The sequence below is a fragment of the Lepidochelys kempii genome, chromosome 10 (assembly GCF_965140265.1).
Source record: "Lepidochelys kempii isolate rLepKem1 chromosome 10, rLepKem1.hap2, whole genome shotgun sequence".
NCBI classification, from domain to species: Eukaryota; Metazoa; Chordata; order Testudines; family Cheloniidae; genus Lepidochelys; species Lepidochelys kempii.
Genome location: NC_133265.1, coordinates 14,249,020 through 14,393,198, shown reverse-complemented (window position 1 = coordinate 14,393,198; position 144,179 = coordinate 14,249,020). Strand labels below are relative to the sequence as shown.

Genomic DNA, 144,179 nt, shown 5'->3' with positions numbered 1-144,179 from the left:
TTACAAAATAGATGATTTTAAAAATTATAATAATTTCCGCTTCATTTTCCACAGTACTTGTATTCATGAGAGTGTTTCTTTATGATGGTCGGAATGTAACACTGGTCCTTATGGGTTCAAGCCAATAGAAAATATTTGGGGCCTCACATAGTGTGAAGGTTACAAAAGCTCTGAAGAACATTGATCTTTGCTTTTAAGGCTCGATTCTGCAAGCAACTGAGCCCTCATGTGAAGTGTAGAATGCCCTCAACTCCCACGACCTGCAGTGGGGATGAGGGAACCCAGCAATCTCACAGTTATGCTCTGCACTTTGCAATATCAATCCCTACAAGCAAAGGCCCATTATTATTAATTATCATGATCATTGAATTGTATTATCACAGTGCCTAGGAGCCCAGGACATGGACCAGGACCCCACTGTGCTAGGTGCTGAACAAAAAGACACTTCCTGCCCCAGAGAGCTTACGATCCAGGTAAAAGAGAAGAGAGAACAGATGGATACAGACAGAACAGCAAGGGAGTACAAGAAACCAGTGAGATGATATTGGTCAGCATGATAGGCAGTGGCTTCAGCATATCAGCAGCCTAACCGTTGTCAGGTTTTTTGTAGGCATCACTTCAAGGGTGAGTTTTAAGGAGGGGTGTACACACTTCAGAGTTTCTCATTAACTTCAATGAGCTTTGGATCAGGCCCTTAGTTACTCAGTAGACATGTCCAGTCAGCAGAAACCAATTTTCTTCTGCACCAGGGTCCATTGCAGGGCCAGAATATGGTGATATACAGAAAGAAAACTTCTGTTACTAAATGACCCAGGCCATTTGGATCTATATGCCCCAGCCAGTAGCCAGTTTTAATGGAGCATTAGAAGGTGCCTTGAATTTTCTTAACCAAGCCATTTACTCCTGCTTAATAATTCAAGGCTTTGAAAAGAACAAAATTAAACAACAATACACTTGGCAGGTGGCTTTCCTCTCCTTCAGACCTACATGCACCTGACTGTTAAGATTGATTGTTTTTTAGCTTGGTTAAAATATTGAATTATTCAGCACATAGGCGCTGACTCTGTGGGTGTTCCAGGGCTGGAGCACCCATGAAAAAAAATTAGTGGGTGCTTAGTACCCAGAGGCAGCCAGCTGTCCCCCCTCCTCCCTCCAGAGCCTCTTGCCCACCGGTGTCCCCGCCAATGAACTCCTCCTCCTCCTTCTGCCTGCCACGATCAGCAGTTCCACGGCATGCAGGAGGCGCTGGTAGGGAGGGAGAGGAGGAGGGATGGGGCGCACTCGAGGGAGGGGGCAGAACTGGGTGGGAAGAGGTGGGGTGGGAAGAGATTAAGTGGGGGGGGGGAGGTTGAGCACCCCCGGGGAAAGGAAACAGCCGGGCCTGTGATTCAGCATTAATCCTTTTAGTAATATTTTATGCTGTCGGTCAAGGAAAACTATATACTGCATAGCCAGCATTTACCTCTCCCTTCCTGTCAGTGTGAAGGGAGACAAGGCAAATAATTGGCACATGCAGCTCTCCTTCTTGAGTCATTCAGACATCCATAACTGGGGGTATGGCTACACTACAGAGCTTACAGCGGTACAGCTCTGCTATTGTAGCACGGCTAGTGCTCTAAGCCAATGGGAAAGAGCTCTCTCGGCAACTTAATCACTCCAGCCCCCATGAGCAGCAGTAGCTGTATCAGCAGGAGAGCTGGTCACACGGGCACTTTGGTCCGTGTAACTCACATCACTCCAGTGGATGGCTGATTCACACCCCTGAGCGACATAACCCACGTAAGCTGTAGTGTGTACATAGCCTTGGTCACCTCCCCACGCTGGGAAATGGCCTCAGAATGCTCAGCATGCTGCTCCGCTGTCACTGGCATAGAAAGCATTATGGCTCGGTGGAGTCCAGGTCTCCACTTTAAAGGAGTAGCGTGGCCCCAAAAGGGAGAGGATTAGTGTCTATGGCTGAAGAGGAATCTGAATATTCAACCAAATGGGGAAGAGATTGGAAACAGGGAATTAAAAAAGCAAACAGGCTGGCTGTTATTTAGCATTGATCAGTACTGCCTGTGTTTTGCAAGGAAGGAAAGCACCCATGTGCCAAAGGGCCCACTAAGACCTAGCCCCAAGGGGTGGTAATTGTTGCAGGAGTACTCTGTGTCTGTATATAGGTAAACAGTTAACAGATAAGGTGCCAATAGTTGGTATTCAAACATGTAGCATAGCTCCTGGGTTCTGCAGGGCCAGTAAAACTTATTATGCACTGCAAATGGCTTCCTCTAGCACCTCTTTACACCAGTGGTTAACACTGATTCGCAAAAGGGCAATGTGACGTGACGGTGCCCCCCATAAGACTTTATGTAAATATGCTTATGAATATATACGACATTACTGGAATATGTTCTATGCTACATATGCCATGTAACATATCTCTGTAAAGGTTATGATCTACTGAATCTTTTCATCCTATTTGTATGCATGTATCATTTTTGAATTCAAAGTTATGAATATTGGCCGCATACTGGCTTGATTTCTAAATAACCCTAATAGAGCATTTGGTCAGGTCCTGGAGAAAGGAATTTGCAAAGTTAAGTGCCCAGTCAAGATGTACTTAAGAACAATACATCTTGGAAGGCTCCAATCCACATAAGAAGTCTTCCTGGAGACATTCAAGATACCATGTGGGCAATGGCTGCTGCCTGTAAAAACTGTGAGTCATGCATGGACATGTGACTTGCCCAGGTGACTCCAGAACTCCATCTTGAAGCTGGACTTTGCATAGGAGAGGGGGTCTCCACCCACAAGAGAAAGTCTATTTAAGCCCATGGAAGACCCCTCCATTTGGTCTTCAGCTGGCTAAAGAGAGAGCCGCTTCTCCCCCAAGAAAAAAACTAGAACAAAGGACAGTAACTACAGGGGGTATGAGTGCTTGTGGGACCCAGACTAGAAGGAGGCTAGTCTGTAAAAGAGAGCTTACTGGAACTGGTGAGGTTTTGTCTGTATTCAATTTTATTAGACATAGACTTGCGGATCTTATTTTATTTTGCTTGGTAATTCACTTTGTTCTGTCTGTTACTACTTGGAACCACTTAAATCCTACTTTCTGTATTTAATAAAATCACTTTTTACTTATTAATTAACCCGAGTATGTATTAATACTTGGGGGGGCAAACAGCTGTGCATATCTCTCTATCAGTGCTACAGAGGGTGAACAATTTATGAGTTTACCCTCTATACTCTTTATACAGGATAAATGGATTTATCTGGGATTTGGACCCCACTGGGAGTTGGGCATCTGAGTGTTAAAGACTGGCACACTCCTGTAAGCTCCTTTCAATTGAGCTTACAGCTGTTAGGGACATGGTTCAGACCTGAGTCTGGGTTTGCAGCAGGCTAGTGGGTCTGGCTCAAACCAGGCAGGGCACTGAAGTCCTAAACTGACTGGCCCGAAAGCAGGAGCAGAAGTAGTCTTGGCACATCAGGTGGCAGCTCCCAGGGGGTTTCTGTGATCCAACCCATCACAGGCAATGTGAAGTGAAACTGTTTCGTTCTTCTTCTGAAGGGCTCCACTCCTAAGCAAAAACTAGGCCCGTGCAGAAAAAGATCAACCAAACATACAGTGCTAGATTCTGCCAGCCCTTGTGCAGGTGCGCAGTGGGTAGGGAGGGGAAAAGGAGCATCGTGCCTATACACGAGCCACACAGAAGTCTAGTCACTGTGCTCTACTCATCAGCAGAGTAGACCGAGCATTCGGGAAAAAGCATACTGCACCCCATTGAGATGGATAGCAGTATGTGCATGTCTACTAAGCAATGGAGAGGTGAAGATGCATTTTGTGGGGCTCCGCACTGCAGGCTTTGTGCATAACCCACTCTGTGAAGAGAGAGAGAAAGAAGACAGATGGACACACACGTCCATAGGACAAGTATTCTGGTGACTCAATACTGCAGTCTTATTATTGCACAATAATAAGCGTATTGTGCTCAGGAAATATATTAGCAGTAGAAGAAACAGCGTCAATGCTGTATTGTATTTATACATGTTGCAACCATGCTCAAGAGGTCCCAGCTGAGATCAGGGGTTGCATCATGGTAGGCACTTAGCTAGTTAATTTTACTTGAACTGCCTAAATATTTTCAAACACATGATCTGAGCTGGTCTGTGCCTGTTCTACATGGTTTCCAGTGAGAAAGGACAGAAATCAGAAGAGACAGCCGTATACAAAGCATTAATTCAAACGAGAATAGGAAAAACTTTACAGGGAGAGAATTCAATTCATCTTAATAACAAGAAAGACTGTATTTCTCATGACGGCACTTCAAATGGACAATGCTTGACTCCTGTGGGCTTGGCTTCCTTGTGCAAAGGCCACGACATTTTGTTAGGAAATTAAAAGAACAAAGGAATTGAGGGGGACTAAAACTCGATAAACTACTTAGCTGCATTACACAGAAATATTTGTACCCTGTCCCTGTGCCCCTGACTTATAATATTGCAGTAAAGTCAGTGAATCATTGCAGTGATTGCAGTCTTAGTGGGGATGGGTGAGAATCCAACTTGTTTTTTTCTTTTTTTTTTTTTGTCAAAGGTCATCCACCACACAGGTCTATTTACCCTGTAGTGTACATTACACATGGAGGACCCAGAACAAAGCACAGTTGATATTATCTTCTTTGGTTTCAAAATAACCGTGGAAACCCTTTAAAAAAAGTTACCTAGATAATCAAACACCTGAGGAGGGGGGAAAGCATGCACTTGAAACCACTTTCACTTTGTGTTTTTAATGTTCATGTTTGCTGCCCACCCTAGAGTTATATCTCTGCACATTTCTTGGCAACTGTTCAACATTCTTATTTTCTGACAGAGAAGGTAAGGAAAGGCCTGTTTTCACCATGGACCCAAAGTACTCATGGTAAGGTACATAGATTAATAATTATTATTATAGCAAGTGCCAAGAAGGCCCAACTTAGACCAAGGCCCATTGTGCTTAGTCATTGTATAAACGTAGTAAGAGACAGTCCCTGCCACAAACAGCTTGCAGTCAGAAGAGACAGGGTAGACAACAATTATTATTATCCTCATTTTATAGATGGAGAACCGAGGTGCAGAGAGATTAAGTGACTTGACCAAGGTCCCACACAAAATCTCCTAAATTCCGATCTAGTGACTTAACCATCAGGCCACCCCTCCTTCATCACAGCACATCTTCCACAGTGAAAACCATATACAGTGTCTCCTCGCAACAAAGCATGCACCGTGTACAGACGTAACAAGGAAAAGATGCAAGAACTTTACGCAATAAAGGCTCACGTAAAACATCATATCAACTCAAGAAATAAAATACTATTAGGCCCTGGAATATGATGACGCCCCCCCTCACAAAACCAAACCAAACCAAGACAAAGCTGAACACGCTGACAATAAAATGAATACGCTTTCTAAAAATCACATCCCATTCACAGTGAGGTAGAGCCTAAGATTTGGGCCTTGTACCTACTCCCATTAAAATTCAATGGCAACACTCCCATTGAAGCAATAAGAGCAGGGCCAGGCCACTAATGGGCACATATTAACATGGGCCATAATGGTTTAATTCAGAGCGCAAAGGAGAATTCTTTTTACAAAAAATATCGTGCAGGCAGGGATTAAAATTTGTGCCTTTACCAGCTGTGTCTGGATTACAATGGTATGAGGATCTACGCACCGGAACAACAGAAAGGACCAGGCTGAAGCAAAGGGAGGAAGGGAATCCATCAGAAAGGAAACTCACACCAAGTTAATTATTTAACACAGGTTTGGGTTTTGCTCTTATAATTATTTACTTTGAGGGAGTTGGAGAGCGGGCATTGGGAATTGTTGCACTGTATTAAAAACAGTCTTTTTAGTGGCATCCCTTGTTTAGAGTCATTGTTTGTGGGGAAAAAAATCATTGTGAGTTCAAATGTCCTTTGCAGGCGGCTCCTTTCAAAATCCCTTTTTCCAGATGGACAGTGGATACAGTGGAATTGCCTGCCCATAGAGATGATCAGAAAACTGAAAATAATAAACCATGTCATCATTTTGTTCTGATTAAAATTGCCCACCCCATTCTATCAGTCAGTAACAATAGCTCTCCAATAGGAGTGGTTCTATATGGACTCAATTCAGCAAAGCACTTAAGCACATGCTCAACTTTAAGCATGTGAGTGATGCCTCTGAAGTCAACATTAAGTACTGCTTCCGTATTTTCCTGAATCACTATCCATGTGTTCACTCTAAGACCCCAATCATTCAAACTTTTGTGAACATAAATAGTCTCACTGAATTTATTTGGGACTACTACTCTGGTTAAAATTATATGAATACGTATTTGCATGATTGGGAATAAAGATAGGAGAAGGGTTCTAGGACCGTACCACTCATTTTATATTCCAGGCTGTGGTACTCTTCATGTGATACTGTGCATTTCTTTCAATGTGATAAAATATTTTTGACTTCTTCAGATTTTACAAGTTGCCTCAGAAATTCAGTCAACAAGATGAGAAAGACTCGAGATAAGGAGTCAAAACATCCATAAGAAAACAAAACTGCACAGCAACAAAAGGGAAAAAAAGCTTGCAGAAATATAGAGTGTCAGGGTTCCTTCCCCACTCTGAACTCTAGGGTACAGATGTGGGGACCCACATGAAAGACCCCCTAAACTTATTCTTACCAGCTTAGGTTAAAAACTTCCCCAAGGTACAAACTTTGCCTTGGCCTTGAACAGCATGCTGCCACCACCAAGTATTTTAAACAAAGAACAGGGAAAGAGACCACTTGGAGACGTCTTTCCCCAAAATATCCCCCCAAGTCCTACACCCCCTTTCCTGGGGAAGGCTTGATAATAATCCTCACCAATTTGTACAGGTGAACACAGACCCAAACCCTTGGATCTTAAGAACAATGAAAAATCAATCAGGTTCTTAAAAGAAAAATTTTAATTAAGGAAAAGGTAAAAGCATCACCTCTGTAAAATCAGGATGGAAAATACTTTACAGGGTATTCAGATTCAAAACACAGAGGATCCCCCTCTGGGCAAAACCTTAAAGTTACAGAAAACAGGAATAAACCTCCCTCTTAACACAGGGAAAATTCACATAAAACAAAAGATAAACTAATCCGCCTTGCCTGGCTTACCTCTACTGGTTGCAATATTGGAGACTTGGATTAGGATGAGTTGGAGAAGATGGATTTCTGTCTGGCCTCTCTCAGTCCCAAGAGGGAACAAACACGTAAACAAAGAGCACAAACAAAAGCCTTCCCCCCCATCCCTGAAGATTTGAAAGTATCTTGTTCCTTTATTGGTTCTTTGGGTCAGGTGCCAGCCAGGTTAGCTGAGCTTCTTAACCCTTTACAGGTAACAGGATGTTGCCTCTGGCCAGGAGGGATTTTATAGCACTGTATACAGAAAGGTGGTTACCCTTCCCTTTATATTTATGACATAGAGAATACTCAGTGTACAAATAAACTACCCTTCCGTGAGTAGCGTGTATGTATATGTATGTATATATATACACACACACTACTCACGGAAGGGTAGTTTATTTGTTCACTGAGTAATCTCTATGTGTTAAATCAGAATATATATATATTCTCATTTAACATAAGGATACGTTCTCTCCAGGTATAAATTGACATTGCTCCATTGACATCAATCAATCTGCAAAAATGATTGTATGTGTAATTTACTGAGCTACATTTTGTAATTTATATACATACACACATATGCTATTGTTTGAGTTTAGAATGTTTCACGAAAGTCCACAAGGAATGCAATAGATATGATTTCCCACCTTTTTATAGGAATCAATTTTAATATAGCAGGATGTAATTATGATCATTCAAATTGTGTACGCTGTTACGTCAGACATGTCAAGATAATTTGTTTTGACTTAGTTTAAAATAATCTTTTTTTAGATAATAACACATTTTCCTAAAAGATAATCTCTTCTATATGACATCCTATTACTTAAGACGTGAAGTTTTCAGACCTACTACTTTATACCAATATATAAGATTATGCTACACTGGAATGAATCGAGGAAATGTGAAGTGCATAGCCCAAATCAAACTGCTTTAGAAATGACAATAACAGGTCTTGTTTTTATACAGCCTGCCAATTCTTTGTTCTGCTCAAGATAAGACTGAAACATTCTGGGCCAGATCCTCAGCTGGTGTAATTAGACCATTGAAATCACTGCCAATTTACAGCAGCTGGAGATCTAACCCTATCTCTGCAATTGTGACAGCTGTTCAGTAATAAATAAACAGACAAAGGGTTCTGTTTCATTGACCCAGTCAAGCAAATGGATTTTCTGGGTCCCATTTTCCAACAGTTTCTAAATTTGCACATACAGTTTAGGTCATACAAAACATTTGCACACATACATAAAAGAAAGTGTACATTTGAAATGAGAATGTGCCGTAGTTTGAAGATTTTGGCCCTCTGAAATCAATCAAAGTCAGTGATGTGTTCCCATAATGGGCTAAACTTTGCCTGGCATTGTGACATTGAGACAGGGTAGCCCAGCTTCACTTATAACAATGAAAGCCTATCATATGTCACTCCTTTCATTACTATTTAGCTCAGGCTCCTAGCTCAAAGCACCTGCAATCAACCTTAGCAAAACCATTACGGGAAAGGGATGACTAGCCAGGCAGTGTATTTGATTTTCTGGGAGATTTGGACACGATGGCAGAAAATATAGAGCATCTAACTAGGTCCTATGCTGAAAGCAATGAAAGTGATGCTGTGGGTATGTTTGCTTTACTGTTAAGCATACAAGAACTGCAAACTTTTGAAGCTCATCTTCCATAAACAAGCCAGCAATCAGAATTATTATAAGGATGCGTGTTTGGGATCTTATTTTTGAAAACCAGGAGACCGATGGTTCAAACATGAACCTTAAAAATGCTTAGGTTATAGTGTAGCAGTCCAATATGCAATCCCCATTTTATGCTTGTTGGGTGTGTGTTAATAAAAATAAACACAGGACATAGCAATGTATCTTCACAAAAGAGTGAGCAGCCTGGTCCTTGTTTGGGGAGGGAGAGCATCTATTCATCTGCACCCTAGTTGTGTACAATTACACTACCTGCAGAAGAGACTGTGCAAGCAACATCAGATCAGCAGAACTTTCAGCACCAGAAGGTACTTTCTGCAACAATGTTCATGTTGCCGTAAACCTTATTTTCCAGTAAAACAAAAAGTTTTGATGGAAAATTTTCAGCCAGGCTTAGTTTACAATCTGCCCCACTTTGTTTGAACTTTATAGGACAAGCTTGTAAAGAAGCCAGCAGAAAACAAAACAGACCTGATCCTCAAATGTATTTAGGCACCTAACTCCTATTGAAACCAATGGGCACTAGGAGCCTAAATACTTTTGAGGATCTGGGCCTTAGTGACTCAGTATGTGTACTCACAAAAACCTGTGCTTAATTAACTTACCAAAATAAACTGTCATGTAGCCCAGCCATTCTCATAGCTCAGTAATGCAAGCAGATAAATGAGATAGATCAAGATTCCACTTAGACTTTATCAGCAACTGTTAATTCATGCTCAAAAGAAAGGAGGAAGAAATGCTATGATTTATGAAGATAATAGCCCCCTGCATTTCCATGTGCTTACAGGGCACAGTGAAACGAAAGCCAGTGTATATTTTTTTTAAAAAGATGCTCTGTGTTAACTCATGACATGATCTTAGAATATCAGGGTTGGAAGGGACCTCAGGAGGTCATCTTGTCCAACCCTCTGCTCAAAGCAGGACCAAGCCCCAATTTTTGCCCCAGATCCCTAAATGGTTCCCTCAAGGATTGAACTCACAACCCTGGGTTTAGCAGGCCAATGCTCAAACCACTGAGCTATCCCCCCTCTCCATATATGCAAATCAATGGCACATTGCTAGGACAGCTATTTCATGTGAAATTTCAAAACAAATCAAACAATACTTCAGAGAAAGCAGAGGACTTGCATTTATTGCAATAGCCAAAAAAAAAAAAAAAAAAAAATCAAATGAAGATAATAGAAGGATGGAAGGCACTTCAGTTCATTGAAATGATCTGCATGCAATAATGTATTAATGTCATAATATTCCATTAAGGGCTAATTCTTTCCTTGTTTACATAATGCTAGGAATTATCAAGGGTAATGTTCATCCAACAAGCAACACAGCAGAAATGAAGAGCTGCTGGCCCTGTGTCATAAATATAAAGGGAAGAGTAAACCCCTTTGAAATCCCTCCTGGCCAGGGGAAAGCTCCTCTCACCTGTAAAGGGTTAAGAAGCTAAAGGTAACCTCGCTGGCACCTGACCAAAATGACCAATGAGGAGACAAGATACTTTCAAAAGCTGGGAGGAGGGAGAGAAACAAAGGGTTTGTGGGTCTGTCTGTAGTCGTCTTGGCCAGGGACAGAACAGGAATGGAGCCTTAGAACTTTTAGTAAGTAATCTAGCTAGGTATGTGTTAGATTATGATTTCTTTAAATGGCTGAGAAAAGAATTGTGCTGAATAGAATAACTATTTCTGTCTGTGTATCTTTTTTGTAACTTAAGGTTTTGCCTAGAGGGGTTCTCTATGTTTTTGAATCTAATTACCCTGTAAGATATCTACCATCCTGATTTTACAGGGGGGATTTCTTTATTTCTATTTACTTCTATTTTTTATTAAAAGTCTTCTTGTAAAACACTGAATGCTTTTTCATTGTTCTCAGATCCAAGGGTTTGGGTCTGTGGTCACCTATGCAAATTGGTGAGGCTTTTTATCCAACATTTCCCAGGAAAGGGGGAGTGCAAGTGTTGGGAGGATTGTTCATTGTTCTTAAGATCCAAGGGTCTGGGTCTGTAGTCACCTAGGCGAATTGGTGAGGCTTTTTACCAAACCTTGTCCAGGAAGTGGGGTGCAAGGTTTTGGGAAGTATTTTGGGGGGAAGGACGCGTCCAAACAGCTCTTCCCCAGTAACCAGTATTAGTTTGGTGGTGGTAGCGGCCATTCCAAGGATAACGGGGGTAATATTTTGTACCTTGGGGAAGTTTTGACCTAAGCTGGTAAAGATAAGCTTAGGAGGTTTTTCATGCAGGTCCCCACATCTGTACCCTAGAGTTCAGAGTGGGGGAGGAACCTTGACATGGTGGCACAGTGGTGGGATTAACCTGAAATCATTTTGAGATCCAGTTGAGATTTTTTGAACTAGAAATACAGATTTTAAAAAGGAATTTTTAGGAAGTCCAGAAGGCAGCTTTGAAACTGAAAGCAGCTTGGTTTCTCTCTGCTTTGTGGCCAAGCAGAGACAAAAGGGGATTATCTTGTGAATTGCAGGTTTCATTTGCCTGGAGGCAGGGTACTTAACTCCTGCAGGGAAATTCACAGTCTTCCAACCCAGAGGTTTGTTTTTTTTTTTCTTTTCTTCCTAAAAGTAAATAGGGGGTGTGTGCTCTACCCATTTGCCTGGAGACAAAAGTGGCAGGGTTTTTTTTAGGATTTTGATTTTTTTTTTTGTTTTACAAGGAGCACAGGTTTGAAAAGAAATTTTTTTTTCTTTGGGCTGGGTAAGCAGGTTTCCAAGTAGTTGGAGGTTTTTTGCTTTAATTTGGGCCCAGAGCAGAGACAAGGGAATTGTCTTTTTCTGTAGGCTGACAATCACTATCAGAGAATAGGTATTCTATTCCAGCACAGCAAAATTTTACAGCCAAGTTTTGTTTGTTTATTTCTAAACCTCAGGTGTAAAGTTAGTTAAAAACAGAGAGGTTAGAATGACCAAATCCTCAGCTCGACTACAGCTGGAATTAGCCAAATTTCAGGCTGAGGAAAAACAAAGGGAACATGAAAGACAGATAGAACTCATGCGGCTGGAGAAGGAGGTACAGGAGGCTGCACACAAGAGGGAAATGGAGGCAAGGAAGCATGTGGAGGAGGAGAAGGAAAAAGAGAGGAAGCATGTGGAGGAGGTGGAGAGGATAAAGGCCCAGCAGAATATACCAACAAACCCTAGCAATCCTTCTCCAGGTACCACTCCCCATCCCAGAAAGTTCCCCACCTACAAGGCAGGTGATGATACTGAGGCCTTCTTAGAAAACTTCGAAAGGGCCTGCCTTGGGTACAGCATCTCTACTGACCAATACATGGTAGAGCTGAGGCCGCAGCTCAGTGGACCCTTAGCTGAGGTGGCAGCTGAAATGCCTAAAGAACACATGAACAAGTATGAACTGTTTAAATCCAAGGCGAGAGTCAGAATGGGGATAACACCCGAGCAGTCTCGTCGGAGGTTCAGAGCCCTAAGGTGGAAACCAGACATGTCATTTACCCGACATGCCTACCACATTGTGAAACATTGGGATGCCTGGATATCAGGAGCAAGTGTTGAATCTCCAGTAAATTTGCCCTTCCTAATGCAAATGGAACAATTCTTAGAGGGTGTTCCTGAGGAAATAGAAAGATACATCCTAGATGGGAAACCCAAAACTGTAATCGAGGCAGGAGAGATTGGAGCCAGATGGGTGGAGGTGGCAGAGAAGAAGAAAACTGGTCGCAGTTGGAGCGGAGACCAGAAGGGACCACCCCAGACCACACCCTATTACCGGGGGCCGCCCAAAGCCCCACCTACCTCCCAAAGAACCCTCCAGACCCCTTATCGTCCCACCACCCCGTTCTCCAGCAACCCTCCTCGTCCCAGTGACCCGTCAGCTGGACGATGTTTTAAGTGTAACGAGCTGGGGCATGTAAAGGCCAACTGCCCCAAGAACCCCAACAGATTACAGTTCATTGCACCGGAATCACACCAGAGGTCCACAGGCCCAGATACCTCCCAGATACCCTTGGAGCGGAGGGAAACTGTGAGTGTGGGCGGGAAGAAGGTCACCGCGTGGAGGGACACCGGAGCACAAGTGTCAGCTATCCATGCTTCCTTAGTGGACCCCAATTTAATCAACCCAGAGATCCAAGTGACGATTCAACCCTTCAAGTCCAACTCTTTCAATTTGCCTACAGCCAAGTTGCCTGTCCAGTACAAGGGCTGGTCAGGAATGTGGACTTTTGCAGTCTATGATGATTATCCCATCCCCATGCTGTTGGGGGAAGACTTGGCCAATCATGTGAAGCAGGCCAAGAGGGTGGGAATGGTCACCCGCAACCAGGCTAAACAAGCCGTGAGGCCTAGCTCTGTTCCGGAAACTTCTATCAGGACCCAGTCAGAGGTGATGGACCTGGACCCCAGGCCAATGTCTGCAACAGCAGTAGTGGATCCAGTCCCAGAGACCCAGACGGAACCAGTCCCAGAACCGGAACCAGCCAAACAACCAACACCAGACCCCGTGTCAGCACTGAATCCAGTACTTGCAACCTCAACACCAGAGGGCCCCACCGAACCTGAACTGGCAGCAGCCGATAACCCTACACAAGAGGCTCAGCCGGAGCCTGAATCCCAACATAGTGCACCAGCGGAGAGCGGTTCACAGTCAACAGAAACAGCTCCATCCCCTATATCGCTTCCAGAGGGACCAAGCCTAGGTCCACAATCCCATGAGGAACTGATGTCTCCAGCATCAAGGGAACAGTTCCAGACCGAACAGAAAGCAGATGAAAGCCTCCAGAGAGCTTGGACGGCGGCACGGAGCAACCCACCGCCTCTCAGCTCTTCTAATCGATCCAGGTTTGTTGTAGAAAGAGGACTTTTATACAAGGAAACTCTTTCTGGGGGACACCAGGAAGACTGGCATCCTCAGAGACAGTTGGTAGTTCCAACTAAATACCGGGCCAAGCTCTTGAGCTTAGCCCATGATCACCCTAGTGGCCATGCTGGGGTGAACAGGACCAAAGACCGTTTGGGGGGGTCATTCCACTGGGAGGGAATGGGCAAGGATGTTTCTACCTATGTCCAGTCTTGTGAGGTGTGCCAAAGAGTGGGAAAACCCCAAGACCAGGTCAAAGCTCCTCTCCAGCCACTCCCCATCATTGAAGTTCCATTTCAGCGAGTAGCTGTGGATATTCTGGGTCCTTTTCCGAAAAAGACACCCAGAGGAAAGCAGTACATACTGACTTTCATGGATTTTGCCACCCGATGGCCGGAAGCAGTAGCTCTAAGCAACACCAGGGCTAAAAGTGTGTGCCAGGCACTAGCAGACATTTTTGCCAGGGTAGGTTGGCCCTCCGACATCCTCACAGATGCAGGGACTAATTTCCTGGCAGGAACTATGAAAAACCTTTGGGAAGCTCATGGGGTAAATCACTTGGTTGCCACTCCTTACCATCATCAAACAAATGGCATGGTGGAGAAGTTTAATGGAACTTTGGGGGCCATGATACGTAAATTCGTAAATGAGCACTCCAATGATTGGGACCTAGTATTGCAGCAGTTGCTCTTTGCCTACAGAGCTGTACCACATCCCAGTTTAGGGTTTTCCCCATTTGAACTTGTATATGGCCGTGAGGTTAAGGGGCCATTGCAGTTGGTGAAGCAGCAATGGGAGGGATTTACACCTTCTCCAGGAACTAACATTCTGGACTTTGTAACCAACCTACAAAACACCCTCCGAACCTCTTTAGCCCTTGCTAGAGAAAACTTACAGGATGCTCAAAAAGAGCAAAAAGCCTGGTATGATAAACATGCCAGAGAGCGTTCCTTCAAAGTAGGAGACCAGGTCATGGTCTTAAAGGCGCTCCAGGCCCATAAAATGGAAGCATCGTGGGAAGGGCCATTCGTGGTCCAGGAGCGCCTGGGAGCTGTTAATTATCTCATAGCATTCCCCACCTCCAACCGAAAGCCTAAGGTGTACCATATTAATTCTCTAAAGCCCTTTTATTCCAGAGAATTAAAGGTTTGTCAGTTTACAGCCCAGGGAGGAGACGACGCTGAGTGGCCTGAAGGTGTTTACTACGAAGGGAAATGTGCTGGTGGTGTGGAAGAGGTGAACCTCTCCATGACCCTTGGGCGTATGCAGCGACAGCAGATCCAGGAGCTGTGCACTAGCTACGCGCCAACGTTCTCAGCCACCCCAGGACTGACTGAACGGGCATACCACTCCATTGACACAGGTAATGCTCACCCAATTAGGGTCCACCCTTACCGGGTGTCTCCTCAAGCTAAAACTGCTATAGAACGGGAGATCCAGGATATGTTACAGATGGGTGTAATCCGCCCCTCTGAAAGTGCATGGGCATCTCCAGTGGTTCTAGTTCCCAAACCAGATGGGGAAATACGTTTTTGCGTGGACTACCGTAAGCTAAATGCTGTAACTCACCCAGACAACTATCCCATGCCACGCACAGATGAACTATTAGAGAAACTGGGAAGGGCCCAGTTCATCTCTACCTTGGACTTAACCAAGGGGTACTGGCAGGTACCGCTAGATGAATCTGCCAAGGAAAGGTCAGCCTTCATCACACATCTCGGGCTGTATGAATTTAATGTACTCCCTTTCGGGCTGCGAAATGCACCCGCCACTTTCCAAAGACTTGTAGATGGTCTCCTAGCGGGATTAGGAGAATATGCAGTCGCCTACCTTGACGATGTGGCCATATTTTCGGATTCCTGGGCAGACCACCTGGAACATCTACAAAAAGTCCTTGAGCGCATAAGGGAGGCAGGACTAACTGTTAAGGCTAAGAAGTGTCAAATAGGCCTAAACAGAGTGACTTACCTTGGACACCAGGTGGGTCAAGGAACTATCAGCCCCCTACAGGCCAAAGTGGATGCTATCCAAAAGTGGCCTGTCCCAAAGTCAAAGAAACAGGTTCAATCCTTCTTAGGCTTGGCCGGTTATTACAGACGATTTGTACCGCACTACAGCCAAATCGCTGCCCCACTGACAGACCTAACCAAAAAGAAACAGCCAAATGCTGTTCAGTGGACCGGAAGGTGTCAGAAGGCCTTTAACAAGCTTAAAGCGACACTCATGTCTGACCCTGTACTAAGGGCTCCAGACTTTGACAAACCGTTCCTAGTAACCACAGATGCATCCGAGCGTGGTGTGGGAGCAGTTTTAATGCAGAAAGGACCTGATCAAGAATTCCACCCTGTAGTGTTTCTCAGCAAAAAACTGTCTGAGAGGGAAAGCAACTGGTCAGTCACTGAAAAAGAATGTTATGCCATTGTCTACGCTCTGGAAAAGCTACGCCCATATGTTTGGGGACGGCGTTTCCACCTGCAAACCGACCATGCTGCACTAAAGTGGCTTCACACCGTCAAAGAAACTAACAGAAAACTTCTTCGGTGGAGTTTAGCTCTCCAAGATTTTGATTTCGACATCCAACACATCTCAGGAGCTTCTAACAAAGTGGCTGATGCACTCTCCCGTGAAAGTTTCCCAGAATCAACTGGTTAAAATCGTCCTTGAGATGTGGAAAATATTGTTAGTCTTTATGTACTTGGTAGTATATTTAGAGATGCATGTGTCTTATTAACTCTGTTTTCCTAGAGCTCCAGGAAGAAATCCCAGCCAGTGTTTCACCCTAGCTGAGATTTGGGGGGCGTGTCATAAATATAAAGGGAAGGGTAAACCCCTTTGAAATCCCTCCTGGCCAGGGGAAAGCTCCTCTCACCTGTAAAGGGTTAAGAAGCTAAAGGTAACCTCGCTGGCACCTGACCAAAATGACCAATGAGGAGACAAGATACTTTCAAAAGCTGGGAGGAGGGAGAGAAACAAAGGGTTTGTGGGTCTGTCTGTAGTCGTCTTGGCCAGGGACAGAACAGGAATGGAGCCTTAGAACTTTTAGTAAGTAATCTAGCTAGGTATGTGTTAGATTATGATTTCTTTAAATGGCTGAGAAAAGAATTGTGCTGAATAGAATAACTATTTCTGTCTGTGTATCTTTTTTGTAACTTAAGGTTTTGCCTAGAGGGGTTCTCTATGTTTTTGAATCTAATTACCCTGTAAGATATCTACCATCCTGATTTTACAGGGGGGATTTCTTTATTTCTATTTACTTCTATTTTTTATTAAAAGTCTTCTTGTAAAACACTGAATGCTTTTTCATTGTTCTCAGATCCAAGGGTTTGGGTCTGTGGTCACCTATGCAAATTGGTGAGGCTTTTTATCCAACATTTCCCAGGAAAGGGGGAGTGCAAGTGTTGGGAGGATTGTTCATTGTTCTTAAGATCCAAGGGTCTGGGTCTGTAGTCACCTAGGCGAATTGGTGAGGCTTTTTACCAAACCTTGTCCAGGAAGTGGGGTGCAAGGTTTTGGGAAGTATTTTGGGGGGAAGGACGCGTCCAAACAGCTCTTCCCCAGTAACCAGTATTAGTTTGGTGGTGGTAGCGGCCATTCCAAGGATAACGGGGGTAATATTTTGTACCTTGGGGAAGTTTTGACCTAAGCTGGTAAAGATAAGCTTAGGAGGTTTTTCATGCAGGTCCCCACATCTGTACCCTAGAGTTCAGAGTGGGGGAGGAACCTTGACACCCTGTACTAAAGTTCAATCTGCAGTCTTGGAGTTTAGATAAGGGGAAACATTTACATTTTCTTTACTGAGCTCTATGCCTCCAAAATAAAAACAAAAACCAGAAAACCAAGCAACCCCACAACAACCGATCTAAGCTTGGTAGTATTATACTGGCCCTGTGGCTGTACATAAATCTGCTTGTTGAGCAAAGCCTGTTTGATGCACCAGTTTGAATGAGAGAAAATAGTAAATGCAATCTTTTGTTTTCTGTCAGCCTTGTAGGTACAGGTACGGCAAATGCTTGGAATGCAGACATAAACTAAGATCATCCCTAGCCCTACCCACCCACACATGGCAGTGAGAGAGTGTAAGCAGCCCCTTAATCCCCTGCATGTTTATTTAGTGGATCACCGTTTTGGTGGATATAGCAATCAGCAGCAGCCATCCATCTTGAAAGACGAAGGTGTAAGCACCAAAGCAGTTCAGTTACTGTGTGCCATGCTGCAGCATTGTGAGTGGCTAAAAAGACCAATTCATAGGCAAGAGTCCTTATCGCAGATAATGCGGGCATAAGGTGCAAAGCCAGAGGATAAAGCCGGCTCACGACATGTGCTTGAGACCTGCTGTGCTTTCCTCTTTGCTTGCATCTCTCTCAGCCACATCTCTTCAGCTCTTTAACTCCCTGGGGCAGCATAGCCCTTCTGTGTGGCCTCTTGGTAGCTGCGTCTTCCCAGCTTCTGATATCCAGCTTTTCAAATCCCTACTGCAAATGTTCTTGAATCTGAGCCTAGGTTGGACCATTGGCCTGGGAACATCCTGAAATTCTCCATACAAGAGATCCTTTGGAATGCATCTATCATCCATCCAGTGCAGTGACCAAGCCAATGGAGAGGTCTGTGTTTAAGAATAGTCGTTAGAGTTCGCAATTTTGCTTTCTCAAGTACTTTGGTGTAAGTTTCCCTCTTGATATTTAGAATATGGTGAAGAAAGTGGGTGTGGAAGGTGCTTAGACTTCTCTTGTGCATGCCGTAGGTAGTCCAAGTCTGGCCACCATACTGCAGCATGCTCAGAATACATCGTCTGGTAGACCCATATCTTTGTATTTAGTGTTCGTTTGCTGTTATTTCACAGTTTTGTTCAGTTGTCCAAATGCGGTGGCTGCCTTTCTTATCCAAGAATTAAGCTCATCATCTAGAGATAAGTTATCTGACACAGATGATCCCAGATAGCATAATTTGTGCACAACTTTTAGGGAGTTAAAACGTGTGGTACTGTCCACACAACTTGTCCCATAATGGTCTTCTTTGAACTGATGGTTAGTCCAAAATCATCATGTGTGTAAAGCTATTACAAAGTTGCTGGAGTTCCTCTGCACTTTGTGCAACAAGCACTGCACTGATGGCAACAAGAAGTTATCTTAGCATCAGGTGTTTAACTTTGCTTTTTTGCTCTTAGATGTACAATATTTAATCTGATCTCATATGCAGACGCACACCCTCAGCACAAATGAAAAAGTATGACAAAGCAGCAGAGAGAAGAATATACCAAAGACTGTTGGTGGCAAAATACATCCCTGTCTGATAACACTGTGGATTTCAAAGCTGTCACCTAGATCACCATCATACTGTATTGTTGGCCTCATGTCATCATGGAAGGATTGAATCAGACTGAGAAGGATGTGGGGGCAACCAGCTCTCTCTAGCAACTGGGAGAAGCCCTTTCTGCTGGCCAAGTCTGACCTATGAAGACCATGGAGAGAGGTTTATTTATTCTTGATACTTTTCTTGTAGTTGCCTTAGTGCAAAGACTATCTCAGTAGTTGATCTAGGTCAACTCCCAGACTGCTGCGCTGGGCATCACAACATGGGGAATAGATGGCCAGCCCTCTGTGGAGAAAGAGGTGGTTAGGGACTATTTAGAAAAGCTGGACGTGCACAAGTCCATGGGGCCGGACGAGTTGCATCCGAGAGTGCTAAAGGAACTGGCGGCTGTGATTGCAGAGCCATTGGCCATTATCTTTGAAAACTCGTGGCGAACGGGGGAATTCCCGGATGACTGGAAAAAGGCTAATGTAGTGCCAATCTTTAAAAAAGGGAAGAAGGAGGATCCTGGGAACTACAGGCCAGTCAGCCTCACTTCAGTCCCCGGAAAAATCATGGAGCAGGTCCTCAAAGAATCAATCCTGAAGCACTTACATGAGAGGAAAGTGATCAGGAACAGTCAGCATGGATTCACCAAGGGAAGGTCATGCCTGACTAATCTAATCGCCTTGTATGATGAGATTACTGGTTCTGTGGATGAAGGGAAAGCAGTGGATGTATTGTATCTTGACTTTAGCAAAGCTTTTGACACGGTCTCCCACAGTATTCTTGTCAGCAAGTTAAAGAAGTATGGGCTGGATGAATGCACTATAAGGTGGGTAGAAAGTTGGCTAGATTGTCGGGCTCAACGGGTTGTGATCAATGGCTCCATGTCTAGTTGGCAGCCGGTGTCAAGTGGAGTGCCCCAGGGGTCGGTCCTGGGACCGGTTTTGTTCAATATCTTCATAAATGATCTGGAAGATGGTGTGGATTGCACTCTCAGCAAATTTGCGGATGATACTAAACTGGGAGGAGTGGTAGATACGCTGGAGGGCAGGGATAGGATACAGAGGGACCTAGACAAATTGGAGGATTGGGCCAAAAGAAATCTGATGAGGTTCAATAAGGATAAGTGCAGGGTCCTACACTTAGGACGGAAGAACCCAATGCACAGCTACAGACTAGGGACCGAATGGCTAGGCAGCAGTTCTGCGGAAAAGGACCTAGGGGTGACAGTGGATGAGAAGTTGGATATGAGTCAGCAGTGTGCCCTTGTTGCCAAGAAGGCCAATGGCATTTTGGGATGTATAAGTAGGGGCATAGCGAGCAGATCGAGGGACGTGATCGTCCCCCTCTATTCGACATTGGTGAGGCCTCATCTGGAGTACTGTGTCCAGTTTTGGGCCCCACACTACAAGAAGTATGTGGATAAATTGGAGAGAGTCCAGCGAAGGACAACAAAAATGATTAGGGGTCTGGAACACATGACTTATGAGAAGAGGCTGAAGGAACTGGGATTGTTTAGTCTGCAGAAGAGAAGAATGAGGGGGAATTTGATAGCTGCTTTCAACTACCTGAGAGGTAGTTCCAGAGAGGATGGTTCTAGACTATTCTCAGTGGTGGAAGAGGACAGGACAAGGAGTAATGGTCTCAAGTTGCAGTGGGGGAGGTTTAGGTTGGATATTAGGAAAAACTTTTTCACTAGGAGGGTGGTGAAACACTGGAATGCGTTGCCTAGGGAGGTGGTGGAATCTCCTTCCTTAGAAGTTTTTAAGGTCAGGCTTGACAAAGCCTTGGCTGGGATGATTTAGTTGGGGATGGGTCCTGCTTTTGAGCAGGGGGTTGGACTAGAAGACCTCCTGAGGTCCCTTCCAACCCTGATATTCTATGATTCTATGATCTACCAGCATGGAAGCCACACTGAGTCTCTGGATATACACATTCAGCAATAACTTGCTGTCTTTTGAGAATGACATGGGCAAATGCCTTGTGAGTAACACAGAGGAGGTGGGTTCCTCTATGGATATATAGGGTTCCAAATATCAAAGTCGGGAAACACGGAGAATTCCTTGACTTTTTTATATATTTTATTACATGGAATAAAGACACTAATTAAAGATCTCTTTTGGACGGCACTGCCCAGTCATCCCAAATATAAAAGACCTGATCATGAGAGGCACAGAGCAGTTCAAAAGGGAAATGAGTGTGCTCAGAGCCTATAGACTGCAAAAGATGAAGGTGAAGGAGACCACAAAGAATGGGGCCATGAACCAAGAGGAAGTAGTAGGTTCCCTAAAGGTCAGATGAGGCTGAGAAGGGTATGATGTCAGGTAGTGTGGATATCCTCCTTCCCACACAAGAATAGCCCAGGACATATAGGAGAAGTGAGTGAGATAAACAGTAGCCATCAGCATTTCCTTGTTTTTGAGGGCAGGATTCCCTGGTGTCCTTTACCCTACATCAGCGCTAGCAGAAGCAGAGGATAAGCTACAACCATAAGGGAACTCATTCATAGTGTGTTTAAAGAATCCCACATCTCTGTTCTTATTCAGACCCATTAAAAGCACAAACATTTAATTGGGAGTCTACGAAGAAGAGACTGTTGTCCATTATGGGAAATCTCTTAAAGCAATTAGCAATTGACGTAGTAAACTACAATCCTGTTGCAAGTTCCAACAAAAGCTTTAAAGTAGAGGATGCTTACGTTGATGACAATATTGATATCTCTATGGATCTGATCCAACAAACACTTATACATGGGTGTAATTTCAGGCATGTGGAATCTCACAAAAATCAGTACAGAAATGGGATCTGTAACTGAGTGACTCAGCAAAGAAAGAAAAGGAGTACTTGTGGCACCTTAGAGACTAACCAATTTATTTGAGCATAAGCTTTCGTGAGCTACAGCTCACTTCATTGGATGCATACTGTGGAAAGTATAGAAGATCTTTTTATACACACAAAGCATGAAAAAATGGGTGTTTACCACTACAAAAGGTTTTCTCGCCACCCACCCCACTCTCCTGCTGGTAATAGCTTATCTAAAGTGATCACTCTCCTTACAATGTGTATGATAAGCTATTACCAGCAGGAGAGTGGGGTGGGGGAAGAGAAACCTTTTGTAGTGGTAAACACCTTTTTTTTCATGCTTTGTGTGCATAAAAAGATCTTCTATACTTTCCACAGTATGCATCCGATGAAGTGAGCTGTAGCTCACGAAAGCTTATGCTCAAATAAATTGGTTAGTCTCTAAGGTGCCACAAGTACTCCTTTTCTTTTTGCGAATACAGATTAACACGGCTGTTACTCTGAAACCTGTCAGCAAAGAAAGGTGATGAAAAAATTAAAGCAACTCTTTTTTATTAATGACTCCAAGGAACTTTGGCTCTGGCAAGATTAGACTGAAATCAAAGGAGTGCTGGAGACCTCAGTGTTCATTTTAAAAACTGAGTCTAGCCCTTTTCCCTGTGGATTAAACCTCAAAATGGCAATGAATCACTTGAAAAGCTTGTCCACTGAAGAGCAAAATACCCATGAAGGGGGATGATGAGCCTTCTAAGGCTTATGCAAAAGGGGAGCCAATGGGGTGTCTATGGCTTATGGGGCACTGGTGCCTTGATGAGCATTCTAATGCCTGTGGACTGCAGAGGCTGGAGATGTCAGGGTGCTGAAGAATCTGTTACAGCTCATGGTGGAGCGAAAGGAGGAAGGGAATCTTCACTCCCCACGACCCTCTGCATGGTTACACTTACAAGAAACACAACCCTTTGAAAGTATGGATATTCATATTCAGAGGTCGAGACAGCTCCGTTACACTAACTCTCCTGCCATCTTCCCCTGAACACTTTAGTTATGCCATGGGCTACAAATCACCAGTTGCCCATTTCGAAACATGATTTTCCATGATGATCTCAGAGTGGTAGATTCCACAGCCATGTTTTAAAATATCATGGAAGGATTGTGAGCCAGCTGTGCTTGGGGGGCAGTCTAAGGGGAGGTGTGGGGCACAGGGCCAGTGGAACTATGACTAAGCGGATCTAAAAGCAAATTCCTGGAGGTATCCTCTGGTAGCTAAATACTATTTCTCAAATTTGATGAATGGCTAAATGAAGCATTTAGAGGTGTAAATGCTTTGCCCAACATCTCTAACAAATCAGTGGCAGAGTTCAGGAAATCCAGTTCTCAGTGGGAATTTTGCCTAAATAAGGCCAGCAGGATGTGCCCCAGAATATATATCCTGTTCATATTGTGCTTGCAGTGTCAAAAAAACACATTCTTTAGGTATTCTTTACAAACTGATAATGCCCAATTCCCGGCAGGAGTTCAATAAGCTTTACTTCAATAAGATGTACTGTAAGACTTATCTACCCTTGCTAGTATTTGATAGAAATGTGGGACTGTCTACCAAAGATTATGCTCCACACTCCACACACAGAGTGAGAACTTGTCAAGGTACAGATTGCTATATGGCAGCACGGCATTCAAAATGTTCTATGCAAACGATGGTTCCAATTCTGCAAGGCGGTCCATGTGGACGGACCACTGCACCCACACCAAGCTCCACTGAAGTCAATAATGTTTTGCAGGAGCACAAAGGCACACCTGCATTGAACAGCTTGCAGGATTGGGACTTACATAGCCTTGCACTTTTCAGAGTCATTTACCACCTTGGAAAACAAAGTTTTCCAGTGTGGTGATGTTATAAGAGCAGAGGTATATGTTTAATGCAAGCACAAGGCACTGTAATATATCTTGATGGGTTAACAGTCTTATAATGAGGGTTCAGAGTGTGGGGATGCATTTGTAGTACACATTACATGTCAAAATAAGTAAATAGATACAGCTTTTATGTGCTCCTGTGTAAAGATAGCAAGTGGTGGATATAAGTGTTTTAGCTTATTATTATTTTTCATTACTTTTCAGTATGACAAGGAGCCTTCAGCCAATATCAAGGCCCTGTTGTGCAACACCAGTAAGAGACAGCCCCTGCCCCAAAGACAAGACAAATGGAGTATCATTAGCCTCACTTTGAATGCATCCGATGAAGTGAGCTGTAGCTCAGGAAAGCTTATGCTCAAATAAATGTGTTAGTCTCTAAGGTGCCACAAGTACCCCTTTTCACTTTACAGATGGAGAACTGAGGCAAAGAGAGATTAAAGACCCAGATCCGCCAAGGTGTTTAAACTAACTCCTAATTTGAATGGGATCTAGGTGCCTAAATGCCTTAGGGGAATCTGGGCCAAAATGGCTTGTCCAAGGACACGCTTGAAATCTGTGGCAGAGCCATGAGCTGAACCCAAATCTTCCGAGTCTCAGTCCTATCCTTCCTCTCTAATTTATCTTATTAGAAACTCTTGGTCAGTTTTCAGAATCTCTCCTGGATGGAGGACAATATTGGTAACCTATTCTCCTTTTCCATTAAGCTTTGTTGTAAGCATGTGCAGCATCCAGAGGGATAGATTATTACGCTGCAGCACCTTTAAAGATTGTTACAGACCAGAGGATCCAGATTCAAAAGAAAGATTATTCATCCGTTCCTTCGGAGAAACAGAAGCGGAGCTTTCCATTTTGACCTTGTTATAGAGGGGTGAGGTGGGGAGGGGAGAGAAAGAAGCAGATTTGCTTTAGAAAATGCTCTCTCCCCTCCAGACAATGACATAGCAGAATTCATGTTCCTGAGTCTGGGCAGCCAGACTGTACTAATACTTTGCAATGCTATTAGCATAGATTCCCCCTCCTTCCCCCCCAAAAAACCTTTGAGAAACAGACGCCCTCTCTTTGCCCCAGTTGGAGCTGCAGTAGAAGGGGGGTGAGAGGGGAGGGAAGAAAGAAAAGCTTGTGGTTGAGGTTTTCCTGTTACTATCATTGTAACGTTTATTTAGCCAATCTCTTAACTATGACGTCTGGATTTATGGCTTGCTCACAATATTTAACACACCCACTGAAGGCTGGAGCTGCAGCGCTCCTAGTCCAACCAGTCTAAAGCAGTCAGTGTAGCTGAAAGGGGTTTTCACTCTGCACCTGCCAAAGATCTCTCTCTCGCTCTCTCTTTATTTTCTCTCTGTCCCTCTCTTTCTCTGCCTCTCCCTTTCTCCCTCTTTCTCTCTCAAGGCAGATCTGTATGACCCAGCAGAGATCAAAGACGGCACCTCCCTCGCCAAGAAGAACCGCTACCGATTTGCGCTAGTTTCTATCCTCTAATCTCTCTCCTTTTTCGTGCCATATTTAAGCTTTACGGTACAATAGTGCCATCAGACCGTTTTGCAACCAAAAACCAAAACCAAACAAACAAACAAAAAAAAACCCGGAACCCCAGCTTGGATCCAGCAACCATACTGACTTGATCCTAGTTGAATATTTCTCTCTCCCAAGCACTGGATGCGATGGATGAAGAATCTGGAAACAGTCTAAGAAAATCATTTTCCAGCCAATGTTTTTAAACAGTCTCGCGGAGGAGAGAGAGTGTGTCTCACTACTGCATCACGGGTCAATTTCAAAGGATGGGAGGCAGCGTTTCCAGCACATCTAAATATTATGGATCATCTTTGCTTCCCCTGAAAGCCTTTTATTTGTAATAGGTTTTATTATTATTACCCCCTCCCCCTTCCTGTCTTTTTTTCTTACCCAATCAGAGCTTCAGATGTTGGTGTCTCTTCAATAATCCCTATTCTTTACCGTTGTGATCCCTGTCATAAAAAGAAAAGAAAAGAAAAAATGGACAGCTGGGTTTATGAATTGAACTGCTGCTGGCGTTTGTATTCCTACTGATTTTTAAAGACTTGCTTTGGGGCGGTTTTTTTTGGTTTTCGGTTGTTGGTTTTTTTTTTGCTCAGTACTTGATGAGACTCAGACGCCAGGACCGACTGCTTTTTGAATATTTATTTCGAACAGCCGATGGAGATAACTTTATCCACTTGATTGGTTTTATTTGTTCTCGCTCCGCTCAAAACAAAACAAAACAAAACAAGACCCACACGCTTTTTCTGTGAAAGAGCTCCCTTAAATATTTAAATTGCCCCTCCCCTTATAATTTATTAGGAGGACCCTGGACCATGAAGATGATTTTAGTCCGGAAATTCAGGGTGCTGATCCTGATGGTGTTTCTGATCGCTTGCACAATGCATATCATGATTGATCTGTTACCAAAGCTGGAGAAGCGAGCGGCGAGGACGGAGGGCAAGACGGGCTGCTCGTGTTCTGACCCCCCGGGCGAGGAGGCTCAGGGCTGGGGGAAGCAGAGAACTAAGGGCGGCTCGGAACCGGGCTGGCCTAACAAGCACACGCTGCGGATCCTGCAGGATTTCAGCAGCGACCCCAGCTCCAACCTCACCTCCCACTCGCTGGAGAAGCTCCCCGGGACCTCGGAGAAAGCCGAAGCTTTTAAGAGACTGGAACAAAATGGCATAAGCCGGGAGCTGGGGCATAAGCCGCTCATCCAAGATGGGAGTATAAACGCCCAGCCCGGGGGGCAGGGGTACTCCAAACTCGCGGCTCTCTTCGAGCAGCCCCTCTACAAAATCGCCACCCCGGCGCTGGCGGAGGAGGATGTCTTGTTTAACGTCAATAGCGATATCCGATTTAACCCGAAAGCGGCCGAGAACCAGGACTGGTGAGTAGAGCGGGGCTGGGGCTGTGGGGACTCGAAGCTGTGGGTCCCCAGCGGGCTGTCACTGAAAGCAAAGGGGGAGGAACTGCTACCGGCTTCACTGGGCGCAGGATCAGGCCCCGAGGCTAGCGACGGCGAGGCCTGATTTCTCCCCGGCAGCAGAGAATTTGGGTCACGTTCATGTGGCATTATCCTGAAACTGGGGACGTTATGATCCTGCCTTGGGTTGGTGGGAAGTGACTTCCCACTTTGCTCAGAGTAAAGCTACTGATGAACAGCCACTGGTGTGGCAAGTGGATCTGGGCTCTTCCTTTCCATTACAATACCTTAAAATATCCTGTTTGCTTGAAGGAAAGAGAGCCACTTCTTCTTGCACCCAGGGGTTGAAATGGCAGTGCAGTTCACTTACTTACATTCCAGTGTCAGAAAGCTTTGCCGGGATGCAGAATTGTAAGTGACAAAAGCAGCTGCCGTACCGTAGCTGATGTGTGTGTTCAGACTACTGAGTACTTTAAAAAAACAACACAATAGACCACATTTATTACATATAATTTAAGAAGCACTATTGTTTCTTATTAAAACCCTGAAGGTAGAAATAGCATTGTGAGTAGAAAACGGAGACTATTTGCCGTGTTATGATGTAGGTTTCAAAATATGTCAAAGCCAGTAGCTGGGAATAAAATTAATATTTGTTTTGTGCCTGTAAAGAAATATAGGTTCTAACAGGTCATTTACAAGACTGGAGTAACAGCTATTTCAGATTAAATGAAAGCTTCAGTGATATAATTCAGGTATCACAAATGGGATAAGAAAATAACATGTTTAAACTAAAAAAAAAAAAAAAAAAACCAGGAGGACTTGTGGCACCTTAGAGACTAACAAATTTATTAGAGCATAAGCTTTCCTGGTTATTCCCACCCCCCCCCAAACTAACAAAATAAAGAACAGAAGACAGAGCAATAAAATATTAACTTCTCTCAGAAGCAGGGAGATTGACTTCAAAGGTCATACAACTGTCCATAATATACAGATATCAATGGGATTTCAACCTTCGGGATCTGACTTTTGATACATTTTCTGCTCTGAATTATTTTTTGACATTCTAAAGCCCAGTGCTTCTGTCTTTAACTTTTAATGCATTTGGTATCATCTATAAATTCTCTGCCCCACTGATGTATAAGAAATGCTTAGAAACTTGAAAGGCTGAAAAATCAAAAGGCATGTCTCTAATACAACAGCACCCTCTTTCAAACACAGTGGCTCTGTAATGTTTAAACAGCTTTATTGTGCCATGCAAAAGCTCTGACAAGCAGTGGAGCAACCAGCCTAGATTTGAATCTTTAACAATATAGTGTAAATGTTTTCATTTTCAACCTCAAGTTTATATGAATCACAAAGGCCCTCAATGTATCATAATTAAAATCAAATTTAAAGCGCACTAGCTTAGAAAACTTCCAATTTCTCTGGAAAATCTCTGTCACCAGCATATGACAATAATGTATGGAATGTAGAGATGGCTAAAGGTACAATTGACCCCTTCGGTCAAGACATGTGATAGCAATGGGATCTCCAATATAACTGCTGCTCCGCTTGTTATTGCTCCCAAGGTTTAAATAATTAAAATCAAATTTAGCAGTTAACATTAATTCATAACATTCTTTGCTATGACAATAGCTTAAAGCTAAGCAAGCTTTCTTGCAGACATGGGAAATAGAATTTGCATTTAGGAAGTAGTCAAAAGTTATTTCACTGCCTTTCGTCCCCTTGGAATGATAAAATCAAAAAAGGAATATGAAGTATAAGTCCTGAATGTAACATCGCAATTATCAAATAACTTCAGGACATGTTAATTGTTAAATAAAGATTTGGGATAACGTTTATATTTTTGTCTTAAACTTGTTCAAGTTGTTTTCAACAACTGTACAATAAATAAAAACAACACTGGTTTGTTTTTTTAACATTGTACCCTGGATTAAAAAATAAAATATACTACAGCTACTTTGAATTCAACCAACACTCTTCTGGAGTTTTTGGACAGTGCTATGCAGTATAACACAGAGTTCAACGTTTTTATTATTTCATAAGGGTCTGATCCAATGTCTATTGGAGTCAATGGGTGCTTTGCCACTGACTTTAATGGTCTTTGGATCAAGCACTAATAGTTTAGGTCACAACTCTGCTCTCATTGAGGTCAATGGCAAAGCTCCCAATGGCTTCACTGGAAGTGGAAGCAGGCCTTTAATCCATGTCAGGGATAAATTGAAACCCTTCTCTCACTTCTACATTGTTTGCTTTTCACATCATTGCATTCTGAAGCCCTCTTTTAAGTTGCTTTGAGGAGAACCGGCAGATAAAAAATAATAATACTTCTCTCTCTCTCTCTACTTTTTTTTGTGGTAGGCAAAATGAAGGTAATGAAGATGAAGAATTTTTACCCACCGCAGAAACATCTGTAGATTCCTACCCAAACTGGTTAAAATTCCACATTGGTATTAATCGATATGAGTTGTATTCCAGACACAAGCCTGCAATTGAGGCTTTGCTGCAAGACCTGGTCTCCCAGAAGATAACCAGTGTTGGTAGGTTCAGATACATATATTTTTATGACTATTTACTTATTCAAAACCTTGTTGCTGTTTTAATATTAATGAGTATTTTCCATTACTTATACTTGATGTTCCTAAAACATTGCTTCCTGGCTACATTAGTCTGCACTTATTTTCCTTGTTAAATATAAAAGAGGCTTCATAAAGATATCTTGCCAGTTCCGTGTTGCATGAATATTTGAGAAGCCGTTTGTATTGCTGTGGATGCTAGCAAGATTCTAGCTGCAAAGCATATTAGACCAGATTCATCCCTGAGGTAACCTATTGACTTCTGAGGTACAGTTACAACATGGTTGAATAGTGCTCATTAAACTGTAAAAAAACAAGTTGATTTTTTCCAGTCTGATTTTTTTATTTTATTTGAATTTTCTGAACAAAGAGTTTGGTGTTAAAAAAAAATCCTGAGGGAGGGGGTGGGTGGGATGAAGAGCAACATCTTCACCTGCAGAAGGTGTTTAAAGAATGAAACAACACAGTGCAGTGTCTCTATAGCTCTTGCCAATCTGCATTGTGTTCCAGCACTGCTGTAGCTTTAAGGCCCAGAGCTGCAGTGTTTGTACATCCAGATCTACACTGATTTCAAAAGACAGTGAAACAAGCATCAGGATAGCAGGATGGGGTCCGTAGTTCAACTCTGTTTGTTCCGTTTAGAAACCCATGATTGAGATGTTACTATGTTGACCATTCAGTACATTTAATGGTCTGGAACACATGGAAATATTTGCTGTGGGGTCAGTTAATGATAGGTTTAAGTGCTCTTGAATATGGCTTTATAGTTGCCAACAAAAGAAAAGAAAACCATGGTCCTGACATTCTAAATAGCTAATATAATTTATTTCTGGTGGTTGATCATTGTCCAGTTGGTTTAGGCACATAAAAAAATTAGGCAATTTCTATTAAACACCAACTTCCTAAGTACTCTTCAACTTTTCACAATGATGAAATAGTAGAAGCTCTACAAAACTGCTGATAATCTATATTTCCACTACTGGATAGATCACCGGGCTTTGCCCCTGCAATCTTATTCAGTAAAAACTTCCATTGGCTTCAATGGGAATTTTGCCCCACTAAATCAGCATCACTGGGCCTAATGATTACATTTTCCATCCCGTGAACCATAGTTTTCTCTGAACACTATTAGGATTAAGTGGGATTCTTGATCAGCAAGGAGGGATTGATTTAGTTAGTCAAGACAGCAGGAGCCATGATTTGGAGAATGCTATGTGATGAAATTCAACTTTATGCAGAGAGACACACCAAAGCTTTAAGTGGAACTTAAATAGTGCTTCGGCCTTGTGCTCTGCTTAGAGGGGAATTTCACCCAAAGAAAGCAATTTTCAAACCATGTTGCCTTAACAGGATGTCCAGACCAATGTACTGAATGATCAAATTGACAGTAAGGTGCATAAATAAATGCCATTTGTATGAACCTGTATGCTGGTTTTCTGCCCCACCTCTGGATTGAGATGCTTTATTAAGGAGCCCAGGTTTGAGAATTGTGCCGTATATATGCCCCCTTTAGATAACACCTAACATAATAGAAATAGCAGTCACTGTCTTAGATAATACCGAATGCTTTTCATCTTCCTGCAGTCTAGGCCTCAGGATAACAAGGATAATTTGCAGTGGAACAAGTTCTAGGTGATTTTTACTGCCTTGTCTTGTGGGCGGGGAACGATAATCCCCTTTCCTGACCCACTCACTCAGTCAAGAATGATGTACAGAATATTCATCTTGCAATTGGATTAGGGAGTGGGCACAACTCCTTACTATGCTGATTTTAAAGGCACTCCTCACTTATCGATCAGGAGATGGAAGAGAAAGAGATGTAAACTGGGTCCCCTCCTACCCCTCCTACACCCTGGAGAGTGGTGGTATCACTTCCCTGATCTATCACCTTGCACAGCTTCAGGGCAACAATTTTGCTTAACCCCAGGACCTTTAAGACTTTGCATCTGAAATGCTTGCCCAGCCGTGTTTTGATTTGCTGTAAGAGGACCATGCATCTCTCAAAATGCATTTGGACTAAAGTGGCCACTGCTGAATATACTGCACTGCTGAATAGCATAGCTTCACAATTTACTGAACTATATATTTTTCTCCAAGATCTAAATATAGTGTATTTTAGTTATGCAAAGGAAAACCATGGCTTGTAGCATGCTCAGACGTGAACATAAATGTAATGCTTATCAAATGGACAATGTCATAGAGAGTGTGCTGGCTAGTGATCGAAGGAGGGGAATGAGAATCAGAAATACTAGAGTTTACTTCTGTTCCAGCCACTGACTTGCTCTGTACTCTTGGGCATGTTGCTTAATCTCTCTCTGCCTCAGTTTACCTATCAGCAAAATTATTATAAAAATTATAAGCGAAAAATCCCAGCTCCAATGAAGCCCAATAGAAATTTTGCCGTTGACTTCACTGTGGCCTTGATTTCACTTTATATGTCTTACAGCTGTTGTGTAAGGCTTTAATTAATTAAAGATTTGCTAGGACTTTGAGATCCTCTGAGGAAAAGTGCTACAGATGCACAAAACCATATTTATTATATTATGTATTGCATATGGGATATTCTGTTATATGCTTGTATGGTGTTTTGCACAATGGGTTTGGCGCCTCAAGATGTTGCTGCAATAAAATTCTAAATAAGAGTAATTTACACCAACGATGCCTTGCAATTTGGATATACAAAAATACTAAACACTGCATCTCATTAGACAATGTTCCTTAACCAGAGAAGTGCAAATTCTGTCCGAAAAAACAGGTAAAGATTAGTTCCTAGATATGAACTCAAGCTAGCCCTTTAAAGTGAGCTTATAAAAATCAGGGGGCCCAATTCTGGGGACAGTGGGAGGGTTGCCTGCATCAAGATGGTAGGATCCGGCCCAAACCACTGGCAACCAAGCCATGTTTGTTCCTCTGGGAACAAGGTTATAGCAAGGTTTGAAGAAAGAAAGAACCTTATTTTATATTATTGATATTTGTGGAGTGTAGTATGTTTTGTCTTACACTGCAAATTCTTAGCGCTTTTTTTTAAAATTATATTAACAGCTGCCCACTTTTCACTTTTTGTGCATAGAAGCAATAAGGACTCCAAAGCTTTTGAATGGATGAATAAAGTCTGACATGTATTATCAAAGGACACATGAATGATCACTACATTGTTTCACATGATTCTGCACATTTGCCAAGTTAATTTGCATGGTTCCTTTCGTGGTTTGGTTTTGAACGGCAGCTATGAAGATGACTACCAGGTTAAAAGTGTAAAACAAATTGAAATCTGCATACTGCCTGAGAATCATCATTTTCTTTTGACATTCAGTGCAATTAAATATATAGAATCCTAGAAGTTAGCTGGAAAGCTATTAGCTTATCCAGTCCTTTTAGTGCAAGGAATCATGTCTACAGCTAGTTTTGTAATATTTTGATATGTTATGTATAGGTTTTAATAGGCTTATGTGGTTTTGATATGCAGGTTTTGATACTGTTTGCAACCCGAACTGTAGCTCAACTGCCTTCTTAGCCAAGTCAGCTGTATCTGCTTAATGTTATTAATTGGAAAGCGTCACGTCCAAATAGACAGCTCTGGATCAATCAAAACTGCTTGCAAGATTCTGTAACCCATACAGTTACCTTAAAATGAAAATGGTGAGAGACGCAATTACTGCTTAGTTCACAAGAGCGGAGAGCATCAAGGTGACATTTCCTTGAGGTTAAAGTTTAAATGGAACAAATCCACTGATGATGCCACTATGGAAAATGGAATCTGAACATTACATCTAGTTCCCACAGTGACACCCAGAGGTGGCCTTGAAAAGGACAGGGTTAAGAATAGCTTTAAGCCAAGTATATATTCAAAGCCCTACCTATCAGTACGTGTTTGCTCTGTTCAATGCAAAGGGCCTGACCCTGTTCTCATGTAATTCAATACAAAACTTCTGATGACTTAAAAGGGATCAGGACTGGAGCCTAAACATTAATATTTTCAATTGAATATTGAAACCCAGTTTTCAGAAAAGGTGCATCCACATATGCATTCAGAACTGCACACCTGCTTTGCATTGAGAATTACCATTACGTCCTGCACAAATTACCGTAATTAGCCATTCCCCTGCACATTTATGCATGTGCATAATCACAGCAGCAGCATGAGCAGGGTAACCAGGAGCACTGTATGGCATAGAGCAGTTAGATGCATCAGTTCAGTGACTGTGGGCCTGCTCCTGCTCCCATTAAAGTCAACAGGAGTTTCGCCATTGGCTTGCATGTGAGCAAAACAGGCTTCTGTGGGTTTTTTCTTTTCTTTTTTAATTCCCTGGTTGAAAGGCCTTGGGAACATTACCTGATTCAGATCATTTCTAAAGCCTAGGATGCATTCAATTTGTGCAGGCAATAATTAGAACGCTAGAGCACAAAATTACTGATGTGGTAGATCAATGGCACAATTAACGAAGGTAGACGTTGGCTAAACAGCAAAATAAAAGACAGTGCTATGAATACTGAACCCAGATCCTGGCTCTCAACAAAATGATAAATATCTTGTCAAAAGGCAAGGAAAGAATGTGTGAAAAACATGATGAAATGTAGCGCCACTGATTTACTTTATAAGAAAACAATGAATCTGCCAAGAATCAGCAGATTGATTCAATTTACAGGCCTGAATGGGGTGAGGGGAAGACCTTAAAAATGTACAGCAAAGACTTGGGACGATCTCTCCGCCTTTTAAAACTGCTTTTATCATCTTGAAAGCCTTTACAAATGAGTCAGCAGCAGTGGCTGAGCAAGAACAAGTTAAGAAAATGACTGGGACTTGAATTTGTTTTGAAATTTGTTCCTTATTACAGTTTGTGTGGTAACAAGCATCTAGGCTGTGCAGACTATTATCTGCTAGCAAGGCTGAGGTGTTTATGTTCGACTTAGGTCTGATTTACAAAGGTAAATATATACCTCTAAATGGATTGGGAGGATGAGGGCTGGGTTGCAACAATATCCAGGAAATGACATACTAGGTCACACCAGTGGTTCATCCAGTCCAGTGTCCTGTCTCAGACAGCAGTCCGTACAAGATGCTTTAGAGGATGGTGCAGGAAACCGTGTACGGACAGCTACAAAAACATGACTGAGTGATCATGGTGACATACATCTCATAAGTTCCATAGAGGGTTTTACTATTTTAACACTTCACAGAGGTGAAGTGTAGGGTTTGCAGAAAACATGGACATGTGTTTTCAGGAGGGACTAGATGAGGGAGAAGTTGGAGTTATGACTGACTAGGAACCCCTGGGACACATGGGAGAAGGATGACAGGTGAGCACGGGAGAAGATCATTATACACTTAATCCAAAGCCCAGAAGAATCAATAGAAAGATGCTCATGGACTTCAGTGGCCTTTGGACCAGGCCCTCTATCCCCAAATGTCCCCAGTAAAGTCAACCCCACTGAGGATTTGTTCCAAAGCCTCTTGAAATTTTGAAATCAGGCCATAAAATTCTTGCAATACCTTAGATGAAAGAGGATGTTAAGTCTGGAGTATATTAACCTTTAGCTTTCAATTTTTTCTTTGACAAGCTGAATTGCCTAAAGATTAAACGTCATCTTTGTACTGGAATTTACTTTTACCATTATATAAATATGTCCGAGACTTGTTGGACGAAAGTTGACTCAAGATGTACTTTATGGTGTCAGCGAGTTTTTAAGAATTTTTCCAGAGCTGCTCATCCTCTGTAACATAAAGGCGTATTCAGACATTTTTTAAAATGTGGATTATGACCCTGACTGGAGGACATCTTTGGAGTCAGAACAGCCTTATATTTTAAGGCCTTCTTAGAAATGTCTTAGTATGCTGATCATAGACGTGACAGGCTGTAATGGCTTAGTGTCATTATGTGCTCTTCTCTGAATACTGTATGTTCTAATCCTGTGTATTATAAATCCTTATGAAATTTTTATTTGGGTAGCAGCTGAAGTCTCAAGGGCATCTCCAAACAAGCAAACAAGGCTTTAGAACATGATTGGACTCTTATTCCTTGGCATAATATAAAGGGAAACATGTTTGAACTGAGAAACAAAAGTGGCAAGTGGAATGTTCCTTGTCTGATTCATATATGTCAGAAAATGAAAAGAAGCCAAGCAAGCAGGCTTGATATTAAAGGGAGGAGAAAAATCCCAATCCCAGAGTTAAGCACACATGTCACTGTCTGCAGGCTCAAGACCGTAGATTGAAAGCACATTGGATTCAGACCATATCTCTTTCTCATCTGCAACGAGTCATGCACAACTATGGCACTGTATAATTAATGTTAACAATCCTCCCTTTTGCATATGTAGGTAGGCACCTGTATGTATAGCCTTTGGGTTAAAGTTGTTGGGAGCCGTCGTAAGGGACAGGGTGGAGCTGCATCGCTCCTGCTGGAGTGCCTGGGCAGATTGTTCCCTGGCAAGGCACAATGCCCCTAGAAGCAAAAGGGGAGTGCGGTTGCTGTGCCACCCTCAATCAGTGTGTAACGTGTCCATCCACCCTGTGTTGCAGGGGGCCGGCTGGGAGGCGTGAAGTCCTACATCTAAACTCAACAGTGGCACAAAACTCCAGCCGTCCTTGTGCTCCAGAGTGCTCTGCGGCCAATTTAGCATGTACAGGCTATAATCTGTGGGTGAATATGACAAGGCCAGAGGGAACCTTTAATCTTCTCACCTTGCACCCTCACACAAAGGATGGACCTGTTCATAGAATCATAGAATCATAGAATATCAGGGTTGGAAGGGACCCCGGAAGGTCATCTAGTCCAACCCCCTGCTCAAAGCAGGACCAATTCCCAGTTAAATCATCCCAGCCAGGGCTTTGTCAAGCCTGACCTTAAAAACCTCTAAGGAAGGAGATTCTACCACCTCCCTAGGTAACGCATTCCAGTGTTTCACCACCCTCTTAGTGAAAAAGTTTTTCCTAATACCCAATCTAAACCTCCCCCACTGCAACTTGAGACCATTACTCCTCGTTCTGTTCTTTCTTCTGTTCTTTCTTCTGTTCTTTCTGTCTGGAAATCAGGCCTCGCATGTGTAACAAATCAGAGCAATTTTTTTCATGAGCCTTTCATAAAGGTTTCCCCTTTCTTGTTGCCAAAGTCATTGTCTGCTGAGGTTGCTAGCCAAATAACAATCTGTTGTGCTGCTTTACCGTGCTAGGCATCCTAGTAAACTTAGAGTATTCCAAGCTGTGTGTTTAGAAACTGGTGTGAGGGAATCTCCTCTTTTTCCTCCATCTCTGCACCCTTTTGGTCTTGAACAATCTCCCAATCAATATAGGCTTTCCTGATCATGTGACTGCACAACTCTTAATGATTGTACCAGGTCCAGGTCACACCAGGTGTAGAACCCTGAATTTTTGTAAAATAGGAATATTCTGTTGAAATGGTGCAAAATCGGCTTTATGTGAAGGGATATGAAACTAGACACTGCTTTTCAAACACTGATTCTGCTTTGGCCATATCATTCCCATGTTGTAGTTGATGCCTTTTCCACAGCCTCTTTTGGCTGGGGACTTTTTATATGCATTACATTCAGTCAATTAAATACTTTTTAAAATAAAGTTTGGAACAAATGTTTATTTGCGAATACATAGCTATATTGTGCCATCGATTTATAAACAGAAATCCTCATGAAAGTCAACAGGGAGTTTTGCTTAACAATTGATGGCTCAACACTGCTCCTTGAATAAAAGTCTAAATCCTACAAGAATGACTTGGACAAAACTCTCATTCATTGTCATGGAAGTGGAGAGTGAACAGGACTGCAGGACTTGGCCCCATATTTGTCTGTTTAGCAACTGAATGGAAAAAAGACCAATTTTGAAAACTTAAGCGACAAGGGGCCAGCTCCTCAGCTGGTGTAAATCAGTGCAACTTCGCCATTGGCAAGGGAGCCACACCGAGCTACAGCAGCTGAGGATCTAAGCTTAAGGATGCAATTCTGATCTCTGTTACTCAGAGCAACGCTATGGGTGTCAATGGAGAATTCTGGATTTAAACCGATGTACGTGACAATAGAACTTGGCCAATGAGAGTCACAACGTTGGCACCTTTCTATGTCCTTTACACTATTCTGGCAGTGAAATGTGATGGAAGGCTAGTTTAAACTGCCAGCTGGGGACTCCTGGGTGGTATATAGGTGGGGTAGTTAATTATACACTACATGCTCTTGACCACTCAGTATAGATGACAATTTAGCTGTGTAGCAGAGCTGTTACCAGAGTAAGCTGTCTACAATGATCCTGAGATGTTACTGACAGCACATACTACAGCAGCCTGAGGTTGCTCTAATTTATTCTTGGGACTGAACTGGCTCTAGTTGCCCCCAGGATTCAGGTGTTTGTGGATGGAAAACCATCTATACGTCCCCCCTTCCCTTCTGGTGTACATGAGGATCTAACCTACTCTGCACAGCAGAGTGAGCCTAATATATGAAAACCACACGTTTCTGGTATACCTGTTCAGTGTGAGTTGTTTAATGCCCCTTAATTTCTAATTATTTATTTGTTCCATTGGGATAGCCGAGTAATGCAATAGAAGGCAGGGGTCAGCAAAATAGCAATGCAGGAGGGATTTTCTTCCAGAAGAAGAGTAATTAAACTGACCAGATTTGCATAGCATTTTGTTGCAAAAATATATGGATTACAAGCACTGAAAGAGAGCTGGTGACCCATCAGTAATAAGGCACAGAGAGGAGTAATTAATAGGACGTGTAGCAAATGGTATTGGTTAGGGAAAGCAAATGTAGACATTAGACATGCCAAATAAGGCCAGCTTTAAGGCAAAATTTATGAAAAAGATAATATGACATTTTACGTAGTTCTTAAATTTATACCTTTTTTGTCTGATTTCTAAAGAAGGGGATTATCTGATCATTCAGAGGAAACTTTAAAAAGGACTAAATTGCATACACTGAGATGACTGACATGGCCATCATTGCATAATGCAGAAGTGAATTAAAGAGCTTGGGTGTAGGTCATTTCATTTACTCAAAGTGTTTTTGGCTGGTGGGAGAGCAGATGGTCTGCTGAAGTGTATATTTACCTCCCTTGACTAACCATATCATCAGATAAGATGCACTCTTTGAGAACTCTTTTATTCATGTATTGTGTGTTTTTTTAAGTGACATGTTTTTTCCCACTTACACAAAAAAAGTATCAGTCCAGGATTAAAAACAACATCATCCAATTGTTCAAGTGATATTGTCCAAATGGTGCCGTTTGCTAACAATAAATGTCAGTGTTACAGTAATTCACCCATCAGCTGGTGTTTGAGAGTCAAGCAAAAATGGTCTACAATGTGCAGCATGAGCCGAATTGCAGTCACTATTCAGTCCTTACTCAAAACTTCCATTGAAGTCACCTCTCGCTTATGTACAGATCACCTAATGCAGGGCCTGATCCAAAGCCCACTGAAGTCAATGCATAGTTATCCATTGACCTCAATGGCTTTGGATCATGCCCATGGAGAATATAAAAGATATACATATATATATCAGGAATAATAAATACTTAAACTAATCACAGCATAGTATAGGAGTTGCAATTGTATCTGTTCATGCCTTTAATTAAAGGCTAGTTGCTCCTCACCCATTTGTACAGCCAAGGTTCTGGTGTTCTCCAAGACACACCCAATCTCTTCTTCCATCATGCACCCTTTTCATGGTAGCAAGTCAAAAGAACTTAGGGAGTGCGGGAAGTGAGAATTTAGAGACCTGTACCTACACACGCTTAGCATTCAGAACTCCCACTGAAGCCAGTGGTGTTTCTGCGCTTGTAGGATCGGGCCAATAATGGAAAAGCTGATGTAGGATGCAGGATTCCCTTTCCACTCCAGTTCAGTCAGTTTGAGCAGTTACACTAGACTGCATTTCCCCTACTCATCCTCTAATTCAGTCTTTATGTTTCGGAGTGCCCTATAAACGTATATGTGGGTGTTCAGACACCACAATGATGAGTGCAATATAAAGGCTTAGATTGAGACAGAGAGAGAGATGTGCTATTTCAGTGTACTGTACTGCTGACTGTACGTAGAAATGTACACTGTGATTTTTAATTGTTTTACTTTTCTCCCACAGCAATGAAATCAGGAGGCACCCAACTAAAACTGATCATGACATTCCAAAATTATGGACAAGCATTGTTTAAACCAATGAAGTAAGTAAGAAATGATTTGCTCCATTTTAAAGCTGCTCTACACAGCTGTGGCATGTTACTGTCTTGACAGCTGTTATAAGATCACTCAGAATGTCTTTTAAGTTTGTGGAGCTTAATTATCTAAGCTTCCCACTGAATGTAAATTGTAGGCATGTTAAGAAGAGGAGGCATGTTAAGGCATGAGGAGTTTCAACATTCTTAGAGCCTGATCCACATGAAGTCAATAGGAGTCTTTGCATTGACTACAGTGGGGTTTGGATTAGATCCTTAGATGATAGCAGGTATATTGTGGTTTCATATGTCATGTCATGCACACTGTTCTCTGTGAATTCTTCCACCCACAAAAATACAGGATGTGCTCAAAGTTCCTTTCTTATGTGGAGCTTTATTCAAAACAAACTTGCTCCGATATTTTGCAGTTTGTATTACATCACTTATTTTAGAAATGTTACCGCAAGAGTGCAAGTTCTGGCCAGGTTTTCAGAATCGATTTATTAGAGAGGAAGACATTAATAGTGTTTGATGAATTATAATTTCATCCTTTGATTTATTGCTGTTGGTATTAGAGCTGCACTCTACTGTTTGCTAAGGCTGTATTGTAGCTGTGAAAATGAGTTTCTTTGAGAAGCGCAAGTGAGGAGAAAAGACTTGGCTGGAACAGAAATGATTTTACTCTCACTTACACCTGTGTAAAGCAGGAGTAATGCCACTGAGGTCAGTGGAGTTGCACAGGTTTAAAATTGATGTAAGTGAGCTCTGAATCAGGTCCTATATGTTTGTATTGTAATAATGAAAATCATCGTGTGCTTAGTGTACAGGGTTTAGTAAAATCACTTGAGGCTGCAGAATGTTTAATGAAGCTATTCACTCTCTGTGTCAGTGGGTATCACTAGAATAATAAACTCATTTCCTTTCTTTGTTCCCCCTATAAGGAAGTTCACTTAATTTCCTTTAAGGTGGTTTGTAAAGGAATAACGCAGCACAGAATACATGGTTTTCAGTATGTATTTGTTTTGTATTGTACATGTAGACAGGAAGGATGGTCCAGTGGGCAGGGGGTTAGCTTGACACCTGAGTTCAATTTCCTGCTTTGCTACAGACTTCCTATGTGACCTTGGGCACTTCAGTTAATATCTCTGTGCCTCTATTCCCCATTTGTAACATGGTGATAATAAAGGGAGGTACCTTACCTCACAGGGATATCGTGAGAATAAATGCATTAGAGACTGTGAAATGCACAGTAATGGAAGCCATATAAGTGCCTAAGGTAGATCAGGCCTTATATGGACTTCAGAAGGAACAAGTAACTGAGTTTCCTTCACATCAACCTCCTTTACACGTGTCCTGAGATCTATGAAGAAATCCCCTGGATCTCAGATCATCCACAGAACCCCAAGGTATTTGTGCAAAGGCCCAGTGGTTCCACATTATTCCCAAATTCCTCCCATTCAGACTGGCTTCCTCTGGATTCACATTCTTCTTGGTTCCTCTTGTGGGGCTGGGAGGCTCAGATCTCTGAGAGGGAATCTACGTAAGATGATGTAGAAAAGTCTGAAGGGAGATGTTGCCAAAGCATGTCCTAATTGGACCATCCCCAAACCACTGGAACTATAAAAGCAATGCTCAGAGCATGGGTTTGGATGATACCAACTGAGGTTCAACTCCTGCCCCCATTCCCTTCCTTGCACATTTTACCTGACATATTTTATCACTATTCCAAATCATTTCTGACCCTCCCTGGGAAATTTCTGAGAACATGACAGGGCCTAGCTGTCTTTAATTATTAGGTAAAAGAGTGATGGCCTTGGTGGCTTTCCACATGGTACAAGATTCTTCTTGTCTCCATTTACTTAGATGCAGATATTTTAAATCATTATCATTGCTGTGACATTGTAGCTCTGGGAATGCTAATGAGGTTAAATCAAAAGTTTACTATGTGTACTGCTTTATATACACCACTGGCAAGATGATGGATGACAATGGATGTATAACCAATTTCCTATACAGAAGCAATTATTGCCATCCACAGGGACAATAGCAGAAAATGACTATGTTTTAATCACCCCTTCAGCTTGATTTCGAGGGTGTTAAAATGTTATTTTCTAACTGATTTTGCATTAAATACATGTTTATAAAAAGAACCACTGCAGCATTCCACAACGGTGTTCCCAAACACTCCATCTTACAGTGGCAACACGACTGTAGTTCACATGATGGCTGTAGAATGCTTTAGTATTTTTATTAAGGACATTTGTGAGTATTTGTTTTCATTATGAACAGGGAGCCAGATCCTAAGCTGGTGCAAATCAATATACAGTAAAAGCTGTTTTATCTGGCATATTGGGGGAATGGGGGTGCTGGTATGTGAAAAATGCCTATTAACTAAGAGGGAGGGAGTTTGGGTGTGGGAGCGGGCTTTGGGCAGTGCAGGATGGAGTGTGGGGTGTCTGATCCAGGGGCTGCTCACCTTGGGTGGCTCCCCACAAGCGGCGACCTGTCCTGGCTGCTCCTAAGCGGAGGCACGGCAGGCAGCTCTGCACACTGCCTGAGCCTTTGCCTGCAGGCGCTGCCCCCCGAAACACCCATTGGCCGCAGTTCCTAATCAATGGGAGCTGCGTTGCTAGCGCCTGGGGCAGGGAGGGGGCAGCAGGCAGAGCTGCCTGCCACACCACCGCCTAGGAGCAACTGGGACAGGTCGCTGCTTGTAGGGACCCACTCGAGGTGAGTGACCCCCTGATCCGGCACCCCGCAGCCCCTCCGGTGCCCCATGCCCCTGCCTGCACCCAAACTCCCTCCCAGAGCCCACGCTCCACACCCCCTGCTGGCCCCATGCCAACTATAAACCAGAATTTCATTGAAAATCAGAAATGCCGGTTTATAGAGCTTTTTGGTTGGTGAAGTGTTGGATAAAACAGCTTTTACTGTAGCTCTATTGAGTTCAATGGGACTATATCAATTTCCCGCAGTTTATGATCTATTTCCTGTGAATTGTTTGGTGAGCTATGCAGAGTGATTTCCTTCCATGGAACTGAACATCCGAAAACTTTAAAAATACAAACTGTTAAATCTACAGGACTTCCCATGGAAGGGCCTTATCCAGCAGAAAGGAGCCTTCCCCAAATTTAAGTTGTTCCCTCTTTTGAGGGGATATCGCTTTTGGTCCAGGCTTTATGTAGCCACCCAAGCCTGACTCCTTCCCAGGCAAGGTGCCAAATATAGGGCCCTACCAAATTTCACAGTCCATTTTGGTCCATTTCAGGGTCACAGGATTTTAAAAATAGTAAATGTCATGACTTCAGCTATTTAAATCTGAAATGTCACGGCGTTATCATTGTAGGGTCTTTGTCACTGACCCAAAGAGGAGATGTGGGGTGGTTACAAGGTTATCGCAGGGGGGCAGGGATTGTGGTACTGCTACTCTTGCTTCTGCAGCGCTGCTGGCGAGTGCGCTGCCTTCAGAGCTGGGCCACTGGAGAGCGGCGGCTGCTGGCCGGGAGCCCAGCTCTGAAGGCAGAGCCGCAGCCAGCAGCAGCGCAGAAGTAAGGGTGGCCTATTATGGTGTTGCCGCCCTTACTTCTGCCCTGCTGCTGGTGGAGTGTTGTCCTCAGAGATGGGCGCCCGGCCAACAGCCACCACTAGCCTCCCCCCAGCTGCGAAGGCAGTGCAGAAGTATGGGTGGCAATACTGCGACGCCCTTAAAATAGCTTGTGACCCCCCCCCCGCAATTGCCTTTTGGGTCAGGACCCCCAGTATGAGAAACACCGGTCTCCCCCATGAAATCTGTATAGTATATGGTAAAAGCCCACAAAAGACCAGATTTCACGATCCGTGATGTGTTTTTCATGGCCGGTGATTTGGTGGAGCCCGAGTCATATGGCAATGACACTCATGTGGATAATGTCAAAGGATGTCCTACATGTTCTTAGGGCATCATCAGTGCTAATACAATGGTCGGGTTCCTCCCTACCTTAGTCACAGCCAAGGAAGACCTTTAAAGGAGTCTTATGGACCTCCCTGACTCTCAGCTCTGGGATCAGCAAGTTGAAGAGGCTTTCGCTTTGACAGTCAGGAAAGTCACCTGCATAATGGACCCCTGCATTCTTCCTCCATAATTGTGTTACAAGCCCCATGACTGCATTCCATTGATCAATACGTAAGGGGGAGTATGCACAACACAAGAAGTCCCATAGGTCATCCAGGACCATTTCCTCTTCTGTTTCTGGAGATGTGCACAGTAGTTATTCTAGCCTTTAGAAGATCCTGTGGGATGCATATTCCCAGCGGCAGAGATGGAACGTGGGGAGGACTAGTGATGTGTTTGTCTCCGTCTGAGTGGATATGCCTTTCCCTGTGAACAACCATGCTTCTAGCCCAGTCTGAACAGCAGTTAAATAATATAGCATTTCTTGCCTGTGAATAAATACTATGGCCTCAATTCAGCTGTCAAATAAAGGGATGAAGACTATGAGAGTTGCAACTCTGTCTTTGAAGTTTGAACTGAGTTACTCTTTAACATACCAGAGGGGGCTGGAGACAGCAGGATATTGAGCTTGATTCCCAGAGAAAATTCATGATCAAAAGTGTCCCAATCTGTCCATTATTCTAGTCAGTTTAAAGCTAAATCCCTTATTTCTGCAGGGCTCAGATTCAGGTAGTGTGTGAGGGGACAGCCCCCCTGTCTGTACTTGATTCCATTTGTAATATCAGTGAACCCTTCTTGACACATCTAGACTTGCTCAGTATTCTTCAGAGTTGCAATTATATTGGTTCAAATGGGGTGGAATGAGAAGAACATGCTAATTCTTTACTAAGGCAGGCAGGTATCTATTAACTAAATGGATATTCCATTGCACTTCAGAGATGGTTTCTGCAGCAGCATTGCAGTGAAATGTAACTGGCAAGTTGTTCTAACTCCTGGAGAACTCATGAGCAGGCCTTGGTTAGTTTGCATTTCACAGCTGCTGAATTCTTTGTTGATTACATCTATAAAGTGAGCCAACTCATGAAAGAATCCTTCAGCACAGCCAGTATTTGGAAATGGAGAAACCAGAATCTCTTCTTGGCATCCCCTGTGCTAAATGTTTGACGTTGCCTCACAAATCTTGTACCATCAGGTCATTTATTCAGGCAAACAGAGCAAAATCAGGAAAAGAGGAGTTTAATTGCCAAGAGAATGTTACTGTGATAAATAAAGCTTAAGGGAAGTTTGAATGTACTTGCAATGTGTCGAACAGTTAATATGTAACTGTTACAACTGTATTGTTCTATATTACTGTCATCATCACAAAACCCCAAAACCGCACCAACCCCAATGTTCCTTCCTGTTACTGTATTAGCTTTGTTAACAAAATTTATTGAGATGCCCAGCAGTGTCTCAAGTCAAGATTCCTTATGTCACTTATTCAGAGAGAGAGAGAACAGTCCTAGATTTATAAGACTTTTGGCTTATCTGGCTAAAAACTACCCTATTTTTTATATTTTTTATTTGTTTTCTCTTTGTTGTTGTTAACTGGGGGAGTGAAACAGCTGGCTTAGCAACAAAAGAGATAAGGTTTTTTCTCTTGGAGGCTTTTTTTTTTTTGAAGGGTGAAATCCTGCTTCATCAAAGTCAATGGCAAAATTCCCAGGTAGAACTGAACATAAAATATCATTTCTAGAGGTTTCTTTGGAGCCATCCTATAGAATTTCATAGAGAATTATATCTCTCCTGTACAATTTGACAGGCTGTTTCTAAAATACCTATACAAAGGGCACTATTCACTGTGGAATCTGTGAATTTTAGAATAATGTCAGTAGACCCCTATTTGTTTCATCCAGAGAAGTGCCCTGGAAATCAGTGATGTCACTCTGGATTTAAACTGGGATGAAACCAGAATCTTATTCCAGATTTCCAGTGGTGTAAGGAGGTTAAAATTAAGTCTTACATGTTTTTTGTATATATTTTTCTTATAAGTCCATTATTTTGGTAAGTACCAATACAGGATAGATTGATCATTATAGTCCTCTATAAAAGATTGTAGCTAATCAGTGTCCATTACTCCCTTTTTTTTTTCAGGTGCAAGAATTGTATTATTTTTAATTATTTACTTATTCCAATGTAATCTTAAAAATAGGAGTCCTGGCGGCTAAGGATTTGTCTTTACTAGAAAGATGTGTCGTGTGAGAGACCTGTCAAGTAACATATTTTAACTAGCACTTGAGTTAACACTATGCACTTTCTCATCTTTGACAAGCTCTAAGTATCCTTGCAGATACTATCTGTAACAACAGATGAAATAAAATGATGGCAGTTCCCACGAAATGAAAAAATAGCCAGGCAGAAAAAATAAAATAAAATAAAATACATCCCCATCTCATAATTCCCTAAAAAGGCCATCTTCTCAGACCTCCTCTAATTCCTTTCAAAGGGAGGGGCTTTGCACCATAGTCTGAAGGTCACTAAAGTTGGCCTATTTCAGACCAAGGTAGTAGGGAAATTAATATAGTTGTTTTAGTTGGCAAAGGACAGCTATTTTACTGGCTTTTAAATTGCACACTTTTACAAATAAACAATTAGTAGCATTCTTAAAATTTCTCTTTGATTTGCCCTTTGAGAGTGCTATACAAATACTTGCATTTTAGGATAGTGGCATTATATAGGACATAAAACCTCTCTAATAGAAACAAATGTTAATTGCTTTAATTTTCTACAATTATGTCCAGATTTTGAAGTTGCAGTTTGACTACTTACCTGTGAAATACAGCCTCTAGGCCTGATTATGATTTATTTTACGCTGGTGTTACTCTATTGACTTCATTGGCATGACTTCTGATTCACACAGGCCTATGTGAACTTCAGAATCAGGGCCAATTGTCTGTACACACTGCATGATTGCTTTGCCTTATTCCATTGCATCTATTGCTGTTTTGAGGAAATACATTTTGCAAACCTGTTGGATTTCAGCTGGCAGGGATCCAATATAAACATGCTGTTACAGGGCATGCACAAGGGTGGGCAAGCCCCACCCTAATCGTCGGGGGCACAGAACTCCTCCTGCCCTGGGGCCAAGGTGGTGGTGGGAGAGGAGGGGAACGAACTCCTCCCTGGGCCGGAGCTAAGGCGGGGGGAGGGTGGAGTGGGGAGAGTGAGCTCCTCCTAGCCGGAGGCCATGGCAGGGGAACAGAACGTGCCCTTCCAAAAGGGGTCAAATTTAAATTCCTGCGGAGTCCTTGTATTGTTATAAGTCAACATAGCAATTAAATCAAATTGCAGCTACAGAAGTAAGATATGCATACAGTAGCTGCTATTCCATCTGCCTGTCAGATTTATCACTTTGGCAGATTGGAATGCATTGCATAAAGCCCTACTAAGCAATCCATGGTCTAGGCACAAACAAAACCACTCTGCTTGGTGAATCAGCTCGAAGCAATTTTTACTGTGGTTCTCACTGCAGAAATCTAGCACCTTGTAAGGGGCTGTTATTTTGGACATATGGTGTGACAAACTGATATGAAGGGTTGAAACTGATAATCACAATATTCAGATCTTATCTGCCTGCTTAGAATATATAGGCATCACATCTCAAAAAATTATGAAAAGGAAACACCTCATTGTGTGTATGCAAGTATCAGTCAATATACAGGTTTCAGAGTAACAGCCGTGTTAGTCTGTATTCGCAAAAAGAAAAGGAGTACTTGTGGCACCTTAGAGACTAACCAATTTATTTGAGCATAAGCTTTCGTGAGCTACAGTCAATATACAGACATTCCAAGGGCCCCATACATGAGATTACTGGCTCTGTAGGGACAAATCCCACTGTTCTAACCTCCCCAATCCCTGTTGGGACTTTTGCCTGAGTATGGACTCACAGCCAGATTCTGATCTCCCTTGCAACAGTGTAAATCTGGAGGAAGCCGAGAGAGTTATGCTAAATTTACACTAGTACAAATGGGATGTGACTATGACTTTGAATAAGGACAGCAGGATTTGGCCCCTAGCTTGTAAATTCTCCAGCGCATGTAGCAGCATAAAACAGAATTTCTACTTAAACATCCTACATACTGCGTGTTAAGTTACTTTTTCTCCTGATCATATCTTCATCAGACTGTACTTGTTCCATATAAAAATCATCTCAATACAAATTTTAAATGGATTTAGCAATCATGAGGGGGCCCAGTCCAAGGACCATTGAAGTCAACTGGAGAATTTCCAATATTTTCAATGGAACTGGAGAATTTCCAGTATTTTCAATGGGATTTTGAAGAGGGCCCAAGTTGATAGCCCTGTTCAGACTAAATTCCTCTATACCATTGCAAATAGGAATGCAATCTCCTCCATATTGCCCATTCCGTGTATTCCATCCTTGCCATGGAGATTCACCTCTGGAAATGAAAGTCTTGGCTGGTGTCTAGACCCATTCAGTCATAGTGCAATTTGTTCTAAGTTTTTTTAGAAATATCATTAGATATTGACTCCCATGTAAACATTTTCATACTCAAGGTAACTTAGAGGAGGATTATTCAGTGCAGTGAAATGAGTTTAAAGAAAACATCCCTGATGTGTGTTTATTATCATAGTATCATCAGGGTGTAATCCCAAGATACACCCGTTCTTTTTGATTATCTTTAGAAAGGGTTTTCATTGAACTGTTCTCCTGTGGATGTCGTTGAAATGATGTCACAGCACATATATTTTGTGTTATGAGTGGTAGTCATGGAACTGTAGCTCCTAGAGGTTCTAAGTGAAATCAGGGCCCCATTGGTTAAGATCCACTTGGCCAGCTCAGAACTGGACCATTTCACTTGGCTGGTGGCCATGACAAGGAAAATAGGGTACACCTTTTCCTGTCTCGCCACACCTGCAATACTGTGCTCAACCCATAGTGGTGTTATTCAGGATTATCCTATGGGTCATTCCAGCCGACTGTTGTAACAATCACTCAAGACATGTGTTTTCAGCAAATTGAATGTTTTCTGTGGAAGCACTAGGAATTTCTTTCTCTTGCAACTTGCTTCCTTCCGGCAATGCTCTCTGTATAATGAGCACTTCTTGACAAAGGTGGGTGTCATGGCAGACGGCATGTGGTAGCAGTGAGAAGTTGGGGACTTAGGCAACTTGGGCAGGTGGCAGAATTAATAGCATCTGCAGAGTCAAGGCTGGAATGTGCCTGTGTGAAAGGTGTGCCTGCATGCAAGCCTTTTACGTCTTATTATTATTATTAATAATAATAATTAATAATTGATTATTCTTTGTATTATTGTAGCACCTAGGAACCCTAGTCTTGGACTGGGATCCCTTGCATTTGAGTGGGATGTTCTGGGGTAGAAATGTTTATGTCCCCCTGATAAGCACTTCCTTTTCTAACTCTCTGCTGCCCAATTTCACAAGGATTTATAGGATGTAGGATTAGAATGTATATGTGTCCCCAAACCGATGGTCTTGTCCCCCCACCCCCATGGATATCAATGTCTTCCCAAAATGATCCGTCCTGAAATGGGCCTCGTACAGTGGCTACAACAAAACTGAGGTTCTCCCTAGCCTCTCCAGCAGGCTTGGAAAGATCTGTTAATGGTCCAGGAACAGTACAACATCTATTTTGTACTCTTGTCCAACTAAGGCATTTATATCGCACCAGTCACCACAGTATGTAGGCACTGACAGTACCTGTTTGCCTTCTGGGCTGTAACTAAATAGGTGGCCTTGTTTTACACTGGTAGCATGCCTTTGGCTTTTTTAGGACTCTATTGATTAGCTCTCTCCATCGTAGGTGTTTATACTCTAATTAATTAGTCTTTGGGAGTGAAGAGGTAATGGTGGGTTTGCAACTTGCTATGCTTGCTGCTTTGAATGACAGTTTACTGTCAGAGATTAGATCCCAATTCACTAATTAGTGCCATGTTGTCATGAGGGTTGCCAACCCTCCAGGATTGGCCTGGAATGTCCAGGAATAAAGTTGATGTCATGTGATTAAATCTCCAGGAATACGTCCAACCAAAATTGGCAACCCTAGTCGTTACTCCATGAAAGACGAGCTGTCAGTATTTCATTTCAAGTAAGCAAGTTCTGCATATTAGTAATACCTATTTCTTAGTATTGCTAACACATTTTACAAAGGAGATAAGCATTCTTAACCCCATTTTACCTATAGGGTGAAATGACTTGCCCAAGGTTACCCAGCAGGCCAGTGGTAGTGCTGGGAATAGAGCGCCCGTCTCCTGTCTTGTGTTCTATCTACTAGGCCACATTGTGTCCACAATTCATACCGATGTGCAGGCCATCCTCATGGAGCAGAGCTTGCTGGTGCAGGCACCCTTGCTTGGAGTCTACAAATCCACTATGCCCATCTCCCTCCTGTCCCTTCATGTAATACAACTGTATTGATTTTGCTGCATCTGGGACCTTCCACTGCTGTGGAGGAGGGGAATAGGGCAGGCGGGGAGAGGGTTGGGGATCTGGCTCTTTAAACTGTTTATTTTATCCTCATGTTTGTTCCTTGAACTTCCATCTTCCATAACTTATTTCCCATTTCTGCATATTTATTTAGTAATAGTCAGCATCCTGCATGTGGCTTTTCAAAAGAGGAAAAGGGAATAAATAGCAGTTGGTGAAGCAGGGGTGACAAGGCAGCATCTATAGGTTCTGGAGACCTCAGTCCAAATCTGCCAAAGATCAGGAGCCAGATGAGTTTACTTGACACAGTCCCACACTGGTTAGTGACACAAAAACCAACCTGCAATTGTAGCATGAGTGGTAGCTTCCACTCAGGAGAGACCCAGATCTGAAATAAGAGGGTGATGCAGGTCAAGACAGAAGGGCTTTGGCAGAGCTGAGAAGCTTAGGAGAGCTTGCACAGTGCCTGCCCAAATTATGCTGCCAGTGACTCACATAACAAAAAAAATTTCATTTAATAACCCTACTAAGTAATGTGTTAAAATATATCTTTAAGACTTTCTGGACATTCCTATCATATCAAGTGTCTATCACAATAATGATAGTACAATTTTGCTTACAATTTTACAGCCTATGATAATGTTCTTCATATGGGTGTGTAAAATTGAGAGAGCCTGAAAAACTAATTTGCATGCAAGAATAAAAAAGAAGCCCTAAATAAATTTTCTGTGTGTGCATATGAACAGTTGTAAATAAATGCATTCATTCGTGCGGTATGAATGATAAAATATCTCACACACGTAAGCCAGATAGTACTCACAGAAGTAGAATCAAGATGATCCTCTGTCAGCATTATAAAACCTCTTTGTAAATCGTGCTAATCTGTGGTCCAGCTTCCAGCTGCAGTGATAGTTACCTGGCCAGTGAAATACTAAGGAGATGAGTGAGAGAGGACGTATATAAAAGTTGGCAGAAATACTGACTTCAGAAATAAATGAATTTGTCAATATATCTATCGCTTGTATTTTGGACCTATTGGAAATGCTACCACCAAAACAAAAAGGAGATGAAAATGCTATATTAATTCTCTCATTTAGGGGCAAATCTAATCATTATTATATTTTCTTTAGTTTGTAGTTGTTTGGTTTTGTTGTAATCCTGTGATGTGATGCAAGGTAATAAAATTTCACATCCAGCTTATTATTATTGTCATATTATCCAATCATTACCCTCCCACGTCCAAAAGGAAACATATTATATTGTCATTTACATTACTGTGTATGGAAGATCATATGATTTGGCTAAGCCTTTTAGATAAGGATTCTTTTTCATCTGATACTTTAGAGCTTTATTCAGCAGAAAATCTGATTCCTGTCATTTAAGCCACAGAGTTTACATAGACTATCAGACTTCAGTTATGTTTAGGAGCTAAGTGTTTCTCGGTACAACTCTCATTAAGCTGAACATTTAAATTTGGGCAGCTCCACCAAAAAGGAGCCACGTTTTCTCCCATACCCAGATATAGGAGGAAGATCCATGTGATGCCACGATGGCATTTCAACAGAGCATGCTCAGAGAGAGAACCGTGCTGTAAGTCTTCTCTGTTCTGACATTTAGCTGTGCCTCCCACTATCAGGGATCTTTCTTCTCTAGAATAAAGGGGCCTGATTCTCTGTTATAATAAGGCCCTTTTATGGGACCCTGTCAATGTAAATCAGAGGGCAGAAGCAGCCTCTGCAAAGAATGCCCCTACCACAAAGGGATGCAGATGGCACAGAGCTGACAAGGGTTGTCAGGTGTCCAATTTTCAACCAGAACGCCCAGTCAAAAAGGGACCCTGGTGGCTCTGGTCAGCACTGCTGACCGGGCTGTTAAAAGTGTGGTTGGTGGTGCAGAGGGGCTAAGGCAGGCTCCCTGCCTGCCTTGGCTCTGCACAGCTCCCGGAAGCAGCATGTTCCCCCTCCAGCTCCTAGGCATAGGGGCAGCCAAGGGGCTCCAAGCATGACCCCTGCCCCAAGTGCCACCTCCGCTGCTCCCATTGGCCAGGAACCAACGGGAGATGTGGGGGCAATGCCTGCAGGCGGGGCAGTGTGCAGAGCCGCCTGGCTGTGCCTCCGCATAGAAGGTGGAAGTGGGACATGCTGCTGTTTCCAGGAGCTGCCTGAGGTAAGCACTGCCTGGAGCCTGCACCCCTCCGGTGCCCCAACCCCTTGCCCCAACCCCTTGGTCCCAGCCCCACCCCAAAGCCCGCACCACTAACTGGAGCCCTTCCCGCCCACCCCACCCCACACACACCAACCCCTACCCCAACCCAGAGCCACCTCCTGTACCCCAAATCCCTTATTCCTAGTCCCCACCCTGGAGCCCACACCCCCATCTGGAGCCCTCACTCCCTCCCGCACCCCAACCGCCTGAGCCAGCCCGCTGAAAATGAGTGAGTGAGTGAGGGTGGGGAGAGTGAGTGACAGAGAGAGGGGGGATGGAGTGAGCGGGGGCGGGGCCTCAGAGAAGAGGCGGGGCTTCAGAGAAGGAGCAGGGCTTCGGAGAAGGAGTGGGGCAGGGGGTGGAGCAAGGGTGTTCGGTTTTGTGCAAGTATAAAGTTGGCAACCCTAGAACTGGCATAAGGCATCCCTGTTCCCAGTCCAAGATGTAGGGGGAGAAATAGGGATGTGCTGTGTGCAAGTTGAGGGTGTGGCAAGAGTGCACTGCATTATAGCTATTCTCTATTTCTCAGGGCTCACAGAGGGACCTAGTAAGCAGAGCATCATTTAGAGCAGTCCTGAGGCTGCTCTAACATGCATGGCAGGGGTGCTGAGAAGGGCCCTGTACAGCCCCAGAATTGAGGGAGCAGAAAGATATCTTAAAACCATTTTTACTCCTACTTTTTCCACCATCCCTGCCCCAAGCACAGGAATGCAGTAACTGAGAATCTGGCCCAAAATGTGCCCTAGTTGCTCTGCCTAACATAGCCTGCACTGACTAAGTAATTCTCAGTAATTTTGCTTGTCTTGTGTCTTAGCCTCAGAGAGTCAGTCCTTTGGGTTTCAGATTATACCATGATGAGTTGGCGTTATCCCACCATGTGTTTTAACACTTAGCCGCTCCTTACGTATTACTGTGGTACTCTTTACATTAGAGCCTTGCTTTGTTTGCAGGCAGAAGAAGATGCAAAGTCCATGCATTTACTGGTACAGTACTATGGGCCTGATTCTCCTCTCATACTAGCGTAAACAGGAGTAACTCCATAAGCATAAGGAGGCATGTTTACAGCCAGTGTTTCTGTGCTGTTAGAGATGCAGGGCTCAGTGCAGAAGAGATGGCTCTTGCAACATATTCTGGCTACCGATTCAAATCCGTGCTCTTCTGGCACCCATTAAAGTGTCTGACAACTTGTGAGTAGGCACAGTGCCATCCAAACAGATGGGCATGAATGTACTGGCTGCCAAGAGACCGTTCATGTTCATCTGGTGTGGGTAATGAGGGCAGAACTTCTAGCTGTGACTGTCCAAATGGCTGTCCATCTTGAGGTTATCTCTCTTTAGTTACACAGGGAGAGGCGCGGAAGGAAATAAGGACACCTTAAATCCAGTTTGGACACAGAGTACATTAGGGTTATTTATGTTGGTTTTCCCCTTGGCAGTATAGATGGCATTGTAGTGGCAAGTGTATAATTTCAGGCACACTGACATTTCACAAACCCCAGTTAAACAGGTCCGGTACCCAATCTGAATGATTTGTAAACTAAATATAAGAGAGGTTCAGGTGTTGTCTTTCATCCATCAGCTCTTTATTCAGGGAGAACATTTTAGCATTCATGGTCACAAAATGTTTGTCTCCCGCAGTTGATTCACTGCTCTGGACAGAAGTAATATAGTCATGGGGCTTTCTAGCTAATCCAACCAGAGAGAGAGTACGGGACTGTCCCTTTAAGGGACTGGGTGATTGCCCACACTAGGAAGTGCAGCTGGCTGGACCCAATTACACACATGCAATTGCAGAGCGATCTGTGAGTAAGCAATGGAAAGGAACCTCCTGGGTTATGGTCTGTGCTAGCTGTGTCCAAGTCTAATATCACACCAGAGACATTACAGAGAGAGCGCCTCTCCCTCCATCCCTACCGTCCTGTCAGCATGCTTTTTAAATTGTGGGTGTCCACCACACCCTCCCCGCTATCTGTCTCCCTCTCCACTGAGGAAAGCTGACTTTTCCTCTTCCACACCCAATGGGGAGAAGCCTTTTAGGAGGGATTCCTTCCCTCATGGAAATGCGTTTCCCTTTATTTTCCCCAGGTATTTTGCACTGAAAAAGGGTTAGTGCTTGGGGCTGCTTCCTTCAGAATTAGATGCTTCTCCCAGGGTGCACTAATGCAGAGAAGCTCCTCACTCGCTTTCAGTCAGAGGCATAGCTGCCTTCCATTTTGATGGAGACCATCCAGGGGGCTCAGCAACACAGCGAACAGCGGACACCAGCCTGCCTCCCCCTCAGGATCTCCTTGAGAACAGCGGTTCCAGGCAGCTCCCTACCACAACCTGCTTCGCTGCCTCAGTGCTTGCAAGTAAGTTAGGGAAAGTGAGGAAAACGCTCTGAGTGGGACCTGTCAAAGACTCCTTAGGCTCAGTTACTCTCACACATTGTGTGCTCTCCATGCTGACTCACAGCTCACTAATTGGCTTTCATCCAGTCAGGAGGGGCTCGGGGAGGAAGGAACTTCTTGTGGTTGTGGGCCTGGACTTTATGGTTCCTTTGAGTCTATGTTTGCACTACACCACAGGTCCCTCTCAGACAGGCATGTCCTTTGGACCAAAGAAGCTCATAAAGAGGGCAGAGCTAGTAAGCAAATCTTTTATAGCCCCTCACTTCTGCCACATTCATTTCCAGGCAGTCGCTATACAAACATGATTTCGTGCCCATGCAAATTATACATATCCATTACGCTGAGGTTGGTGAAAAACTCTTTTTTCATTGTCTTTTCATCTCATCTTATCCCCTGAGATACAGGGTTTAGATGTGTGAGCAATAAGGGTTCCAGCTACAGTATAAAATTGTCTCTGTATAAGCATGGTTCCTCAACACAATTAGTAATAACAATACCTAGCTCTTCTATAGTGTTCTGGCTCAGCAGCTTTCAATGTGCTTGACATAGGAGCTAAGTACTATTGTCCCCGTTTTACACATGGGGCACAGAGAGGTCATCCAGCAAGCCAGGTCACCTGAGTCCCAGTCTAGTGCTCTGTCATCTCAGTTTTAACATGGTATGGTCCTGCCTCCGGACAGGAAAAGCCCACCTAAAGTATTTTTTCCCCAAAAGTTGTTTATAAAATGGTTTGCTTCCGTCCACCCAGATTGGACCAAATTGCATAAAACACTGTCTAAACTTGCACCGTAACATTGTGTAGGACTGAAACAAAAGGGCCAAATTCTACTTTCATCTACACCCGTGTGAATCCGGAGTGACTCTGTGGACCTCAGTCAAGTTTTATACAAATTTAGCTGGGAAACGAACTTGTCCCTAATTGTTTAGAGCTTGCACATGTAATCTCACACCTCTGCCTAGTAGCCTGGAATGGTCTCATAAGTCAGAGAACACCACAGTTGTAGCTCTACTTATTTCCCTTCCCTGCCTTTGCTTTTCAAGGATATACAATACAGTCATTCAGGGCTGTAGAGGGGGTTGCCTTCAGGGTCTGAAAACAGAACCTCTGCTATCTGCTTGTCCACAAATCTCATAGCCTCCGGAAAGGCTTTCCCAGCTGAGAAGTCTCCAATACCGATAATACAGTGGTGTCAATCAGCGGATATAGCCAGGTGTCAGAGCAGGAGCCATGTTAGTCTGCATCTGCAAAAAGAACAGGAGGACGTGTGGCACCTTAGAGACCAACCAATTTATTTGAGCCTAAGCTTTCCTGAGCTACATCTCACTTCAGCGGATGCACCTATCAGTTGTTAGCTAGTGCTTTATCAAGATTTGCATCATCCGTTGTAGTCCCAATGCTTCTTCTATTGCCACATTGCAGCATCTGTCAGGGGAAGAGCCCTGCCCAGTGTACAAGATGGCATTAGTATGACAGGCAGTTCTGAGCAGCAAGAATATTTGGCATGCCTTGTTCCTTTTATTCAGCTCACATTACTTCACCCACAATGCACCATGTACCACATTCCCCCTGCCCCTGTGGCTTCAGATTGAATAGATTAACCCTGTCCACTTTATACCTTCCCGGTGTCCTACATTGCTGGCAGTTGCCTGAATTAACTTTTAAAAATAAAATGTAATAATCGTTTGTTAGGTAAGGAGGGGGCCAAAACAAGCACTAGTATTCCAGGCACGTTTGGCTTGAGGCTCTCAGCCCTAGATGAGTCTGAGTTACTCACCACCACTGGATGCAGGGACCCTTTGTCTTGGCAGCAGCCCGGAGCGCCTTTAAATGTCCCCACTGCATTTGGGTTAGGAAGGAGGAGAATTGGGGGGACAGACTTAACTGTGCAGATCCAAGTGGGAAAGAGGAAGGGGCTGGACGAGGTGGGACCACTGATTCACCATGTGCACCAAGGGGTGAGGGAGGGTACTTATACGCTGAAGGGACTCTCTCTGGCTATCTCATATTTGGTACCTGTGTTATCCAGGGACAATGGGGTATACCGCTCCAGCTGGGGAGTGGATATATTTTTGTCTAATATTAGGGAGGCAACTGTTAACTATCTGAAAACCCAGTGAGGGGGGAAGCAGACAAGCTAATTGCTGGCACTTCCTTTTGATAGGTGTCCAGTGCAGGTACTCGTGATAGGAGCAGGTACTTGTTGTTTCCTGATAAACAGGAGTTGGAAGTGGATTTAAGGGGAGGCATCCCCTAAGAATCCTGGTCTCCCAACCTCTGGTCACAGCTGAGAGACAACCCTCTACTTTTTGTCCAGTCCCCCTTAACCCTCATATGAGGGGATGGTGGTGGGGTCCCAGCAATGGGCTGGCTGGGACCATGTTGGGAAGGAAGAGGGGCTGATGGCAGTATTCCCACATAGATGGAAACGATTAAGGAAAGAATGAAGGCCTGCTCTGTAGGATTTATTGCTGGGTATTCCTGGTTATGTTAATTGTATAAAGTTGCAGCCTGTATGTAAAGTGTGTAAATTAGAGCACATCGATTGCCACTTGTCTTTCATCCTGCATGGCCATGACAAAGGTTGTGTCTGGATGCTGCCTTTAAATTGGCTTTTTTTATATCTATATCTAACCCTACTCAACTTTATATATAAAAGCAAATCTAAAGGCATATATGTAGAGAATATCAGGCTTGGAAGGGACCTCAATAGGTCATCTAGTTCAATCCCCTGCTCAAAGCAGGACCAATTCCCAATTTTGCCCCAGATCCCTAAATGGCCCTTTCAAGGATTGAACTCACAACCCTGGGTTTAAGCAGACAAATGCGCAAACCACTGAGCTATCCCTCCCACTGCCCATTACATTCATTACTCTGAGTTTAGTAGGATGGACACACTGAACCCTCTTACCTAAGTGTATTGCTGCTGTATTTATTAGCTTCTCTATCCCCAGAAAAAGAATCATTCATTTAAAAAAAGGAAATTGTGTTACATTGGTTCTTCATAGCAATGGGTCATTATATCTGAATACCTGCTAGCCTGCAAGGTATTTTGGTGTTATCAAATCCATTTTAATATCTGTGAATGTGTGGTAGGAATTTTCTCGCACTCTGAGCTCTAAGGAATCAAATACAACCCTGAATTTCAAAAACTGCTCTCACTGAGAGGAATATGAATCCAACAACAGGAGCAGGATTTTAATTAGCTTGCCTTTGAAAGCCTCTATAGAAATCTAAAATTACTTTGTAGGGTGAAAAAAAGCCCCTAGTTTTCTCTGCAAAGAGGTTTTAATTCTGCTGAATAAAATAAGTGGCGGCTGTAATGATGTAAGATTTTTTCCCCCTAACTGTGTGGCTGTTCCTTCAGCCATAGCCTGCTGGGAGTTGATCCTGTAGCAGTGAGATGTTTCAGTTCATCAGCCATTATACGTGGCAATTGATGAACCAGGTAGTGACTAGAATTTGTGCTTCTGTTAGGTTAGCTGTTAAACATGAGACCACCTGAATTTCTTTTCAATGTGACCTTCTCTAGCAGGTCATACGCTGTGTTTTCTTTGTGATCTGATCTGATTTTAAGGTCAACCAAAAGGCTAACAGTGCTTTAAAACACAATAATACCTATTCCCTTGCTCTGCTGCTTTTTTATGAAGAGAATCAAAAGCTTTGCAGGCATTTCTACATTTAGTTGTTGGTTAAATGTATTCTCAGGGAGGAATGGAAAATATTACTTCTCTTGTTTAGAAGAGAAGTAAATGAGTCACTTTTTCTGAAATTGTTTTCAAGGAAAGGGATATCAGAAGTTGTTTGTATTGTGCGGTTGATATTACAGTAGATCTCATGTGTATTTTAAAATTTTACAGCATTACAAAAGGGAGTCAGATTAAGCAGAGCAACAAGGAAGACTCTAAACATTATCATTGCTCTGGTGAGGGAATGAAAATTTAGAGCTACGTAATACCTTTAGTCTGCCCTGAGTAGGGGGCAAGGCATAAATGCACGAATCCAGGTCCAGAGATGGGTGCAAACTGTGACTGGGAGAGTGACATTTCTGCCTCAGCTCCCTGCTTTAATTTGCAGAGGGAGTAGATTACTTCAGGTACTTCTGATAAACATTTTTTCCCTGCTGTATGCTCAGGCAGGTGAACTGAAGGAGGAGGAGGGCAGTGAAGCCAGGGCTTCTCCCTCTCCTTGCACCTGTCTACCCCTTCCTTGTCTACATGCTCATGGGAGGCAGGAGGAATTGAAGGAGCAGCCCCTTTCTCCCCATCATGGCCAAACTTGTGATCTGAGCAGGGACCTTATTCGCCTTTCAGGCGCCTACACGGCTGAATATAAAGGCTGTGACATCTAGCCGTTAGGGATTTAGGAGATGACCCAGTTCCCTTTGAAAATGATGGAAGGATTTCAACAGGAGTTATATGGAAAGCCAAGTTAAAAAACATCTATTACATTCACTCACAAACAACCTTGTAAGATTGGGCCCAATCCAGCAAAAAATTATGCAACTATAATCCACTCCACCTGCCTAAAGCCCAAGTTTTTGGACTCCATGTGGATGGAGTGCAGAAGAGGAGAAATCTACCCACTCAAACCCAGGACCAGGATGTGGGTCTATTGTATAGCTCCTTTTCCCTCTCCTGACATAACCCCAATGTGGCCTGCCATGCTGATCTACAAATGGCCAGTGGAAAGACCTATTCTTCAGTATGTAAAGGGTGTGGAGGATTATCTGTCTGATCATTTAGTGAATGGAGCTATGAACAGGCCCTGTGCAGGGTTTAAGTACCGTAGAGGGTCAGCTGTCCCCACCCATGTAAATGTAACCATAGGCAAGCTCTGAACGATTTAACCAGCAGTAATATAAGCAAGGAGCAAGTGTAACTCAGAATTCCAAATGGTGCTCTCCTGGAACCAAATAGCTTCTTTGTAGCTAATCAATGCAAACACATCTTTAGCCACGTATTAACACTTTCATCTTGTCATGTCACTAGAGAAAAGGAAAAGTGGTTGCTTGTATTTTTTAAAGATCTAATTGCATAGTAAAACTAAATAAAAGGTGATTAAAAATTACACCTGAAATTCAACATTCATGTTTCTGAATGTCTTCTTTCGTCCATAAAAATATTTCAGGCATGCCCTTATCTATTCAGGGGCCAATACTGAAATATTTAAAATACCAGAGGCTTTATGCTAAGAAAAAATAGATTTTAAAAATATTTGCATGGGTAAGCCTGAAAATTAAAGTTTTTTAAAATGATGATTATTCTGTTCCTTCTTGCATAACCACAAATTTTAAATACATTTTAAATAAGTATTTTAAATTGATTTTCTTCAAATTGACCATAACAAGCTAGAAAAATCTCTTCAGAAATAATTTTCCACCTAGCTGAAGAAATTAGCTATTCCCTTCTCCCTCCCACCTAGAAGCAGCATTAGAATGGTTACCTAGATACCCTGCTTGTAAAGGATGTGTATGCTGAAGCAATTTAAATAGTGTGATTTGTCATCTAAATGCAGACATCATTAGCAAAGCACTATTTAGCTGGAACCCTGTCAGCTGAACACTGATAACTTTTCTCAGTATTGAAGAGAGAGATTTATTTTAACCAACTTATGGGAAAATGTTGCTTGCCTTGGGTGAAATCTTACAGAGACGGCTGGCGCAAGGACCGTGCATTCCTTATGTCCTCATTTATGACCTACTATGAGGACTTTTGTGGGATTTTAAAGCTTGCATAGGTCTTCTGTTGGCTGTCTGTACAGTGGTGAATTTCACCCAATATCGCCAACTGTCAGTATGCAAAAATCATGGGTCAGCCCCACCAAAATTCATGAGATTGTGTTACAAACCATGATATTTTTTTTAAAATACATTTTTGATTCTTTTTGTTTGTTCTTTCTGGTTCTGAGCCTTTAGAGCGCACTAGCTTTATGTTTTCAAGCTTTTCTCTGCAGCCATGGGGGCTAGAATCGTACTTTTTAGAAAAAAAAGAAAGTGGTGATTCTCATGCAGTCTCTTCATTCCAGCCAGTGGGGCTATAAGTAACTCATCAAATATCACAAGACTCATGATGGATTTTCAACAGTTGGCAGTACTGACGTTTCCCCTTATGGTTGGTCCCAATAAGTCAATGGCATTATTTGTGTGAATAAGGCAAGTATGATTTTACCCTTAATTTTTGAGTGGGAGGGGGGGGTCTATTTTTTATTTTTATTTTTTTTATTTTATTTTATTTTATTTTTGTAACTTACAGTGCTTTTTCTTCCTGATTGCAGTTTATCTTTTGGCCTCTGAATTTTTAAAATGACAGGCACTTCGGAACAGATTACTAATGAGAACTCCTAAGAGTAGGGATGTAAACTAGGCTGATGAAATTACAGAAATTCACTGTAGTTTACGTTTTACTGTGAAAAATAGAAAATGGCCACTTCCTCTGATGAATGCTGTAGAATGTAATTTGTTAGGTAAGAAGGCAGTATTACTGCTTAGCATGGGATCTGGCTGTTTGGCATTGTCAAGATGGCTGCTCTGCTCAGGGGTGGTAAGGGCTGGAAAGCAAGTGTATCTGAGGCTCAGGAAAAAGATATTCTCCCAATTATCAGATCCCTTTTTATGTCCAGATTGCATATAGCAGACTGGCTCAGGGCCTGATCTAGAGCCCACTGAAGTCAGTATAAATCTTTCCATTGGTTTCAGTGGACTTTGGCGAAGGCCTTAGGAAGTTCACTCAATGCCTGATCTGACAAATCACCAGTCTCAGCCAGAGTAGTACCCAAATGGAGCTTGCACCCCAAATCCTAGCTAACCATGTATCCCCCAGATGCATTATGCGATCACCACCATCATGTAACTGCCAATTATAAATTTGTGAGTGTCCTTTTCCGCAAATCTGCTCCCAGATCATATACGGGAGCCCTGCTTTTAAATCAAGCACAGTACCAAAATATTCTGCTGCTCTATGATAAAACTCTCTTTTCCCTTTAGTTTTAATTGGTGTTACAAAATAGTTTATGCTTCTTGTCATTAGTATTCCCAATTGGCAAGACCAACAATTTATTTCAAGCTCAGATGTTTCTACTGATTAGCAACACCAGTGGGACACGCTGCTCAATCTATCAACATGGGTTATTTTTCTTTTGTTCTGGATGGGCAAGGACTCTTGTGCACTTGAATTAGAAAGTGTCGTATCACAACTTTTGTTGTTACAAATCTAGTGAAATGGAGATATTTTCTTGATAGTAATTAAATTCTTTCAGTGACATGCAGTATATTATATGAAAGACTCCAGTGTAATGAATATATTTATCTTCCAGGAAATCTACAATATTTTCTAGCCATTTGTAGGACTCCGTCTATAAATAATGCAAGGCATGCTGTGCTGCTTCTCAGTTCTTCTTAGGATATCATGCTATTAAAAATCCCAGGGTTCTTTCTGCTATACACACACAGCAGGTAAAAAGAATGTTCGTGTGATGAACAGTGACAGAACCAGCATCAGCTAATACATAAAGCTTCAATTCAATGAAATACAATGAAATTGTTTGCAATAGTTATAGCAAGGAATGAGACTGGTATTTAACTTAATACATGGTGGTTCAAATCTAAATTGTGATCCATCAAAGAGGGCATTGAATTTATAAACCTAGTACTGGGATTTGGAGTGGTAAAATAAACAGAGATGTTTATTTATATCTTAAACCAAACATGTCTCTGCTCCCCCTGCAACATCCCAAATACATACAATTGATAGGCATGTTAGCCAGTGCATCTAGGTTATATACACACCACATTAATAGGTATTATGCACATGATATATATATATATATATATATATATATATATAGGGTAACCATGCTAAATTGTACTATGTTTATTCTTGCTCACTTACGCTAAGGTATATATTCCACAATGCCCCAGGATAAGTTTAGCTCAGCACTTGGTTTAAGCAAGTACAAAAACTGTCAAAAGCTAGATGGATGAGTGTTATGAAACAAAGATACAATGTGGTACCAGGAAATAAGGTAAGATATATGAATGCTTTGTAGTAGGGAATATCATACCCCTTTAATGTTTGAAATTTAATATTCCAATGAAAGATGAGAGAGTACAGGGAGGCACCAAAGACAAAGCTGGCACAAGCTGGCTAGTTAAACGTAAACTTTAAGGGATGTGAATACAGTCTGGTAACTTGTAGATGGCCATGCTATCAAAGATGGCTAGTTTAAGGGGGAAGTTGGGAAGCACATCTTCTGTGTAAGGTAAACTGAACATGCTGCATGACTCCACTTCTTGGGAAGGACAGGTGATGTATTAACTCTTTCTCTACTGAACCGTATTGCTTTCTCTTTAGACAATACATTTGGCTGAGCTTTATATTTGGTCTCTTGACCATTTTTAATATTGACCTGCAAGCACAGTCGATTAGTTGGCTATACCTTTTAGTCAATAGCCATGATAAGAACGAAACTTTGATTGCACCATTTTCAAATTAAATGGTTGTGATGAATTAGTTACAGATATATTTGTTTAGGAACACAACTTGCAGTTGAAATCCCCCTCCCCTCGTTAACTACGTACAATATTTTTTTCAGAACAGAATTGCTAATTCTTGCAGTGTGAAGAAGACAAAGACCATCCAACACATAAAGACAAAGTTGAGTTCTGAATATCTTATTTGTTAGCTAGGAGTGCAGTGAACGTGAGAAAGGAACTGAGTGTATCATATATGAGCATTACTTACACATGAGCAGAGTTTAAATGCGTGTGGCAAATAGAAAGCAAATGACTTATGTACCTAGAAGAGGAAAAAAATTATCTGCCTTTTTATGGGATGATCAATTTTGCATTAGAATTGACAGTTATTTTTAGTTCAATAACATTACAGTAGCTGCATTTATAAAGAAGCAACACTCTTCTTCTATGGCACCATAGGCGCTGGCTCTGTGGGTGCTCCGGAGCTGGAGCACCCACAGGAAAAAAATAGCGGGTGCTCAGCACCCACCAGCAGCCCCGCAGATCAGCTTCTCCCCATACCCTCAACTCCCTGGCCCGCCGGCAGGCCCCACTTATCAGCTCCTCCCCGCTCTCTCCCAGCACCTCCCACCCGCTGTGATCAGCTGTTCAGCGGTGTGCTGGAGGTGAGGAGGAGGAGCAGGGATAGGAAGCGGCAGGAGAGGGGGCAGGGAGGGGGTGGGGGTTTGGGGGAAGGGGTGAAGTGGAAGCAGGACCTGGGGCAGAGTGGGGGTACAGCACCCCCAAAAAACTCAGGAAGTCGGTGCCTCTGTTTGGCACCCTCATACAAAACAATTCCCTGAGATTTCTTGGTGTCACTATTTTCAAAATCCAGGGTAACATTCTGTCTATTTCCTGTGAGCACATGAATTCTGACCATCATTTGGCTGCATAGTTATTCTTGTGCAAGGGAGTTGTGGATCAGTGATCCACTTAAAACCCTCACAAGGCAGATAAATATATCCATGTGCTTTACTTATTCCATCACCAAGGTAGAGTGATTTACTTGGATGCTGCATGAAAAGCACTTTGACCAGTTTTGCCAACCTGTATGCACTTATTCTGGTTGTTAGTGGACCACAACCACTTTTTGGAAGTTTGTCTCTTTTTCTTATCTGTCAATCCTATATGTGTATTTTTGTAACAGACCTGTTTTTGTAGCTTGAATGGAACTTAACTAGTGCACAAGCCCTGTGTCTATCCTTTGCTCAGGGGTGACAAAATGAGATTTGGACTACCTCCTGAAATTTCACTGTTGCTTCAAAGAGTTTCTGCTGGATCTCGCAGAATGACTCAAGAAGCCCTAACGATTTGTTGCTTTAAAGAAAAGGTCTCTATCTGATTTTTCATCTTAACTTTTATGACTAAAATCAATTACTTCAGTCACTGGCTCTTTGATGCCTTTTGCAGAATGAGGTATCAAAAACAATACAAACGCAGATGTAATACGTAGTCATTATCATTAATGATGCATTGTAGCTAACTTCCGCTTCCAAATGGAAAAGCACAAGGGCAAGGAAAACAATCAGAAGCATAAAATTAAAAGGCAAAAGTAAATAATTTAGTATGACCAAGTCTTTGGAAATGCAAAATGTGCAGCAATAATCATTTGTTTCAGCAGGGAGTCTCCATCCCTCTAGCAAGTAACTTGTTTTGCAAGCACCGTCTGCCTTTTCAATGATTTGAAACAATGTCTAAATTAAACTGGATGAAACTATATCACATTAACCATTAGAAAAAACTGCTCTGATTTGTCGAGGCAACTCCCATTTTAGTCAATAGGAGCTGTGTGCGCATATCTAAGGACAGAATTTAGCCTCTAGGGCTACATTAAAAATAGATGCCTTATTTGCCCAGTGTCTGGAAATGTTACCTTAAAGATCTTCACAGCAGATAAAAATGAATGGAAATCAATAGGGAGTGTTTTGTTCAGATACACCAATTCACACTGGACTAAAGTTTAAGAAATAACTTTATTGAAAGGGAGTTTCTAAAGATTGACCCTTTGGTACCATTACTCTGGAGCTCTTGCTGTCGAACTATAAAGGGGTTTGAATTAGTGCATAACAGCCGGGAGTCTTGGCTCCCACCACTGCACCATGCAACACTATTCTTTTCTGTTCTATATTGGTTCTTATACTGCCCTCATCACTGTCGTATCTGAGTGCCTTCCAGTAGGACATTGAGCAAAGTGACTAACATCTATCACAAGAGCTTCATTCTCTCTTTCTCATCCTCTCTACAGAAGAAGAATTGTAAATGCATCTTACTGGTTTGTTTTGGTAGGATTGTGTTTTGTGAGGTTTTTTTTTTTTAATATATACACGGCTCTGTGTTTATTTTAGAGAAAGGAGGTTGAAGAAGTGCATCTTGCCCTTGGAGCAGAAGGTGACGAAGTCCTTAATGCCACACTCCCAGACCAAGCTTTGGGATTGACAGTGGCAACTTAGATTAAATACCACTATTGCTTTCTGTGGGTTTTACTGTTGGCTCAGCAGATCTCTCATTCCATTGGAGGAGTCTGGGTCAGACATTAAAATGAAGTGATCTTGGACTTTCCCATTAGTTATGTCCCTAGAATGCACTGGGTGGTCATCCTTCAGCCAGGATCAACAGCTTTAATGGAGAGGGAAGGATCTGGCAGGCAATGCAATAAGGAGAAATTGATAGAGAAAGGTGTGTGAATTGATCAGTGGGGCCCAACCTAGGGCCTGGGAGAGGGACCAAAGACTTGCAAGGCCCCAGGGTGTAGGTAGCAGGTGAAGAAGGGGTCAAGACCTTTAGGTCAAGACCTGAAATGGTGGATGATAATATGCAGTGGATAATTTGCTCAATGAGTTTAGCCTCTTTTTCTATTTGCAATTTGTCAGCAAGCAGATTACAGCTTTGTCGAGTAAATTATTGAAAAATTATTTCCCATATAATTTTCCTGAATAAACCTTGGTCTGTTAGAGTGGACATGAGCAATTTGTTGTGAAAGCTTGGTGTTCAGAATTTGAAATGTGATGGTTAGTTCTGACTGGAATGGGTCACATAGTATCGTTCCAGTCTCCTGACTGGATGAGCATAATCCCTAGAACCAGGTGTCCAATGCAAATATTCAGTATTACGAGCTTATAATTCACTTTCCAAGAAAGTTTTCTAATATTTGCTGAAATTTCATTGCTTCCTTGTATATCCCTGCCAACAAATTCATTGGCAAGAATGTGCCTGGAAAGCAAAGCATCCAGAGCCAATTCAATGTTTTATTAAAACAAATATTTATGCTAAAATTCAGATATTCACCCAGCTCAATTGGAATTAGCCTGGGCAGCTGGTAGTTCCCTCCTATTGGAGGTCACTGAAGGAGGGTATTGGAGTGACTTGTTAGAAGTCATACAAATATCATTTGTGGATTATATTTTGTCCACAGATCTCAACCTTAAAAATGCTAAGGGCCTGATGGGTTGTGAGACAGGGCTGAGGTTCCAGTTTTAATTATTATATGAGAATCAATTCACCCCTTCTTGTTTATATTTCACTTTAAGGGCATCCAGCCTGATGGTTACTAGGTCTAATAATTATTTATGCAATGACTAAATTTAGGTATGCCATGGTCCCTGCCTTATCATAGTGTCTGATCAAAGGTACAGGGCCAGATCTGAATGGTATTTATATAGTGTTTAATATCATGTGTAGTTTTGCTGACTTAAGCAAATGCCTGATCCAAAGCCTACTGATATCAATGGGCAACTTCCCATTGACTTCAATTGGCATTAGATCAGGTGCTCTGTTAGTGTGTAAAGGATTGGATCCTACTATAAGACATGGCTCTAAAAGAGCCTGATCCAGTGCTCCTTGAACTCAGAGGGAGACATTCAACTGACTTCAAGAGGTGTTGGATCAGAGCCAGAGAAATAATAATAAATATTAGAGGAGAGGAACAAGGATGGATTGGAATTACAGTATTAAAATAAGATGATCATTCAATTTTGTTATGTGCATATTTTGGTAGGTCCGTTAAATGTACTATAAAAATATGAGGATAACTCACTAGATGTGGATGTCAGTGATCAAGAACTCATGTGGGTTTCACACGTATATGACACTGTACTGTAGATAAGCTGCATATTTTAGAGACATTTTAATAAAACTTAAATATTCTAAGAATGGCCACACATATGCAGCTCCTGAAAAGCAGTGTGTATCATAAATCAGCTTAATAAAGAATTGCTGGCAACAATGGTATTTCACTTAAACGTGTTTTACTGCACAACTTTCATAACCTTTTTCTTTTCTTTTCTTTTCTTTTCTTTTCTTTTCTTTTCTTTTCTTTTCTTTTGTATCCTACTTTTGTTAGCTACCTCAGTTGGCCTTAACATGTACTTATCCTCATTTTACAAAACAATCTACAGGATAGCACTTTAATTTAAAATTGGCCTAAACTGATTTTTAACTCGCATTAAAACCACAGTGTAAGTATTTCGACTCCCTCCCCCACCCTTCTTTGCTTGAGGTCTAGGAGTAGACATTTTGTGATCCATGGAGCATGAACAAATATACTACTGTGCACTTTGAGAACAGTAGTTCACTGAACATGTTCTCACTTGATGGCAGATATTTATATAAAATAGCAATTGCCTCAAGAGTTTCTGCTGAAATAAAGAAAGAGATTATTTCCTTCTACCTAGTGTTGCTCAGCATAGTTATTCTGGCATCCTACTGTGTTTTATTCTTGGTAGGGTGAGATTTTAAAGGGCTTCAGTAGTTTTACGACTGACTTCAGTGGGGGTAAAGTTAGGCCAACACTGAGCACTTTTTGAATATCCAACCCCGAGGGTCCGTCTAATAAGGAAAGTATTGTAGCTCCTTAAATTCTTCTCTACCTTCATAGTTGGCTAATGAAGGCAATGTCCACTGACTAGGATTAAACTTAGAGAGCCATCCTATTCATAGATTCCAAGGCCAGAAGGGCCCATTGTGATCATGTAGTCTGGCCTCCTGTTTGAGACGGGCCACAGAACTTCCCCACAATAATTCCTAGACGAGATCTTTTAGTAAAACTTTCAAAAATTCTCCAGTGACTCTTGGGAAATTGTTCTGTTTGGGGAGCTAGGAAAACGCTAACTGCAGCCTTCAGAGAAGTCAGAGTACCCCTTCCGCAATGGAAATACGAAGGAGGGCACTGTTGCCAATACTGCCTGAATTTCTCTGGGGATGAATAATGCTTCCCCGTAAGGCAAGGGCCCTTGCAGGTACAGGGCGTTGGGGAGGCTAGCAGAGGGCGATCCAGCCATTTATCCAGAGAATAGGAGACTGAACGGATCTTTATGTACACTTTCCAGTCTAATTTGTGAGTAATGTGGTGCTCCTGATTTACAGTACAGGCTAGCAGTGGCGTTTGTGATAGCCTGGAACAGATAGGATGTGGGGCGAGATTTTCAACAGCACTTTACACCCGGATCCTTAGAGGTATCTAGGTAGCTAAATACCTCTGAGGATCTGGACTGAAATGATTTAGGAGCGCAAGTCCATTGGAAGTCAATCAGATTTGTGCTCCTAAATAAATAATGTTCAGAATGACAAATTAGTGATGTCATGATACTCCTAACCATGTAACACCTTGAACAGACTGGCTTAGCCATGGTAGATGACGTGTGTTCCCATCCATTAAACAAAACCCAGCAGATTAACCGATCAATAGTGCTTTCTTTTCAATAGCAGTAGATGACCCATGCACGTACAAGTACTTAAAGCTCTATGGATGTTTCATCTTTCTGCTGAGATACAGCCTGAGTTAGAGGCAGCCCACACAAAGACAGGAGATGCAATGAAGTAAATGGGGATATTAATCTACATTCCTCATTTAGGCAAAACTCCCAGTGGAAGAAATGGAAGTTTGCCCTGAGTCACAGCGTGAGTCAAAAGCACAGAAAAGGTTATATACCCTTCTCAGAGATCACATCTGCTGCCAGGCAGAAGAGCGGCAATGGTACAGCAGACCTAAAATAACAATAAAAAGAGGGCGGTGGAACAGTTTGTTTTATTAGAGTAATGAAATATCATACCATATCAAAGCAATTCTCATTTCTTTTGTAACCACCAGGGAGTCTGAAACAGGCAATTACATCTTCTTTCCAGCTCAGAGAGGCATATCACCCTTTGCCACACATTAAAGCATGTTAATAAAGCAAGTTCAAGGGTGTGTGTACTTTATTGGGCAATCACACCTCTGAAGGATTAGAAACGCTTAGCCCTAGGGAGCAATTATCTTGCAGTAACCACAGGCCTGCTCTCATCTATGGCATAATTATTGAAGATTTTTCTGGATTTTGTACAAAGACAATCTTGAAAGAAAACTTGCAGTTCTGTAAGGGTGAAATTCTCCTCTGGGCAGATGACCAGAACAAGAACTGTGAGCTACTCAAGACTCAGTTAAGCCCTATTTGAGTTTTTAAAGAGGACTTAAGCAAGCTCCAACATGGCTTAGTGGATGGAATACTGGAGTGGGACTTAAAAGATCTGGTTTCTATTTCTTGCTGTGGCCTATTGGGTAACTTTGGGTGAGCCACTCTCACGCCTCAGTTTCCCCATCTAAAATGGGGAATAACAATGGGGATAACAATACTGAGCTCCTCTGTAAAGCACTTTGAAATCTATATCTAAAAAGCACTACACAAGAGGTAGGTATTACTAGTAAGTGTTGAATAAACCTTGGGGAGGCATTCTGCAGAAAGGAGAATTGTTACTGTGTATCAGTAGATTCCACTCTATATTCAGTGTGTGTGTGTGTGTGTGTATAAATACACACATATAGTTCCACACTTGATAATGATTCATAACAGATATATTTGAAAAATCTTAGGCACTTGGCTTTTGTCAGAATAAATATCATAGCTCAGTACAACCCAGTTATCAGCTATCCCTGCGATGAGAAACTGTAAATACAGAGCACTGCACTCACCTAGCGGCACACCGTATTCTGTTTTTCATAATGTTCAGCTGTTTGGAACTCACTGGGAATGGGAACATTCCAGGCACACCTGTGGCTATATGGTTGACCGATGATGGAGGTACCATGTAGTAGGAGAGATGGATATTGTGCTACTAAACCATTTCATAACCAGGATCTCAGGGTCTTTTTATTATTTATTGATTGATTTTGCAATGCTACCATAAAATGTAACTGAGATTCTTATTGCATGTTACAGCTAATAAAGATGGAAATCTGTTCTTATTAGATCTTAGAATTACAAGCACTTCATTTAATATATATATAGAGAGAGACAGAGTGAGGAAGAAATTCTGACTTTGAGCTACATTTTGAAATACACCCCAAAAGCGATGGCGAATCGGAGAAGTACAGAGTGTAAATACTGTGCCCAACTTCTACTTCCTCCAACACTTGTTTAATGGAACTTCTATGTGTCAGGCTGCAGATGAGTTTGCTTGACCTTATCGGTTAGGGCAAGTGTCCATGTCCTTGTGCTCCATCCTATTCATCCGAGGTGTCTCTGGCAGTCAGAAGGCAGTGTAGAAATTTTATGGGCTGTAGTAGTGGTAATGTGTATCCCTCATGGGAAAACATGAGAGCCAGGATTTGCACTTCTTTATAGCCAAATTCTCCTCACCTTACTTACACAAGCAGTCATAGTACATAGCATTGCAAAAGAGAAGTTTCGTGTGCACTTAATTATTCTGAAGTTGCTGAGTGTTTGGGTACATGTTGTGCTGTGTCGACTCAATGCACAAAAACCTGAATGAAATCTAAATGGTGAAATCCTGGCAAAAATATCACTGACTTTCATGGGTTTGCAGGATTTCACCCAAAATATTTGGTACCATGAATAAGAGAAGAAAGCATGGTGATCTTGAAGTCCAGGCACTGGACCAGGTGTCAGGAGCTCTAGGTTATGGCTCTGCCAAAATCTGCTTGTGTGACGTTAGTCAAGTCACCTATGGCTTGATTTAGCAAAGTACTGGGTGTCGTAGCGAGATCCAACAAAACACTGAAGCATGTAAGGAACGTGGTTAGACCCAGTGACTACTCAGGTGCTTAAAGTTAAGTATGATCTTAAGTGCTGTGCTAGATTAGGTTACTCATGGCAGAACTGAGCCCTCAATATCTCTGTGTTTCAGTTCTTCACCTGTAAAATAAGAATAACTTTCCTGTCACACAGAGGCATTTTGAGGATACATTAATATTTGTGATGCTGTAAGATACCACAGTGATGGGGGCTACATTAGGAGCTTGATGAATAGGTTGACAGACTTTATATATCTGATTTTCAGTTCATCACGTTCACAATATATTCAAAAGATCTTTTTATTTTTGGCAATATATGTAGAACTAGAAGAAGTAGTTCTTTTTAAATCTGGAGTATCTGTGGCACATGCATTGTACTGCAAAAATCAAAATATCTCCCCCTTTTTGTCAAAGGAAACTTGAGCTAGTTGGTGTTTCTAATTCATTTAATGTTATTGTTCCTTTAAATCTTTACCCGTGGGTGACCCCAGACACAGTACATATTACACAACATTCTCTGTGCTGAAGGACAGTTTAAACCTCTGATTTTGTAGGTGTTTTTCTTCCATCCATGCCAGAGCACTACAAATGTGTAATTTGTACAAAATACTCTATATTTCCTTCTCTGAAGGAAGTCTGAGACTGCATGAGCACAAACTAAGCTTATGTTTGCACTGGCAATTTTTTTGCAAAGCACTTTTTTTGCAGCTGTATCACTTTTCATGTTTGCTGTTTATGGTGAGCTGACCATATATAACCAGGGCCTCCAAGGAGATGGGGGGGGGGGAGAAATGAGAGATTTCATGGGCTAGTCATGGCAAAAATGCACACATCACCCTCTTCATAAAATGAAAGCATTTAAAAGAGAAAGTAAATTATATAGGCAAAAAGATTTGCATCTGTTATAATTTCCTAATGCGGATGCATTAAATAGATGCGCAAAATATCTTTGCAGCCCCTCGTTAATGATCTCTTCCGCTTATTTAATTGCTATGAGACTCTTTTCTCCCTGCTGTGGCAACAACATTGACCATATTAATGTGGTTACAGAGAACTGTTTTGTAGTGCTGTCAAGTGCCTCTTAATCTTCCTACTCCTGTATGTGAAGCCAGGTTTCTATCTCCAAGATTCATCAAATGTTATTTCTGGATTAAGATTTTTCTTATTCACAAAATAAATTAGTGACAGGAGCTTCCCAGCACTTGTCTTTCTTTTCATACCATGAGTCCTTCATTTTGCATACAAGCACTGCGGTTTATGGCTGATGGCTAAGAATCCTTTATATCTAACGTGCATAGCCAGTTAGCCTGTGTGGCTTTGATACCCACTTCATCCTCTTCTCCCCACCCATCTAAAAAAGGAAGGTGAAAGAGAATTTGCAGTAAATCTCTATATATACACCCTTTTGTCTGTAATAACACACACAATTTAAGTGTGTACATGTAATCTGCTGGTAAGTGTGTTATGCACCGCCCTCTGTGCCTGATGCAAGGAGGATTTGTTTCAGCTCTCATCCTGAAAGTTTAGCTCAAGCCTTAGAATCTCGTGCTTGTCACACTGTAGGTCCCCAGTGTTGACCAAGAAGTGGCCATTGCATATATTAATAATAATTCATTAATTACTTAACCAATTCATGTGTAGGGGTGTGTGAGTGTGTGAATTGTTAATAGCAGCTATTAAGAACATAAAAATGGCCATACTGGGTCAGATCAATGGTCCATCTAGCCCAGTATCCCATCTTCCAACAGTGGCCAGTGCCAGATGCTTCAAAGGGGAAAACAGAGCAATTATCAAGTGATCCATCCCCTGTTGTCCAGTCCCAGCTTATGGTAGTCAGAGGCTTAGGAAAACCCAGAGCATGGGGTTGCATCCCGGATCATATTGCTAATAGCTACTGATGTACCTGTCCTCCATGAATGTGCCTAATTCTTTTTTGAATCCAGTAAAACTTTAAGCCCTCATAACATCCCCTGGCAATGAGTTCCACAGGTTGATTGTGCATTTTGTGAAGAAGTACTTCCTTTTGTTTGTTTTAAACCTGCTGCCTAATAACTTCATTGAGTGACCCCGGTTCATGTATTTTGTGAAGGGATAAATAACACTTCTTTATTCACTTTCTGCACACCAGTCATGATTTTATAGACCTCTATAGTATTCCTCTTTGGTTGCCTCTTTTCCAAGCTGAACAGTCCCAGTCTATTCAATCTCTCCTCATATTGAAGCTGCTCCATACCTTTAATCATTTTTCTTGCCCTTTTCTGCACATTTTCCATTTCTAATATATCTTTTTTTAGAACTTCACTCAGTATTCAAGATGTGGGCATATCATGGATTTATATAGTGGCATTATGATGTTTACTGTCTTATTATCTATCCCTTTCCTAATGGTTCATAACATTCTATTAGCTTTTATGACTGCCGCTGCTCATTGAGCAGATGTTTTCAGAGAACTATCCACAATGACTCCAAGATCTCTTTCTTGAGTGGTAACAGCTAATTTAGACCCTATCATTTTATATGTTTGGATTATATTTTTCATTATGCATTACTTTACATTTATCAACATTGAATTTCATCTGCCATTTTGATGCCCAATCACCCAGTTTTGTGGGATCCCTTTGTAACTCTTTGCAGTCTGCTTTGGATTTAACTATCTTGAGTAATTTTGTATTGTCTGCAAACTTTGCCACCTCACTGTTTACCCCTTTTTCCAGATTATATATGAATATGTTGAACATCACTTGTCCCAGGACAGATCCCTGGGGGACACTGCTATTTACCTGTCTCCATTCTGTTAACTGACCATTTGTTCCTACCCTTTGTTTCCTGTCTTTTAACCAATTACTGATCCATGAGAGGACCTCCCCTCTTATTCCAGGACTGCTTACTTTGCTTAAGAGCCTTTGGTGAGGGACCTCATCAAAGGCTTTCTGAAAGTCAAGTACACCATATACACTGGATCTCCCTTATCCATATGTTTGTTGACTCCCTCAAATAATTGTAATAGATTGGTGAGGCATGATTCCCTTTACAAATGTTGTGTTGACTCTTCACCGACAAATCATGTTAATCTATCTGTCTGATAATTCTGTTCTTTACTATAATTTCAACCAATTTTCCTAGTACTAAATTTGGGCTTACCAGCCTGTAATTGCCAGGATTACCTCTGAAGCCTTTTTTTAAAAAAAAAATTGGCATCACATTAGCTATCCGCTGGTCATTTGGTACAGAAGCTGATTTAAGCAATAGGTTATATACCACTGTTACTAGTTCTGCAATTTCATATTTGAGTTCCCGCAGGACTCTTGGGTGAATACCATCTGGGACAGTTTTTGTCAGATTTATCACTTAAAAAGAATAGTTCAGGTGTGGGAATCTCCCTCACATCCTCTGCAGTGAAGACTGATGCAAAGAATTCATTTAGCTTCTCCTGAATGGCCTTATCTTCCTGGAATGCTCCTTTAGTACCTCAATCATCCAGTGGCCCAATGGTTGTTTGGCAGGGTTCCTGCTTCTGATGTACTTCCCCTCTTTTTTTTCCCCCGTTAGTTTTTGAGTCTTTTACTAGTTGCTCTTCCAATTATTTTTTTGGTCTGACTAATTATTCTTTTACACTTGGCTTGCCAGAGTTTATACTCCTTTCTATTTTCTTGAGTATGAGTTGACTTCCAATTTTTAGAGGATGCCATTTTACCTCTAATTGCTTCTTTTACTCTGTTGTTTAGGCCTGGCGGCATACTTTTGCTCCTCTTACTATTTATTTAAAATTTGGGGTATACATTTAATTTGAGCTTCTACTATGGTGTCTGTATATAATGAAGCCTAATTCTAAGCAGATGTATGCATGTACATTTGCTATATATGCTACATGTACAACAAGATCAAATACTCTGTATTCTTTGGTAGTTCCAACCATATATGTGTGGAATACAGAGAGCAATATGGGAGGGAGGGTAGAGTAGATAGATGTGAAGATAGAGATGCACTAAGCGGGGAAAGTCAGGACCTTTACAAGTGAGGAAAACCACCTCTATTATGGTACTTTATATATGTTTAAATAATTACAGAATAGTAATTTTAAAAAGCATATTTTTTAAATATTTTAAATATTTTAATTTAAAAAAGCAAATATTGCCCTTAGTCATACCAGTACTCCACAGAGTTGCACTGGTGTAATAATAACCCAGAGCAGAATCTAGCCCATGACATTGGAAAAACTCACCTCACCTCAACTGTTTAAACTTGCATGCATGGTTAAACACTGTAGGCCTGACTGTTAGATCTGAAATATTTGCTGCAGAAAAGAAGGGTGGTATAGACAAATAGTCTTAAGAAATTATCCTACTTGTCTGATATCATTATGTCAGAAGCTACCAGAGAATGCAGAGTATTTGATCTTGTGGCACATGTACTGTACACAGCAAATGTACACATATACATCTGCTTAGAGTTAGGTATCATTATATTCCATTCCTTTTTCTGTAATTGTTTAGTGTGTCTTACATGGTTTGTATCTAATTTTGTTTTGTATTCTTTTTAGTTGGTTTCTCAATAATAATAAAAAAAAAGCTCTGAATTTAAAATCTCACCTTCCTGTCAATATATTTTCCATCAGGCTAACTTTTTGTTTTAGCTTTGAAATCTTGCAGGTGTGACATTGGTGTATCAGGTGGGTTCCAGAAAGAATGGGAATGAAATAATGCCCTGCTCATGCCAAAAAGTATGATGGATCTGTTAGACATCTTCACTAATGCGCTTACACCAATACTAATGTTTTGCCATTGCTTTTCTCATGAGGAAGTGCAGCTACTTGTTTGGCAGGTCTTGAAATAGAATCACATTTTCCAAACTGGTCAAACTTCATGCTTCTTATTCTGATCAAAAATTCCCTTCTGTGCAGCTGAAAGCAACACAGAATGACTGGAAAAACTGCCCTGTCTCACAGAATTATCTTTTGCTTTAGTGACCCTTTCTTTGATAAACTATATAGGGTGTTAGACTAGAGATGGTATGCCAAATTGGGTCCCTGACTTTATACCCAGCACAATCCCAATAAAGTCAATGGAATGGACAGGGTATATAAATCAGGGAAGGATTGGGCCCCAAATCCAGAACATTACAAGAGAAAATAAAAATCTCATGGCTGGAAAAATGTACATCTGTAAAGACCCTCTTAATTTTTCTCTGTTGTTTTGTTGGAGACCCTTAAATAACATTACATAGCTTTTTCTGACACTGAAACATGTTAGTAACCCCGACAGTACATCCAGTTATGTTTTATAGGGTTTTACAGTCAGGGTTAGTAACTTGTGTTCTATTCAGCATGATATTTGTATTTTTTCTCTTTTTTCACCCCTTTTGGGTAGGATTTGAGTAACATTTTATTATCATTGGCCTGAGGAGGTATAGGTATTGCAAAACCTCCTGGGATGAGTTTTGGTTTTGCATACCCAAATCAGGGTTTGTTTGCATCTGGATTCCATATTATCCAAACCACTAAAGTTTGGAGAGAAGGAGATGTTAAAATAAATGGTCCTGGCTTTGTCCCATTTCTAATATTTTGGAATGTTGTTCTAATGAACAAAACAAAAAACCCCAGTGGATTAATATATATACAGGCCGGCCAGTATGCACAGCTCTGCACAATAGCTGAACTGTTGCTAAAGAATCAGTGGAGCCCCTAGTCTGAAACATTTGCAGCCTGCAAGGTGTTGAGCACACCTAATCTCACTTTGGCAATAGGAGCTGATGGTGTTCAACACCTTGAAAGACCAAGTCCAAAGATTGTGGAGCACAGAACTCAAGCAAAGAACCACATGGCCCCTAGCTAGAACACTTCAGAGAACAGGTTGTGTGTAGACCTTCTTTTGAAAGTTTGGCAAGCATCTGTTGAGATGTTCTGCCCTGAGTACAAGACAGTATGAAAGATGGCACAACACCTGAAAAGGAGACAAGGGGCACAATCAAGAAGGGAGCATTGGTGGAATAAGGAGAGCAACATGGGAAGGCGAATGGGGCAGGCAGACGTGAAGATAGAGATGTACCAAGGGGAAAAGTCATGGAGACCTTTGAAAATGAGGAAAAGCTTTGAACTTAGCATGGTAGGAAGGTGGAGCCAGCATGTACATTCAAGAAGGAAGATGTATTGGGCAAGGCAGTGGGAAAGGAAAAATAATCTCAGCAACTGCATTTTAGATGGTTCAGTGGACCATTCATGGTTTGTTTGTTTTTCTTCTGTATATAACAATAGGATTTCTATATACAATTTTCTCTATCTCCTTAGCTGGACACCATTCATCTGATTGCAATTCTTCTATTCATGTTAAGTTAGCTAGTCTTTGGGCATGTTGTAAAGCTTTCCTTTTCTGTACACCGTAAAAAGAAAAAAAAGAGGCCCACATGCAGCAGCATGGTCTTGGTATTTATCCTTTTAGCAGTTTGTTATTTATTCCTATACTGTTGCATCCCTGTGTGAATTTCTGCCTTTCAGCCCAGGTAAATAGTCTTCCATTTTTCTAATCATAAAACTGTAGTGAAATGAGAAAAATCTAAACATCTTGCAAAAGTCCGTATTGTCATTTGGATGAGAGCAATTGAGCGGGCCAAACATCCGTTTTGTAGCATGTTAAATTGCACGTCTTTGCATTCCGGGATTGGCCACTCATTTTCTGGACCATATTCTGTTCTTGTAAACAGCTCAGATAGTCCCTAGGAGTGCTCTTTGTAACAGAATGCTTTGATAAAGCCAAAGCTATCAGCTGCCAAGATTCCATAAGGAGCTGGAAATAGGCGCCAGATATCTTTGCTACTGTAGATGTCAATGCATTAGCAACATCATTTATCTTCCTAAAGACATACTAAGCCCCTAAAATGTATTATAAAATTAAGTGGCATTTTTTCCACCTGCTCTAGCTGATGCCAAATGCTGATAGAAAGCTCTCTCTAGTGATACGACTCTGCATGCAAAATTTAAGTGCCCTACTAAGGACTGCAGCTGCTCCGAGACCTCCTTTTTTCTATCGGCTGCCTCCTTCACTTAGAATAATAAGCTTTAGATTATCTCGGGGCACTTTAGATTCCAGTGCTGCACCATCCAATTTGACATAACAACAAGAAAAAGAAAAAAAAAAGAAAAGAAAAGAAAAGAAAAAATTGCAAGTCGTCACTGGCCTTCCATTCTGTTTCTTCAGCTAGTCAGAAGAATAAAGAACAGGAGGACTTGTGGCATCTTAGAGACTAACAAATTTATTTGAGCATAAGCTTTTGTGAGCTACAGCTCACTTCATCGGATGCATTCAGCTCACGAAAGCTTATGCTCAAATAAATTTGTTAGTCTCTAAGGTGCCACAAGTCCTCCTGTTCTTTTTGCGAATACAGACTAACACGGCTGCTACTCTGAAACCTGTCAGAAGAATAAGTTCATGAAAAATGGTTAGTCAAACTGCAAGCTAGTACTAAGTGACACATTTTAGTACTATATTAATTGTATTTTATCATTGTATTTATTTATTGTATTTATGTTATGCCAAAGTGTCTTCAGTCAAGAGAAAACAAGATTTAAGCATCTTGAATATTTCACAGGGAATGGGAATAGACATATCAAAGGAACATAACAAGTGATACCTGTGGGTACACCCTGATAATCTCCAATTATCTTTTAGAAAGCCCAAACTACTTTCTTATCAATGTTCATTGGCCTGTTAAGTCTCTTACTGGTCCTGCTGCTGTAGAATTAACACTGCTCCTCCCCAAACAATCCCATTCTCTGCTGCCAAAATACTTATTGTTGTTATGTGTATTGTGATAATGTCCAATTAGGATGAGGGCCCCATTGTGCTAAAGGGTCTACAACAGCTAGACATAGTCGCTGCCCTTAGAGAGCTCAGATTCTCATCTGAAACCAGAGTGTGACACACAAAAGGAGATAGACACCTGTTTGTTGTACTCATCCAGTCAACCGTACTGATACCTTGTGCATGTATGCTGTTGTAATTCATTGGTCCTCTGTAATCCTTTTAGTTGATCCTGCTGATTCCTCTTGGGTGTTCCTTTAAAAAAAAAAAGTAGGAAGCATGGCCTATTTAAAAAGAAAGGGCCTCTGAATCCATAATAATAAACCAACGACAAGGCATTTGATTAGTTAAAATACAGTTGTTTGGATACAAAGATGCTTTTGGAATGTCTCTGGATTGCCAGCAAACTGTGTATGTCCTTATATATATCAGTAATGTCTAACTTGCTTTTTGACTGCTAATGCATATGATTTGAAACTTACCGCAGTCTGTGCTGAAGAAGAAAAGGAGTACGTGTGGCACCTTAGAGACTAACCAATTTATTTGAGCGTAAGCTTTGCGAGCTACAGTTCACTTCATCGGATGCATAAAGTGGAAAATACAGTGAGGAGATTTATATACACACAGACCATGAAAAAATGGGTGTTTATCATACATATTGTAAGGAGAGTGATCACTTAAGATGAGCTATTACCAGCAGGAGAGTGGGGTGGGGGGAGAGAAAACCTTTTGAAGTGATAATCAAGATGGGCCATTTCCAGCACATTTCCAGGAGTTAACAAGAACTCACGGAAACTTATGCTCAAATAAATTGGTTAATCTCTAAGGTGCCACCAGTACTCCTTTTCTTTTTGCGAATACAGACTAACACGGCTGCTACTCTGAAACCTGTGCTGAAGAAGTATGACATCTAGATGGAATTCTATTGAGTGGTGAGGAGGAACCCACGGGCATCCTACATTTTGGTATTACTGATAACAGGCAGGCGTAGGAGAGAGGTCCTGGAAACTCGCCTTAGATTACCAGGCTAAAGACTTAGTTTCTATAGCAGCTTTCTCTGAAAAATGCCAAAGAGCCAGAGACTGCTTTATGATCTTAATGTGTGGATGAGATTCATGACTTGCCAGTAATGAACAGGAAACAATGAATATTGCAGTTAAGGTGTAAAATTATGGACTGAAAAAAGAGTATGCTAATGTTTTTGAAATCTGGGGGGGATCTGCAAATATTTTCACACATAAATCGTCGTGTCAAATGTCAAAATGTTCTTGAACAACAAATCGTGTGGGAATAATAATGAAAATGGAGTCAGCTCTCCATCATTATCCCAGAAAGCATTCATTAATTTGAATGGTTTTAGTTATTCCCTTCTTTAGCGTGAACTGCTAGGTCAGATGATTGATAAAGCTCATCTTAGGTAAAACCATATGTGTTCCCATTAATTTAAAATTCCACTTTTTGCTTTGTTCTTATTTTTCTCCCAGTTATGTTCAGGATTTTCAGTGGCTTTGGTTTTTCATGGTAGTTCTTGTTTCTCCTCTACAAAGGTTGCTAGTTCTGATTTGTCTTCTACTAGTGTTGTAATTCACTTGGTCTTGTGCCATTGAACAAATTTTAACTGCATGCAATCTGAGCAGAACTCCAGCTGTCTCTCCTCCAGAACTTCCCATTTTGTCATTATAGAAATCTGTCAAATCTTCCCCCAAGGAGAGGAGTACTGGATTCCAACTGTTTGCAAAATAGGAAGACCAGCCAGAAATTCTCTCCCACCCTTCGCAACCAGTAGATCCTGAAATAGTGGATGGTGTGCGATTTTAATGCTGGCACTGAGCAGCTCCTACCATTGTCCTTAATTTATTATCAGGAAGAGGTCTAAACTTCTGCAGCGGTCTTACCTTCTTGGTCTGTTTGCTCAAATATCTAATTGCTTTAGTCATTTAATGAGCTAGTCTTTGTTCAATAGCCATCACTTAATAAACCAGAAACAATAGGCTTTATTTCTCTTCTTTTAAAATGCAATTCTGCTTTAAAACATGCTACAGGAGGGATTAAGTGGTTTCATGCACTATTCTAATTGACCTGGAATGGATTCAAAAATCAGGACTCCTTTCCCAACACTTTAGTTAGAGATTGGGTGATAAATTAAGATCTCATCTACAATTATCTAAAACCAGAGTAAATCCATAGGACTAAATGGGGTCTCATCAGTGTAACTGAGAGCTGAATTTGATCCTTTGACTCTACACTTGTACAAATCCAAATAGAATTTGGCCCAGAGAATTCTCTTCTAACCACACTGCCAAGCACTTTGACTGCACACACCAGATAATAGTCAAACGGGTTTTGGTTTTGAATTTTTGGTAAAATAAATTCAAATATAAATCATACAAACTTGAATAAGGAGAATATTTAAATTGTGGGCACCTGTCGTTGTTTTGTGCCTTCATAACACAGATAAACACAATCCCTGGGAACTGATCATTGGTTCTTAAGAAAGCATTGTCAAAAAATAGTGTCAAAAAAGCTCCAGATGGCCTTTTAAATTCTGTAGAGTACCTAGTGCCACGCACATCGCACCTCTTACACCTTGCTTTAGATACATAGAGTGGCATCCAGCTCATTGGTGGCTGAGGAGTTGTCAACAAATCTTTCAGTTTCCAGTGTGTACTCCAATTAGCTGTAAACATGCATTTAAATAACATTGTGGGATATCAAAGTCAACCCAAGAGACTGTTTACAATATGCATGGTAGTCATTTCCTTCTTAAGTTTCAGTAGTCAGTTCCTACCATGGGACATTACAATAGGTCACCAGAGATGAAGGCTTCAGGATGCCAGGTGGGTTCTAGCTTGGGATCAGGCCCCAAAGGATGCTTGGGTTTTCTAATTGCTTTCAAGCTAGGGTCAATAAAGTGCTAGTAGATCACTAGAGAATGCTAGGATCTTGGGGGAACTCTGATGCTAGTGAGGACACTGAGGTCATTTGAAGACCCTGCTGAGGTTGTTTGGGAGAGGAGTTTCATTCTCAGGCCCCTGAGTGGGGTCTTCTATGCCTGCCCCAACTTGACTCTGCATAGCTTTGCAGAAATTCTGGGACTTGAAAAATCTTCCTTCTGATTTATATTGAATCAGAACCTAATTCAAAAAGCACCCAATGATTATTTCTGTGAAAATACAGGGAAAGAATATACATGCTGGTCACTTCTGCTGATCAGGTGTTTTTCTGTATCTATATAGAGCACGTGAGCTGGACTATCAACAGGACTTTAAATAATTAGTGTCTGTAGTTTATTTTTGCCATCAAGTCAAGATTTAAAAGGTATGGGTAACTCTTGTGTCCAGACTTAGCCATGAGTTCAGCGTCCTGTCCATCGTTTGGGCATTTCCATGAGTGTCTTGCTCAATGGTGGGCAACCTGCGGCCTGTGGGCTGCGACTTCCCGCAGCTCCCATTGGCCGGGAACAGTGAACCTTGGCCACTGGGAGCTGCAGGCGTCCGTGCCTACAAACGGTCAATGTAAACAAACTGTCTCGCGGCCCACCAACAGATTACTCTGATGGGCCGCAGGTTGCTCACTACTGGTCTTGCTCCTCTACATAGCCAAAATCATGGCCCTGAGGATGGTGCATTGAAAATGTATAACAGTACAGATGGTGCATTGAAAATGTATAACAGTACAGAAACCCATATAAACAAGGTTAAGCCTGCAAGGAAAAAAGTACTGATTCTACAATTAATAATATCCATTACCTTTGCCTGGAGCTTCAAGGAGCTAATAGAAAAGTGAAATTTGTGGAAATATACTATTCCTGCAGCTATGTAATGAATTGACTGCCCCATATGTCAGATATGCAGCAGTAAGGAACTATGATGGTTTTCTGTGGATAGTTGCACTTTCAGGATTAAGATCTACCCTTTATTTGGGACTTATTTTCTCAATCAAGATTTTTTTTTAAAGGAACAACCATGATATGTTTAAACTCTCGAGAAAATAAAAAGCAGATGGTACTGATTAGCTAATTAGTAATATTTTCTGAAGCGTATCAGCTGCATAGAGTGAATGGTGTAAGCTTTGCAAAATACTGGAGTTGTGTCTTTTTCTCTTTCAATTAGTTGCCGAAATTTATTAAAATCAGAAAAAAATAAGCACTCGAAATCCTTTTCTGCCCAGTTGAAATATGTTAATTTCCTTCTCCCAAAATGTACAGTCAAAACTCATTTCTCTAGTACTGAGGTTACAACATACAACTGATATGGAACTGTACAATGAGGCTGCAGCTAACCTAGCAGTTTTGTATTTATTATATACCGCACCATAAGCCAACTCAACTTTATTCATCCCTGTGGCTATTTCACCTTTTCCCTTGTTCCTATCTCAAAAACATTAGTTTTATTTTGTCCTGGTCTCACTTCTAGCTTCTATCCTTTACTGCCTTTTTGCAACAACAGGAGCAAATGGAGAGCAGTGATTGCTTATTTGATTGCCACACTGCAGCACTTCTGCTGAGCAGGGGACCACATGTGTGAAAATTACGATTGCAGTGCTAAGTATTGTACCCTCAGTAGGCATGCTTATGGCCCACAAATAGCCACAATTTGAATGACACGTGACAAGAAAATAAATATGTTGATGGTCTCTACGTGTCTGCAGTTATGCTTCATTTAAGGCATGGACTACTTTGTACTGTACAAAGTCTGTAGAAAGAAAAACAATACCTATACATAGGGCAGTTTTCTTGGGATGAAATTCACCCCAAGCAGATGGCCTACAGAAGATCTGTGTAACACTTAAGTCACATTTAAGTCCTCAAAATAGAATATAAGTGGAATTTAATGGAGTCGTAGGTCTTGTGATGGTCAACTGCACAGGGTGAATTTCATCCCATGGCCAATTCCTGGACCCATTGAAGTTAATGCAAAACTCCCATTGGCTTCACAGGGCCCTGAGATTGCCCCTTTGTTATATGTAAAGATCTTTCCATTTTTAGCAGAGTTTGATGTTTGAGCTTTATCTTTCTATTTAAAAAACAGTTTTTATTTGTGCTTAAAATGTAGGAACAACAAATTCTTGACGCTTCTCTGGAGTACAATCTTGTTAATGTTCTTTGAAATGTGACGTATGTCATTGCAGTCAAACTGAAATGGTTCCATTTCTTCTGAAATGAAGAAAACATGTCATTGTTGGATCCAAGTAATACAAAAGAAGAGTCATATTTTAGATAGCAACTCCACAACTGCCAAAGATAAAAGCGAAATTTTATTACTTTTGGAAATTTTATAATTACAGTTTATGATAATTTAATGAAATGACATTCTTTTCACTGCTACCACTAATGAAATATTTGAGTGATAAAACAGATCTTGTTAAATAGAGCGAGCATCTTGAGTGGAACAGCACTTGTGACAGCAGCCTTCATGCAGGAGGATAGGCTTGGAATTCAGAACTTTGTTACAGAAGTAAGAAAGATAAAATTACTTTATGGTGAATAATTCGCACATGAAGTATTTTTAGGGGCCTTCGATTAAGCAACCAATACTGAACTCTTGAACAAAGGGCTTGATTTTGGAGCATTGCTCATTATAAATACTAATCCTTATTTGTCATACCTGTTTTTCTTTGCAGGCAAACCAGAGAACAGGAAACCCCACCTGACTTCTTTTATTTCTCAGACTATGAAAGGCATAATGCTGAAATAGCAGCATTTCATTTGGACAGGTAAGTAAAACGAAATAATATTTAAAAGAAAAATTAAATGTGATGTGCATTTTATTCCAAATCCTCCTGCCTGGAAAAAAAATTTAGTTACTTTAAAAATAGAAAATAACATAAAAAGGGTGAGCAATCTACATGAAGGAATGAATGGAACAGAATGAAAATGGGGAATAATAATTAGAAACAAAGGTTTACTTTGGGAGGAAGATATCTGAAAAGAAGTAAAGGTCAAAATGAATTAGAGGCGATATTAAAGAGAAGAGTCTAATGCTACACATGACAATGTGACCTTGAGTTGCATATGGAGAGGTCTCATGTCATGGGGGATACATGGCATTGGTATAACTGAACCTGTCCTACTTCAATTAGTTCTAGGCATGTGAATATGAGATAGATATTGAGAAGCAGGAGAGCACTCAGAGAAGAATAAAATAAATGATGAACAGAGAGTTGATAAGAGATGGTGGTTTCATAAGCTTGAGTTTGGGACTGGCTGCTGAGGGCCATTGTGCATAAAGTTTAGAGTTAGGATCATAGTTAGGCCCACAGTTACAATGAGGAATGGGGCCCATTGGTTGATCTAGGGCAGGATTAGGGCTGGACCCTGATGGAGCCATCTGTGTGTCCAAGATAGCCTTTGGACTGGAGCCCATTTAGCCTACAGTGCAGAGATTATGGGTGGGGTTTACTGGGAATCTAGGATTACAGTTAGAGACCATGGCATTTTCTGGATTAGGATTAGGGTTGCAGTTTCTTGCACATCCTGGGTGAGGGCCAGAGTTGGAGGCCATAAAACGTTCTTGGCTAGGGGTAGAGTGGGAGTCTCTTGGACAATTCATAACAGAGTTAGGGTAGGGACTGTAGGGAATCCTGGGAAAAGGGTTACAGTTAGATCCCATGAGACACATCAGGCCCCGAGTTCAGGTATGAGTGGCAATCAGTGGTTGGATGATGATTTGAGACCATTTGGATACCATGGTTTATGCTAGGATTGAGACTGGAGGACTGTCCTGGGCTAGAGTCATTGTTGGAACCCATCGGACATTTCAGATTAGGGTAATGATTGGAGCTAGTTGGGCTTCCAGATCAAGGTTTGGGGTTGGAACCTCTTGGACTTCCAGGCCTCAGATAAAGGTTGGGGCCAATAGAATTTCCACATATAGGGTTGGGTTTGTGCCAATAGGGATTCTGGAGTTATGGCTAGGGTTGGGAGCCATAGGGCTGCCCACTCAAGGGTCAGGGTCAGGGCCTGTAGGGCTTCCGGGCCTGGGGTTTGAGTCAGGGATGGTAGAGCGTTGGTTTTGGGACTGGTAGTGCTATCCATCCTAGGGTTAGGATTGCAATATATAGGACTTCCTGGCCTAAGATTATGGTAGTGGATGGTAGGGATTAAGGACAGGTTGAGGGCCATAAGGCTTCCAGGCCTAAGGTTAGGGTTGGGGGCAGTAAGGCTTCTCCAACGAGGTCGAGGATTGGGACTCATAGGGCTCCCAGACCTAGGTCTAGGGTTGGATCTGTTGGGCTACCCAGCCTAGGGTAAGATTGGGCCTGATACAGCTCCCTGACCTAGTGAAAGGATTGAGTCTCATTTCGCTTCCTAACCTAGGGTTTGCATTGGGTCCCCAGGGCTTCCCAGCCTAGAATTATGGTTGGGGTCCCTAGAACTCCCTACCCTAAAGATAGGGTTGAGATCCATAGGGCACCCTAGTCTAAGGTAAGGTTTGGGGCTCTGAGGCATACGTCTACACTGCATCTGGAAGCAAGCCTCCCAGCCTACTAGACAAATTTGCATTAGTGGTGTTCACAGTAGCAAGCTAAAAGTAGCAGTGGGGATGTTGCAGCTCCAATGGAGGCTTGAATTGGCCACCCAGGCTCAAGCCCACCCTACACCCTTGATCTGAGCTTGGGTGGCTAGCCTGAGCCTCCACCAGTGTCGTAATGTCCATGTAGCTATTTTAATGCACTAGCAAGAGCCCTGCTAGCACAAGTCAGTCTACCAGGTCAGGAAGCTTGCTCCAAGCTGTAATGTAGACATCCCCTAAAACTAGTTAACCTAGGGTTAGGGTTGGTGCTCACAGAACTCTTCTTTTAGGGATCCCCAGCCTAGTGTAAAACATGGGGTCTGTAGAGCTCCCCAGTTTAGAGTTAGGGCCTGTAGGACTTTCCAGGTTAGGGTTGAGGCCCACAGTGCTTCCCTTTCTTGGGTTAGAATTGATGCCCCTAGGGCTCTCCACTTAGGGTTAGGTTTGGGGCCGTTAGGGCTACCCAGACAAGGGTTAGATTGGGGCCTTTTGGGCCTCTCTGGATATCCTGGAATGAGGGTAATAGGTTACCAATGGAAGACATTGGAACCCCGTGTCTAGATTCACTCAAAACATGAGTGAAAAAGCAATGGATAACGTCCTTTAGAGAACAATTCTGCATTGGTGAGGAGTTGGACTGGACTAACAAACAGGTCTCTTGTATCTTAGATTTCTAGGATATTACATTGCTTAATTTTTTAATGAAACATTGTATCCTCTTGCTTTTAATCATAAAGTGATTCTGCTTGGATCACTTGATGATTATCAGTTCTGTTAATTCCCTCTGAAGCACCTGGCATTGGCCACTGTCAGAAGACAGGATACTGGGCTAGATGGACCTTTGGTCTGACCCAGTATGGCCGTTCTTATCCTTTATACAATAAGGCTAAATCGGGACTCATAACAATGAACGTTTAACATTACATCTTGAGCATGTATACTATACACCATGGATGATCTGGTTTAAACTTGATGAGGGTCTTTGAAATATGAAGGCCACAGAAAAATTTAGATGGTGCCTTCTGGGTATAATGTACCTCTTTAGTTTGCATCACAATTACGTTTTTAGAGGCAGGAATTATCAGAGGTTTTGTTGTTGTTGTTGTTGTTTAAAGAATCTTAAAAGTAAACTTCCCCTTTTATTTCACTTCCAGGATCCTAGATTTTCGTCGCGTTCCACCTGTTGCAGGTAGATTGGTTAATATGACCAGAGAAATTAGGGATGTTACTCGTGACAAGAAACTGTGGAGGACATTTTTCATTTCACCAGGTAGTTTTATGCATTACATTGCCCTCTTCTTACGTCACAAGGGAGACACCTATTGTTTAATTGTAATATAAGGTCTCTTTTTATATACCTTTAAATAAAAACAAATATGGTTTATCAGGGGAGCTGTTGGATCAGGTCATGCTCTATTGACAGCAAACAATATACTGTATTGAACTGAGTCCCTTTTTTCAGTATTGTTGTAGCGGAGCTGATCCCAGAATATGAAAGACACAGGGTGGGTGATGTAATATCTGTTATTGGACCAACTTCTGTTGGTGGACGGGTCAACCTTGCAAGCTATACAGAGCTCTTCTTCAGGTCTCTGCTTCCTTCCCCTTCGCCAAGAGAAGTTAGTCCAGTAAAAGATATGACCTCATCCACATTCTCCCTTTTGCCATTCACAAATAATCCAATGAGTTTGATTTGTGTGTATTTGTTTGTTAATGAAAATTATTCAACAAGTGTTTTATGTAAAGCATTTTCATCAGTTACTTGCAGATTATTCAAAACAACTAACACTTAGCACATTTACTATTTATGCTATATGACTGATCATCGCTATAGGTTACATACTATTGTTTCTGCTCCCTGATTGGATGGCTGAAACTTTTATATATGGGAGGGGAACTGAATAAATCATCTCAGTCCCAAACATTCTCATGGACACATATTTACATCGGTATCAATAACAAGGCAGTGTGACACTTGAGCAATATGTATGAAGGATACTCCTTCCAGATGGAAATCAGCTGTGTTCCAAAGGCTACCACAAGGCCTATGCAGCATGTAAGTCCCATTTATATCCTCAGAATAGGGTTTAACTGTGACCTAACTGGTGCATAGCCCTTGTTCTGGCCCTCTGGACCAGGGAGAATATTAACCTCTGTAAACATTCTTGTAAATAATAAAATTGCACATTGAGGATAGCCAATAAAAGGGGTTGTGAACATCATAGCAGCGAATTTGTGGGTGTTATTCACAGTATGATCCTGAATGCTTTATTCAGTATTTGCCCAGCTCTAGTAGCCTCATAAAATGCAACATCTGAATTTTCAAAGGCTCATTCTTAAGAGTTCAATAATCCACACACCCCATAGGCTACTCCCTATGCAAACACAGAGTAAAAAGGATGTGCTTAATTCCCATTGACTTTACTATTAAATGATGTTACACGATGTGCAGTGTGCTTAAGTGTTTTCCTGAGTTGGGTCTATGTGATTTGAATTTGGGTCTATGTGACTGGGTCATTCAGGAAATCTCTGACAGAGCTGAGAATTGACCCCAGATTCCTTGAGTCCCAGTCCAAAATCTTAATCACAAGAGAATCCTTCCCCTCAATTTCCATGAACATAATCGTTACATGCCTGCATCAGATGAAAACCATAACCCTCCATTTTGGGTTTTCATTACAAAAATAGCTATTTATTGTGTGTGTCACACTTGTGCACATAAAATCACCTATGGAGTCATTAGTGATGTCTACATTTTGAGATCATGATATATTTACAGCATTGTTATATGCACATTTTTAACATGCTGTAATTTATAGCAGTAACTTCACTTGGAAAATAAATTGCATAACTGCAAAAAGTTAAATCTGCCCTCAAGTTTTGAGTGCCCATTTTTACATATACAACTAATTAACCATGCTCACAAAACAAGGTATGCACCCACTTTGTGTACACACACAGGAATCTGGGTAATCCAGTCAAGCACTTGAGTGACAAATGTGAATTTTCATGCACAAAATATGATCACTGCAATCAATTATGGATGCAAATACTGTGAGCAAAATTTAGAGATAAAATTTAGGCTGAAAATCTGGTGGGTAATGTTAAATTAATGTAGTTTGTTTTGCTCACTTGAAATGTTAACCACTGTATTCCCATGCTTGTGAGCAAGATTTGGAAGGGTATGGTCCTTTGTTTTTTCCAATTTACATATCAAGGTTTTAAGGGAAACCTTGTGTGATTTCTGAAAGTAGAATCATAAAACAATGCTAAAATATCTGAACAGTTTAAAGCAACTGAAGCAACGAATTCCAGAGAAAAGACTGCGAGTTAAGATAAAGTTCTTTATCTCATCATGATACAATTTTAGACATTCAAAGGAAGGTCCAAGCATAATCCTTTATCCACCTCTGTTTATGTGATTCAGATAAACGCAATTAAAATATTTTATTAACCATGACTCAGGCTTTGCTGGAGAATAAAATGCTTAACTTGTGTGTTTTTGCATTATAGATTTTCTAAATCAATATACATTCCTTATAGCATGTTAGTGAATTGCAAAGCCATTCTCTGCAAATCCTTAGTTTAATTAGCCAGACTCACATTACTGTGAGAACAGCCTGCATCTTGTATCTCATACTGACCTTAAATGGCATTAATTAATTAATGTGGGGTTCAGAAGTAATAAAGGTCCTAAATTAAGCACTACTGGACAAATCCAGGGACCTAACACAAGCCCAAATAGCAGATTAAATAGCGCATTTGAAAGGATCCCACTGATTTCAGTGCTAGCTTCACAAGTGGGAAGCCTCAGATATCAGCCAGGGCTACCTCAGCCCAGTAGTTGAAGGAGTCTCTATAGCTCTGATATACCCCTGCTGCAGGATATATGATGTGGTGAAACATCTGATCATATCAAAGACAGCTCTCAGCTTGCCCAGTTAGAAATTCCCCTATTCTCAGGGCACAGGTTGATTTGCCTCTAGAAGTTTCTCCTCTGCCGCATTTTGTGCTAAACTGACTAGATTTAGTACATGTAATACGAACATAATAAGAAACCACGGAATACTTCACATCTCTGTGTCACATTGAGCTCTCAAGATCTCCATGGGATTCCCCCTGTAGCTGAATGTATGTTGTCTCTGCAGCTCTATCCCAGTGCATGCGGAGAGTTAAGGGCTGTGGAGACACAGTGTCTCCTCCATAAACATAACTCCCCCGCACATACACCCCTTAAAGTCAATGCAGCAGTAAGTGGCATTCATTTTGCACGGAGTCCCCACTAGACTAGGAAACTACCCCTTAAAGGGGAATCCCTGGCTGCAGGGATCCAATGGACCCACACTTCCAGCAAGCTGTAGGGGTGTGGAGAGAGGCACAGAGCCTCAAATGGTCTTGTGCATCTAATGATCACTCCAAGAGGTGTTAGGGCCAAATCCTCAGCTTGTTCTATGATGTGTGGAGTGTGCAAACCTCATCCTGGCAATGGAACAGAGTTTCCGTGCCCGAGGCCACCTCCGAGTGTTGTCCCATGGGACAGGGCTATCTGGCCCTTCTATGCCAATAACTTCCAGACAGCTCTTGTTTGGAACTACACATCAGGGAAGCATTCATTCTTATGCGGAGAAATGTAAAACCCTGAAACTGGACAGCAATAGGGTCAGTCAATACTGCATTCCAAGAGAAAGCACATTGCAGAAAAAGTGCACTTGCAAGCAGTTTGGTCTGATCATGAGACATGGAAATAGACGAGTAATCATTTAAATTAATTTTACATCCTTTGCAGCAGGGGAAGCTATGGAAACTCTAGTACTCTTACAAAGGAATAGTAACTTACTAGCAAAAGGGAGAAGGTGAATGAGGTAATAGCTTTGACTGGACCCGCTTCTGTTGGTGAGAGAGACATGATTTCAAGCTTACAGAGAACTCTTCTTCAGGTAGCAAAAAGAGACATATTAATGTCAGCCATCGTTTTAGTTCTAGTAAGCATTAACGCTTTCATTCAGAGTAACCAATTCCAGGGGATTGTGGATGGTTTTTTTTCCAACCAACAATAGCAAATCTGAGTCTGTTATTATTCTGAGCAGGTAGATTAAAGATCTTTTCATGTACTGCTGTAGTAAACATTCAGGATTATATCCTCTTTCTAGACTTTTGATTGCAAGGGTATTGCTAAATGCACAGTATTAAAAGTAACACTACTTTCAGTGAACTAAAGGTACTGCCAAGTCATTTGATTGTAAAGCATTTTGAAATTCCTTTTCTACCTGAGCAGAATTATTGTTCCGCTAACATTATGAAAGCCACAAGATGGATGGATAGATGCACAGATACATTTTGAATTTTAATTGTAATAATCAGGCTGAGCCTTGATACTCCTATTTTTCGATCACTTGATTATGATTACAAGGCATTTTGTCAAAACCCACAAATCTTGTCAATTCATATTCAAATCATAGAATCATAGAATATCAGGGTTGGAAGGGACCTCAGGAGGTCATCTAGTCCAACCCCCTGCTCAAAAGCAGGACCAATCCCCAATTAAATCATCCCAGCCAGGGCTTTGTCAAGCCTGACCTTAAAAACTTCTAAGGAAGGAGATTCTACCACCTCCCTAGGTAACGCATTCCAGAGTTTCACCACCCTCCTAGTGAAAAAGTTTTTCCTAATATCCAACCTAAACCTCCCCCACTGCAACTTGAGTATTGCCTTAAGTATAGGACATTGCCTTAATGCCTTAAGTATAGGACAAATGTATTGCAATATCATTTTGGGCCCCTCAAAATGTTCCTGCTCATGTTCTTTATTTAATGAAATGGAAGTTAACACATTGATACAAGACACAGAAGAAATATTTCAGTGCAACCACCCATCTGAAACATCCCCTCCCTTTCCAGGATGCCAATGCTGCCGATAGTGCTGATGCACCCCGCCACCCTTTGCACTAGGAGAGTGCAAGCAGCTTGCACCAGGGTTGCATCCTTTGCAGATGTGTTGTGCTCCCCCTTTGGCTGCATCCCCACACAATATATTAAACAACCAAATACTGCCGTTGGTCCTCACACGGGGCTCCTGTTAAAGTCTTATATAAGCATAGGAAGGTGGGATTTGTCCATAAATGTGTCATGTGGGAATGCAGATGATCTACCTTATTTTTAAATGGACTTTTAAAAAAACTATTTGAATTAATCTTAATGGGAGTTGTGGATTATTACAAATATTCAGCATCCGTGTTTTTGAATTTTTTTTTCAGAAATCCTTTTGAAGAATGCTATTCAGAGAGTATAATATTACAATCTTAATATTACAACCCTAATATTACAATAATATTACAACCATAATATTACAATCTACCTTGCCGCAATCCCTGCATGCAGGAAGGGGTAGAAATATTTTTAATGGCAAAATGCCCATTCATAAGAGATTTGCACAACGCAATTCTATCATTCCAATGATGCTAAAATGTGAGCTACGGTGCCAGAATCCTGCAGTCCCCTGCGCAAGACTATTGAAGCCAATGGGACCCTGGGCCACAAGTCTGGGCCAACAGAGCGTGCAATTGGGGGCAGAAAAGGCCTTGTTATTGACTGTAGTTTATCACCAAGAAATACTCTTGTGGGTTTTGCTTCAGATCCGTTGTCCTAACAACAGGAAAGATCCGGCCATCCTTCAATGTGTGGGATGACCATTGAAGTCACTGGGAGTTCTGTGTAAAAATCAATAGCTGGATATGCCCCAATAAGAACAATGATTGATTGGAAAGCACAATGCAGCCAGCATGTATCATGTTAGCTCTGTCATCCCATGCAGCGGTTGATGTGACTGTGGTGATATGCCATAAACTTTGCTGTGGATTTATTTAGCTACAACTACATGATGAATGCCAAATTATTATTCCCGGTTGTTTGTACTAAAAATATGGAAAGCTGCTGACTGCATTCAGTTAATTCCAAGTCATTCATCCTGCAGTACAAAGTGTGGTATTTCATGTCATTCCTTTCTAAAAAAAAAGGTCAAATGTACAGCGGATATGACAGCAGATGAGTGTCATTGTTGTGTCTTTTGCTCTTTACAAAACAGTTATGGTTCAGGATAGCGGATGGTAAGTTTTCTCCCTCCGGGGTGTAAGCAGATTCATGTAGATTTGATAGAGAAAGTATCTTAAACTATCAAGACAAATATCAGTGGATTATCCACATCAGCAAATGAACAGGCAATGCTGACACTTGACTAAATAAAAACATGTGGGCTAGATGGCAATCTTACAATCTGCCCCACGTATGGGGCAACACACAGTTGTGCTGACCCAGGAGCAGACACAGAGGTGGTGCTAGGCCATTGGGGTCCCTAAGCAGGAGTCTTTCTGGAGGGCCCTTACTCCTCCCCCTAAAACACTAATTGTATTATTTCCTCAAACGAATAAATATACCAACACAACACACATGAATACACTTGTTTAAAAGTCCCCATTAAATAAGATGAAGGGTATTTGGGGGGTAGTACTTCAGCAGGGCCCACTTAATCTGCTTGGGACCCTAAGCAGTTGCTTAGCCCTGGTCTAAGCAGTTGCTTAGCCTTACACTGGGGTGGGGGGGGGGCGGAATCTATGTAAGTTATGCAACTTCAGCTACGTGAATAACGTAGCTGAAGTTGAAGTACTTAGATCGACTTACCGCGGTGTCTTCACTGCGGTGAGTCGACTGCTGCCGCTCCCCCATCGACTCCGCCTGGTGGAGTACAGGAGTCGAATGGAGAGCACTCGGGGGTTGATTTATCACGTCTAGACTAGACACGATAAATAGATCCCCACTGGATTGATCGCTGCCCACCGATCCAGCGGGTAGTGTAGACATACCCTTCGTCTGCTTATGCCTAGCACCACCCCTGAGAGCATGGACCCAATTTTGACTTTCCATGGGGGAAATAAGTTGTGCCAAGGCTCTGCCCATTCCCTGCTCCTGCCCTCCCCACTCCATGCCCATCAGTACAGGATGGGGAGTAGTAGCTAGAGAGTGGCTGTTCTTCCCACTGCACTGCCCCCTTCAGGAAGTAGGAAGCTTGGAGGAATGCAGGCAGTCTCTTTACGTCCCCTCACTCCCCTATTTTATCCTGCAGCAAGGATCACAATCTGATCCTGTGTGTGCTTTTGTGCAGATCATCTTTTGTGTTTAGCATTGCAATAGTTTGTCTAGATTAAATTCTTTCAAAGGCATAATCTCAAATGTTTTTTTCTCTGGAGTTATTAGCCAATAGTACCACTGCCTAGTACAATGCGATAATCCAGTTTCCTAGTAAACTGCAGCTTACCATAGCATTCAGCCAATGTTCAGACCACATCCCCCTTTCATTATGTATTATGAAAAAAGTTCAGATGGAGGCATGAAACCCTCCTGATTTAACAGTTGTGATCAAAGGCAAAGCTAAAAAACTTCAGTGCATGTGTAGCTTTGTGGAAAACTGCAGCCAGACTAGCGCTACAGTGGCTGTTTGGAGGAGAGCCTTAAGAGAGGAAATAAAACCCCCTTCACATTTTAGATGGTGGAGTCCTATAGTAGTTTATTTTAAGCTAAATTGTAGATTAGATAGATAGATAGATAAAGCTGTATTCCTATGCAATATGAAAGATATTTTCCAAAGGTGCCAGTGTTTCAATAGGAATTACAGGACTGTTTCAAGTTATTTAAAGGATAAATTGAGTGTTATTCCTGTTTGAAACCTATTAATCATATCCTTTGTTGAACACGCAACAAGACTGAAGGCTGAGGTGATTATAGGAAATAATCAACCCAAGGGGTTTATCAGCCAAGGATGTGGTTATTTCCGAGTTACGGGAAATCTTCTGAAGTTATTATTCTTATCCTGAAATTGTTAAGGCAATGCTCACATTTTAAATGAAAGGAAAAACTTTTTTTTTTAAAGGGAGGGTGCTCAAATTGCCATAAGATTTTTATTATTATTATTTCAAGTTCAAAAATATCTTTTTGGCTCTTCTTTTCCTCCTATTATCATTTCAGCTCTTCATTTTTTCTTTTACTGTTTTTTTGTCTCTCTCTCTCTCTCTCTCTTTCTACTTATCAAAAAGGCTCTTGCCCTCAAGATAAATGTAATATATATTTGTTTGCATTGTGTTTCGGAACAAAATCAGAAGGGACTTAGCCAATGTAAGTAAACATTGAGGACATGATATAATTGTTCTTATACCCTCATTGACTAATAATAACTGCCAGCCTATCAGAGTACAGGGATTTGCATGATATGTGACCACTGAATTATAACCATATAATGCACAATTCAGATGCCCACAACCAAAATGTATGGAAATGAATAACTAGGAAAAACTGTTAAGTAATAATCCATCAACCCTGTACTCTGATTGTTTGAGACAATTTCATGGTAATCAGTCTGTCTTCTAAATAATAGACCTGAGCAATTCCAATCAGTAATGGCATCATCACGAGTTTTACTGCACTTTCATAGTCTCCTGAATTTAAAAGTATGTTCAGCCTTACTTTGTAAAAGGACACAACAGCATTATTGAAGCTTCTACATCTGTCTGAGGGAGTGTCCTCTTTAAACATGCAATATGCTAACACTGTTCTGTCAAGGACCATTCTTCCTCCCTACTCTTTCTCCTGTATCACCTACCTTATGTACACACACTATTCTGTTTCCACTTTGGATGCTTTATTTTGCTACAGGGTTAGATCATGCCATTAGCATGAAGCTCCAATGAAATGGTTATGCAGAGCTGCACCACCCCAAAGCAAGCTCCAGGAGGAATTTGGCCTCAGAGACCTTGAACTGTCCTATTGCATTAGGGGGAAAGTCACTAGCCACACTTCTTTACGGTGTAGCATGGAGCTGCCTGTGCAGACAGCAGGTTCTGCAAGCCAGCCTGTGAAGGGATGCGTGTTGAACCCTGGCTTCACCCATCCCTGCCCCATTTTCAGTCAGTTGCTCCCCAGGAGCAGCAACTCTGTAAGCAGCACTCAAGCACAGCAGTGCTATGCTGCGTGGCCTTGCTGTGAGTTGGACTAAGAGTGGAGATTCTTACTCCTTATCCCCGTGGCACTGTAGCGTAAGGAAAGGACACAATCTTGCACAACTTATATTTTACGCATTTGTGCAAGTACATTTTTTAAGCCCTGTAGTAAAACAGCAATAATAGGAACATCACTCTGCTTTTCTTGCTAATAATCTGGTTTCTTTCATGGGATAAAGTACTCATCTTTCAGCCTTCTAGTGTATTCACTTGGGAAGTGGATTATGGCATTCCTAGTACCATTCAAATATATGATGGTAGTTGTGAGATTTTAAAGTACTAGGCCCTGTAAAATATGATAAGTTGCTGTTGAGGCATTCTGTTTGTTGGCTAATGGAATAATGCAGCATGCAGAGAGGAAATTTAACATATCTATTGCCAAAGCTAGCTCTGTGATTCCCTGGAAAATTGGGTATGTATCGCAAACAATTCTCCCTTGTAAAATGAAAACATCTTCTACCAAAAAATGCTGTCAGTGTTCGAAGAAATGAGACAGAATTTTAAAAAGTAACTATTGATTTTGGATACGTTAATTTCTAGGTTCCCAACTTGAGACATTTCAAAGGGACCTGATTTCCAGAAAGTGCTGAGCAAACTCTTAGCAATATTGGTTATTATCTAATGTTCAGGCACTGTATTTGGGGGAACTATGTTAAGTCTAGAGCTTACTGTCCGTGTCTGTAGGGACTCATATTGCTCAAAAGGCATATTGAAGTTGGAAAAGTGTAGAGGAAACTATTTTTTATTTTATTAGAATATACATAAATTGGAAATATTCACAGAGGGCCTGATCCAAGCCCCACTTCAAACCCACTGAAATCAATAGCAATCTCTCCATTGACTTCAGTGGACACTGGATCAGGCCCCTACTGCTCATTGAAGGCCATGGAAAGACTACCACAGCCATCAGTGGGCTTTGAGTCAGAATCATATATTTTTTTGTGGTTGTTTGTGTATTTCGATGTGTTTTCCGTACTCTAAAACACTAATAAAAGAGAAAGTTTTCTGATGTTTCCTTTCCTTTGTCAGCAAACAACATCTGTTTCTATGGTGAGTGCTCATACTACTGCTCAACCGAGCATGCTCTTTGTGGAAAACCAGATCAGATCGAAGGTTCTCTCGCTGCTTTCCTACCTGACCTGTCTTTAGCTAAAAGGAAAACCTGGAGAAATCCATGGCGGCGCTCCTACCATAAACGCAAGAAAGCAGAGTGAGTAGTGGAGACCAAAGGGCTTTCCAGCAGCAGAGCTAATGTATTGCTGGGTAGAAAATAAGCAGTGGTTAATTAAAAAATAAACACAAATTCTGCAGAGGTCTAATCCAAAACCCACTGAAGTCAGTGGGAGCTTTTTCATTGCCTTCAGTGGGCATTAAATCAGGCCCCCTAGACAATAATGTACTTGGAAAAAAATAAATATTTAGAATCTGGAAGAAACACCTGATCCTTGAATGGGCTTCAGTGGGACTATGCCCATGTCTAAAGACAAGCACTTGGATAAGTCTTTTCAGGATCAAGGCCTGTATCTGTGTCCAGTACCGAAGCAGTCAGTCCTAAACAAGTGTTGAGTAGTTTAGATATCTGACTTTGTAATTATTAGAAGGCACACCTGATCTCCTAATTTTTGGATCTGGGAACCAGATATTTTCCTCAAACTCATGATTCTTCTAGAAATTCTAGAAAATTTACCTTCATTCATCAGACACAATCTTTATCAGAATTTGATTTGCTTAAAACAGCCTGTAGAATTGGTTGTACATGTGCTAATCCTAACCCACTGCAGTACAACTAAATCTCTGAAAGGTTTTGTGATACAGAGTAACTTCTAGATCGAATATAAACGATCAACAATATCTCTTTTCCAGATGGGAAGTTGATCCGGATTATTGTGAAGAAGTTAAACAAACACCACCCTATGACAGTGGGACCAGAATTTTGGATATAATGGACATGACAATTTTTGATTTTCTAATGGGTATGTTTCAGATCTTTTAAAATTAAATGCAATGTTTAATTATAGTAAGAACCAGTTCTCCAGACAGTGTTTTGTATAGTTCAGCAATTTTCTAATGCACACCTAGAATTGCAAATACTCGTATGTGCAACCTGGGTAATTGTGAAATATTGCACATTTATTTGGACATATTTGCATCACTGCAGATTAAAAGAACAAAGATTTCTAGAACTATATTGTAAATAAGCACAATGATTAATGTCCTTTTTGACAGTCACACAAAATGTTCTTCATGGAAATTCCGAGCCTCTGCAATACAGTTTACAGTGAATTTCACTCCGTCGTAATGGATGCTTTCTACATGTACATGTCCAGGCTGTGCATTATTGGTAGATCTTTGTACACCTGTGTGCTAGTGCATTGGGTGTGGTAGATAAAAAGGGGACTATTGATTCTCAAGCAGGAAAGATGCAGAACACACCACAAACAGTATTTTTTTTTATGCGCAACCCATTCAGAAATAAAATAAATACTTACAAACACTAGACAAGAGTAACATATCCTAGGCCTACTGTAATGTACTGAACATGGGGCTACAGCTTGAGACCACTTGGAAACTGAAGCCAGTACAGACTGCAGCTACCCACTGCAAGCAAGATGTTAGAAAACATGCTAAGTAACATAACTAAGAACATAAGAACAGCCATACTGGGTCAGACCAAAGGTCCGTCTAGCCCAGGATCTTGTCTTCCAACAGTAGCCAATGCCAGGTGCCCCAGAGGGAATGAACAAAACAGGTAATCATCAAGTGATCCATCCCTTGTTGCCCTTTCCCAGCTTCTGGCAAACAGAGGCTAGGGACACCATTCCTGCCCATCCTGGCTAATAGCTGTTGATGGACCTATCCTCCATGAATTTATCTAGTTCTTTTTTTAACCTTGTTATAATCTTGGCCTTCACAACATCCTCTGGTTGTGCATTGTGTGAAAAAATATTTCCTTTTGTTTATTTTAAACCTGCTGCCTATTTAATTTCAGCCCTAGTTCTTGTGTTATACTTCCTTATTTACTTTCTCCACACCAGTCATGATTTTATAGATCGCTATCATATCCCCCTTAGTTGTCTCTTTTCCAAGCTGAAAAGTCGCTGTCTTATTAATCGCTCCTCATATGGCAGCCATTCCATACCCCTAATCATTTTTGTTGCCCTTTTCTGAACCTTTTCCAATTGCAATATACCTTTTTTGAGATGGGGCAACCATATCTGCATGCAGTATTCAAGATATGGGTGTACCATGGAGTTATATAGAGGCAATAAGATATTTTCTGTCTTATTATCTATCCCTTTTTTTAATGATTCCCAATATGCTGTTCTTTTTGTTGTTGTTGTTTTGTTTTGTTTTTTGACTGCTGCTGCACATTGAGTGGATGTTTTCAGAGAACTATCCACAATGACTCCAAGATCTCTTTCTTGAGTGGTAACGGCTAATTTAGACCCCATAATTTTATGTGTATAGCTGGGATTATGTTTTCCAGTGTGGATTACTTCGCATTTATCAACATTGAATTTCATCTGCCATTTTGTTGCCCAGTCACCCAGTTTTGTGAGATCCTTTTGGAGATCTTTACTGTCTCTTGGGACTTAACTATCTTGAGTAGTTTTGTATCATCTGCAGATTTTGCCACCTCACTGTTTACCCCATTTTCCAGATCATTTATTAATATGTTGAATAAAACTGGTTCCTGTACAGGCCCCTGGGGGACACCACTATTTACCTCTCTCCATTCTGAAAACTGATAATTTATTCCTACCCTTGTGCCCTATTTTTTAAACCAGTTACCAAACCATGAAAGGACTTTCCCTCTTATTCTATGACAACTTACTTTGCTTAAGAGACTTTGGTGAGGGACCTTTTCAAAGGATTTCTGAAAATCTAAGTACACTATATCCACTGGATCTCCTTTGTCCACCTGCTTGTTGACCCCCTAAAAGAATTGTATGTAGTACATTGGTGAGGCATGATTTCCCTTCACAAAAACCATTTTGACTCTTCCCCAGCAAATTATGTTCATCTCTGTGTCTGACAATTTTGTTCTTCACTATAGTTTCAACCAGTTTGCCTGGTACTGAAGTCATGCTTACCGGCCTGTAATTGCCGGGATTACCTCTGGAACCCTTTAAAAAATTGGCATCATATTAACTATCATCCAGTCATTTGGTACAGAAGCTGATTTAAATGATAGGTTACAGACTACAGTTAGTAGTTCTGCAATTTCACATTTGAGTTCCTTCAGAACTCTTGGGTGAATACCATCTGGTCCTGGTGACTTATTACTATTTAGTTTATCAATTTGTTCCAAAACCTCCTCTGTAACACCTCAATCTGTGACAGTTCCTCAGATTTGTCACCTAAAAAGAATGGCTCAGGTTTGGGAATTTCCCTCACATCCTCAGCCGTGAAGACCAATGCAAAGAATTTATTTGGTTTCTCCGCAATGGCCTTATCATCCTTGAGTGCTCCTTTAGCATCTCGATTGTCCAGGGGCCCCACTGGTTGTTTAGAAGACTTCCTGCTTCTGATGTACTTAAAAAAAATTTTGCTATTACTTTTTGAGTCTTTAGATAACTGTTCTTCAAATTCTTTTTGGCCTTCCTAATTATATTTTTACATTTCATTTGCCAGAGTTTATGCTCCTTTCTATTTTTCTCATTAGGATTTAACTTCCACTTTTTAAAGGATGCTTTTTTTTGTCTCTCACCGCTTCTTTTACTTTCTTGTTTAGCCATGGTGGCACTTTTTTGGTTCACTTACTATGTTTTTTAATTTGGGGTATACATTTAAGCTGAGCCTCGATTATGGTGTCTTTAAAAAGTTTCCATGCAGCTTGCAGGGATTTCACTTTTGGCACTATACCGTTTAATTTCTGTTTAACTAACTTCCTCATTTTTGTGTAGTCCCCCTTTCTGAAATTAAATGCTACAGTGTTGGGCTGCTGTAATGTTTTCCCCGCCACAGGGATGTTAAATTTAATTATATTATGGTCACTATTACCAAGCAGTCCAGCTATATTCATTTTTTGGACCAGATCCTGTGCTGCATTTAGGACTAAATCAAGAATTGCCTCTCCTCTTTTGGGTTCCAGGACTAGCTGCTCCAAGAAGCAGTCATTTAAGGTGTCAAGAAACTATTTCTGCATCCTGTCCTGAGGTGACGTACTCAGACAATATGGGGATAGTTGAAATCCCCCATTATTATTGAGTTTTTTATTTTTATAGCTTCTCTAATCTCCCTGAGCATTTCACAGTCACTATCACCATCCTAGTCAGGTGGTCTGTAATATATCCCTACTGCTATATTCTTATTATTCGAACATGAAATTACTACCCATAGAGATTCCATGGTACAGTTTGGTTCATTTAAGCTTTTTACTTCATTTGATTCTACACTTTCTTTCACATATAGATCCACTCCCCCACCAGCATGACCTGTTCTGTCCTTCTGATATATTTTGTACCCTGGTGTTACTATGGCCCATTGATTATCCTCATTCTACCAAGTTTCTGTGATGCCTATTATATCAATATCCTCATTTAATACGAGGCACTCTAGTTCACCCATATTATTATTTACACTTCTAGCATTTGTATATAAGCACTTCAAAAACTTGTCGCTTTTTAGCTATCTGCCATTACATATTGTAACTGAATGGGACTCTTTTTCATTTGACTGTTTCTCATCAGATCCTACCTGTATTTTATCATCATCCATCCTCTCCTCTTTACTAGGACATAGAGAATCTCCATTAATAGATCTTCCCCTAAGGGATGCCTCTGTCCGAACCACGTGCTCCTCTGCACCACTCAGCTTTCCCCCAGCCCTTAGTTTAAAAACTGCTCTATGACCTTTTTAATTTTAAGTGCCAGCAATCTGGTTCCATCCTTCCTGGACAGGCTATCCCTTTCCCAAAAGTTTTCCCAGTTCCTAATAAATCTAAACCCCTCCTCCCTACACCATTGTCTCAGACCCTGCAGTTCTGCCTGTCTGACTGGCCCTGTGTGTGGAACTGGAACAGAGAATGCTACCATGGAGGTCCTGGACTTCAATCTCTTACCTACCAGCCTAAAATTGGCTAGCACGACATTAAATATGATTTCACCCTTAGCATAGATAAGGACACTGGGTTTAGCTGGTCATGGTTAATCCTGGACACTAAGTCATGTTTACCATCACGTGAGTTAAGTCATGTTAGTTAATGCCTTTTCTAACAGGATACATTTTGCCCAGTGTAAACACAGGCTCCTTGAGTAGAGAGTCACACCACGAGAATACAATATTGGTGCTTTGTGAGCTCACTGGCTGCCTGGGAGGTGGAGTGTCAGTGTTGATTTTAACTGTAAAAGGTCTTACTGGTTTAGGATTTGGTTATTGCAGAGATTGTCTCCCTGTGAAGTTGAGGTCAGCTGAGGTGCTTGAGCAGGACCCCTCATTATAACAGAGACAGGATAGCTGGCAGGGCATTCTCAGTGAGGGAATTCACTTCCTCTCACTTGGTCCTCCAGAGTTTGGATATGTTCATCACAAACAGGTTGAAAAGCTCATCTTTTCTCCAAGCCTTTTGAAGATGAAGAATTCTGAGGAGGATGCTGGAGATTTCACAGGGTTTGCTGGGAGGTTAATTATTTAGGGCAAGATTGTAGCTTGCCCTATATACCTGCACAGGGGAATAAGGGAGCACAAAAATCTCCTATTCCCTTGGGCTGCATGCGTGGTGGGTTCCAGCATGTGGGGGAGAGTGGGCTCTGTAGAGCTGCTACTTCCACATGTGGGTGGAGAATGGGCAGGCAAGGGTGGGAGTGGGCGGAGACAAGCCTCGTTCTCATAAATGTGCCAGCCAGCCAGAATACTAGAAGTAGCCTGCACTAGAGATAGGACTGTCAGGAGAGAGGGACCTCGAAACCAGATCATGATTTTTACAGCAACTATGCGCTGTGACTTTCACAGGGCAAACCATAATTTAGCCCTTAAAATGGTATGAGAAATTTATCATCTGTTGTTATATGAGAATGTATATTGTAAATAATATAAGAGCTCCCAAATGAAAGGATAGTGATATTTTTAATAAATCAAAAGAAATAAATATTAAAGCATTCCCAATTAATGTGCTAAGTCCTCAGTTGGAAGATAATATAGAATCAAGCTAAAAAGTATTGAACAAAAATATCTTCTGTAATTTGCCACATCTTTTAGCATTTTTCATAGCTAATAATGACTAACTACAATAATTTTTCACAGATAACTAAGAAAGTCAGAAATATTCAGATCATGGCTGAAATAAGCAGCTTCTGGACTATCTGCCAATTTGCATTTAGGAATAACAGTGTAGAGTTGTTATTTTGTTTTGTTCTATCATTATTATCGCTATTGTTATTATTATGATTTATTATTCTCTAGGAAACATGGATCGACATCACTATGAAACCTTTGAAAAGTTTGGAAATGAAACATTTATTATCCACTTAGATAATGGAAGAGGGTAAATATGTTAATAATTTTATTGATCAGTGGAATAATTTTGGCCAGACTAACTTCATGACAACACAGCTATGGAGATAATTTATATATTTAAATGTATACATTATTAATTATTATTATTTATTAGTATTATAGCAGTGTCTAGAGGCCCTAACTGAAATCAGCGATCTGTAGGATTAGATGCTGTACAAACACAGATATGAGACAGTCCCGGCTTGAAGAGCTTTTCATATAAATAGATAAGACAGACAAAGAGTGTGAGAAAGGAAGTATTATTATCCCCATTTCACAGATGGGGAACTGAGACCAAGAGAGATTATATGAATTACCTGAGCTGATAGGGGAAGGCTGTGGTACAGGTGGGATTGAACCTGGATATCCTGAGCCTCGGTCCTGTTCATTAATCACAAGACCATTCTTCTGCTCTTGTAATATAATTACCTGCATTCAATTTCCACCCAGAATAGTAAATCCCCATCAATTTAAGACACAATCTTTGTTTTGTTCTTTGGCTTGAAAAGGCCGGTTGAGAGAAATTTGAGGCCCGGGTACATTTTCGCTGGGGCCCCACCCGCTCCCACTTCACCCAGATTTGACCCGAATTACAGATGTTTGGGTGGGGGGGCTAAGCTCAGGAACTTGGTACCATTGTCTCCCCATCTTGTCAGTCCTTGATCATGCGCCCAGTGGCAAAACTCCCATTGCCTTCACTGATCAGGCCCTATATTCCTAAAGATTGTTTTTAATTTTCTGGAATGAAAAGATGCAGTTGTGGGTTAGACATTGAAATACCCTTTGTCATTTCATCCTTTATTTTTCAATAGGTTTGGAAAATATTCCCATGATGAGCTCTCAATATTGGTGCCTTTAACCCAGTGCTGCAGGTATGTCTTATTTTGGTATCTGTAATGAGCCCTGTTTTTCAGCTGGCAGGACTGAAATGCTCAGGAGTGAGCCATGTGCTGCATAAACCACTCATTTAAGGTGCTCTGGGTATTGTTGGACATCTAGTGTTGACCAACGCGATCTGTTTGTTGAATTGGTGCTTACAAAGCTGAGGCAGTGACAGCAGTCAAATGTGATGAAAACAGATGCAAAAGAGGTTTTCTGTCTATGGATTTCCCATCGAGATGTGCACCATGCTGAGCTTGACCTAGAAGACGAGTTTTCAGATAGAGATTGTACACCACTACCCATGTATTGTAGTTGCCTGAGAAGTTCATATGCATGTTTTTCCAGCTTAATTGTTTTCTGGTTTTTTTTTTAAATGCTTGTTTATTGGGCACAGAAATTGTCTCTAAATGTTGGGTTTAGTCTTCCATGCAATTTCATTTAAAAGCTATGGGCAGTATGTTCTTGTTAAAAAGTTCTGCACTGATGCTCTTTGGGTACTTAGGAGCCTAAATCCCACTGATTTTAGAGACAGTTAGGCACTTAAGTCCCTTTTGAAAATGAGACTTGGGCTCTTAAGTCATGTAAGCACTTTGAAATGTTACTCAAAGTCTTTTTTTTTTAATGTACATACCTCATTTGCATCAGTAGAAAGAGATTTTCAGCAAAACTATTTCAGTTACGTCCAGCGCAAACTTCCGATTTCTTCAACTTTTTGTGATTGTCGAGTCTCTTTGGCCTAAGTAAATTTTGAAAAATGGGAATTAGGTTCCTAACTCACTTAGAGAGTTTTGAAAAATTTTATCCTTAATGTCACTGGCCAAGAATTTCAGATGTGACTAATGATACTGGGTGCCTTAATTTTGGGGTACCCAACCTGAGAAACTTCAAAGGGGACTCCGATTTCAGATGGTGGGTGATCAGCACTGTCTCAAAATCAGGCCTTTTAAATACATCTCAAGAGGGCATTTAAAAATTGAGCCACCTGAAACCACTAAAGAATTTTGAAAATGTTGGCCACTCGTTAAGAATATGTGCCTGACATATTACATATGTACCATGTTTTCTTATGTCAGTGTCTTCCACGTTATCATGAGAAGGGTTATTTCAATTCTGTCTTTTATGCCACATGTAATAAAGCGAAACTCAAATATTGATTTACCCTTTTCCCTTCATTCCTAGAATAAGGAAGTCTACCTATCTACGATTACAGTTATTAGCCAAGGAGGAATACAAACTAAGTCACTTGATGGAGGAATCTTTATTAAAAGATAAGGTTGCACCCATCCTTTATCAGCTACACCTAGAGGCAATGGACAGGAGGCTACGGATTGTTCTGAAAGCTGTTAGTGACTGTATAGAAAAAGATGGTTATGTTAATGTGGTTGAAAATGACTTTGACACTGATGTTAACACTATTACAACCAAAAGGTAGTGAAATCATATGACTGCATTTTTACTAGCTAAGTAAAGAAGATAAAAAAAAGTCTTGCAAAAGACTGTGTATGCAACTTTGTGAATTCAATGAATTCAAAAATGAGATATAATTGTTCCCAAAGTAGGTAAAGTGTAGACTCTGTGAAGGATTAGTTAATTAACAAAAATAAGTCTAATGTGATGCTTTTAAATAGTTCCTAAATCAGAATATGAAAAGGTTTGGAAAATATTGAAGTCACTGACAGGTGACTCTAGTCTGGTGGCAAAACACCTCCTGCTCTTTTTGTATAGAAAGGAGGCCTTTATTTAATATTTTGTATTTATATATGGTATATCTATGAAAACCACAGATACCTACTACCAAATTTAACAAAAGAGGGACAGCATAGTTTTGTGATTCACAATTTATTCTTGGTGACAGTCCACTTAGTATTTTGTGTTAACCCTTTAAGTGCTCTCATTCACTGAACCTACTTTAAATTGAATGCTTTGTTTTTCAACTACTCAGCATTTAAAGGGTTAAGACACGTGAACTTTTAAAAGCAAAAATAACAGCCACAACAATAGTAAGTACAGTGATTAGCTGGAAGGGGATTTCGATAACTGTGCATTGACAAGAATACTTGAATGTTGGTTTTACAGAGTGATGTAAAATGACAAGTTGTACTATTTATCCATCAGACAGTAGCAGCTCTGATCTTTCTAGACTATCGTAGTAGGGCTGTTACTTTTCCAACTTTGCTTTTGATAGTTTTGTGTAAATATATACATATATGAGTAAAAGCTGCTTTCGGCAGCTTCTAGGCTTACTTTTGCAGCATTTTTGTGGAATTGTTTGCAATGTGGTAAAAGTGCAATAAAGATATGGCAAATGTGTAGCCAGAGTGTCTGCATGGATTCATTTAAATTGCAAATATATTTCAAAGGAAAAGTATACACTAACTAAATATTTGGGAAGTACATGTTTAATTTGCAATCACATTTTGCAGTTCTAGATAGAGCTGGTTGTGTCAGAGCAGACAACAGATGGGTAATATACATTGAAATTCTGCAGCAGCTTTGCTACTGTGCACGCAATTGTGGTATTTAGCAATAGCCCTGAATACAGGCGCATGCAGCTGGTTACTGGCCCAGGAAGAGCTCTGGGAGGTAACATGACTCCTAGAACCACTGTGCTTCCTTGAAAAAAGAACAGGAGTACTTGTGGCACCTTGATTTCCCAAGTCCCCTTTGACACAGTGCAGCTGCTTTCCCTTGTGTGCTGGGCTAGGTCTATAGACTGGTAAAGAAGTTTTAACAGAGCCGTATCCCCACCTCTTCCCCCTGCCTGCCCTTTGCAGCCAGCCTAGGAGTGCATCGAGGAAGCAGTCCTTTGTTCTTCCCAAGCACAAAATGCCAATATTCCCACAATGGGCAAGGTGCAGAAGGCTCTATACTCTCTCCCCTTGAACCTGTGTGTATTCAAATCTTTTAATGAGTGCTAAGGAGAGCAAACACAGGGTGTAGTCTACAGGGTTTATTACTACTGTTATTTTATTACTTTCCTTCTCTTAATTACCTTTATTCTGAAGTAACAGAGAGGTAGACAGTGCATTGGCAGGATTTTCCTAGGAGCAGGAGAAGCTGCAGTGTTTGTTGTTAGCGGTGAGACTTCATTTTGAGTCAGGCGGAGGAATCCAGTTGGCTAGAACCTGGGACTAACAGACTATAAAGCCCGCTCCACAGGGAAGGAGCTGATTTCAGTTACAGAGCCCTGTCTGGTTACACCTCTGCCCCAGCTCAGATAGGTTTCTCCAACATGGAGCTCAGTTGTGTCAGAAGTCTGCCCCTGGTCCTGAAAAAGCTCATTCCAGCTTGTAAGTTTAGTACACCTCAAGAGTTAAGTTTAGCCTTGGGGAATAGCTAAACAGAGTAGGTCTCTTCTTCCTGAAAGTGTGGAGTAGCTCAGGAGCCTACTCCAGTTAAGGGCTTCAATTTAAAGATTTCTTAGTCATAATAGGGGGAATCTATAGAGGGATGTTTATTTTTTATGAAGCCGCTGCTGGTCTGTAAGTTAAATTAACAGCCTTCCTATGGGATCTTAGACTAAAATTCACTCATTATTCCTATATTTCAATAGACTCCTGACTCTTTGCTCTCTGTTTCCTGCCCTGCACTTTGACCATATGGCATGACCATAGTGTGACAATGCTGCAGCTCTGTAATTAACCCAAAAAATGCGTTCCTGTGTTTGAAATAAAAAAAACAAAAAGGGGGTGGGGATGAAGGGGCTTCATTTCCAAACCTATTACATTTATAAAAACCAGAAGTGCTTCCCTTCTGCTTTAACCTTCAGAATAGCATTACCTTTTTAAGATACATACATCAATAGCCTAGATGAAAGAAAGGCTAGCCCATGGTCAGGTGGCTAGCCTGCGACTTGGGAGACCAGGTTTCAATTCCCTGCTACCTGACAGGCTTCCTTCTTTTTCAGCCGGTCATTTAGTGTCTATTAGTTCCTTATCAGTCAAATGGAGGTAACAGCACTACCCTACCTCCTAAGGGTATTGTGAGGATAAGTACATTACAGAGTCTGTGATACTCAAATCAAATGGTCTGGTAACAGAGGGCATACAAATACCTCAGCTAGAATCCATCAAGTTGCTGAGCACCTTCGGCTTTGTTTCAGTGGGAATTGAGGGCACTCCTGACGTGAGCTAAAGCACCTTGAAATCAATGAAAAGACTCTTATTAATTAATTTTAATGGGCTTTGGATGACTTCCTTAGTCCATGTCTTGCAAGAAGCTCACACCAATGTGTAGGAGCTGAAGCTAGGAACTAGAATTTTGGCCTGTGTTAATTTTCCTTTTGCTGCTTCTGTGAGGGAAACTCATCAAATTATTGTCTTGTCTTGTTTTGACTTTTTGATTTATTTATTTTTTGCACATGCACATGGGGGAGGGGTGTGACTCAAAGCCACCTTTCTGATGCTCTGGCCCAAAGCAGTTCCCCCCGTAGCTCAGAGCAGCCTAAGGAGGACTCAGTGCCCTGCTAGGATAGCTCTCTGCCTCTTTACTGGTGGTGCAACGTGGACAGAAGTCTGGGTTCAGGATCTGTCCCTGTCTTTCAACAGTGAAAATATGTACGGGTTTTTTTTTCCTCATTCAAACAAAGGGATTTGCTATGTTGTGGTGAAATCCACGCACATGCAAAGAGCCAGCCCAAGGTCTGTTAAACACTTAACTCCTGTTTAAAGTCTATTTTGGGGACTTAACTGGCACCTAGGCTTTGTGCTGTCCCTTTGCACAGGGTGGGTTTCACCGGGGTGGTCTTGTGTACCTGTTGTTAAGGTTGATGAAGTATATATGCTCATTGTGTAGAGGCTGTTCACCTTATCAAACATGTATGACAGCCAGATTAGTGCAATGAGATGCAATTGCTCTGAAGGGGCTGTCGTTGTTGATTAGGTCAATAATCCATGAACTAAGGAGGATTAATATGATAGAGGGGAACGTCTCTTTAGGAGTCCTGCACATCTATCAGGCCAAATATTCACTATAGAAAAAAGTACCTGAATGCAGTTTTATTCAAAATACCACACATTAGAATGTGTAACACAAGATATGTGAAGAATACACCCAAAGAAGCTTCTATAGTCTCTCAGGGACCTAACATATTCAGCAAAGTGCATGTGGTATTCACAGTAAATATTTGAACAGATACATCGTGTGGCTTTTAAAATGCCTAATTGCAAATTTACCTGACAGCCTGGAATAGTGATGCTGTTTTCTTGAGTAATCAAGATGTGAGAGAGACTTGTTTGTTTGTTTGTTATTTAACCGCCTAAGAAAATTCACAAATAAACTGTTCTAGTGTGAAGTAAGTATTTGTTGCATGCTGCCAACCTGGTCAGCACCGGTCAGAGCATGGGGTAGCTAAGATCCCTACCTTAAGGAGTTTGCAGTGTAATAACAGCACAAGGTGTTTCTTGTGTGGGAAATAAACAATGGCTGGAAATGAGAGGTAACTCAGTAGACTGTCTCCCAGTCTCCTTCTGGATGAGCAGGCAGCAGCTGAGCTCAAGTGAGACTTGATACAAGAGATGGAGGACTGTCAAATAAGCACCATGAGCATTCTCGCTGTTGTGACTGGAGCCCTTCATGTGTGTTGAGGCCTTCAACTGAAGTCAGTGGGATGCTTCACTTGTTCAAAGCTAGACCCATGCTTAAGTACCTTGCTGAATTGGGGCCTGAATAAGCGTAATTCTTAGCATCAGATTTCTAGGGCTAACACATTTGCAGATTAAAAATTTACTTCCCATAAATTTTTTTCCAATGTTGCCTTAAAATGTTGTGTCCATGAACACTCCTGCTGGTGCACTTGTTTGCTAGGCAGACACAAACATAGTCTAAACAAATTCATTTTAAAATGTAAAATGGATATAGGAGGAAACACTTTAGCAGCACCAGGCAAGTTAGCATCAGGGTCTTTGATTTTTTTTGCCTATTAGACAATTCTGGATCTACTTGCAAGTATTTTTTACAAACAGAAATGTGCCTGTAAGAATGGCACATTGGTAGCCTACAGCTATGCCACCTCAGGCTGTGGACTTGTCAGATTGGATTAACTATTTGCTTCTGTATTTATATCGCTAAAACACCCATCCAGTGCTCAGGGGACTGTGTGGAAAAAATATAAGCTATTCAGTTTGATAGTTCAAGAGACCTAAAGAACTAAGCTGGGTCAGACCTGGTCAGGGCTTGGTTAGAAGACCTCCAGGGGGAAACCTACGTGCAAGTTGGCAATGGTGGCACTGATTTAGTAATTGTGACTCTTTCCTCCATTACTGAACTGATCTGCTAGCCTGGTCCTAGGACAGAGGTTGCCAAACTATAGTCTGGGAGCCACTTGTGACCACACAGCTCTCTGAAGATGTGTTTTATTGGTTCTGCCTTATTTCCAACTGCTAAATTGCATTTAAAATATGTTAAATATTTTCCTGGGTTTTTTTTTCCCCATTCATGCAGCTGATGTAGTCACCCCATGGACGTTAGGGAATGGTGAATGGTAGGGGAGGTAGGCCCACTAGACAGTGTCTGTATTCACATGTATTCCACGTTATAAAAACGGTTGAAAACGCTTGTGCTAAAGGACGAGCAGGCTGCTAGAGGTGCTGTCTTTCAGCCAAGCCTTATTACTGAAACCTTGAATAGCTGTCGTCAGTAAAATTACATTTAACACAATTTACATTTAACACAAGAACAGGATTGTTAGCCAGTGGGGTCTCAGCTAGAGGTAGACCCAAACTCAAAATCTCAGCTCTGGATCCAGGTTCAGATTGGAGTTGGTAGCTTAGGCTGAATCAGAACACCCCAAAATTTGGAAAGCATCAGATCTGGATTTGAAATCTCCAAGTGTATGACTGTTGTGATCTGGGAGGTTTACTTATATTTGTGTCTTTGCCACACTCCAGCTAGGACAGGCATATTCTGCTTGCTTAAATTCCCCTTCCAGTTTAGCTAGGTAAGATATTTATTGATTGATTTATTACATTTATTGAAATGCTAAAAAGGATGCCTAACCATACAGGTAACCTTAACATAGCTTAAAAATACATAGTAAAAGCAGTGCAATTCAAGATAACCCACTAGCAGTAAGCCAGGCCATTTAAAAGCTCAGAACCCCCGGACTGGTGCTGTTCTAATGGTTGCTGCATCTCACTCCAGATGTGGCTGCATGTTGAAGTGGAGGAAGCTCTCTATATATGTACAGTTCTGTGAAGCACCTGGATGTTTGCAAAAGGCTCTATATATCACTTAATACATATACTCTGTGTGCATCTTCTCAGCCCTATGTGCATAGATCAAAGGCTGAATAGTGCATAGTGGACAAAAGATTAATGTTAAAGCTGTCAACACCACAGAAGATATACAGCTGTGGAAGATCCGAACAGAAATAAAAACTAGCATGGCAAGCTCATTCTAGGATTTTTATCACAGGCTGAGGTGTGAGCCAGGAACACAGCTTGAAGCCCTGATCTCAGACTGAGCCCTGGCAGTTAGAAACAAATCTTGTTTTGACTTGAAAATTGAGCAAATTTGATATGCAAGTCATTGATGGAGAAAAAATATGTAATACCAAGATGTCAAGTTTCTTGGTGTTATTTCTCTAACCTTAGACACACTGCACAGAAGCTGAAAAAATGTATATTTTTTGGTCAGAGATTGGCTTTATGAAACATAGTCTCCAGTGGTATTTTCTTTAGAGCCTCCCTGAATGCTGATGGTAGGATGGTTTAAGTCTTATCCTTGCACACAGAGTCTCTGCTATTGGGAGAATTTTACAAATAACTAAATTAAAAGTCTCTCGCAGTCAGTCCGTAGAGTGAAGTTTGTACCATTCTCCATATAAATGGCCCTTTCTGCTGATTTCAAATAATTCCTTCTTAATCAGTAAAGTCAATGGGAGTTTTATGGAAGCAGGATTAGGCCCAGTTTCCTCCTTGACTGCCCATTCACAGATGAATGATCTCACTGACCTTTCTCATGGGCTTCTTAGTTATATGCTTAAAGATTTTATGATTATTTGTCTTCTCTCTATATAACTTTGATATTTATTCTCCTGTTTGCTTCACTGCATTGCCGTTTTTAAAGGATGCTTTTTTGGCCTGAACAAGCTTTCCTAAATTCATTTTTATAAATCGAGGCATCCATGGCAGAGTCACTGCATTGTAATTGCAGCTTCATTTAAAGGATGACAATAGCATTTAGAAGAAATTAGTCACAACAAGTTTCTGTATCTTGATCCCATATGGAAAGGAAGTCACTTTTGGACAAGTTGATTAGATCTCCCTTACAGGAGAAAATGTCTATATATAATAATAAATTGTGCCCCTGTAGCACCTACCAGTTAAGAATCTCAAAGAAATTTCCAGACATTAATGAAGTGAGCCTCTCAAAATCTCTGAGGTAGATAAGTCTTATTAGAACTGGGTGTATCAAAAAAAAAGTATCTGATCAACAAATCACTGTATTCCATAAAAAGAACAGGAGGACTTGTGGCACCTTAGAGACTAACCAATTTATTTGAGCATAAGCTTTCGTGAGCTACAGCTACAGCTCACGAAAGCTTATGCTCAAATAAATTGGTTAGTCTCTAAGGTGCCACAAGTCCTCCTGTTCTTTTTGCAAATACAGACTAACACGGCTGCTCCTCTGAAACCTGTATTCCATAAATGATTCATCTAGATCAGAATTTACAGTAACACCGCACAGGACAGGCTAAAGACCCAGGGAGAACGACAGGGTCTGTGTGTGTCTGACAGCCCCAGTGAAGAATGTCCATTGGCATTAAGGATGGTGCAGGCCTGTCTTCTCCACCATGACAGAGGCTGTGAGCACTATTGGAATGGACTTCTCCCTACGCCCTGGCAATACTAGCAGACCACAAGAAACCACTGCACAGCTTTGGGCTGCTCCGCTAGTGCAAAGATGGCCTGAAACTGCTGTGAACCTCTGGGATTATTCCAGTGTCAGAAGATCACTGGGTGATGTGACGCTGCCAGAGAGACTCATATGCCATGTTCCTTCCTCTGGCTAGCACTGAGGGGACAGCCATGGGAAAGGAGTTGAGGGTGGAGTGTCCCTGAGCTCCAAGGATTCCTGGCTGCCTTAATGGCCTTGTAGGGTTGTTGGCAGGCAGCACAAGTTAGTGCAGCCTGTGGGCTTCCTATTGATTTAAGAGGGAAAAATCCACCTCCCGCAGGCTTTAGAGATGACCTACAGCAGCCTAAACTCATTCTGAAATGGGTGGAGACAGGACTATGGGATCTCCAAGTTCTCACCTGGCCCACTCTTAAAATGCGCACTTCTCTCTGATGCACAGGCTACTTCCATGGAAGACAGGATGTGAACTCCCCCTCCATGGCCCTTCCAAATCCTGCCACATCCCTTGTGAATGAGAACTGTCCTAGAGAAGAACATTAGGATTTTCTCATTTTACGACCTGGTTCAATGCACATTGAGGTTAATTGAAAACCTCCCATTGACTTCAGAGGCCTTTGGATCAGGCCCTCAGTGACTGTGAGGATCAGTGAAACTGAGGTTCTTGCATGAGCCTTCAGAAAACACATTTCAAATTATCATACTGAAAATTAAAAGAGTCGATGGTTGTGACCAATGTTGCCTCTAATTTTTGACAGGCCACATGCGCAAAAAATTTCTTCTGTGCAAATTGTCGTGCGTGCGGTGTTTCGCCGTGCGCACGGGGTTTAGGATCTGGGTGCACGCGTACAGCTTAGAGGGAACAGTGGTTTGTGACAGCATTTTATTTGCTCTCATGTTTCTCTCTGTAGTTACAAGTGAAGAAATAACCCTTTAGCTAGTTGTATGGGGTTCAGAGTGTTGCAACAGGTGAGAATAAATAAAATAGGCATCAAGCAATGAGGCCAAGAAGTCAGAGGCAAAAGAAATAAGGCATCTAGTCTTGTGTAGTCTGGAGAGAGAATACAAACCGACTAACAGGCTACTGCATATTTATTAGAGCATTGCACATGTCCTCTCTCTTCTTATTACAGAACCCTAACTCTGACCTGTCATGTTTGATTAGCATTTTAAAAGCTTCAGACCTTTATTTATCCGGTCTCCACCCTTTGCGCCACAAAATGGGTAATTCAGACATTCAGTGCAGAGGACTCATGGGTATGTTTCCTGTCTAACAACATCCCACGCCAGCATGACAGCCTAGGCATTATGCATTCATCTATTTTGCTATAAATTGTGGTGAATTGACTGATTAGGCACCATTACTTCCAAACAACACACTTCTTGTTTATCTATCAGCGGACAAACTCCTCTGCAGTGGACCCTGGAGTGGTCTAAGTCAATGTGAAACAGCCTGGTGTATGCCGTGCTGGGGTATTGTTCGCATCTCTTGGGTCCACTGTTCAGTCCTCAGCCTTCTACTCTAAGCTGCAAGCACCCAAGAAATAATGAGCTTCCAGCATAACAAGGGATATAACTGACCCTCTACAAAGCTTGATTCAAATAATTTTAAGCAATGAAACCATCGGTAATAAAACTAGAATATATATATATATATATATATATATATATATATATATATATATATATATATATATATATATATATATATAAATAGCAACATCCTTTAGATTAAGCAAAATAGAGTTAATTTTTTAAAAAACAAAACCTAGAGATATCTGCTATTTTAAAAAGGAAGATCTTTAGTGTCACTGTATTGAAACCTTTCCCTCCATGTCACTCTCTCACACACACCCACACATACACACGCACGCACGCACCCCATCACTGCAGCAATGATAGGACTCATTAATTTAATATTCATTATGCATTTTGCCAGCCCGGAGGATGGACCAGAAGAGGCTTATCACACCAGAGCATACAATAGTTCTCCATGCTCTTCACTGCCTCTCATCACTTCTGAGTGATGTCTGGCCTCATCTTCACAGCCCTGAATATGCAAGGGTGGAATGGTCTCAAAGGCAAGTCTTTCCTCCGTGGCCACACTCGATATTATAGATAGGGGAGAGGAGACTGACTGGAACAGACACTTCGGGAACAGACACGTGGTGCTCTTGACTGACGTCCCTAAGGGGTGACATTCACTATCACTAGAGACTACTGTGTGCCCAGGTCTCGTTAAGCCATTAAAAAGCCAATATTTGCCACCCATTGCTGCACACTTGCCACTGATTTCTCCAGTTATAGGGGGAAATTCTGGTTAGCTTAGATACCATCATGTCTGTCAGCGAATGCTGATTTTATAACTGTAGAATCAGGCATAAGAACCTCTTGCCTCCCCCAATAACAGAACTAAAACATGGGTTGTTATTATTTTCCTGGAAGTGTGCCACAAAACAGACACCACTGAGCTGAGTAGCTAACATGAGATCTGAGACCTCACTGGAGGTTGATGATAGGAGCTATGCTGAGCGGCACTAGCTGAAGAGCTGACTTATCTTTGGAAAGAATGCATGTGGTCTTTTCCTCAGGTATATGGTGCTCTCGGGATGGGCCCACTAGAAGTACAGAGAGGGATGAGAAGAACTGAATGAGGAGTTCCTGACTTGGGGTATGTTGGTCAGAAGCACAGGGCACTGAACGTGAATGGGCCACAGCTGTGTGACACGCTCTCCAACACCAACTGGAAAAGTGGATTTGCAGCCCCCCAAACATGAGAGGTTTAAAAAAGGTAAAATCCATGTTGTGTGTTGCCAGATGGTTCGAGGCAGAGAGGACTCTGCTTGACACAGCTGCTCAGTGACGCTGGAACACTTCTAATAGTAGGGGTGCTGAAAGCCTTTTACCTCATGCCCCCTCCTTGCCCCGGTCCAAGCCCCCTCACCCCCATGGCCCCAACTTTGAGGGCCATGTCTCTGGGAGGGGGAACCCATACAGGGGCAAGGGGGTCGGGCACAGGGTCAGGAACGGAGCCCCAGGCACAGGGCCAGTGGCCAGGACCCCAGCAGTGGAGCCCCAGGAGCGGGGGGCTGGACGCAGGGCCTCAGGAGCGGAACCCCAGGAGTGGGGCATGGGGCCAGAAGCGGGGCTCCGGGGCCAGGGCCAGAGCCCCAGGTGCAGAGCTGGGAGTGGAGGGCCAGGCGTGGAGCCCGAGGCACGGGGCCAGCAGCCAGGGAGCAGGGTACAGAGCTGGCAACCGGGACCCCACATAAAACCTCAGGGTGCTGCAGCACCCCTAATTCCTTCATCTATGCAGCTGCTGGGCCTGGCACTGGCAGATCATGTTTCCCACCTGCACAGCTCAGTCAAGAGGGACAGAAAGCCCCCAATGCAACTTTTCAAAGCCTAGGATTAAAGTAATGACCCCTATTGCTGTGGTGGTGAGGGGGATCACAGAACAAGGTGGGAGGAGCAGCAAGCATGGAGCTTGGGCCTATGTGCTAATATTTCAGGCAATAAACAAACAAACAAACGTGGATGCAACATGTGGGGGGCGGGGGGAGCGGCGGCTCTGTGCCAAGATGTCACCAGGGCTGTTACACTCAACCTAACAGAATGCAGGATCTCCTAATGGAATTTTATCATTTGAATTACATTTGAAAATAACATCTTTTGGGACCGTTCTGTGCTAGCTAGAAAAAGCAAAGCTGATGACTTAGATCTCTCAAGAGCAAACCAAATTCTTGTCCTTACATGCTAGGATCGTATTTGTGTCCCAGATATTAGTGCCAATGTTGAGCTATGTCAAGCATGCTTATTGCTGCCATGCTGATCTCAGCTTGATGTAACAAATCATGACATGGCAAAATGTGTTTGGAACTGCCCCTAGCATCATCTCATCTTGATGTAGCAATGATAGAGGGGATCTTCCCTAAATTTCTCCTATTGTGTTTCACAAAGCTGCCATCCTTAAGTGTTTTTGTTCTCTCTCTTGCAGAATTTATAACCCTTAAGAAATTGGGAGTTTCATTTTCTCCTGGCTTTGAAAATATGTTCTAATTTATGGGATAAGATGTGTGGTAATTGAGTTCACAACTGAATGCCAAGTCTTTTCTGATCCCCTGGGGTTTTCCTGGGAACTAGATATATATTCCAGTATGTTTCAAGTAAAAATAATGAATGAATGAATAAATAAATACATGAATAACAGCATGCTTCATTTTGTCTATCTCATGGAGAGAGAGAGAATTTTTAAATATCAGGAATGTGCTCATTATGCAAAAACAACAAAGCAGATGCAAATATTCATAATAAATATATTAGAAATCTTGTTTTAGCTCCTAGAGGACAAATGCAACAGCAAAACTGGGTATGATTATAATTTTTCTTCCTCCCCCGATGGTATCTTCTTATTTGAATATGTATCTGCTTAATCTGGCTGTATCTAGAAGTATGGAGTCTATTGTGATTGGAAAAGCAAGCTATTAAAGCTACATTCTTTGACATTTCAAATGTGGAGACTGAGCCAAAACCCACTGAAGTCACTGGAAAGACTCCATTGACTTCCAAAGGCTTTGGATCAAACCCTAAATTTATTGGTGATCTCATGACCATTAGCTGCTGAGTGTGTGATTTTTGTCAGTTACATTTTACACTTTTGCAGCCCTTTCCATCTGAGGACCTCAAAGTAGATGACAAGGGGGGCTGGTACATAATATAAATAGGGCTATTCATCATTACCACTATTTAATCACGACGAAAATGATGCATTGATAATTGGATGTCTTCATAATGATTGCACAGTGCCTAGAGCATCGGATAGGGTCCTTTCATACATTGAAATAGATCAGATAAGTATTCTACTGTGGAGAAAGAAGTCAATCTTTATTCAGCATGAATAATGATGAAAATAAGGGTTGGTCATGACAGAGTCATTCCATGCCTTGCTATGGTAATTTGCGCAGTGTCTGTAAATGGGGGAAAAAACCGGTCGTTTACACTCTTCTGAAAAATGCTGACGGACCTCAAAGCTTTGCAAATCACTTCAGTATAAACAAAGATCCTGGCTGTGTCCATGACTACCCCTTTAACTGGCAGTTTTAATTCATCCCCCCCACCCTCACCCCACCTCCAATACTGAAAATATAAAGAGCGAGGGTACAGGTGGGGACATAGGATTGAAACTGCAAGGGTGGATAGGAGGGAATGTCGGAAAGAACAGGAAAATGCATGGAACGCAATCTAGGTCTCCACCTCCTGCTCAAGATGTGGCTGATGCATGGAAGGTCTTGCAGCGGGTGCTCAGCGGTACCGATGAACCTCCCAAAAACAATCATTCCAAAATCTATTTTTATCTCTTTTTTATATTAAATGGTGTTTGATTTCCCTAAATCCCACCCAGCCACTAAGCCACTCCAAACTGGCAATGAACCTCTCTGAAAGCAGAACTCCAAAATGAAAACGAAGAATGAAAATCAAAAGCCAAAGTAGTCAATGAAAAAGTGAAAAACAAAGTTTCATCAAAAAACAGAAAATGTCGAGCCTATTTACAAAAATGTCCAGTTTCAAAAAATGGCCACATCATTACAATTTTTTTCTTCAAATGGCAAATTTCAACCACTTCTGCTCGGCAAGTTCTTCTATTCTACTCAGGTTCTTATACTGCCTTGCCACTGTAGTATCTGAACACCTTCTAGTAATGCATTAAGCGATGTGACTAACATTTTTCTTGTGTGGCTCATTTTCTCTCTTATCCTCTCTGCAGGGGGAGAATTATGTGTGCAGTGGAGTGTTTTATTTTGTTAGGATTTTGGTTTGGGGGATTTTTTTAAGCGTACACATTGCTCTATGTTTATACCGGAGAAGGCAGAGTCACAAAAGTGCCCCTTGCACTGGGAGCAGAAGGTAATGATATCTGCTGTGGTCCTTAGCTCCTGTGCGAGTTCATTCCACAGACTCAGACTGGCCCCCAAGAAGGCTTTGCCTCCTGTACTGCCCTTATGTTAGAAAGTTTCATTTTGCCAGAGATGCTGAGTTGTCGACTCCGGCTTTCAGTGGCGCTATGACAATATGCACCAGCTGAAGATCTGCGAATCAGAATCAATGGAAAACAACTTTGCATTGCAGTTTCCCGCTTGACCAAGATTTTTCGGATGTGCACATACATGTAATCTGATGCCAGGGTTTCTTCTAGACTCTTTTTGCAGTAACATTAACAAATCACTCTCTGTCAGACACACAAATACATAATGACATATGCAGTCATGGTATCAGTAAAATTGTCCAATAATTCCATATTCCTGGATGCATTTATTTTTTTAGAAACATAAATGTGAAAAGAGAACAAAATACACTCATTCAAACTAAAAGCAGACAAAACAAGCTTTGGCATGACACACTGTACACAAGAAAGGCCTGCCTAACAGAGCTACAAGAGGTATTTAGGCCCTGGTGATCTACCTGGTAAAAGAACCCGAAGAGGAGCATTAATGAATTATATGAGTAAAAGAGCCTGCTTAAGCTAGCTGCAGTGCTTAGCAGAGCAGCCTATGTACAAAAAACGAAAAAGAAGAACTGTGTCTTTACTACAGTGGTGTTTTTCTCTCTCCAAGCAAGACTTTTTTGCAATCTCATTCATCCTCTCAGACATGTCAAAGAAAAGGTCCCTCACTCCCTCTGCTTTCCAATGTTTAATGAGCTACTTTTTTGTGTAGGGCAATGGTCTTAAAGGCACTATAAAGAATAAAGGCCAGAGTGAAGTCATCTGCTTCCAGACCCAGAGAAGACATAGCTTAGATAGGAGTATAGTGTGACACTTGAGACTTATTGAGGTCTACACATTCATAGTCTTCTCAGAAGCCCCTGAGGTGAGGGTGGGGGGGATGAATTAAAACTGCCAGTGCCCTGAGACACATGAAAGATTTGCAAGGGAATGGAAACATCTGCAGCATTTCATTGGATCTAGATGTCTGTGAAGAGAAGCATCCACTTTGTCCACTAATATGTCTAAAGGTTTGGGTCAAATCTTATGTGCAGTTCCCATTGTATATCCTGGACCAAATTCTACCCTGGCTTACATTTGTGCAAATCTATTCGCCTCACAGGTATGCACATGGGCGGAGCTTGTCACAATGGGAGAAGCATGCTTACAAGTATCGGAACAAGAATTTGGTTCTTTACTAAAGGCAGGAGGAGAGGGTAGTGCAGTTTAAATCATTTTTCTACTGGAAATTACAGGAGGGTATTTTCCTGATTTACCAGGAGTTTGATGGAAAAAAACGAAACTCTAAGAATGGAAAATGTGACATTAATTTGAACAAAAGCAAGATGACCTAAGTTTTCAGTTAAATAGCCTGTGTGAGAGACATTCTCCAACTGAGCTAAACAGAGCTTTATCCATAAGTAGGACAGAATATTGCCAGAAGGGAGCATGAAGGAGAGAGAGAGGAAATGGAAAGGGCTGTAATCTAAAACTGGCACATAAAACTAACTGGAAAATGCTATTTTGTGGGTACTGGGACATCAGAATAAGGAAGACATGACAGGAAACCAAAAGAAGGCAGGGAAGATATTTATCAGTGATTAGCAAAAGGGGCTCAATTTGTTAAGGAAGTGAAAACTCTCTTTTGATGTAGGTCTCCTATATGACTCACATGATGTGCCAGATAACAATTTGGCTTTGTGCAAAATCCATGTGCTTACCCCAACCCAAACAATATTGAAAAGTGATTGACCGTTACCAAAGCTTTTGCTGGTATCTTGAATGGAACCAGACTGACTGGGAGTGAGCATCTCTGAGCAATGGACTGGAAGCCAGGGCCTTTTAAGTTTTTGGGGTCATGGTGGATAATCAGCTGAACATGAGCTTCTGGAGTGACTCTGCTGACAAAACAATTAAAGTGGTCCTGGGATGCATGAACAGGGGAATCTTGAGTAGGAACAGAGAGATTATTTTACTGGTGCAACCGCTGCTGGAATACTGTGTCTCTAGTTCTGGTGCTCACAATTCAGGAAGGATGTTGATAAATTGGAGAGGGTTCAGAGAAGAGTTGCGAGAATAATTAAATGATTAGAAAATATGCCTTATAGTGATAGACTCGAGGAGTTCCATCTATTTAGCTTAACAAAGAGACAGTTAAGGGGTGACTTGATTACAGTTTATAAGTACCTACATGAGGTACAAATATTTAATAATGAGCTCTTCAGTATAGCAGAGAAAGGTATAACACAATCCAATGGCTGGAAGTTGAAGCTAGACAAATTCAGACTAGAATTAAGGCATACATTTTTAACAGTGAGAGCAATTAACTATTGGAACAATTTACCATATGTTGTGTTGGCTTCTCCATTGCTGACAATTTTTAAATCAAGATTGGATGTTTGATCTAAAAAATCTGCTCTAGGAATTATTTTGGGGAAGTTCTGTGGCTTGTGCTATACAGCGGTCAAACTAGGTGATCACAATGTTCCTTTCTGGCCTTGGAATCTATGAGTTCTAATGCCAGCAGTCACCCCTCTCCCTCTCTGGCTTTGTCACTTGAAACTTCTCTGTCTCGGTTTGCTTATCAATGCAATGGGCATTATACTTGCAGTACTTGCCTACCAGGGAAAAGGGGAGAAATAATTAGTTAATGCTTGGACAGCGCTCTGAAGCTGCAAAGCACAATGTGAATGTTAAGAATTGTCACACTGGACACCGAAAATTAAAGTTAATTAAAGCCAAGATTAGCAGGACCCACAAGACCTGAACAGAGCCTAAAGAAGAAAGGGGAATATCTAAAGCCAAAAAGACAGGAGCCTCATGCCTGGACTCAGACTCTTTAAAATGCATGGAGGAAAAAAAAACTAAATTGGATGATATCTGAAATCAAAACAAACAGCTTCCCAACCCAAACACATTCAATCTTCTATTTATCTGCCGATTTTTGAGGTGGGTATGTCATCCTTTGAAATGTGCTGCTCTCCATCAAAGGTTTCTTTCTTTGGAGTTTTCTGTGAGATCAGTAGGATTTCAGGAGAACAATTAATAAATATAAACATCAATCAAGCTTAAACAGGCCAAGAGCACTGGATCCTTCGAGGGAACGAAGCTGGCTTTCATCATTAAGCTCTAGACAATGCCTAAAGGGGGGGCGGGGAAATGAGCAGAGCAGAAAAAAAGAGCAAGTATGGAGATCAAACCGGAACCAGCTTTTTTTACACCCAATGCCTCCAATTGTCCTCATTTGTGCTGAGCTGTGTTCAGGCCTATCTCCCCAACAAAGAAAAGAGGGTTGATTGTGGCTGGGACTGTAAGCCAGTGGAGAGGAACAAGGGGGAAAGAGAACTCACTCTTTGTTCTTCTACATGGCACCTTAGGTGTAGTCACCAATGAGAGTAATGGGATGTGCAGTCTGCCCCCCAGAAATATTAGCCACCCACTTTTCACTGGACCCAGCCAAACTGAATGCAAACCCCACAGCAGTGATAGCCTTTCATGGATGTATGAAGGTTTACCCTATGTGCACAACTCCTGTAAACACAACGAATGCAAACAATAAAACACCCCTCGGCCTCCCACAGGATGGAAGTGTAACAATACAAACTCCCGATGTACCAATGAGAGCCAATGATACAGAACTGATTATATATTTAAACCCTGGGAGAAAAAGGAAAGGAACTTCAGGGACTCAAATCTCTCTCAATTAGTAGTTCTCTCCAGCAGTTTGTCTGATTAATGGCTGCGCCTCACACTGTGACTATGTAATAGGTGCAGGGAAGGTGCTCTAATAGTACTTTACCGCTAATTATGTGGGGGCTGAAACAATGGGGCTCTTTCTTGAAGAGTAAACATCATTCACAGACACACACACACACACACACTGTTCACATTGATAAGCAAGGCTAAAATTAGGGCTGGGTATGGTTTGAATGCTCATAGCAACATATCTGATCCAGGTTGGTTTGCACCATCAGACAGACTTCACATTACATGACTGAGTTCAGCAGATGCGGTGATAATCACATGCTGACATCAGCACTGAAGCACCATCACATCAGGTTTCATAACACTGCCCAAGAAAGAGACTAGCATTCTGGGAACCGATCCCCAAGGCCTGGATGACAGCAAAGGATCGGCCACTTGTCCATCATGTTGACCCTACGCTTCCACTCGCACCCCATTCCCAAGGCGGATGGTCTGCTGGGTGGGTGGTGTGCTGTGATAAGGTTTACAACACACCAGGTGGAGCCCAGGTCCTGGTTAGACTGTAGTCCTGTTCCTGACTCTGCTATTGAAAGCGGCCTTGGATAAATCAGGGTATGTCTTCATTGCAGAGTTCATTCGGGTAATCAGCACCTAGTCTGGACACCTGGCTTAGCACAGCCTGGGTGTGAGCAGCCCCCTGCAAAGTGCTACCCAAGTTACAGCCACCTGATTGGTGCTGCATTCCCCTACATGTATTGTTAGGATTTGGGGGGACATATCCCATTTTTCTTTTGTTCTTCAGTAAGATGAACTGCTCTATGATTCCTTCACAGCAATTTGTGGGAGAACTTGTCTATCCTTGGCATACAGGGGGAATTATGGAAAGCCACTGGAGGGCTATCACCACTCAAGTGAGTTAGCCTGGCGGGGGGCCTCACTACAAAGTGGGCAGATTACTGGCATGAGTGAGAGCTCACAGGGATTTTAGCCTACAGGCTCAGCCAGCCCAGCAGGCCTGGGTTGAAAACACTACTAAACTCAGATAAGACGGATTTGTGTGTGGATGAGGGAGGAGGTCCAGCTCAGGGCAACACCCAAGTAAGAGGACAAGTTAACTCTGCAGGGAAGACATATCTATAGACTCTCTCGGGGGAGTTATTCAGAGCTGAGCCTGGCCCAGGGACTCAGGGTGCTGTATTTTGTGCCGCCATTATCCTGGCAGCTGCTGGGGGCTAGTTTAGGCCTTGGTGCATGCTGGAGCAACTTTGTGATTGGCCGTAACTTGTCTTGGCTTCAAGAGAACATGTGGGCTATTGCATTGCTGGGAAATGCACCCGCCCTCCACTCCCTCCACACACTTCCTCAACAGGTAAATCCGTACAATGAGATTAATAACACCCATCCACCCATCCACCTTTCTGATGTGCCACTGGATCCTTGGAGGAAAGTTGCTGTAGGGATGCAAAATATATAACTAAATTAAGGGGCCAAACATGGTAAATTTTGCCCACCCTTGGTTAAACTACAAAAAAATCATCAATCCCTCTCTGTCTGCCCTCCTTCCAGCCCCCCTCTTTCTGGCAAGCTCAGAGAATCACATATTCACTGCGAACTAAAGAATGGATTTAAAATACATTTACCTTATAAAAATATCAAATCTTCTTTTGGAAATGAGCACAGGTGAATTATGAATGACAGCACGCAGCGCTTCGAGCCTCTGCTTATCCATTTTTAAAAGCAGCCTGTCATTTCTGATAACATATTTTTAAACCTACTGGACTGAAGTCCACAGTCTTTTGCAAAAACAACCATATGTTTGGTATTCCCTGCACTGAAGGGACTCCCAGCTGCTTTGGTGAAGTAACTCCTCTCACCATGTCTCTTCCAGGTAGAGAAAGGTCTAACAGGTCCAGGCTGAGGTCACTGGAAGTGCAGGAAATGAACATTTTTTGGCTTGGCATATCATCATCATTTACAAGGAATTAAAGTGTTTTTAGAATCCGAAACAAAGAATATCCCAGCAACAGAGTGCCACCAGGTATTCTGAAGCAGACCTGTTGGGACAGATCATTAGCTGGTGTAAATAGGCTTAAATCCATTGAAGCCAAGGATCTGGCCCTTTACTTCCACTTAATTTTGATTTTCACTCATGCTAATATCCCACATTTCATCCAAGGATCTCAGCTCACTGTTAACTATTTCAATCTTACAGCACCCTTGAGAGGTAAGTATCATAGGTGGGGAAACTGAGGCACAGAGAGGTTAAGCAACTTGCCCTAAGATGCACAGAAACTCTGCAACCGACCTGGGAATGGAACTTAAATCTCATGACTTTCCAGTCACTTATGCAGCCTTAAACTTTATCATACTGGTGGGCACGTATTACCTTCTATCGCCTCCAAATGGATCATCAAAGTCAATGTAAAAATATCAATGTTTTCAAAGCACAGTGATAGCATTTAAGACCTTTAAGCATTTAAATGTCTGGACATTTAAGCATTTAAGCACTGGACAGTCTCTACGTAAAAGAATAAATGGACACAAATCAGACTTCAAGAATGATAACATTCAAAAACCAGTTGGAGAACACTTCAATCTCTTTGGTCACTCGATTACAGACCTAAACGTGGCAATTCTTCAACAACAAAACTTCAAAAACAGACTCCAACGAGAGTCTGCTGAATTGGAATTAATTTGCAAACTGGATACAATTAACTTAGGCTTGAATAAAGGCTGGGAGTGGATGGGTCATTACACAAAGTAAAACTATTTCCCCATGTTTATCCCCCCCCCCCCCCCGCTGTTCCTCAGACTTTCTTATCAACTGCTGGAAATGGCCCACCTTGATTATCACTACAAAAGGTTTCTCCCCTCCTTCCCCCCACTCCTGCTCTCCTGCTGGTAATAGCTCACCTTACCTGATCACTCTGGTTACAGTGTGTATGGTAACACCCATTGTTTCATGTTCTCTGTGTATATAAATCTCCTCACTATATTTTCCACTGAATGCATCCGATGAAGTGAGCTGTAGCTCACGAAAGCTTATGCTCAAATAAATTTGTTAGTCTCTAAGGTGCCACAAGTACTCCTGTTCTTTTTGCAGATACAGACTAATACGGCTGCTACTCTGAAACCTGTCATTTAAAAGGGGAGTTAAAAACGTACCAGACCTGAATTTAGTAGTAACTAAATTCAAACTATATGAGCAAGATGGAAAAGTAAATTTCTGATTTATCCCACCTATCCTCTCCTGCACAGCCATTTTCTCTCCCCTTCTTTCTTCAGAGATGTCTGTCGTGTTTTTCTTTTCAATAATACCATCAGCCTCAATTTTTCCAAGTCATCATCAGTTTCACCTTCATTGCCAGACAGTTGTGTTTGGAACAGCAGCATTTACTCGTCCAGAGGTGAATTAGAAACAACCTCTGGATGATTCCTGATACGACTGACCAATGGGATCTAGGAAGGAACCTAGTAATCTCTGGCTGATGTGCTTTAAGGAGCTCTGCAAAGGGCAGAACCTACTTTTGACACCAGAATGTAAATCCTGATTAGAATTTTGCAAAGAATAAGTTTTGTTTCACAGGACTTCCCATGGACTATTTCACCATTTTTCATTTTATGATTTTGCAGCCTGATAAATGTTGTTTTAAGGCTGTATAAAATGGGCGAGAGGGTTGCATCAAAAACTGGTGAAAATATAAATCTGTGCATGATTTGATTCAAAAGCTATTTTCACCTGGAAACTGGACCCAGCTTTGTTCAAAAAAATTCCCTCACATTTGTGATATTTTCCAACTTCCCCCATGGAAGGGTTCTAAAACTGTCGGAAAAATTCTGAGCATTCAAACTCTGGGAGGAAAAAAAATTTGCAAAGGGAGAATCTTGGGCATGCAAAATAGTTCAAGGTTCAATGCAGTTTAGGGCATTGTGTCTTAAGAAATGTTCACTCAAAAGATACAGAACCGGGCTCTCATTCTAACTAGGAAGTTTTCAAAATAATGGCTTTTCTGGTCCTCAGCTCCAAACAATATGCCCTTCTGCCCCTGCAAATAAAAACCTCCCTCGCTACACACACCCCTATTAATGCTTTGTAATACATAGGCCTCCATTGAATTCTTAGTCAGAGTGTGCCATCTAGAGAAGAATAAAGGAATAGCATGACTTTATCTCAAATCTGGGTTGCTTAGGGCTCCTACCTCCATACAATCTGAGTGCCGAACTGGTATCACTATCAATATAAATCACAGTTTAAAAAAGGGTGAGAATCATTTGGATTCTACTGCACCTGATTTGAAAGAATGGAAACACAGAAAATACGCTATTTATAAAATGTCACTGTCTTCCTGTTCTGTTGAGAGCACTAATACTGCAGAGCATTCATCAGCTTCAAAGCAATGTGCACGTTCAGAAGACTTTACTGGCATGACAGCTATGGAAGAGTTTCCAAACTGTACAAAGGCATAAACTCCATACACTACATTCAGGGCTCACACAAGGTTAAGACTTCACAATATTGGTTGATGTCCATTTGTCGTTGTTGTCCGCTTCTGATTAAATGACAAGTTTCTGTATAGGACGCTGTTGTTCTTGCCATCGCTTTCCTTTCTCCTCCTGTCTTGCAGTTTTTCCTTGTCATTTTTACATGAAGTGTTTGGTCATTTTTCATACGTTTCATAGATTCCAAGGCCAGAGGAGACCGTTGTGATCATCTCATCTGACCTCCTGTATAACAGAGGCCAGAGAACTTCCCTGAAATTATTCCTGTTTGAACTAGAGCAGATATTTTAGAAAAAAAAATCCAATTGTGATTTTAAAATGTCCAGTGATGGCAAATCTGCCCCAAAGCTTGGTAAATTGTTCCAAAGGTCAATCACCCTCGCTGTTAAAAATCTCAACCTTATTTCCAGCCTGAATTTGTCTAGCTTCATCTTCTAGCCATTGGATCATTGTTAAACACTTTTGTCTGAGGAAATATATTTCTCACACTCCTGCATATTTAAAAATGGACTCATAGTTTTTAATTTTTCCTTAAACACTGGTTGCAAAATCAATCTCTTCTGAGTTTGCACCATACTGTGTAGATCCACATCTAGCGTATGGTCACTGATTCTACATTGACTAAGAGGCCATTTTACTCTAGAAAAACAGCCTGGTAGCTGTTCTACATATCGAGCTGTAGCAGTCTAGCCTTCTTTAAAAAAAATCTGTTCCTGCCAGTGGCTCATATTGCTGCTTGAAGATTGTGTCTGTTCTGGATGAGATGGTTTAATTATAATTAATAGTACCGCTTATCTCTTATCTTTTCATAGCTCAAAGTGCTTTACAAAGCAGTCAGTATCGTTATTCCTATTTTACAATAATATGGGGGAAACTGAGGCACAGAGAGGGAAAGCAACTTGCCCAAGGTCACTCAGCAGGCCAGGGGAGGAGCTAGGAATTAAACCCAGGTCTCCTGAGTTCTAATCCAGTGCCCATCCACTCGGTGAAATTGCTTCCTTTAATAGCAAGAAATGCTGCAACACAGCAACACATTTCCACTAGAAGGACCAAGCAGCATTGTTGTTCATGCAAATTATACCTCAGATAAGTCTTAGTTTTGTAGGCCAGTTACAGGCTGATTGAAGCAGGAAAGGGTTCTGCACTTTTACCTTGAAGCTTACACATTTTCCTGGTGGTTTTTACTGCAAAGGATGTCTTGCAAAATCAAGGGCAACAAGCGGCTTGTTTCATAGAATCGTAGAATCATAGAATATCAGGGTTGAAGGGACCCCAGAAGGTTATCTAGTCCAACCCCCTGCTCGAAGCAGGACCAATTCCCAGTTAAATCATCCCAGCCAGGGCTTTGTCAAGCCTGGCCTTAAAAACCTCTAAGGAAGGAGATTCTACCACCTCCCTAGGTAACGCATTCAAGTGTTTCACCACCCTCTTAGTGAAAAAGTTTTTCCTAATATCCAATCTAAACCTCCCCCACTGCAACTTGAGACCATTACTCCTCGTTCTGTCATCTGCTACCATTGAGAACAGTCTAGAGCCATCCTCTTTGGAACCCCCTTTCAGGTAGTTGAAAGCAGCTATCAAATCCCCCCTCATTCTTCTCTTCTGCAGGCTAAACAATCCCAGCTCCCTCAGTCTCTCCTCATAAGTCATGTGTTCCAGACCCCTAATCATTTTTGTTGCCCTTCGCTGGACTCTCTCCAATTTATCCACATCCTTCTTGTAGTGTGGGGCCCAAAACTGGACACAGTGCTCCAGATGAGGCCTCACCAATGTCGAATAGAGGGGAACGATCACGTCCCTCGATCTGCTCGCTATGCCCCTACTTATACATCCCAAAATGCCATTGGCCTTCTTGGCAACAAGGGCACACTGCTGACTCATATCCAGCTTCTCGTCCACTGTCACCCCTAGGTCCTTTTCCGCAGAACTGCTGCCTAGCCATTCGGTCCCTAGTCTGTAGCTGTGCATTGGGTTCTTCCGTCCTAAGTGCAGGACCCTGCACTTATCCTTATTGAACCTCATCAGATTTCTTTTGGCCCAATCCTCCAATTTGTCTAGGTCCTTCTGTATCCTATCCCTCCCCTCCAGCGTATCTACCACTCCTCCCAGTTTAGTATCATCCGCAAATTTGCTGAGAGTGCAATCCACACCATCCTCCAGATCATTTATGAAGATATTGAACAAAACCGGCCCCAGGACCGACCCTTGGGGCACTCCACTTGATACCGGCTGCCAACTAGACATGGAGCCATTGATCACTACCCGTTGAGCCCGACAATCTAGCCAGCTTTCTACCCACCTTGTAGTGCATTCATCCAGCCCATACTTCCTTAACTTGCTGACAAGAATACTGTGGGAGACCGTGTCAAAAGCTTCGCTAAAGTCAAGAAACAATACATCCACTGCTTTCCCTTCATCCACAGAACCAGTAATCTCATCGTAAAAGGCGATTAGATTAGTCAGGCATGACCTTCCCTTGGTGAATCCATGCTGGCTGTTCCTGATCACTTTCCTCTCATGCAAGTGCTTCAGGATTGATTCTTTGAGGACCTGCTCCATGATTTTTCCAGGGACTGAGGTGAGGCTGACTGGCCTGTAGTTCCCAGGATCCTCCTTCTTCCCTTTTTTTAAAGATTGGCACTACATTAGCCTTTTTCCAGTCATCCGGGACTTCCCCGGTTCGCCACGAGTTTTCAAAGATAATGGCCAATGGCTCTGCAATCACAGCCGCCAATTCCTTCAGCACTCTCGGATGCAACTCGTCCGGCCCCATGGACTTGTGCACGTCCAGCTTTTCTAAATAGTCCCTAACCACCTCTATCTCCACAATCAAGTCCAAAGCAAAGATCAAAAGTGAGGTTCATTTCAGCTGAACGCCACCCACTCCAGCAACCAGAATCTCCCACCATCCCATCCAGCACAGCACCCCCGTTATCTTTCTAGAAAGATCCATCCTCCTTGACCTTCACAGCCCTACTTCCTGCAAGCCATCCCTCTCAAAAAATCCAGTGGGGAAAATTGATGCATTTCCCAAAGCAGGTTGAACCCCAGTACTTGGAAGCCCCTTTACTTAGGCCCAGCAATTGGGGCAGGGTGAGTTTTAACCCTTTCCTTGCCGATCTCTTAATTACATAACCCAGCACAAGACTTTTTCAGCTTAATTATTGCGTTTGAGCAGACAGAAATGGAGCCGGCACTTGCATGCAGATTCTTGGGCTCACTTATTTCATATTCGCAGGAAGCTCAACAGCAAACTTTAAGTCAGCAGGGAAGCATTTCCCAGTTTGCTGTGTGACAATGGATGTATCAAACTATTAATCAGTTTATTACTAGGCTATTAGCATAGGCTACTTTATTAATAAATGTGCTCTTCAGCTGAGGGATAAGTGGTGAACTATGAAATCGTGGATAAAGCTGAGGTCACTTGTGAATCGGGAAATACGGCAAGTGCTGGGACAGCTCAACAATATTTAGAACCCAAATGGGCAAATCCAGTTCCCAGACCAAGGACCAAGCAGCTGAGCTGAGCACTGGGGAACTCGAGAGAGCAATGAGGAACAATCCTTTACCTTCTGGCTGTTTTGGTAGAGTACAACATGTTCTAGGAAGAGATGGGCCCTATCGCAAAGAGTTGACGAAGTGCAAAAAACACAGAGTGGAGCAAAAGGATAAAATATACAGGAAAAATGGTGATAAGAATGACAGGGACACAATTATTAGGTGTTAATATCTATCTATAGGTATCTATTCCTTAACCCTCCAATTATTTATCAAAGTTTTGTCTGATTACTGAAGGGACTCTGCTCATGTCAGAGCACATCGTAATGACTAAGAGCAACAGCCTGTTCCCAGTCAAAGCAAAACTCCCATGTAAAATCAGTGACAATCGAGGAACGGTTTGAAACTAGACGCCAGAGCCACATCCAGGAAAGAGAAAGCCAGAAACTCTTTTTCTGATTTATTTGAGTGCAATTATTCCAGCCTGAAGTCAGAACATCGTCTTCCTCTGGCATGTTGGAGGAACAAAATTTCGGAAAGTGAGCAAGCTCTAACAAGCTTCGCCTGCAGCTGTTGTAGAGCTCCAAAGAAGGGGTTTTTGTTTTGTTATGTGATCGCACACATTTTTCATCTGTATTAACCCAAGTTCTCAGCAGGAGGAACTGTAGTTTGCATGGAGGAGGCATCACTTTGCTACCCCAAATGGGAGTTCGCCTAATAAAAAAGAAGCAATTTGGCTTTTGTGCACAGGGCCAAATCTTGGGCCACCACACAGAGCCTACATTAAATGGACTTTATGCAAAGACACATTTCCTTAACAGGCCATGGAGCACCAATGCAGCTGCTAATAAAGACCATGAAATGAGCCACAAGACGGCTCCCAAACTTACCTTCCAGGGTGTGCAGTCTCGCTGGTCTGTCTCTCTGTAGCTGAACAAACCACACACCATTTAAGGCCTTCAGTGCCTGCAAGGGGTTGGGAGAGGTTTTAGCACAGGGCAATTAACAGCAAGAGTGTGCTTCAACGGGCAATGGGGAAAGAGCACATACAAAAATGCAATTCCTTCCTCAGTCCGTTCGAGCCATTTTACTCCTCTGAACACTAACTGTGACAGCTAGTGACAAGGGCTGGGCTACTATCGGCAAACTGGGTGAGGAAGGAGTGGGGCTTTGGGGCTTTTCTTTCCAATCCAGCACTGAGGCAGAGGCAAACACTGTACACTTGCATAGGGTTTTGCAGGTTTTGCGCTCCACGGAACTCCAGGAGGCACAGGCCCTGCTCTCGTTGGGTGGCGGGCCCGCCTCTGCATCATGCCCAAGGGCACACCAGCGTTCTTCATGGTCGGGAAGGCTGCAGTGCATTTTCACAGTGACAAAGTCCTGAATTCTATCCAACACTGATGCTTGAAAAATGACATCGCTGTCAATGACCTCATGTAATTACAAGGCCGCTGATTATTGCATTAGCCACGATTGCATTAGTCTCATCAAACTGGATTGAGTATTTTGTTTCTTTCAGCTATTTGGCGTGTTTAGGCAGCTCTGCTCCTTCCCATCACATTAAATAAATATAACCTGGATAATCAATTGTAAATTTCACATGCTGGCTGCTGAATGATTTGCGAATTGCTTTCTGACTGCAGACTGAGAGGTTTTACCTACCACTGCAGCTACAGGATCTGTCAGCCAAGCCCCTTTTTTGCACTCTAAACTAGCACCATTTCATTTTTCATTACTTTTCATTTTCATTTTACATCAAATTATGCCCTATACCATTGCACTGGAAAGCTCTACAACTAGGAAAAAAACCAATGTCATTGACAGCCCAAAGGAAAGCAGAACCATCTTCCAAAAGTTGTCACATTGTGGCTCATTGCATGTGCAAACTGTGTTTAATTGCACATGCAAAATGCATGCACATAACTTGGGCACACAGTTGAAGCATGCCCCTGTGAGCAGTTAGACACCTAGCGTTAATGACTGGAAACATGCATATAGCAGGCAGTCTATTTTTAAAATGTGAGCCAGACGATTCATCTTTTCAGGTGGAACTATGGAAATAGAATCATGCCGCTCTGTAAGAAGTGTACATTCTAATTAGCAGATTACCTTGTCACCGAATAATATTCTCCTTTTACGAGGTAAATGCTGAGGTGATTATGAGGCCTGATTGTGCTAGCAAGGTGCAGGACAGTGTTGGGAGCAGAATGCACTGTCCCGGGGAAATTTGGAGAGGCTTTAAATCTAATCAGATTTATTATTATAATAATGATAACACAGTTATTTTATTTCAACTAAGCATCACCCCCAAAGGCCAATACAAATTCAACTAAGGGACTATCTACATACCTATCTAAGGTATTTATATGGCTCCCATTATTGGCATATCTGTGCACCTCACAATCTTTAATATATTTATCATTACAAGAGGCTTATGACATGCTATTATCCCCATTTTACAGATGGAGACCTGAGGCTCAGAAAGGCTAAATGACTTTCCCAAGGTCACACCAAATACTCTGTCAGAAAAGGGAACTGAGCACATGGCTCCCAAATTAGCATCCTAAACAGTGGACTATCCTTCCTACCTCACAAATATAACTGGGAGGGGGGGTGGGGGCTGTGGTTACCACTGGTCGTACCCTGAGATGGTTAAAACATGCTTCTGTTTTGCATTGTAGACAGGACCTCTTCTCTGCCTTCAAATAATGCTGAAGCCTTGGCCTGTCTAATCAGTGTTCCCAAATCATCCATTACAACAATAAATAAATTAGGGATGGAGCCAAGCTGCAAACTTCAGATCTGGATTCCAACAGCCAAAAATATCCAAACACATGTAGATTTAATCAAGAACATCTCCCCTCCTAGAGCCTTACTGTAGGGGAAAGAGTCATTCTGTATAAATCTCGGGCTCGTCACTTGATGCTATTCCATCCTGTAGCAAGTGAAGAGCAAGTTGTGAGACCAGAGACTCATTTAGAAGGAATGTCTGCCCTGATAGACTCACAGGAGATAGGGAAGGGTGTAAGCCACACAAACTGGATCCAGGTCTGGGTTCTGAACACCCCAAATCTGGGGTTATTTGGCTCCAAGGTCTTCGTTTAGTCTCACTCAAGACAAAGGCCATGTCAAAATTCAGATCCATAGTCCAATGTCAAGCAACCCAGTCGTTCTAGGATGTTCAGCTCCTCGTATCTGATTTGGACCGAGTTTCAGTGGCCGGAATTACAGAAGGTGACCGAAAATGTTCTCTGTCCAGGCCTAACTGTTGCAAAACAGCTCAGCAAGGTACACAAGCAGGCTCTATGGCATGCCATACTCTGGCGTTTTTCCTGAACAGCAGAGCATTACATGCTAACCAGTGACTGCACAGTATGCATAGTGACAGGAGTCTCTGCCTGAATTAAGCCATGTTACTAACGAATCCTGCTTCCCGAACAGCATAAGTCTGTCATAATGTCAAGATTTAAATATCATAACTACCCATTTTACCTCTCACATTTGGGTGATTCTTGAGACTGTTTCTATTACATGCTGCCTCTGAAATGTAACCTGCCTTCAGCAACCTGGAATCCAGAATCAGTGAGAGGCTTATTTCTGCATTTTGCAAGTATGCTACATAAATAAGGCCAAGTTCTAACCACTGACAATAATGAGAGCTGTACGTGTAGACTGATTCTCACCTCACTTACACCCGTTTTACAGTGGTGGGACTCTTCTGATTTAAGTGGGCTCAGGATTAGGCCCATGTGTCTGAGGGCAGAATTTGGCCTCAAGTGCTAAGCAGAATTTGGATGCAGTTGGGCATATCTGATCCCCTAAAACAGAGGTGTATGAATTTAATCCAACAACTCATTTATGCCAGAAAGCTCAGGTAGACAAGACAATATATAACCAGAACCCTTTTGAATTATGTGGAATTTCAGGAGGAGATAGGGTTCATTTCCTGCTTAACTGGCTATTTCCTTGCTTTCACTACAGCTAATTGGGATGTGAATAATTCTGACTTGTGCAGGGATAAACTGATTTGCTTGCAGTGCTGCAAAAACCAGCAGAGCCAGCGAACGAATGTTCGGATTGTCTCGTAATCTAGATGTTGCATAGGAAGGAGCAGTGCTGGCAGAGGAGGGCTTCCTGTTCCTGATCTTACAATGAGCACAGTATGTATTTGGTCCAAGCCCTTTGATTTCTATAAGCTATAAAGATAGAGGGAAATATTCAGGTCTATACTCAATTTAATATCAATGGCCAGTGCATGGTGTCATGGTGTGTGCCTTTGAAGACAAATACAATTCTCAGGACTAGGCCTGGAATGATTAAAATTACTCTGTAGCAGTAGTTCCAACCTTATCCATACTGTGACTCCAAATTATGCAAGAAAAAAATTTCGGGACCCCCATCCATCTAGCCATAAAGAACGGGAGAGTGGTTACAATCCCCTAAAACCAGTTCATGACCCCTCTCTGGGTCATGACCCCCAAGTAGAGAACCTCTGCTCTATCGCTCTGAAAACCAAACTCTGGCAAAGATTATTTGAAATTTTTATTACTGCCAGATTTCACAATTATATAGAGATACATTGCTGTTATTTCCTGGGTCCTATCATTGCGTCTCTCAGCCGCCCACATATGCGTCACACCCTCAAGCATTTATCTGCTGCCTGTCATCCTGTCTAAGAAGTCTTTTGATTGTACATTGTTGGGCCATCTCAGTGGCCTAGTGGTCATGCCTTGTTTACTATTGTGTGGGAAGTAAATGGGGCACAAACACCATACAGCTTCACACTGTAACAGCTATGCAGTACTTTGACTGCTTCCACCAGCAATGCTGAAGTTTTCAGGTTACAGCTGTGTAATAAATTTAAAAGGACAGATCATTGTACATCTTGGCGGCCTCTATTCACTAATATTGGAGTTAAATCTTACCTAATCTGGTTCATGAATATCTTTTGTAGTAAAAGTGTTAACTTTGTTTCATTGTGATTCAGAGGATCATGTTATTTGTTAAGTTTTGAGCAGACAAGCAAACACTGAGTCCATGACTCTGTAAAGTTTCCCAAATTATTATTCGTCCAGAAATTCATGCCAGAAATGCATCATTCCGTATTCAATATCTGCTATTAGTCATTTGTAATTCCTATTGAAAATGATTCACTCAACGAATCAGAAATAAAATCATGTGAGTTAGGTGACCAAATAATGATAAACATTTAACAAACAGTTCATGAACAACCTTAAAAACTACTGCTCTCAACAGTTAGGTGAACACTTGTGAATAACGAAGACGTTAGAAGAAAACCAGGATCAGCTCACAAACAATTCAGTAACCCCAAGAGAGTCTAACAAATATTATCGAAGCAACCAGCTCACCCAAAATCCCCTAATCTGACCAATATAGAGCCATTATAAATCAGGTTAGACAGAAAATACAACAGAATTTGACAGTAAGGATGAGAAGGAGACCTTCCACCCTGAAATTATCAAATATGTTGTGAACTACCAAGAAGAGCCTGAACAGGTCATGCCATGGGTAAGTGGAACGAAGTACCTGCCTCATCCCAACTATCTGGCTTCTAGCAGGTATTTTAAAAACATTCAACTAAAGCTAAGTGTCAGAATTATAAAGTTCATCTGGTAAACAAAATTTCACATTCTGAAATCTAGATGAAATTTTTGATTAAAAAGTGGGTGGAAATTAAATAAAATGTTTACAAGTTCCCCAGACCATTTTTCAACCAGCTCACCTAAAGCACTACTGCAATAACAGAAACATAAGTCATAGCTCACAGCCTTGCTAAAGACTTGCAAACCATGGAGTACATCAGATACATTAATACTAACAGACCTGCGCTTAATCAAGAGGAAATTTGCAAATCATATTCCCACCAACTATTGGATCTCCCAATAAAGCCTTAGGGGCAAGGGTTTCAAAAGCACAAATGGGAATTAGGCAGCCAACTTCCGTTGATTTGCAATGAATGTCCAACTGCCCTCTGTGGCTTTTAAAATCTTCTCCCAGTCACTAAATGGAACACACGTCCTCACCCATATTCCTGAATGACAGTAAAATTAATGATGGGAACACACTGCAGGAAGCAGAGACTAAATTGTGTTTTTCTTCAGAAACCTGCGTGTACATCACTAATCATCTCACAAGATGAAAAGAAAGGCTATGCAAGCAGGGAGCATAAACTTTCTCAAGGAACCATCAGCACCATGATCAAAATGCAAAGTTAACAGAGAGTTCTCTGCTGCGAGTCACTTTCGTTTGATAGATGATCAGATATCTGAATGATGATAAATGAATATCTGTAAGTGATTATTCTAATTCAGTGGCACAGAAGAAAGGCTGAAGTGTCTGGCATTGGAAAATTTAACAAGGTGTTCCTGACACACCAGCCCCCAAGTGTTTATTCTGGAAGCAAACTGAGTTCTATGATACAATTACCAACAAAGGAAAACCGTCCAAAATGAAGAAAAACCTCAACAAGCTAACTTTTTCAAGACAAATACAGCAAATCAGATTTACAGGGCAATGGAGATGGGCTATAGGATAGGGGATCACCTCTTCTCAAACCACCCTAGTTGGTAATGGCTAAAATATACTGCCCTCTGATAGCTGTATTGGTGTAACAGTCTGTCCATTTTGATGTAACAGTCTGTCCATTTGAAGGGTTGCTGTGGCCTGTTCTACTGTTTAGCCCTTTTATGGGCAGGCATTCTGGACCTTGTAGTACCCCCGGGAGCATGACATGATCAAGCTGCAGCCTGCTCTGCAGGGAAATGGGAAAGGGTGGGTACAAGGGAGGCCAGGTGACAGGACTGTAGGCTCAAAGGCAGGTCTGTAGCACAGTCAAGGGGGATCAACATGGAGACAATCCTCCGTACTAGCCAGACTGTGGGCTGGGAAACAGCCCAGGAAGGGTCTGTGTGGCAGTCACTAGAGGGAAGGCTGCAGGAAATGCTGTGGACCACAAGAGGAACTTTTTATGCCTGCTAGGCTAGGTGAACTACTGGTATTTTTGTTCTATTCCAAGGGTGGTGAATCAGGCCCAGAGTAACTCACTGAAGTCATTGATACACCAGCTTAGGGACTGGCCCATTCAACACTGAAGAAAGGAAACCAAAACGTTCCCCTTTCCTCTTTGGCTAGTCTCATGTGCTCACTACATTTCTCTCCTCTTCTTATCTTATGTATTTTTGGCTCACTAGCAGCCAAATTTCCCTCAGGTAGATCTCTTTATATGAGTGTGCAGTTAGGGTGCAAGCAGAAGAAGGGTATGTGAAAATTGCAATCTTGACTGACCCCTTGGGGATTGAACCAGGGACTTGCGATGCAAAAAAGCACGAACTAAGCTAGCTTAAGCTACAGTGACCTAGCTGTGGCTGCAACACATCCATCTCATCTGTGAATCAGCATCGAGGGAGCCCTGTAACAAAATACTGCTGGGTTAGAGATGCAACTAGCCCTTTCAAAGGAGCTGGCTGGGTGTGTTCTGAACATGCATACCCCAGTTGGTGCATATCAGCAAATGGTCTGGCTGGCGGACTTGACCTCAGGGTTAGACACACAAGCCTATTTTAAGGATTCCATGGGGCGAATGCATGATGCCTTAGTAATGGGAGTGTTAGTTACAGTTTGGGCAGATGCAAGGCAGAGAGCAGCAGGTCTTCAATCAGTCCTCCATTGGCTGCCAGCCCATCCCCTGCAGTGCAAAAGAGACAACACCCAGCAGGCCAGGGAATTTAGCTTACGTGAGAGAAAGGCAGGCCGAGGGCTGGAATGCAGATGTGTAGCTGCAAGGAAAAGAGGCAGGCTGAGTCTGGGTAGAGAGCCCAAGAGCCATCAGCCACGCTGTGCCTGTTTGCCTTGCGGCTGATGAAGCAGAGGAAGGATGTAGACCTGATCGTCTGTGATGCTCCCACTTACAAAAATGAAGCTCCAGGGCACATTAAATGGCCCTGATTATTAGTCTGTCCCTGTGCTAGGTGCAGGAGCAGATTGGAGACAGGGGGACAGTGTTAAGTCATCTTCATGCTCACTGTGTTTGGGGGCCAGTTCACTTAGATCTGCTTTAGGACCATGGGAAGCAGCCAATAGCAGGAGCACAGCACACTCTGGCCACACCCTCTTCCCACCTGCAACTGGTCCTAAATGCTGGGGTGTGGGAATGGAGCTGGTAGGGTTGCTCTGTCAGTTAGTTCTATGACAGTGGGGGAGCCCCATTAAACAGCAGGTATTCCCTCTGTACCCCCTTTATGCCACAAGAGTGTTGTAAATGGTCTTTAGAGCAATGGGAAATCAGCCCCCGTGACTTCAGTGGTGTTACTCCACATTTATGCTGGTGTGTAAAGCACAGCACTGGGTCAAATCCCACTCTTCTATTCAACAAGAGTTACTAGGGCTTAAAGAGAAAGCACTGCACAATTTGTGCCAGTTTCTGCAATTAACAATGCATGAAAAATGGTGCACGAGTGTTATCCAAACTGTTAGTTCTTTCTTTGGATGAATCCTCTCAGCAAAATAACTTAATAAGTAATCGGTGCTCAATTGTGTGATGCCAATTTTAATGCAGACTGAGGCAGTCAGCATCTGGAATTAGTTTCTTGGTCCAAGTCATTAGCTGTGTTTAGTTTAGAAAACAAATACTGCATTAGGAAAGGCCTATATCCAAATACGTCTTCTAATCTTCTACCTACACATCCACCCCGCCCCCACCCATGCATCCAAAGCTTCAAGGGATTTTCACAGGGTTGGAGCTGGGGGAGGAACAATGCCACTGAGGCAGCATGCATGCTTTTTGTGCAGCCCTACCCAGATCCACTATATTTTCATCCCATAAACCCACAGAGGCAAAGTGGTTTGGTCCCATATCACTAGTAACCGGGCTACATCCAAATAACACACTGGTGCATTCTGAATCTTCCTCCCATTGGTCCCCAGAAAACTAAAGAATTTGAGACATCAAGCTCTGATAATAAAGATTCCCTTCTGCATTGGGGTTCTCAGGTTGTCCAGCCTATACAAAATCTTGTCCTTGAAAGAAATTGAGAAATAGATCACATACATAGATTCAAAGGCCAGAAGTCCAGTGTGGTGATCACCTATTCTGACCTCCTACATAACATAGGTCAGAGAGTTCCCTTAAATAATTCCTGTTTCAACTAGAGCAGATTTTTTAGGAAAACATTCAGTCTTGATTTACAAATTGCCAGTGATAGAGAATTCACCCCAACCCTCGGTTACATCTCTGGACTGGAATCCTCACCAGTGGCTGATGACAGTTGGATGGATAGGACTGTCCACAAACCTAATGAAGCCTATAGGATAGTTACTTGAGAAAACTATTGGCCCTGCAAAACGTCTTGATTTTGCAGAGATGGTAATGCCCTGCTCAGGGGGGAAATTATCCTGCACAGACACATTTGTCCTGTAGAAGCCCTATCCTCCACCAACCCTCTGATCTCTTGTGATACATGAAACAACTGGGGTGCAGGTCATAGTGATGCTGTCAGGCCTTGCTCTAGATCAGAAGACTATGTACAAAGTGGTGAAGAGAGCAAGGTATGTTTAATTAGGAAACTGGAGCCACCTCCACAAAATATCAACAAGGAACCCGAGGATGCAAATTTCAGCTCAATGAGGTTCCACACAAAAGCACAAAACAAAGAGCAGAACTAAAAGTTAGCTGCTGAGAGAAAACATGGAACCAGATAAAAAGGAGATGTGGTAAAACACTCCTGCAGTCCTACACCATGATCAGCCCAAGAAGCTGCATGCCAGAGGCCAGATCCCTCAGATAATGTAAATGGGTGTAGTTCCATTTACTTCTGTTAACTCCCAGAGGTGGATCTGCCCATAAATGTCAGAAAACGAGAGATGCTGTAGAGTAGTATTCAGATCTTAAAAAGGGTGGAGGCAATACAGAAAAACAGAGAAAGAGGAGGTGTCCACAACATGAGACTGTTCTACCTCTGTCCTTTTCAAAATATCATTGGCATTATTTTCTTAAGATATTTACAGTGGGCTAGAATGTGACTCTGGCTATATGCTCACACAGAGGAGAGAAATCTCCCCTTATATCTGTCCATTCCCCAAAGCTAGTGATGGGGAAATGGACAAAGACTAGCAGATCCTTGGCTACACCCCTCCTACTGAGTGGGCAGAGTTGTACAGCAGGCAAAGAGGGAGAAGTAAAGTACTGTTGGTATATATAGGGTGACCAGATAGCAACTGTGAAAAATCAGGACAGGGAGTGGGTGGTAATAGGTGCCTATATAAGACAAAGCCCCAAATATCGGGACTGTCCCTATAATATTGAGACATCTGGTCACCCTAGGTATAGACCTAGGTCATCAGAGAAGACCTGACTCCAAGTATTGTAGTCATTGGAAATCTTTCCACTGGCTTCAACAGGCTTTGGATTACACCATAAATTTCTACCTGTCCCACCTCCAGGAGCAAGGAGGAAGCAGGATAAGAATTGTGGTTCTGATTCCCAATGCCTCCTGGTGGTACTCTGGGGTGGTACAATTTACACATCTCCCCTTTCTCAGGACTGTGTCTAAAGTCCCAATCTCTCCCAATGAATAGACTGAGAACTGCCTTTGTAATCTTCAAACAGTGATACTTGTTTTTATTCTGATATGTTGCAACAATCATCAAAAGCAACATTCTTTGAATTTATGAAGGGTCTCCATTTCAGACATAATTTCCTCAATCTGTGTCAATAACTATAACAAATTTCAAATAATTTTTAATGTCAGTTTAAAAAAATAAGCAAACCTGACATGACATTTTTATCACGCATTTACTATCTCAAATCAAATGGTTTACAGCATTGCATTCTGGAAATATACAACTTATGAAAAATATAGCCTATTAAAATATGTTTTCATGATAACGCCTTGAATGAGTTATAGTTACTCTAGTAAAACTATAATGACTGTACAGCTGCTAAGACAAAACTATTGTTAACATGTTTTGCTACAATAATCATGGCACCTGCTAACTCTGCTATGGCATGTTTAGGGGTCTGTCAACATTTCTTCGTAAACATTATTTTCACGGATTTTAATTGAGCCATAAATGTTAACCCAGGAGTGGAATTTAGCATGTAGGGCCTTAAAATACTGTTGAAAAATATTCAACTATTTTGACATATTTGGATTTCAAAAGGAAGTTTACTGGATTTAATTTATGCTTCTTTTTGCTCTTCTAGGAGTCAAATATGAATTGCTTTGTTCTTCTATGTTGAGTGAATTTAAACTGGGTGCAATTTGCCACCCCAGAGACTGAGGTCATAGCCCACTGTTGGCTCTCAGTAAATAATAAATAAGAATAATACTTGTCCACGGAACAGATACAGAAAAGACAGCAACAATATAAATTTCTCCACAGGCCTGGCCAACATGCCTTAATTCTAACCACATCTGGAAGTGAGAAGGTCGTTCCTTCTTTCTTCTCTTTGTCCTTGCTCCTGAGATTATCAAAGATGCCAACTATGCTGGTCCTTATTATGGGCCCCTGCAAAATGGACTGAAACCACGCCTTCTTTGAACGTAAGGCATCCCAAACAACCAATTAATGGTAATGACTTTCAGTCACTACTGACTGGACTGAATTCAAATTAGCATCCTAGAGGGGAAAGGCCCCTTTCCAAAGCCGAGCCATTTATTATTCTGGGTCATCCTTCACCTCGATTTTCAAAAATGGTTTCCTAGAGTTAGGCTGCCAAGTCCATATTCAGGCACTGTGACATTTTGGGGATCATCCAGACTGGTAAGCGGTTGTGTCACCACCTGCCCTGTAACCTTGGAGGCCTCTATGCTGTGCAACTTTGGATCAGATCCCTGACACCAGTATCTTGCCCATGAGCACAGTCTCACCCTGGCTTCCACCAGCCTGGTTACTTCCTGCAGAGTGATATCATCAGCCCTTCCAGTCCCGAGTCTCCCCAAATCTGTCCTCCCTAAGTTGTTAACTACTAGACACTCAGATTTTTCCCCTTTGGCTCATCGCTCCCAAAGGCATGAAACCAGCCCCCCAGTTAGCAGTTCTCTTTGGCACACACACTCTACACAGTTTGCACACCAGAGACCTGCTTGGGTAAAAATAAACGAAAACGTTATTTAATAGAAAAACCACATATTCAAAGATGAAATAGTAAGAGAAAGCAAACATACAAGTAACACAGAAAACAAACATAAAGACACAACCTGATGCTTTGCACTTCTATATTAGATAAAATCCCTTTTATTATCTAAGTTACCTATTGCCTTCAAAGAGTCTCCCAGCAATCGCCCCTAGCCATACATACAGAGAGACCATCAGCCCCACTGGCGCAGTGGTAAAGTGTAGTAAATAAAAAGGGCTCCTAATGTTATCAGACTAATCAAGTTTTATTACTTTTCCGTAATTCCTTTCCAGCAAACATTACCTATTAAATACTTTAAGTAACTATATGAGAAGTAGCCTTTTGATTAAAATAGATTCTGTTTTAACTCTTTTTTTAATCCAGGCCATTTTTATAATTAAAACCTTATTCAATTTTAAACACTTACTAACAGAAAATACAAAATTGGAACCCAATGGCTGGACTCTGTTCCTTTTACATTGGCAAAAATCATCTGTTTGAATGGAATTTCACTGAGGTAACTTACATTAGAAGAGAAGAATTGCTACTAAAAGTTGAACTGGGGATTTACTGGTGCCTTAAATCCTTCTTGCCTCCCTTGTATGAGAAACCCCACTGACATTAATGGCCCTGATTCTCTGTGACACTAATGCCCCTTTTCACCCTTCTGGAAGTCGATGTAAATGAGAATCAAGCCATACATCTGCTACCCTATTTGTGCCTGATTTTGCTCCAGTTTAACTCCACAGCAAAAGTCCCACTGAATCCTATGGCAGTAGGATCTGGGCCTTTGCATTAAGGGACTTTTTGGAATCCGCATCTCATGCATTTGCTGATTGTTATTGTAATCTGGGGTAGGTGTGTTCCTGATTCTACATAACTGCTCTGGCTTATTCTCAGATCTCCTCTGAAAACATCTCTGTACTCCGTTGCTTCTGCTTCATATTTT

The 144,179-nt window shown here is 41.8% G+C and overlaps 1 protein-coding gene across 1 annotated transcript; it reads left to right on the top strand.

Moving 5' to 3' along the window:
- The first annotated feature begins 24,902 nt into the window (after positions 1–24,902).
- Positions 24,903–106,867, top strand: FAM20C (FAM20C golgi associated secretory pathway kinase). The gene is made up of 10 exons (XM_073362099.1): positions 24,903–26,569; positions 28,967–29,145; positions 39,271–39,349; positions 84,243–84,335; positions 87,289–87,404; positions 97,206–97,386; positions 98,040–98,149; positions 103,581–103,662; positions 104,486–104,545; positions 105,735–106,867. The coding sequence occupies exons 1-10, from the start codon at positions 26,013–26,015 to the stop codon at positions 105,985–105,987; spliced, it is 1,710 nt and encodes a 569-aa protein (XP_073218200.1). The 5' UTR covers positions 24,903–26,012; the 3' UTR covers positions 105,988–106,867.
- Positions 106,868–144,179: the final 37,312 nt, after the last annotated feature.

What these genes read in the sequence shown, in the direction of transcription:
- FAM20C (XM_073362099.1), top strand. Translation starts at nt 26,013, where the DNA reads ATGAAGATGATTTTAGTCCGGAAATTCAGGGTGCTGATCCTGATGGTG. An exon ending in GCAGCATTTCATTTGGACAG is followed by an intron (nt 84,336 to 87,288) that starts GTAAGTAAAACG and finishes TTTCACTTCCAG; the next exon opens with GATCCTAGATTTTCGTCGCG. An exon ending in AATTTTTGATTTTCTAATGG is followed by an intron (nt 98,150 to 103,580) that starts GTATGTTTCAGA and finishes ATTATTCTCTAG; the next exon opens with GAAACATGGATCGACATCAC.